Source organism: Uloborus diversus, chromosome 3 (assembly GCF_026930045.1).
Source record: "Uloborus diversus isolate 005 chromosome 3, Udiv.v.3.1, whole genome shotgun sequence".
Lineage (NCBI taxonomy): Eukaryota > Metazoa > Arthropoda > Arachnida > Araneae > Uloboridae > Uloborus > Uloborus diversus.
This window is the reverse complement of record NC_072733.1, coordinates 61,564,705-61,708,883: the sequence shown is the minus strand read 5'-3', so window position 1 is coordinate 61,708,883 and position 144,179 is coordinate 61,564,705. Positions and strand designations below refer to the sequence as shown.

The 144,179-nt window shown below is 34.3% G+C and overlaps 1 protein-coding gene and 1 long non-coding RNA gene across 2 annotated transcripts; one reads left to right on the top strand and one right to left on the bottom strand.

Annotated features, from left to right (window-relative positions):
• Positions 1–28,195: 28,195 nt before the first annotated feature.
• Positions 28,196–82,966, bottom strand: LOC129218425 (uncharacterized). The gene is made up of 2 exons (XM_054852681.1): positions 82,761–82,966; positions 28,196–28,650 (listed from the first exon to the last, which is right to left on the bottom strand). Exons 1-2 carry the CDS (start codon positions 82,852–82,854, stop codon positions 28,427–28,429), a joined length of 318 nt encoding a protein of 105 aa, XP_054708656.1. The 5' UTR covers positions 82,855–82,966; the 3' UTR covers positions 28,196–28,426.
• A 27,161-nt stretch (positions 82,967–110,127) lies between these two features.
• On the top strand, positions 110,128–111,783 carry LOC129218485 (uncharacterized). Its single transcript, XR_008580331.1, has 3 exons — positions 110,128–110,286; positions 111,558–111,625; positions 111,721–111,783. It is a non-coding gene; the product is annotated as an uncharacterized LOC129218485 (long non-coding RNA).
• Positions 111,784–144,179: the final 32,396 nt, after the last annotated feature.

Sequence of the window (144,179 nt, the reverse complement as noted above, 5' to 3'; positions counted from 1 at the left end):
AAACAATCTGAAGTTTTTAAATAAATAAAAATCAATAGTTTGGACATTTTTGAGGTAATGTAGCCGCTATGCCTTTAAGGACTTAAAGCGATGTACCGGGTTAAACTGAAATAATTCAAGTTTTTGCTCGACAGAATACTTTAACATAGAAAATAAATAAATGAAGCCTATTTTACGATTAATAACTTATTAGTACTTTAACCACTTATCAGAACAAAGAAGAAAATTGAATAGATGTCACCCAATTGAAGCTGTTTTGTAAAAGTTTCGGACAAATTCAGAACTTTTATTAGCACCACACTCAAAACCAATTAATCTGTGCTGTGTGCTACTCGAAAATGAAATCTCTATTCAGAAATTCCGCTCATATTAGTTCCAAGCAGAAAATTAAGTAAATAAAAATATGCATGAGTTGCGATAAATCCATAAAATTGTAAACCCCTTTTCCAGATATTAGCAACCGTTTAAGATTAAAGAAAAAAGAGGGTCGGAACACGTCAGAAACCTTTTTTTTTTATTCACATGGGCTCGCTTTTTTCTGCCCTAGCTGTTTTTTCGTACAAGTGATGCGCGCGTAAAATATTTCCCTCCTTCTTTGCCCTTCTAACTGGTATTGGGTGAAAATACTTTTCCAAGGGGCAGGGAAGCTGCTGCCCAAACAGCAGGAGTCGGGGTGACACGGTCTTGCCGTTTTGGTGTCTGGTTGAATCGTTGTGATTGGTTAGGAGCGGAGGTGTGGCAGGGGGCAACAGTCGAAATGACCCAAGAATCATTCTCAAAGCTTGCAATCGCGAACGCTAACACATGGAAAACTTGTAATATTTTATTAGCGATATGCAAAGTGCAAGAAATTTAAAATCTGTTTCACGCCCCCAATTCTTTGTTTTTTGTTTAACTGAAATACAAAACGTTATTTTTGAATAATTTATTTAACTGGGCACAATTTGTCTGGGTGGGCCAAGCCAACCCGGCCCATAGTGACGAGCCGCCCCTGTTGAAAAGGTAGATTTCGAGTTTTGTACGTTCACACAAACAGACGATTTTTGGATATTAGACGATCATTTTATACTACGAGGAGATTACTTACGCAAATAGGCACTAAATGGCAGCATGAATGATGAATGTCGCAAGTTCAGATACTCGTCTGTGTTTAACTGTTTACCGTTTACCCTATTTCCATAATATACCATTACTCATCTAATATATATATATATATATATATATATATATATATATATATATATATATATATACTATGTATATATATATATACACTGTATATATATATATATAATATATATATATATATATACAGTGAAACCTGTGTAAGTTGACCACTTGCGGTGCACTACTTTAGTGGTCAACTTACGAAGGTTGATTTATATGATAAGGGCTAATTCCGTGCCTGAAAAAAGCGGCCAACTTAGACAGGTGGTCAACTTTAGAGGTTTTACTGTGTATATATATCATTGAGCTATAACACTAAGAGGAGAGAGAACTTCCCATTCTTCTACACTGAGGCTCACGGTCTGAATTTCGAGCGAGTTTGGCAAAACCAATTGTATTATAAAACATCTTGTTTAATGGCAAAAGACCGCTTCTTTTGCCACAACGATTTGAACATATTAAGGATTTGAAAAGTGCACGGCAAAAGGCTTTACATGATAAAACTTGAGTTTAAATGTTAAAAGTGCGATTCTTTTGCCATACTCGCTTGGGCAAAAAACGGACCGATTAGTTCGCTCTCCTCTTTTAATGTTAAGCTCAATGATATATATATATATATATATATGAGAAAAGAGTCCTGATCGTAGTTAACTCGTTGCGGAATTTTCGAAGCCCTCCTCAAAAATCTGATTTTGGGGCCCCCAAAATTTTCTTAATCTCTACTTTTAGCGCAAGTTTTCGAGTTTTTCCGCCCCACATTTTTTTTCCATACATATATATATATATATTCCTTTCGCTCTTTAAAATGTTTTCAATATCAATATATATATATTCATGAATAAACAATCAAAATATATTGGAAATTGCAAAAAGCAAGAACACGAAAACAACACCAAAATGCAAAAGGTGAAACAGGGACCGATACTTTCTCAAGGGCAGGATCGATCCCCAAGTTCACAACACACTTAATTAAACACTTAAATAAATATTTTAGTGTTTATTCTTTCATTTTTCTTTCAATTTCTTTGAATTTACATTTAAAATGTTCTTATAATGTATCTCATGTTTTACATATGCATGTATAATATTTACACACAGTCCACGGCGCTGATTAAAATCATTCATTCTGCGGACATTTGATTTTATAAAGTAGTTACTTTTAAAACCGATATACCTGCACTTGAAAAAGAAGAAAGGAAAAGAAGAAAAAAGAAGGTTTAAGGGGAAATACTTTAAAAAAGAAATGAATTACTAAATTTAATTTTATTATAAGTGATTCAAAATACAGTTGAAATTTTAACTAAACGAGAGGGTTTTTTTAATTTTTATTATTTGCACAAGGGTTCAAAAATATTGACAAATTTTTGTTTGGTTGACAGAGTTTGAAAATAAAGATTCAACATCATTTAAAAGTTCATAAGCGTTTACATAAGTTTCAACATTGCCTTGCCTCTTTGCTCTAAATTTAAAGTGCCTCGCGTGACATCTAGCGTTTTTCTGACGTCTAGTGAAGAGAAACAGATTTCCTCATCTTCCGAAAACGGTTCTTACATTTTTTGGTGCGACTTATAACTTTGAAAGGAATTATGTCTGCTGCAATTTTATATTTTACTATCTTTATCAATCTTAAACATATGCTCTCAAAAATTTTGATTTTATAACGCGGTGAAATAATGATTTTATAAAAGGAGAGTTTTAACATATTTCGGTAACTATTCCGTTCTTTCAGAATTGGTTTGAAAAAAAGGCTGATTTTATAATATAATCCAGTAATTTTATTAGTGGTGGTTACTGTAAATAGTACACACGCGCACGCACACACACACACACACACATATATATATATATATATATATATATATATATATATATATATATATATATATATATATATATATATATATATATATATATATATATATATATATATATATATATATATATATATATACAGTGGCGTAGCTACAGGGTTTGCCGCCCGGGGAGGTTACTCAATTTGCCCCCCTTTCGTTGTGAAGTAGCTAATATATTAAACTGTCATGGGTGTTTGAATAAAAACTAGAAATAAAAAAATAGCGTCATTAATTTCTACATACTTACAAAAGAAAAAAAAGGGGGGGGGCACACTTGGAGAAAATTACTAAATTTACGTAAAGAATTGCAATTATTGCCAGTTTTTAGTAAAGTGAAGGGCGGGTTGGGTTTGCTCCTGATTTTTTTCAAAACTAAAGTCTCTTTTAATGTTTGTTTGTTCACGTTAAGGGATCGGTGGGCACCGCAAGGAAACGCTCCGAAATCAAAGTTTTAAAATGTAGCTTAGACTAATTTGTGGAGAGGTTAAGAAAAGCGGGAATGGTCGGATACTCAATTCAAAATTTTCAGCTCCGAAATATGCAATTTTTAGGATATCTTTGGCAACGCATGTGTATTCTAACGCAGTTGAGGCGTTGGGGGGGGCGGGGAGAGAAAATGAGGTTTCTTACTGAAATATTTTTTTAATCAATTTTAAAGGTATCTTTGGTGGTTTTTTGGAATGGGAAAAGTTGGTCTTGTTTCCTTGAAAATTCTTCAGCACCGAAGTCTCAAAAACGCAATTCTAGGATATCTTTGATGACATTAAAGTGTTCCCTAACATCTAATGGCACCAAAAAAATTGTGAAGCCAGGCGGCTCTCTCATGAAAAATTTACGTAATTTACGCCCGACTTTAGGTTTTGTTTGATGATTATAATATTAGGAGAAAAAGGGTTCAGAGAGAGGTTTCTCCCTCCCAAAGTCTTTCTTACTGAAGTTCATTTTGTGCGATCTGTGAGAAAGAACTAGCGAGCTCTCCCACCCACGCCAACTTCTGTGAGCGAAATTTTGGGCTATGTCTGGGGACGTTAGGAAAAGGTTTGAAGATTTCGGCTTTCCTTCCACGGAAAATTTTCAGAATTGAAGTTTCTAAAACGCAGTTTTAATCTTTGGAGACGTTAGATTGGGAGGGGAGGGGTGGATAAAAGTATCTCTCTCGGAAAGATTCCGAAACTGTACTAAAAACGTGTTTTAAGCTATCTTTGATCACGTTAGGAGATAAAGGATAAAGGTTCAAATGCTGTTTTCATAAATTGATATTCAAGTATCGAAGTTTTAAAAACGTAATTTTAGGCTATATGTTGACACTTTAGAAGAGAGGGTAGGAGTTTTCTCCGAGAAATTTTCAGAACCAAAGACTTAAATATGTACTTTTTGGCTGTGTTTGCTACGTTAGAGGAAAAGATAGGGCTTAGAGTTCTACCCAGAAATTTTTAAACATTGAGGTCTAAAACCGTGTTTCTAAGTTATCTTTGGTGATATCAGGAAAAGATATGAAAGTTTCGAGAGCTCCTCCTCCTAAAAGCATTTTTGAGCTATCTTTTCACGCTGTTAGACTACAGAGTGAAGGTGGAAAAGGTTCCGAACCGGATATATTTGTAATTGAATACGCTAAAATACTATTTTTGACTATGTTTGGCCTAGTTGAAGGACCAAACCAAATCGTGAAAAATGATATTCGCTTACCTTTCATAAGGAATACTCTAACATGTGATCCAAAGTTGTCGGATAGATTTCCTACGCTCACAAGCGAGAAAACAGAAATCCCTTTTACTTCTTTTGAAATTGGGAACTCTTGTAATGAATGAGAAATCAAAGTAAACTCTGCAACATATAAAACCACCTCTGTGATGAGCAATAAATTGTTTCGTGTTCCATTTTTCATTTCTCCCTCCCTTTCATACTCATGTCACCATTTTCCTAAAAGCTTTTGTTTCACAAGGAGGTTTTCAAAAAACTCTATTAAAATCCAATGTTAACTCTTTCTTATAACTAAAATTAGAAAATTTTATTGTTTTCTTCCTTTTGGAGTTGAACTTCTACAGTCTAAAAAACATTGGTCTCTAGACTGTCCACTGCCGCCCCCTCAGAAAAAAAAAAAAAAAAAAACAAGGAATCGTACTGATATACTATCAAGAAAGACTTTTGAAAGTTTTGGAAAGAAAACGGAAAATTTTGCATAAATGTAATTTTAAGCTGGTAGTGACACAAAAGTCTTACAATTCGAAGATTTTCTTTTTGCCTGCAGCAAGAGATTAAAACCATAATTTCCTTATCTGAAAAACACTTTTATTTTTTCCACATCAAAAGGGTTAATTTGCCGCCCCTCGAAAAGTGCCGCCCGGGACGGACCGCCCCCTCCGCCCCTCCCTAGCTACACCACTGTATATATATATATATATATATATATATATATATATATATATATATATATATATATATATATATATATATATATATATACATATATATATATATATATATATATATATATATATATATATATATATATATATATATATATAGCAACCTCTCACTTATACGCGACCAAAGGCGGCAACGAAATTTTCGCACAGAAGTGAGATTCGCGTATAAGTGAAAAACCCAAAAATAAGTTTAAATGCAATAAGTTAGCATTAGTTATAGTAATACTAATGAATAAATACGAACATAATTTCTTTTTATGCATTGCAATTTAATAAAAATGTAAAATTTGAAGTTGTACTTTTTGTTATTTTTTATACACTGTACAGTACGTAAGCAAATTCCCCAAAATCTAAAAAAATGTCGCGTAATCAGAGCTATAGTCTTCTATTCTACGAGGTACGCTACGTCATATTATTACGTCATTAGCTATTAACATATATATATATATATATATATATATATATATATATATATATATAATCGTATTTTAACAATTATCTGTTGTGTTACATAAATAATTTTAAAAAAGCAGGCTTTATATACTAATATGGGTAGGCCTACAAAAATGCTGCTCGGATGAGGAAAAGATGTTTAGAAGAATCGATTAATGAGAAAGAAAAAAGGTTGGAAGCAAACAGAAAGAGAATTACATTAACACGTTCACAGGAGAGTTTAGGTCAGCGCGAGGAAAGACTGTCGAGAATGAGAAGCTACAATACGATAGGTTATTGCAAGAAGGTGATAAGCAGCGCGCTCGTCGTTTAGATATGATAAGAGAGTGACTTTCAAATGAGAGTGAAGAGCAACGCGCTCATCGTTTAGATCTGATAAAGGCCATATCACACGTAGCGAAATTCGTTCAACCTGACGATCAACTTCGGTTCGACTCAACCGCGAGAGCGAATTCCGACCGGAAAATCCCCGTGTGCTATGCTTTCCGAGGTTGAACGTATTCCATTCAACTTTTTATCTTCTCGGCAAAAAAGTTGGATCAACCTCAACTTTCAGCCAATCAGGAGGAAGCAATCCTCTGACCTGTTACGTCAAAATACAACATGGCCGCCTGTAACAACATCAACAGCGTGTGCAAGGAATGGAATAAACTGCTAGAATAACTTCAGGTGAGTTATTAGTACTATATTTTCGTCAAAAACAAATATAAAACGTAATATTTTATAAATCTCCACCTTATTATTGTGTTAAAAGGTTAATTTCTAGTTCAAAGTCGTCGTAAGAATTTCCTTGCCAAATTCGCCAATCTCGTAGTGTGCAATCTTGCCAAATCAATGAATGTTTATAAACAATCTGAAGCAAGAGCAACGGTAATGGGTCAATCCGTAGAAATCACCCAGGCCGTGTTGCTCGACATTTTTGATTTTCCTAATTTTTTTACTAGTAAATTCTCACTACTAGGTGAGTTCAAAAGTGTTAAAAGAAAATTTTTTAAGCTCATACTTTTTTTTAACCCACCACTTTAAGTTTGCTTAGTTGCCGTTTTTGGACCAAAAACAAGTTTTACGTAAATGCATCTAACTCGGTCAATTTTACAGTTATCAGGACAAAACAAAATCCATCACCAGAAGGATGCCCCAGATACGATTTGCTTGCAAAATATTATTTAAATGGTGAGAAAGGTGAAGAAAAAAAATAACAATTACAAACTGAAAATTAGCATAAAATACGAGTTTTAGTGCAACAAAATTAGTAAAAGGAGGAGAGTCTCAGCTATATTTTTTTTCTTCTGTAGATATAATATAGGACTACTTGTTGTAGGAATTTTAAACTTAAGAACTTTGTCCTTTTTTTTTTTTTTTTGCAAACTTTTTCAAAAATGGAAAAAATCGAATTTTGACTAAGTTTAAAGTAAAATATCTCAAAAGGGACTAGTGAAAAATTATGAAATTGATACAGGTAACACCTTTTTTATGACATGAAAATATGATTACAATTTGATGACTGAGACTCAACTGGTACTAGAGTTATAGAGCATTAAAGTTGGCCAAATATTGCATTTTCGCAAAGTTTAAAGCAAATTATTTCAAGTGGGAACGAGTGAAAAACAATGAAATTGATACAGGTAGCAGGTAGCACCGTTTTATTATATGAACCTATGATTACAATTTGGTGACTGAGATTCAACTGGTGTCAGAGTTATAGTGCATCAAAATTGGCCAAATATTGCATTACACATACACAAAGTTAAATATTAATTCATAGATAAGCTTCACTTTCCAAACATTTAATAGAAACAAAAGTTCATCTTCTTTAGCAAATTAAATTCATGCAATAGAATTATGCACAAAAAATAAGCAAATGAATAAATGAAATAAATGTTTAGCTCCTTTGTCCTAAACATTTAAGTATATACACATCATAAATCAATTGTTATTAATAACAACACATTTTTTTTTTTTTTTTTTTGCTACAATTTATCATCTTTTACTTAAGTTTTCTTCTGTATGTAAAATACCAGACACCCGGTTATCACATTCAGAGGCTGGAGGCAGATGTTATCGCTGAGATGACATCTGCCTCCAGCTCGGTTATTCGCTCTTCCGGACTGATGAGTTCCAATAAAAACGAAACTGTAGTCTCTGGATATGATAATCGGGCTGTCTGGTATAACATGTGGATTGTTTAAAAACAGCACACACACCATGCCTATACTTTACGAAATACATTGATTTTACATTTCATAAAAGCTAGGGGGTACTTTGCCTGTCCTCCTCCCTGTATAATATTCATGTTATATATACTTGTCTAATTTGTTTTCTTAATTTTAGATTATGTGAGAAAGAATTTCAAGTTATTGTTTACAGATGCAGTTATAGAGGTTGCAGTCAAAAACTGTTTGTTCCAGGGCGAAGTTAATTATTGTTGAACTTTGAAATGTAATTGAAATTATGTATTAATACATATGAGTGTGTGTGTGTGTATGGAATTTATTGTAAATAAAGTTTATGTATAAATTTTATGTGTCAGTTTCTCTAAAGAATACTAGAAAAAAATGAACTTTTTTAATTTTTTTTTCTTTCTTGGTATATATTATAAAAGATAATGTTCCTTCAGTATGCTTTGTAAAAACATCTATGAAGCATTGTTCTTCTCAGAGAACAAATGTAAAACAACTCACAATTTCTTACTTAATTGAATGTACCTGCATGACTCAATTAAATCAATAGAACCATTTTAAGTCCAATTTTTCAAACTATGAAAAGTAGTACAAACCTGCCTAAATCAGTAGAAAAGTTGGTATTCTTGCGTTCTATGTAACTTGTAAACTATGCAATAAGTACTTTATACTCTTCACTATTTAAAAATTTAAGTTTTGATTTTTTTTAAAAGTAATAAATTTTATGTGCATGTGTTGGAAAGATAAAATAGAATGGGTCATGTACAGAGGTTTCATATAAAAACAGTAGCATGTATATATAAAAGTAGAAAATTTTGTTATTCCACTTTTTGTGCATTGCTAAAAAGATTTCTATTTTAACAACTAAACTTGGTGTACATTCAATAGCAAAATAATAATACTTAGACGAGGTTGGGTTTTTGACAAAAAAAAAAAAAAAAACCTGTTTTTGAAATGACCTGTTAAAAACTCCAATACTGACATTGATAGTTTTTATAAACACATATGGTTTCCTGATGCTGAAAAATTATTTCACATTATATCATTAAAATTAATAGTTTAATTAATAAGTTTGATTAAAATTAATTGATAAATTTTCTTGTAAATTTGTTACACTGTAAAAGTAGTTATGGATAACAGTTACAGCTTGTTTTCAAAGTAGTTTTGTTTTAAACTTTTTAATAACTTAATTCATTTGTAACAATTAGATACAATTAATTTTATCAATCAAAAAGGCTTTCTGGGAAAGGATTTATGCAATGTCTCTTTTCTTTTGAGTAAAAATGAAACTAAGTTGATCAGAACTCAATAGTTAAGTATAATAGTATCTAAATATTTTGAATGGTGATATTTACTTTTTTTTATGTTATTAATTTTTTCTCTAATATAAATATTCTCTGTTTATAGAGGAACTAATAGTTGCTTGATACAACCAAAGACATAAATGTCAAAAACTTAAATACCAACTCTAATAGCTTTTGTAGCGGTTATCTCTCAATTCAGGATGTCCCAGCAAAAGTATGATGGGAAAGTTTTAGACAAAACAATATACCCCTGTTCAGCATCAATAGAGAGGATATTCTCCAGTTTTGAATTGATCCATTCCAAACTTAGAAATAGACATGGTGTGCAAAAGGATTTGAAATTAGAATTTTATCACTGCATGGTTTGAGGAGAAAAGATTTAGAGTGGGAATAAATGTAAATGTTGACTAAAGATCCAAATTTTATTAAAGTTTGAAAATTAAACTAGACAAATGTATGCATTGCCTTTCACTTTCAACTTTAAAAAAAATTAAGGAATAAATAGTCATTATTATTGTTACTATTCAATATACTGCTATTTCCATTACTTGTTATCCTATACTAATAGTAGCTCTTTTATTCATCTCTCTCATTCTACAGACAAGCAGCTTGTTGAATCAACATTCTGTTTGGGATTTTTTACTAAACATATATTTTTTTTAATCCAAAAGAGTCGAAAAGTTTCCTCTAGTGTATGAAATCAAAATACTTTAAACTGAGAATCATTTGTTGTAGCAATTTCATACTAAATACAAATTTTTTAGTCAGGTTTTGGGCAGATAAGTGTTTAAAAGTAATAACTCAGAAATGTCCATTTACTTGATTTATAATTGCTGTTATTAAATTTTGTCACATATTTTAAAGTGGTAGACAAGTTTACTGGTTTAAAAATCACAGCTTTTACATAATTAGACAAGTTATTTATAAATATCGACTCTTACTCAGGTCCAGATCTACATGCCCGCAGTTGGGGGGTCAGGGCAACGACCCAAGAAATTGGAAAACTTTTTAGATAAACGAATACACTTAAACCTTCAACGTTGCAAACACATTTGGGAATTTCTGTAAAGTATCGGGATAATTAAAAGATTTTATTTGGGAAAATCAGCAAATGTGAAATAAATACATAGAATTACCTTAATATGAGCCACGAAAATGTCCGTTTCAAATAAAATTATTAAAAAAAACCTTTAAATATATTATGAAAAGCAGCAAGACTAATCAAAGTGTAAAAAACGTAATAGTTACATAAGAGTTACCTACATTTGCAAAAAAAAAAAAAAACTTGCTAAGACCCAGAAAGATGGATAAAACAAAATTTTTTATTGTAAAAAGTTTCTTATGGTCCATTGATTTTGTAATGAACTTATACGTAAAATGAGAGGAAAAAAAATCAGGAGTTAAGAATTTCAAACTCCCTCAAAAACAAAATAAGTCAAAAAAAAAAAAAAAAAAAACTTTGTCTGATAATTAAAATAGCCGTTTAAAACATAAACAAATAATAATATTGAATTTAAAAAAAATAGTGAATAAAAGCTTCCATGGTTTTAATCAATTCTTATCGGGGAAGGGGGGATCAAAACTTACAGATCCAGGCCTGCTTTTACTCATTGTTTTTAGGTAAAAGGGCTGTTATCGCTGTATTGAGCTAGTAAAATTAACATGTTTATAAATCACTTTTTCATAATTTCGAATGATTGCAACTTTCAAAACTGAAATTTATTTACAGTTTTGAAATAAATTGAGAAAAAAAAACCCATTAAATCCAAAAAACATCGCTCAGAGTACATTGTGCTAAGTCGCCTAAAGTGGTAGACAGAAGCCACGTTTAGGACCAACCCTTCATTTGAGAGCCTGGAAACCCTGTTCAACTTCTCCAAGAGAAAGTTGAATGAAAGTTTGAAGTTGAACGGGTAGGTTGAGCGAATTTCGTTACGTGTGATATGGCCTTAAGAGAGCGAGTTTCAAATGAAATTGAGGACGAACGTATGCTGCGTTTGGATGCTGCTCGTAACCGTTCAGCAATGGTGGTACTTCACGAATCTTCCGAGGAGAGAACTAATCGTCTGAGCGCCATGCGACAAGCAGCTCGCGAGCGAAGAAACCAGTGTAACGCAGAAAACTTTAAGAAATGAATTAATGTTTATGCTGACTTGTCGTGTTCAATGTGCAAAAAAAATTTGTATCCTCAGCAACGTAGGAAATTGCAAACTAAAAATTTAGGCTCTATTTTGCCTAACGAACTGGTAGCTTTAGGTAATATAATTACTTGTTCACGATGCTCAAACAATATTAAAAAACATAAAACTCCACCCCAGGCCTATTGGAACAAAATGTCGGTAGCTGCAATACCTACAGAAATTGATGAGTTATCGGAAATTGAGAAACGTTTTATTTGCAGAGTAGTGCCATTTCTTAAAATAATTTTCATACAAATCCTGAATATAAAAAATGTTTGACGACTGGCACTGAAAACTAACCCTAATCACAAGTACCAGAGATTGAGAGGTCTACACTGCTGTGTGCAGGTAAAGGGCTATAACTGCAATTTTATCTTTTTTTTTTGTATTTTTGTCATCATTGTTTGTACGTTAGCTTTGTTGTACAAACTAACTTATTTGGTTTCCGCTAAAAAAAATATAATTCCAACATTTCCCAGTTGATGGTACTGAATCCAGCGCACAATTCTTCAAATATCTCGAAAATTCATTTCTGCAGATACTGTCGTTTACTTGCTCAAGACAGTACACACGAGAGACATACAAGTCTGCATCTCATTCATCGTGAGGTTTTTTTTTTTTTTTTTTTTTTGTTATACCCAATTCAGCATCAAAAAATCTTAGAGTGAACTACAAATCGCCCCCCTTTCCCCACCCTTGGGGTAGGATTTTTTCCCTCAAATTTATATAGGAACAACTTCAGGCTATACCCTTTCCAATAAAAAAAAAGAATATTCTAAATCGGACTATTCTGTAAAAAGTTATGTGCGGTCATATATAAAAAAAATCTGTGAGTGAACAACAAATCTCCCCCTTTTCCCACCTTTAGAGTAGGAATTTTTTCTCCAAATTTATATGAGACCAACTTCAGGATATAACCTTTCCAATAAAAAAAGAATTATCAAAATCGGACTATTTTGTAAAAAGTTATGTGTGGTCATACATTAAAAATCTGTGAGTGAACAACAAATCAACCCCCTTTTCCCACCCTTAGGTTAGGAATTTTTTTTCAAACTTTATATGAGACCAACTTCAGGATATAACCTTTCCAATAAAAAAAGAATTATCAAAATCGGACTATTTTGTAAAAAGTTATGTGTGGTCATACATTAAAAATCTGTGAGTGAACAACAAATCAACCCCCTTTTCCCACCCTTAGGGTAGGAATTTTTTTTCAAAATTTTTATGGGACCACCTTCGGGGTATACCCTTTCCAATAAAAAAATAATTATCAAAATCAGACTGTTCTGTAAAATTTATGCGTGGTCATACATTAAAAAAAAATATATATACGTGTCGAATTAAGAACCTCCTCCGTTTTTTCGTCGGTTAAAAATAAAGATACAACTCAATCAAAAACACCAAATCATAAAATTATGTCAACGGATTCATAACATTTGGACTTGTTAGTTGAATGGAAGGGAAAGAAATTAACAAAGGGCAATGTTAGACAGGCACTTCATATAGAAGATGAAGGAATAGAAATAGCTTGTTTAAGAATGCGTAATAATGTGGGAATGATCTTTGTGTTCCTGAGAAAGAAGATAAATGTTCTATGAGTTTCAATAAAAAAAATATTGAGTATTTGAAGAATTCAGAATTGTAAGAGATGGCTCAGGCATTAGATATCATTATGGGGAGATAACATTCCCAAGCTTATTGGCCGCAGTCTAATTGAAGTAGAAATTCCAGACGTTTCGGCTTGCTTTGCTGCAGCCATCATCAGTGGTTTGAGTTTGGTGAGACTGATTCCTGGCTTCGGTGGCTTCGGTATTTAAGCAAACTGCTGCTGGGCTGCTGGTCCTGATTGGGAGGCGTTCTCAAGCCGCTGGTGGAATAAGGTTCCTGATTGGATGAGATTCAAGCCGCTGGATGATCCTGGTACCTAATTGGATGGGATTCACAAGCCGTGGTGGCTACCGGTTTTTGATTGGATGGGACCACAATATGGTTTAGACATAACTCAAACCACTGATGATGGCTGCAGCAAAGCAAGCCGAAATGTCTGGAATTTCTACTCCAATTAGACCACGGCCAATAAGCCCGGAAATGTTTTCTCCCCATATTGACGCCGGCTGTAAAAGCCTTAAACAGTATTAGCTGAATAAATGTTTCTAAGTTCAAATTAATTGATTTGGACTTCTTGTCCTTCCGTTACCCGAAACAAATACATAATTTATATGCTTAAAATAATCATTTTTAAAACTAGAGATCAAATTGTAATGATTGAACACTCCCGTATGTGCTCTAAATTTTACAGAATTTTCCCTTTTATTGTTTAGCTGAACTTTTGGGAAGAACATGATAGCGTGAAAATCATGTCGGAAAAATGTCCTTCCGTTACCGTTTTTTTTAATTTGATTTAAAAAAAATATTACTAACAAAAAATTCTTGGCTTTGGCTTTTTTAGCAACTTACTATGATGTGTATAAAAGTCTATGCATCAGTTTTAGAAAAAAATATGTATTTTGATATGCCCACAGACAGAAATGCATCTATTTTTTTGTAAAAACTGTCCTTCCGTTACCGCTGAAATTCACCAGTAACAGAAGCCACGAGAATTCGTCACAACGAGAAGAACAGGGTATTAAATTAACATTATAAATTGAATTGTAAATGCAATGCGTCCACAGAAATAGGATTCGAGGGCAGTTTCTAAAATTCTTCTGAAATTTTAGTATAAAAAACGGAATTTTATACTGGATTTGGAAGAAGAAGAGTACAGGGCCTTTTGATCAGAAACGTTTTGAAGTATTTTAGAAAATTCTCAAAAACGTTTTGAAATTTTCATACACCATAGCTGCCCCATAGATTTAGAAACGTTTCAAAAATTTTCTCACATAACCTTAAGCTATTTATTCGTTTTCGGATCGTTTAGCCAAATATTAGTACACAAGACAAAAACATTAAAATAATAAGTTATAATAATATTCAATCAATTATAAACAAGAAAACATATTCTGAATGTCTGTTAAGAGCAATAGTAAGTTTCAAAATGTATAAAAAGTACTGAGATGAAACACTATTTATCCCCCTCCTCAAAGGCAATAGTGCACCCATAAAATGCTATGAATCAACTCCCCCCCCCCTTCACACGCCAAAGAAAAAGCAAACCCCTAAACATATCAATGGCACAGTCTGCGCCGAGAACCCTCCTCCCATTTTGTATGTTACATATTACTAATATAATTTTTTTTAATGATCATTTTGAAGTAATGACTGTAGGGGGACGAGCTAGAAATACTTTTACACACTTTATTTTGGCATGTAAATGCATTCGGCATGTAAATGCAGTTCTATTCCTCCCACCGACTGCGACTCATTCCTAATAGTATACTATTATAACAACAAAGGAAATGTTATTTATGGTACAACGGTTAAGGAATTTTTTACTGTTAATCAAATTTAACAAAGTGAATCAGCAGTCGAATATAGGTGCATACATATACTGCATATTGATAGAAAACTAGGTTATTTTCTAATGGAATTTATATCTTTTAAGGAGTGAGTAAATAATAATAAATAGTGAAAAATAACACTGGCACATTTTTTTATGAAGCATATTACAATATTAGAAAAAATTTGCAGTACCACATTTTTAATGAATTATATAATTAAAATTTGTTTGAATTAATATACGTTTAACATATACAATGCAGGGTGTTCCGTTTTAAAAAACCTATTTTCGCAACCGTTTGTCCTAGATGCATATTTCCAATTGCAAAAATGTTCAAAATTAGATGCAGAATTGAGTTGCTTGAAAGTTTGCATTTGGATGCTTGAAAGTTTGAAGCAAAAATAAAAATGAGTCAAAAATACGAAATCTAACTTTTTATACGTGTCCTAGGTTACCCAACTTATAAATAGGAAACTAATTTCCATTGAAAAATATTACTAACACAAAAAACTTGACATTTATGCGCCCAAAACTCAAGGAGATATTCGAGTACAAAGTTTCAAGGCCTCATACAGAAGATGGGATTGAAACTTATCGCCCTTTCAGAAGAATGACAGGTTGTCGATGTAAAAAAAAAAGTATTTATATTTTTCATTGCTATTCAAAAATAAATGCAAATGTTATGCTTTGATACGCAAAAACACTACAAGACTTCGAACAATTTGAAAAACAACTCTATACGAACATATAATTTAAAACCTCTGTTAACCGCTATATTTTCCCCCAAAAGGTGTTATTGACGGCAAGTGTAAAGTGGCCTAAGTCACAAAACGCTGCGTTTCATACGTCGGCAGAGGCGTAGGAACTTTGTAGAAGTAGGGGGAGCTGGGATACATTATGAGAAGTGTCTGTTATGTAAGGGGCAGAAGCAGTGGCCCCTTTAAATAATTGGTGGGGGGGGGACTTTAAATTTTTTTCCACATATGAAATTAGCTTCGAAGCTTCCATCTCTTTTTTATCTTGTATCAATTGTTTGTGGAGAGAATGAGGTGATAGAACTTCTGGTTTTGAAAGATGGTCAGTCAGTACTCGATGATGAGCACGTAGAAATATAGGAGTTTTGGGGATCCTCCCCCGGAAAATTTTCAGAATTCTTGTTCTAAAAACGAATTTTTAGGCGATCTTTGGTAATGTTAAGGGGAGAAAAGGTTTGAATACCTTCCCTGAAAATTTTTCGAAATTAATGTCTTAAAAACGCGATTGTATACCATATTTGTTGACTTTAGTGAAAATAGGACTCGAAGGATTGTCGATCGATTTTTCGAATCGATTTACATCTCCCGCCCAATATTTCGATTTTCGAGTCTTAAACATAATTGTAGACAACCTTCAATGATGTCAGAGGAAAAGATTGTACTAGGGCTCTACTTTGGAAACTTTTAAACTTGAAGTCCTACTAGAGAGCGTTTTTCAATGATGTTATCGGAAAAGGTTCAGAGGTTCCTTCTCGTTAATTTTTTCGAAATTGTAGTCGCTAAAACACGCGACTGTGGATCATATTCGTTGGCGTTAGGGGCCCAGCAATTTTTTTAAATTGAAGTCCCAAAAACGGAACATTACATAATCTCCCATGTTATTGGAGGGCAAGGTATCCAGGGACTCTCTTCCGGCAATTTTCAGGGAATTGGAGCCTTGAAAACAAAATTTGAGGTGCTCTGTAATAATTTCGGAGGAAAGGGGAGGCTTCGACAGTGTAGCATTTAGAAGAATTTCTTATTTTCTGAGAACTAGAAAAAGGCGAATAGATGAAACAGGAGGGCGGAGAAACAGAACGTTGGAAATGTGTTAAAATGAAGTGTTCGTTATATATTATATTGTTCAGATAAGTTTTTGTAAAAGTCTTTGATAGAAACTATAAAATATTAATATAATAATATTGTTGGGGTTTTTTTCTGCAATAGTAGATGAAAAGTAACAATTTTGTCATGAAAATATATCTGTAAGTGACGAAAAAAATCGTAATTTAGAAAGCAAAAAAACAAGAATAACTGTAACTTCGTAAAGTATAATCTGAGGGGTCAGATAACTTAAAATGAAATAAGTTTTTGGAAAGTTGAAATTATTTGAACAAGTACAAACAACCTTAGCAATCTTTTTTAGTTATATCTGGAGCACCCATGCTATTCATATTTAAATGCCAAACTGACTCATTACTCCCAGCTTGCTAGACACTTAATCTTTTGTTCTAGAATTATAAAGAAATTAGCTCAAAAATCAAAAATAGGATGCTTTTTCTAATTTGTGTGGTCTTAAAAATGTATTCTAGATGATCTTTGTTAATGCTAGGGTGGAAAAGCGGCCTGGGAGCGTTTTCCTCGGCATTTTTCGAAAATGAAACTTGAAAAATTTTATATTTTTTCTCTAATTACGTTAAGGAGTTACTATTTTAGGGTTCTTCCTGGAAATTTTTTCAAAATTGTTGCTCTGAAAACGCAGTTTTAGACATTATTCGGAGATGTTAATTAGAGGAGAAATCCGGGGCCCCCCTCCCAGAAATTTGTCGAAAATGAACAATCTAAGAAACGCAGCTGTGTGCCATCTTTGATATCGTTATGAAGACTGGAAATTTTTGCAAATTGGAGCTAGAAAAACAATTTTATTTCACTTTTAATGATGTTAGGGGTGAGTTTTCGGGTGCTTTACCCCAGTAATTATTTGAAAGGTAAGGTCTTAAACGAAATTTAAGATTATTTTAAATTATATTGGCGGAGGTGGAGGGAGGGGGGGGGGGCTGAAACTCATTAATTAAATTTTCGAAGTTAGTTGTCAAAACGCAGTTTTAGGTGATAGTTGGCTATGTTACTGGAGGAGAGGTTCGGGATCCATCTTCAGCAATTTTCCAATAGTAAAATTCCAGAAACGGAATTTTAGATGACTAGTTGACCCACGCGAATTATTCGAGTTCAAAGGAAGAATTTTCTGATTTCAATGCAACCTCGAGATGCTATAGACCAAAGCAATGCGTAGTAAAGCAGCAAAATAAATTGAAATTTATCCTTCTGCAAAGTCAAACTTCGATTTACCCTCTTAAAATCAATGTTTTGTTTCTTGATTTTAACAACAGATATACAGCTTAGAATTTTGCATATTAGTGGAAACAAACAAAAACCCATTAAAACGATATTTTTCGGCCCAGATTTGAACTCCCACCCTTTCCCTCATTAGCACGCTGCTTTATCCAACCAAGCCAATGTGTCTTCGCTCTCCGCTGCTATTCATTTCCAAAATTATTTGAGTGGTTTGGTTTTTTCATAATGAAATTTTCAATTTCTAGCCTTATATTTTTATTTGTTTAAAATACAAGCGTTTGCGGCCTCCGTAAAAAAAAAAAAAAAAAAAATAAATAATATTTTGAATTTTTTGGTAGTTCAGACTTATCTTAGTTTTCACACTTTCTTTTGTTTTAGATGTCATGTCTCCAGAACATCGCTATAAAATTTTTGTTTAATTTCGCCTTTTGTATTTAAACACTTAGAACTAGCACACTAGCAGTGGTGTGACTAGTCATAACATTTTTAAATCTCGCCTTACTCTGTTTCAACTTTTTCTCTAATTAAAATGTATTTTGGTGGCATATATATTTTTCTCTACTTAATCACTATTTTCATGATGATATTTTTACCAAAAAAAAGAAAAAGAAAACAAAATTTAAAAATACCGGCAGCCCCTATGAAGTTATGTTTATTTACGTATTCATTTTTTACTTGACTGACGCTTGTCATAGATTTGTACTAAACAGTGAATACTTTCTTTTCCTTAAAATATGCTCGAAACGTACGTTTCAGCGCTCCTCAGAGGTAAATCATAATGCATAACCTTGCTTGGATGTTCCTAAATAATATTCAGAAATTGCATTTTGTTTCAAATTTTGCAGAAAAACTCTTTTTGACACTTTTATTCTATTTGTTCATTTATCATTTCTATTACATGTTCTTAAGATCGTAAAGGTTTCCTTTCTGCTTTTTTTTTTCATTTCTAATATGAAATTGGTGACGCCATTTCAGAAAAACAGGGCGGGGGGTAGCAAAGGCCTTCTTGGTGATGGCTATGGCGCCCCCCCCCCCCAAAATGTTTGGTTATGCTACGCCTCTGACTGGTACTAATTTTCGCAGGCCGCGGAGTAGAGTCCACTTTCCCGCATTTCGGCAATCAAGAGTGTCTAAACAGTGAAAAAAAAGGTGAAGGTGAATTCAAGTGCACTGACCACTCCATCTGCACTACATTTGTTGTTCATTGGGTAGAAATTCCGAAATTCCCAAAAAAGGCAGATCACATTTTTGAAATCAGGTTTGAGGTAAACACTGTATGGCAAAAAGCAGCAGTGCAAGAATTTTTCCGGGGGAGCTAAGCCGGTCTGAAATATTCCAGGGGGAGCTCAAGCTCCCTCAGCTCCCCCGGTTCCGACGCCTATGTACGTCGGTGAATATTGGTCGTACTAACGTCAAACTTTTTGTGTTGGAATTATTTTCAATGGAAATTATTTTCCTAAATTTAATTTAGGTTACCTAGGACGCGTGTAAAAAGTTAAAAATTTTGTATTTTTGACTCATTTTTATTTTTGCTTCAAACTTTCAATATCTTAACTCTGCATTTGATTTTGAACATTTTTTAAATTGAAAGTACGCATCTAAGACTAACGGTTGCGAAAATAGAGGTCATGTAGGTTAAATCCGAACAACCTGTATACCGAAGTATATCCTAATTTTAAACATGATCTGGCATATTTCTTAAAGCACATAGTAAAAATCAGATTTGAGTACATTGGAAAAAGTTCAGAGAAAAAAAAATTATAAGATTTGATACAATTTAAAAGGAAAGGAATCTGTTATTAAATAATGAATAGTACTTACCAGTGTCTTGTACTAAACAAAAAGAGCCGATCTTCTCTTCGATGCGTTTTACTCTATTAATTATATCTGCCGGGAATAATTTAAAACGGTTTAGTACTGTGATCATCATATTGAAATAAGCCATGAAAGTTTATTTTTCGTAGTCATTTTATATACCACCAACAAATAAAATGTCTTGCGCAGTTTTTGTAGTGAATACTTGTCGCGTGTTCTACCCTTACACTGCACTCCTCACGGATTCACAGTTCTCAAGAAATCCGATTTTACACCATTCAAAACCAAACTAAAGATAGTATTATATAGTGAACGCTTGTGAAGTTTATAAAATAGCCGTTGCTTCTGTCTCCAAGTTTCTCCCTGTTTTTGCTTCTGCGCATCCTGATACGTAATTTCCGCCAAGGTAACTCAAAAAAAAAAAAAAAAAAAAAGACCTGTTAGGCCAAGATCCCACTAGGCTTGACCTACCCTCATCTAGTTTCCTAAAATTGTTACTATAGATTTGAAGAGTTAATGTAAATAAAACGCAGAGTCAGAATTTCTACTTCTTTCACGTGAACTACAGGGTTGCCAGGGGTTGAAAGGTGCCTAAAAATAAGTAATTAACCCTCATCGAGTTTCCGAAAATTGTTATCATAAATCTTGAAGAGTAAAAGATGGAAATAAAAAGCTTCTATCAGGTTGCCTACCTTTTTCGGGTCCCTAATCAGGGATGTCAGGGGCTAAAAGGTACCCAAAAAATGAGTAGTTTACCCTCATCGAGTTTGCACTTAAGTTATATAAGAAAATGAAGGTAAAACTATATTACAAAACGATAGTATGAGCTATGGGGTTGCCCAAGCAAAAGTGATCCAATCATAGGGTTGTCGCTATTCGAAGTTTCAATTACTGAAATAATGTTTTTCTCAATCTGAAAAGGGGTTTTAGAGCTATTTTCCTCTCTTAGATATTTTTAGAGCGACTGTTGATGTTATTTGAAATCTTTTCTTATTCTAGCAATAAAAAGCTTCATTGAAATCCTTATTCGCAACTCCAACGAACTATAGGGGGCACTGAAGTCACTGTCTAATGGCGGACTTAAAAACCAAAACAAACGCACATGGTAACGAAGAAAATGCTAAAAGTGTTGTGATTTTTGTTCGTACGTATGATTTTTTCGCTTTATTCTTTTTAAATTAATTTTCAAAGTCTTGTGGATATTCTGGCCCACGTAGAAAGAAATGAGAATTCAAGAAGCATTACTAAACGTCAAAGATTAATGCAAACTACGTAGTTCGTAGTTCTAAACAGCTATTTCCACGATGTTGAATTCGATATTTATCAATTCTTGATAAAACTAAATAATAATTGTGGCCTGACAAGAATAACAATTAATGCTAGAAAATTCAATATGACATTACAAATTGTTATCGAAAGAAGATGATACTTTTTTGCCTTGCTTGGCTAGCGCTTATTGTTTTCCATTTGTAGCCGAGTTATTTCTCTCGAATTCCCGAATCGGTTCGTTTAAAAATTTTCTGTTTCGATTTTTCTAATTTCTGAACTACGATTTAATTGTGTCATGTTATGCAAATCATCAACAAAATTCTCACGGATATATGGTGGTAGTTTTCTTTTCAGTTGATTGACCATTATTTCCTTTCACTTATCGAATTCTGTAATCTTACTACCATTTTATTCCACTCATGATAAAAATTAAAAATGGTTTAACTAAAAACGCGAAATCTCGCCAAGGCTACTTTGCTCGCACAATACAAAAACTATAACCCTAAACAAATTTGGCGAAACCTTTCAGCTGAGAATAAAAGGAATAAAGTAAATTCTTTCTCGGTTATTCATTTTGTTCTACGATAATATATTCAAGAAAATATTTTGCATACTGTCCATTCCAACTAAATGCTGCTGTAAAATATGGTAAGTTTAATTAATTTAAGATTAAAAAAACTCCCATATTCTTACAAATTCATACAAAACAATAAAATTTTTTACCTTGTATAACGTTATCCAAGTTTGTTAATCCAGAATTTTCACTTTCACCTATTATTAAGGAAATAATGAAAACTAATATTATTTTGAGGAGCTCGAGAATACTACTAATTGACGAATTAATTTCTGTAGCTGAAAGCAAACTAAGACACATCGATTGCGTTAATAAATACTCAGAACAAACTGCCTGTGTTTACGTCAACAGACACACATGGAACGCAACGTGGCAAAGTTTTAGTTTCATTTGCAGTTTTGTAAATCACCGCAAGGTAGCGTATTCGAGCGCTGGAGTTCCGAATTCTAACAGGGAAATTCGGAAACAGATGTCCTTATAATAAAGTATTTTAAGAGATGCATTTTTTTCTAATGGAGAGTTTGGGGGACGAATGAGAATTTTTAGAGACTGTGGTCCTTATTCTGATAGGGATCTATAAGCACTATTGACATCACTCAGTAAAGGATTTTTAGGGACTAAGCTTCGAGACTGTACACTGGGCATTTTGGGGGGGGGGGGGGGCTGTTGTCCCAATTCTGATAAGGATTTAAAGGGTTTGTTGGAGCTATTATGAAACTGTTGCCTTTATTCAAATGATCATTTTACCTATATTTATAATTATTTATTTGAGTACTATAATTTTTGGGGAGTCTAAACTTTATTTACGAAGTTTTCTCTTTCGAATGGGATTTTTTAGGAACTAAGGGCCAAATTTTAACGGGATTTTAAGGAACACTCACCATTATTCCGACGGGAAATTTTACACTATGTTTTTTTTCCCCCAACTCTTGTTTAACACTGATTGTTGAACATGTATGTGTGTGCCCGTTTTTTTATTATTATTATTTATTTATTTATTTTTTATGCGACCGCTCTGAAGCAGAAACTACTTCATGAAATCAAACAAAAATTGTGCACATTTGTGCCCTCATGTGTTCTAGTGTTCATTTGTTTTTGGCGCGAATTCCTCCAAGGGGATGGAGCAATCAGACCTTTCTTTCGTTATACGCTCCAACTGTATCTCAAGAAGTAACTGGCGGAATAAAAAAAAAAAAAAGTCAACATATTAATCTCAAAGAGAATAGGTTCTGATTCAATTTTGGTCGCAAAATCTTAAAAGGCTGTTCAGCAATCGAATGTTTTTCTCTTTACTTGTGACAGCGATAATTTGAAAAATAATGAATGAAACAAAAACTTATCCAAAAGGTAGCCCTTACAAACATCCAAAAAAAAAAGTTGAAACCTGTTGCAAATTACTTCTTACCCTTTCAGCAAGAAGGAGTAAAAAGTCCTAGCACTTTTCGCGTCCGGTTTTGGGGGAAAGGGGGGGGGGCGAAATAATCCTCTTTTTAAATAAAAATAATTTCTATTACTTAAAAAAAACCTCAAACGTCGCAGAAATCACTCTATAATAGTAAAATAATAAACTCTCATGGAAAAAATGCTAATTAACCGGGGTGCACAGGCGGGAGGGGCGGGGGGGGGGGGGGGGGGGGGGGGGTCCATGGCGCAGATTGCGTCATGCATTCTAAAATCAGCGATTGCAGTGAAGTTCATGAAAAAATTTCACTGATTTAAAACTTTTCCGAAGTACAAAATGCCCCACAATGATATAGTAATGACAGAAGGATAATTCTAAAAGATCTAAGCGAGCTCAGTAACTAATTTAGTTGTGACTGGAGTTATTTAACTGTTTAGAGCGCTGGGGTGATATCTAAAACAAAATCTCTGTGCAACATAAAAAATAGTCCAAATTGACTGCAGTTTACCTCCTTCTTCTTAATTAATTTACTTCAACTTTTCTTTAATCTTTTGCCATTACCGTAAGGGGGGATAAACCGAAATTGCCAACAGTGAGACGGGCAATGCTGCAATTCTGCACCCTCCAAGTCGGTGGGGGTTCTCGTTTGCAAACACCTAGCCGCCTCTCTTTTACGCAGCCTGTTATGGGAATTATGCTAAATATGCGAACATATACTTGCAACACTATCTGAAACTTTCTAGTACATTATGCAATTTTTAAAAAATTGATAAATATGTCACATCAGCCACCCAACGATCCAACGCAGTGACAAATTTAGGTGGTCCAGAACCTGTAGTGATTCAACGATGGAAGAAGACTTGATGAGAGCAATGAGCAATACGACAGTAGAATGCTAAATACTGCTCTTCCCTCTCTACGGGTATTGATTCAAGTTGGTAGTGGTGTTGCTCGCCAATACTGGTCAGTCGCTGATAATAAGGTGAAATCTGATGAGGGGTAGTAACATAAAAGGATATGGAAGGCAAAAAATTTAGTGGCATTTCTTTCTAAAGGAGGTATGCAATTATGTCTCTACACTGTTAAAACTACAGGTTGCGTTTGGCACCTTTCAGTGGTGAAACGCTTGTTCACCAGCGACACCCGATAGAGAGCCGAAATTGCACCCTTAGCAAGGGTGAAAAACTGGCTCCCTTCACCCAACGTGCACCGTAGGTGAAAGATGGTACTCTAGGTGAGAAAAATGGCACCTTTATTGCATCCTAGAGAGATTCCCCCCCCCCCGTGTTGTTTGCGTTTTTTAATACAATTGTGTTTTATTTATTTTGATTTATATATACGAAGGCATTTGATCACATTTCAACTTTCGAACATAGTTTAGAAGTGTTCATGACTTTAATTTGTCTGTTCGTGCACTAACTTTCTTATATTCACACTTGGATTCCTCAGTAATGAATATGTTGTTGACAACTTTTACTGCATGATCCGTACTGAAAATGAATAGGGAAGGTAGTTATCAATCATTCGTCGGAACAACCAGAAATATTAGGTAACATTAGATTAGAATCATGGGAAAATAAAAGCGTTCATAAACGTTTAAAATTTTAATCGAGCGTAACATATCAATACTTAGTATAGGATTCGATATTTGAGTATCCTTATGCGTACAAGATAAATACTGATTTAAAAGCCATTCTTTCCAATGTCAAGTTTTCCGTCAGATTAAAAATAAAAACGAGTAGATAACTACATTCGCATGCAATAACGCCTAAGAAAGATACGTTAACCAAAACACGATGTGAAACTCATGAGTCAAACGCTGAGTGAGAGAGATTTCTTTTCACGCAGTTTTTTTTTTTTTTTTTTCTCTGCCTTTGCTGCTCTGTTCGTTTCCACTTACGTAGTTATTTCAATGAGAAGAAATAGATATTGGTATATTGGCTGCTCACGTCGATGCATTTTTATTCCGGAAATAGCAATTCAATTATCAGCTGATTTAAACGTTTTTATTTTTAATGTTGTTGTTGTTCAAGATAGTACTAATAGATAGTTTTAGGTAACAGTTTTGCAGGATATAAATAGCAAGATATTAAATATTTAATAAGGTAAACGGAACAATAAGCAGTTGTCAACATACTTTAAATATGTTCGAAAGCTCTAAGTGCTACAATATGATCAAATGCCTTTACTTACGCGATATTTCGAAGATTAATCCACGAAATTTTCAGTTTTGTACTTCATTCAATGTGAAAGCAAATTTCGTCGCAACTTCCTTCGTTCGCCATTCAAACTGAAGTTGCCGTTGGACGATTAGTCAGAGCGCATGCGCAATGAGTCGCTCTCCTATCGAATCACTTTTGTTAACGTCGTTCACCCACTGAGGAACCAAAAGCACCTTGACGACATTTCCTAGCCTCCGTTTCACCCCGCGGCACTGTTTTTTCACCTTAGGGTGAAATTTTTTACCCCTGTGGCACTCCTGGTTTTAACAGTGTAGCTTCTGTTACGAGAGTAGTTACTATCTGTAGAGATGTGTAAGTCCAAACCATCTTTCACACCGAATAGTATGAACAGTAAAAAAGATGGATCAACAAATTGCTAAAAACTTCTAGTATGAGTTGTGCGCTGATCCTGCATCAGTATTCGATGAATCTGGTTTCAGAAGTAAAGAAAACTTGTATGGTTAAGTGTTATTATCTGAAGCAAAAGATTCATCCACGCCACCATCACAAAATGAACAGTTGGTGTCATATATGTTATAGATGGAAGATACCTTCTCGATCATGTTTTTTTTCTTTTTTTTGGTAATGATCTACAAGCCTCAAGGAAATATGCCAGCAATGCAGTTTATATGTCACTTGTAAGTATGGGAAAGCTAGTGTCATTTTTGATGTGTTTAAAGAAGGAGAGAGCACCGCAGAAATATCTGTGTCCTATTACAACAGCAAGTCTTCCGCTCTAGAAGACTTTCTTCGCCTCATATCTTGTCCTTGCTCTGAGAAGTTCATTGGAAAAATGAATATTTGATAAGTCTGAAAGTGGACTGAAGTGCTCAACTATATGCGCAAACTGTGTCCGACATAGCTGCAACAATAACGATTTTGCCAAGAATCTAGATTCCAAAAAAGATCTTCATAACAAAGACTTTTTGTTACAAGCTTCGGAGAAATCATTTGAAAACTCCAGTTCTGTTGGAGCTTTAATCTCAATCTGATGACGTATTTGGGGCATGCATGTTATAACGCAAAATAAAAATTTTGCTTTAAGTACTGCAAAAAAGCAATACAGTAAAAGGGGAAAAAACCAGTTCAACATAATTTTTCTGACCATTTAATCAAATGTGCCATCAGAGGGGGGGGGGTAATCTTTAAGTATATTATTTCGTTTTGGGAGGTGAGCTACTGTTCTTGTGGAGTGGACAGTCCTGATTTAACGCATTTTAAATTTACATGAAATAATACTTCTACTTGAAATGGAAAGAGGGGGGGAGGGATTGGAGTATTATTTTTTTCGGGGGAGGAGGTGCTGTTGCTTTGGAAGGAGGGGCACCATCGCACTTGGAGGATGGACACACTTAATTACTAACTTTAACTTTGCATAAAATATTTCCACTTGAAATGTATGGAGGGGGGGGGGGGTAACGGGGGTACTGCTTCGTTTTACGGGGATAGGGGGCTCTAGGTGGGTTGTGTCATCCCTCTTGGGGGTAAACGCCTTTATTTTCAAGCTTTTAAATTTAGCATGACATAATATTCCCTCTTGAAATTTACTCTAAAAATTCCGAAAAAATACTCAAAACAGTAATTTTTAGATGCCCCCATTACGAACCCGACGCACAGTGGGGTGGAACTTTTTGCCTGTTCTTATTGGGAGGGTAATAGACAATTTGCACCTGATTTAGCTTTTTTTTTTTTTTTTTTGGATTTTTGAATCCGATCCCTATTTTTACTGTACTATTAGAGGGTACAATAGCTGATTTTATTTTGGCGCTAATTGCTCAAAAGAGGGTGAGACAACAGAACATTCTTCTTATTCATTGCGAGTGCTATATCCCAATAAGTAATGCTACGTTTTACATGAAATTTAGAATAAATGCGATCCTATGCAGAAGCAGGAACTGAATTAATTGACTTTCAGAAACTAAATACTCTTTTCATTACAACCCAACAAAAAATAGTTTATTATTGTAAATGGTTTTTCATTATTTTAATAAACAGCCAGAACCATTTTCTGAAAACGAGAGAAAAGAAAAAAATAAACTACTCTACCAGTAAAAATAATGTAAACCAACGTGAAGTAACGGAATAAATGAAAATAAATAAATAAATAAAATAGTATCGTGTAAATCCATGTTTTGTTCACGATTCACGAATAATGTTAATTTTTTATTTGTTTATATTATTTTATCGTACTTTTTAATTTCAATTTTTAAACTGTTCAAAAACTTAATTCGAAATAACCAAAGCCCCCCCCCCCCAAAAAAAAGGCATACATTACTTCAAACGTTTTCCAAAACGTTAATTCGAGTCTAATTCTTCGTTTAGTTCAAAATTTATGCCTTCTTAAAATTTTCCTTTTGGTACTAATATTATGCTTTTTGAACTGCGTTGAGATAGTCATAATTTTAAAAGATTTAAAAGATAATTTTTAAAGATCAGGGCAATGTTGCTGAACAACTCATCCCCAAACTATTATGAGAAGGATAATTACAGAATTAACCTTTTAAATAAAGTGTGAGGTAGTGAGAAACAAGAGGATGTAAGGGCAAAATCAGTACAAATGGTAGGATAACTTCTGTTTTAGGGCAAGAGTGCTACTAGTAGTTCTGATGGGTGCTGCTATACAGCATGATTAAGAAAAATTTTCAATGAAAGCCTGCCTAGGATCTAACTTTAAACGCGGTTTACTCTAAACTTTAAAAAGTTTACTTATATTCCTTTACTTCTCACTGCCTCATAGTATATGTTTTTGATCACACATTCAAAACGTTACTCAGAAAGTCAGAAACACATTAAAATTAGGAAATAATTTCAAAAAATCATCCAGTTCATTTGAAACTTTAATTATTAGTCACAAAATTCATACACAAACATATGATAGTGGCACAATAAATGTAATGTACATGTATTTAACAGTATAATTTCCAAATATTCAAGATTCTGCTATTAGCACTTTTTTTTAACGTGTTTTTAGTAACTGAATGGAACTTAGTTATTTTCTAGCTCAAATAAAAGAAAACAGTGACGTAAGTCTTTCTGATTTCATTATGGATTTTTAGTCAATGAAGGCACTTATCTTCTCTTCTAAAGTTACATATTTTCCATCTTATAATTCTTAAAAAGCTCACTAAGTACATAATAAGCTCATCAACGTGGTCAAAGTCTTCTAATTCATTTTCAATTGGCTCTAATGTAATGGCGATGTAAGATGACTTCATGTCTTCAGTAGTTATTTCTTCCACTCCGCTACATATTCCTGGAGTCATGTTCCCGGTTTTAATTCCTGCAAAAAGTATAATTGCAATAAGTAGATATTATTCCTTGCGTACTTTATGCGGGCCATCCCACGAGAAAGCGGACATTTTTCCCACACATGACAAAACTCACATATTTCAATCAAAATACTATACAATTTCATAAGCAAGAAATTGTATTCATTACCTTTTAAAACTATTAGTTTTAAATGAAGTAAATAATCACGTGAGGGACAAAATGTTGGCATTTTCGTAGAATAAAAGACAAGATTTTACTTTAAAAAAAAACTAGTATTTTTCAGAAAAGAAAAATCTGTTTTTCCAATATACACCATGAAAGAGCCGCTAATGTTTTTTTTTTCTTTTTTTGTAAAAACATTTTGTAAAAAGTAAAAATTCTCTAAATTATTCGAAATAATTTAGCTATTTAGCTTGAAAGGTTGAAATTAATTACTTTTGATCGACTAGTTAGTATTACGTTCTGTTTAGTTGTGCTAACAATGGATTAAACCCTTTTTGTAAAAAAAAACTACTATTGTGCTTAACTAATACTGCCGTGGATAGGCAAAGGGCAGTAACTGCAAACTTTTCATTTTCCTTTTTTTTTTGGCCATCTATTGTACGTTAGCTTTATTCTACAAGCTTGCTTATTTGGTTTCCGCTAAAAAAAAAGGCTCGAAAAAAAGAATAGTTCCAACATTTTCCTATTGTTGGTATTGAACCCAACACACATTTCTCCAAATATCTCGAAAACTCTTTTCTGCAGATACTGCCGTTTACCTTCCCACGGTAGTATAAAACTAATGCACAAAGCAAGCGATTACGTTGATATTAAGATAGATATTTTGCTCTGATTGTGTGCATTTCATAAAGACAGAGGATGCTTAATAATGTAATAAATTAACAATTGTCTATTGATTTTTCAAAACAATACGTTGAATGAGTTGAAACTATGAAATGAGTGAACATATTTTGTTCTTTTTAAAATTAGCATAGGCACCGGTAGAGTGTACAAGGGGGTGCACTTCGCATTTCCTGATTCAACATTTTTTAAAAAAATTATACATCTTTGGAAAATTTGAAAAAAAAAAAAAAAATTTTTGATTTTACTTAATTTTTTTGCATTTCATTTTTTTTCTAAACTTTATTTAATATTATTGATATTGAAAAAAAAATAAGTTAAATTCATTTTAAATAAAGGAAAAACTGCATAACAGCAGTGGATTTTAGATGGGTGTCTCCCCTCACCCCCCCCCCCAAGAGATAAATTAATTTAACTATTTCACCTATTATTTTTTGACTAGAATGTCGTTCCGTCTGACTCGTCGTAGTATGACGGGAGCAATTTTATCTTTTTAGCAATGAAATTGGCCGCCAGTTGATTTCGAAACTCAGGCTGGCGACTACCCTGGCGCTCAGAGGGATTTTAAGTAGCCGTTCTTAAGGGTTGATTTAACATTATGCAAGTAGGCCAAAAACTCTGTGCCGTGGGAAACTTGCCATAGGCAGGGTGTGGCCGCTAAACAAGGGTGGCCGTTTCAAGAGGTTTCACTGTATCAATATTACATTGTATATCGTAATACATAATAGATACCGTAAAATCTGTAAAGTTGACCACCTGTCTAAGTTCACCTTTTAGTACCTTTTGTCAGGTACAGAATTAGTTCTATATCATGCATATAAAACCCTATAAATTGACCAATCACCACCTGTCTAATTTGAGCACTAAAGTACTGCACCACAAGTGGTCAACTTACACAGGTTTCACTGTATCACTAAATGAAAAAATGCTCCTCATCGAGTTCTGAAAATGTAATAGTAATAATACAGCAAAAATTATCATCTGTTGTTATCCGAGCCGCTATCAGAAAGGAAAACTTTCCCACGCCGAGAACAATGGTGTTCCCATAGTGTATATACGCAGTATACTCTCAAATATTTTTTTAGACATATAGCGTACACCCTCAAGCTTCAAAAATTTTCATATAATGACACATTATGTATGATCGCATACGCATATTGTGCGTAATGGATTACTGGGAGTATACCCTCAGAAAAATAGATGGGAACATCACCGACTGAAAATAATTTGCTTAAGCCAAAAATCTCATTTTTGAAATTGATTAAAATAACCAAATAAATAAATATCTCTTTCAGTTATTCTAAAAATTATTTTATTTATGAAATCCTTGTGCAATTTCAACTTTTCATGCATACTAGAGCAGCATGGTGTGATAAGATGATAGAACAGAGAGCATTCTAATTTTTAAATTAATCTTTAAATTTCAGGGGGGGGGAGTTGGCGGAAATGAATGCCTGTTTGATGAACACAGAATATCTTCTACTTATTTTTTTAGCCTGGCTTAATTGTGCACATGTTATGTATCAAATATGCACACAGTTAAAAAACAACTTCGATAAACCATTACCAAGAAACACGGGAAAGCACAATGTTTGGCAAATTCAGAATTTTTTACTTTTATTTTTTTACGTGGCTCAAAAAAAGATTAAAAAATAAATCAGCGCTATCTAAGGCATGTTTTCTAACAAAAACGTTCAACATTTACGGAAACAACCTCAATTCTTTAATAATTAAAAAAATAATAGGAAATAACAGTAGATTCAACGGAAATAAATATAAACAAACAAGAGCAGACGCCCTGTCAAAACACCGAACCGGTTACGATATTTGCATACACACTTTCCGGCCTCGTGTAAACGAGCGACGATTTTCCTCTGACTTGTGACGTCATGTCTGCCAGCCGATGTTGGAAAGCAGTCCTCGTGTACTCATTGTTGACCAAAGTCACAACGAAGCTTAATCTTACTAGAAGAGTTACACGTTATACTCAAATAGCAGCTGTGCTATTTTCCCCCAATTCAAACATATACTACATTTTAACCCCTTATTCACAACCCTGGGCGTCCATATGCAAAATTGCAAGGGGGGGGGGCTCAGATATTGTAACCATGGTTTAGCAGGATATTTTCTCCATGGAAACCGATTTCTGGACAGATTCGAGTCATTAAAATTTGACATTTTTAATAACTTATTCATTAATGGCCGGAGAAGAAATGTTTTTACATTTTTGCAAAGAAAAAAGTACTAAAAGCAAGGAAGTTCTAATTTCAAAGGGGGGGCTCAAGCCCCCCCCCCCTTGCCCCTCTATATGGGCGCCCTTGTTCACAACATATAACTGAAAACCACAAACAGATTGCCAAATCTCCATGCCAATGCAAATCTCAATCGAGCCCTGCTTCTGTGGGAACTTCAGCATTTCAGCATCAACCTCATCACTGAATAAACACTAATCTGGACATGGAATCAGCGTTGTTGTGTCGGGTGCCATTTTGATACGCTATAGCCAAATTGTATCTTTGTAACGCCAACAACAATCGGATTCTCCTCGCCTGTCGCTCAAACACTGCCAGGTACAACACTACGTCGTCCTCCTTTGGACTAAATTTGGGCATCAATTTTGTAATTAGGAATCCGTAATTGACTTCTGCCGTTTGGCTAACTCACTAGATCCTCTGCACTGGTCCTCTACAGTTTTAATTTTACAATTTCGAGATTATTTTTTCCCTCTCGATTTCCGTTTTTTCCCTTCTTATATTTATGATACACTCCAACATTTCCCTCACAAACTCCTCTTCGTAGATCTTGCTGATAGTTATGCGATTCTTCAGATCCACTACTCGCATCCCGGGAGTTACCACTTCCCCCAATTCTTCTGCTAGACATAACAAATCTTCCTTTCTCGCTTTCCCCAAGTATGCCATCCTTTCCGCCGAGAAAGCTAACGAGGTTCAAGATCAGGTTCATCCTAATGGACGAAACTGTGACAGCGCTGCCTTAAAAAAAAAAAAAAAAAAAAAAAAAAAAAAAAAAAAAAAAAAAAAAAAAAAAACCCTAAAAGGATTCAACATACATATCAATGGCTAAGATACTTTCACTTTCCACGAGAACGACCTTATATTTGACCCACTCCAACCCTCGTTTGCATTCATTTATTCAGAACCCGACAAACCAGACATGCACAAGCTCAAGCAATTCATTTTTCGTTTGATAAAATAAAATTATCAAATTTGACGAATTTAAAACTGCTTCCTCGACCAATTAACCCGGCACATACATAACATCAATAAAATAAACATATCTCAATAAATTAAAATACTTATAAATACATGAATTAAAATTTGAACTGATAAAATAAAATAAACTTGTGACACAAATTTAAAACTGCATCTTCAATCAATTAACTCTGCACATATATAACATCAATAAAATAAACCTATCTCAATAAATTAAAATATTGTAAATAATATGAATTAAAATTTATACTGATAGAATAAAACAATTAAAAAGTACACAAATTTAAAATTGCATCCTCAATCAATTAAAATATTTATGCACGAATAATAAGTATATGTTCGTGGACATTCAGTTCTTGTCGTGTGGTCGAGAACAATTTTTTTTCCAACTGCGCCAGTAAGCTTCCAAATGTATGTCCCAGTGGCGTAATTACGTTACTGCAAGACCCAGCAACGAGGAAAGCTCTGGAGTCGGAAGGGGCCCTAAAATTTTTGAGTTTATTTTTTTCTCTTTTTTTTTTAACTTTTCCGTATATCAGATTTAGTTGGAATGGTTGTGTCTGGTTCTGAATTTCCGAAAGTTTTCACTGCTTGGCAGCCCTGCAGAAAAGGACAGCCAAGAGAGGTTTTTAGGTAAGAATCTGTAAGATTGGTGTGCCCCAGTATAATGCTCTCGACTCCTACACCTCACGTATTTTTTAGAAAAATATCACTATGCATTAAGAGATACATGCTCGTGAATTTTTTTCATGCTTATAAAGGGCCCAATTAACGAGTGATGCGACCTTAAATCTAAAGTAAGAAGTTCCCCTCTTCCGCATGAGTTTACTCCACAACACACCTAGTGCTAAAAAATTGATATATTCGTTCAAATGATTTCTACGATTTATAGATATTGTCCCATAAATACAGCTTCAAAGTTGTAGTTATGTAAACGAAGTATCTACCTATAGTTTTGAGCTGATGAGGGGAATAGGAAAGTCACCGGAGACCGCCTCATTCCCCAATTTTTCTAAAAAAAAGGCCGCAAATTCTATATTATTGGTTTCAAAAAGAGGTGGATGGGGGATCTTCACAAAGATAGAATTTAAAAAAAGAAAAGGGGAGTGGTGAAATTAAATAAATAAATGAAGAAAAAACACGAAAAGTGTTTAAATGTTTTTTTTTTCCCTCTAAAGTTAAAAAAGACATGCAATTTAAAAGTAGCACTTAGAAATATCCGAGAATCAAATTCATTAAGAATATCTAACATAAAACCGCCGAAATGTATCCGACAAATGTATTTATTTATTTAATGAAAACAAAAATATTCGCTACAATGTTGAAACCTACGTTAAGCCTCAGTTTGAAAACCCGAATCGATAAATAAACATGATAGTTTTACAGCCGGAATGTTAACGTTTCTAATACTTTAAAGCTCATAATATCATTACAAAAAGTCCAGCAAACTGGAGAAAAATACATAGGCAGCCAAAATTTGTTTCAAATAGAAATTAAAACGAAGAGAGAGAGAGAGAGAGAAAGAGAGATTTTTAAAGAATTGAAATGAAAACTTTTATAGGTAATTCTACCTAAGTAACTGGAGGCAAAAAAAAAAGTATCTGGATAGTAGTTTATCGACAAACTCAGGATAGATGAAGTTTAACATAAAATTAAGTGGAAAAAATGGTCACATGTACCATTTCAGTCTAAAACGTTAAAAGTGTTGTTACTTTGGCCTTTTACACTTGTATTTCAAATTCATTAAATACTAAAGTCGAAACCCAATGTTGTCTTATTGGTCTAAGATCCCAATAGGCTTAACCTACCCTCATCGAGTTTCCAAAAACTATTGCCATAGAGGAAGAGTAAAAGTTGTAAATAAAACACAAAAGTAAAAATTTCTACCTCTTTTACGCAGTGGCGGATGGGACGTCATGAACGGGCCCTGGCATTTACAGGCCAGCCGACGCCTAACAATACCGCACATACGTGAGTGTATGAGTGTACAAGTCGGTTTGACCTTAGTATTTTTATTTTATATTATCTTCAAACAAGCTCAGGCTTTTTTCCCATTTTTTTTTTCTTTTTTCTCTCTCTCTTAAGAGTTGCTCTTTGAAAAGGACAATTAAAAATGTGTGACCTATCGACTCAAGTTCGGATCAAAACCAAATGGTCTACAGTATCATAGCCGACAAAAGGTCAAAACGCAGGAGGGAAGGTGTTTGAATCCCCCCCCCCCCCCCAGTTTTTTAAATGTAAAAGATACATAGAAAGGAGAGGGGGTGAGGTGAGAGGCAGCTTCTAGTTCAGGAGGGAGTCAGCTTTATAATTTGAGCATTCAAATGAGCAGAATTGCGTTACATATAAGACGAAAAAGAATGAGGAATGCGAAGTCTTGTAAAAAATGAAATATTTGTGCACATATTGGGAGGTCCAGGGGTCTAACCCCCGGAAAATTTTCGAAAATGTAGGTTTCAAAGGGCACTTTTAAACGATTTTTAGGCGATTTTAGGCAATGTTTGGGAAAGGGAAGTTTGGAGAATTTATTCAAAAAATTCTCAAAATGGAAGATTTAAAAACGCGAGTGAAGGCCATCTTTGGTAACATTATAGGAAAGTGATGTGGTTCAGGCAGGGAGTAGCGCACAAGGGGGGAGAAGGGAACCTGCTGGTCCGAGCCCGCGCCCGAAGGGGGCCAAGTATTTTTAAAATGATGGGTGAATATATATATAGGGACTTAGGGGTAATCTATATGGAAGTAGGCTCGTAAAAGTCATTTGTGACGAGCCCCAAAATTTCTGTGCCCCCCCCCCCCCCCTGGGTCAAGTTCCCCAACGAATATTTTTCAGTGCAAGTAGCCACATCTCAAGTTAAGACGTTATTCAATGCTCTTTTGGGAATGGGGTAGCTTTTTGACATTGAAGTTATTTAACTATTTTGTGTTGTTAATAAACTCCCCCTCCCCCTACCCACGCCATTCTCTGCAGGCACACAGATGCAATACGATTGAAGAGGAGGAACTCTTAATGTTAGGGGGAGAAAAATTCGAGAGCCCACCCCTTGAAACTCATAGAAATTATAATTTTTGAACGCAATATTGTAGGCTATCTTTGACAACCTTCAGGAGACACAATTTTTCCCACTTGAAACTCCAAGAACGTAGTTTTAGTAGACTTTCAAAGATATTAGAGAGAAGTTTTCGGGAGTTGTCCCGAAATTTTTTGAAGTTCGAGCCCTTAAAATGAAGTTTAAAACAGACTTAATTGATGTTGGCAAGAGAGGGGAAGACACACTCCCCCCGAAATTTTTTAAAGTTAGTTTTTAAAACGCAATTTTATACGATCTTTGGTAATGTTAGTGGGAGGAGTGGTTTGGAGGCCTTGCTTCGGTAATATCCCAAAGTTGAAATTCCAACAACGGAATTGTGGATGATCTTCGATAATATTGTCAGATGTTTGGAGTCTTTTTACGAAAATCCCTTCTGAATTGCAGCCCGAAAAGCGAAATTTTAGATGTTCTTTGGTGGTTGTTAGGGGTAGGAAAGGTTCAGGGACTTTCGGAATGTTTCCAAAATTGAAGTCCTAAAAACGAAATTTAAGACCATCGATAATGATTGGGGGGATGGGGGGGGGGGTTCTCGAGGGTGTGGATGGGGCGCTCTCCTTGAATTTTTTCGTAATTGCAGGCCTAAATGCGTAATTGTAGGTCATCTTTGATGACGATAGACTCTTCTCCGGAATTCCTTCAGAAATCAGAGATTCAAGAACGCCCGTCTAGGCTACCGATGGGGAAAAATAAAGGGATAGCGTCCCTATCTTCGCATATTTGATTAAATGATTGATTAAAATGGTGTGAAAAATCTTCCTCCAGTTTTTTTTCTACAAAACCATTTTTGTACTTTTGTTTTTCCGTAATAAATTTTTCAATTACCAGGTTGAAATTTTTATTTGTTGAAACACAAGCGCTCGCGACCTCAATAAAAAAAAGCTGTAACCATTTTGGACTAAATGGTACTTTTCAGCGATACCTTAGGATTCTTTTTTAAAACTACAGTTTGGTTTGAATATCGTACCGCCTCCTGAATCTCTTTATAAAGTTTAATTTTCTTTCGATTTTTACATTCAAACACTTAGAACTATTGGTGTGACTCTTCATTACAATATTTTAAACTTCTCTCACAATATTTTAACTTTTTTTCTGTATAAAACATATTTTAACGACCTATAATTTTTTTTCCTCATAACTGTGATTTTTACGAAGATATGTATGCAGAAAAAAAGAAAAAAAAAGAGAAGCAATGCATAGAAATGCAAGTATTTCGGCGCCTCCTTTGATGCCATCATATTTTTTATCTATTCATTTTTTATTGAACTGAAACTTGTCAAGGGTTTGTACTGTGCACTGAAGACTTTTTTTTCGTTAAAAAATGTTTGGAACAGTTTTGTGATACGTTACATTATAATGCATAATCTTAGAGGTTCCTAAATAATCTTCAAATTCGGCATTTTCTTTGAAAAATTTGCGGAAAAGTGATTTTTGTCACTCCATTGTGTTTTATTCCGATTTTTCATTTAGTAATAAACTATTTCAATTCTGCAGAGGGTTTCCTTTTCTTAATCACTAAAATGAAATTGGTGGCTCGATAACTGAAAATCTGAATAGGAAGTACAGCATCCGCCTACCCCCCCCCCCCCCCCCCCCGAAAACGTCCCTGGTTAGGGATAGTGCTTCCCCCAGAAATTTCCAAACTGAAGTTCTAAAAATGTACATGTAGGTTTCTTTGATTGATGGTAAGAGAACGGATAGGATCAGGAATCTTCCATCAAATGCTTTTATAAGATAGAAAAGCACTACCATCTCAAAGTGCTTCAGGTGAACGACAAGAGTCAATCCATTATGGGAACATCAGCAACAGCCCCTGGTTGACATCAGCCGATGTCTCTCTGACGTGTTCATTAACTCCATCCCTTACGAACGAGAGTACAGGGTGGTCATTCTAAACTACTTACGTTTCGACTTCGAGATTTCCCGTCACGTGATCGATGTTATCGGAAAAAATCTCGCAACGTTGAATTCTGAACAGCTCGCAGCTGTCTTTCGAAGAGGCGCCGATTTTTTCGATTAGTTTGGTCGGCCAGGAGGTACACGTGACTTCTTCCAACCAATGTCCTTTCAGTGCAGCTAGTTTTGTTTTGTTTAATTCTTGGACGGAAAAGCGCGAACTTTGACGACTGGCACGCTAATGGCTATTCTTCAAAGAATACGTTTTACGTTACAAAGAATCACGCCGAAATAATTTTAGATTTTCTTGAAGCAAATCCTGATGTTCTTAAAAATTAATTCTCCGAGAATTTTAAAAAATAGTACACAAAGGAAAAATGGCAGAATGCTCCGGTGCAAAAAGCTTAGTCGAATGGCAAAAAGTAAGTCGTATTTTTTGCATATTTCAATATTACAGTGTCTAAAACAAAAATCGAAGAGGTTAAAACAGCCAATACATAAATTTGATAAAAATTATCCGTAAATTTTGTTGATTTACTATATAACACCATCTATATTAGTAAGAATGTCTTATATGAAATATATTTTTCCCAAGAAACTATAATCGAAGTAATAATAATAACTTAAAAAAAATAATGATACTAAAAAAAAATCTTAACTGTCATAAATGCAGATGAAAAAATATAAATAGTTCGTAATCGTGGATTGAATATTATGTTGTTGCCGTGTCTAATGAAGTGCAGAGTGCGAAAGGTTTAGAGGCATCCAAAAGTCTTGATGAAAAAATCTGTAATTCAAATTGAATAAAAAAAACACTAAAATGTGGGGGGGGGGGGGGTAAAAATTTCAATGGCGCTGATTGCGCCATTGAAATTTTTAAAGGGGCTTGAGGGGTATTTTTTTATTTGGGGGGCTCTTGCTTTTGGAGCGGGAGTCTTCCGGATATTCGGGGGGAGGGTCACCTCTACAAAATGTAAAAGGTTTGTTGTGCTAATTGAGCTTTTGGGGATGGGAGCAGACATAACAGAATATATAATCTTCCATATTAGGATTAGTAATGTGAAAACCAACTCTCCCCCCGCTCCAGTTGCAATTATAACAACAATCTCAGTTTCAAAGACATGTTCCAGATTTTTTTTTCTCTTCTCCTTTAAAATTATAATTAAATAAGCATATGCTAAATAAAAAGTATTACTTCTTCAATATTCCGGTTTTCAAATTCCATTTTTTCTAGGTATTGTTTTCCAAGACCCAATCTTAAAATATCCTCAAAACAGTACTTTTCTAGATTTTTTTTTTTTTTTTTCAAAACAAGCAACTTGTACCTATGATTACACAATTCCATCTTTATTTTCAAGATTAAAAAGTCAAAACAGCAATCTTGGTTACAAGAGCAGTTTAAAATAAATAAATACTCTGCTTCTGTAAATGTATATTGAAAAATATTCGTAAAAGGAATAAATTTTTCAATCATTATTTCTCTTCAGCTGATAAAGAACTTTAAAGTTCAACCCAAAGGAAAGATCCTAAATTGAAGAAGAAAAGAAAAAAGGAGCATTTTGAAGCATTCTCTTTTCCTTGAAATGCATCATATTATATAGCAGCCAATTTACAAATGCTTACAGTATAATCGAATACAGTATTTATATAATATTGCTAATTTTGATGTTGGCGAAATGGAAAATCAAATTTTAGAAACAACTCCCCAGAAATTACCAGCCTTTCTACTGTTTTGTAATTAGTTAATCAATATCAAATTTCAATAAAGGAAAATAAATTATCTTACAAATTGAATTCAATTGAAATTGAATATTGACAGTAGGTAATAAATAAAGAATTTAGGAAAAAAGGGGGGAGGAGGATTTTATAGCAAAAGAAGACAAAAAGAAAAAAAAAAAAGGAAAAAAAAATTACCTACATCAGTGGCGTACCTAGCATGGGTGACACCCGGGGCGGTAATTTGTGATGTCACCCCCCCCCCCCCCGCTAAAACGCAAAAAAAAAAAGGGATTGTATATTCTGTGTAAATTTGAAATTCATACAATTTTCAGAAACAACTAGTACTTTTGTGAAAAACTAAATTTTAAGTGGGATAATGTACAAAAGAAAAATAAAATTTTTAAACGCTTTTTACATAAAATTTGCCCTAGACGCATTTGTGCAGGCCGTCGAACGGTCAAAAAAATAAGAGGGAGTAGGAAATTCCTAGCCCCTTAATTATTTCAAATGCATTATAGCTTGAAAATTTGGAGTGCCCCCGATTCCCCCCCCCCCCCCACCCTTACCTTAATTCCTAAATGATGGGTTTGGTTACAAGAAAGTGGAATCAATGGAAGTTATCAACCGTAGCCGAATGCATTTTCATTCACAAACTAACATTTTACATTGAAAAAGAAGTTCTTAACACGTGTCTGCAATTTAATTCGGATGTTTGTGCATTATAATGTTGTTATTAGTTAAATTAAGCATTTTAAGCTTTGAAAACTTATTGCAAAGCGAAAAATGTTGCATATATACCTATTTTATGTTTTCAGTTATAACCCCCCCCCCCCCGCCCCCTGCACCATTTTTAGGGTTGGCCACATCCTAATTCGTTTTCCTCGTGCCAATACCTATCAGAAAAACCAACTACTGCCGTAATTTTATCACAAAAATTCCACGGACAACCACTTTTCCCCTCCCCCCCCCCCTTTCACTATGTTCAAGGTTCCTAACATTCTAATTTGTTTTCTGCTTGCCAATACTTTTCAGAAAAACTAACTCCCGTTTTTGTGTCACAAAATTTAACGGAAAACCACTTGCCCCCAGCGCAGTTTTAACCCTCCTCCCTCCCCTTCACAATGTTCAAGGTTTGTAACATTCTAATTTGTTTTCTGCTTGCCAATACCTTTCTGAAAAACTAACTCCCGTTTTTGTGTCACAAAATTTTAACGGAAAACCACTTGCCCCCCCTCCCTCTCCTTCACTATGTTCAAGGTTCGTAACATTGTAATTTGTTTTCTGCTTGCCAATACCTTTCAGAAAATCTAACTCCCATTTTTGTATCACAAAAATTTAACGAAAACCACTTCCCCCCCCCCCCCCTCAGTGCAGTTTTAATCCCCCCCTTGCCCCCTGCACCTTCTCCAAGTTTGGCAACATCCCAGAGCATTTTTTAAGGAATTTTTACTAGGCGACACAAGTTCATCATAAGAGTAAAAATTATTGAGAAGGTTACAGCTTTTTCTCAACAAATGTATGCATAATCGTCGCCTCAAAGTGGAATTTCTGTAAGTACTGTTTGTTCTGTGGCGGCTGTATAGATCTTCTGATTTAAAAGGAAGCCGATATGAACCAAACCTTAAGAATAGTATTAACTCCGAAGTAAAGGGGGTCCGGGGGTTTCTCCCCCGGAAATTTTTCGAAATTTTATTCTTGAAAACGCATTTTAGACGATCTTTGGTAATGTTAGGATTGAAGAGGTTCGGTGTCACTCACCTGTCTATTTTTCGAACTTCTAGCTCTAAGAATGCAGTTTTAGACGATCTTTTTGATGATGTTAGAGTGAGGGGAGATTTGAGGGCCCATATCAAAGGAAAAATTTCTCTATTTGTAATTCTAACTGACTTTCGTAATATTATGCGCTCCGGTGCGACTCCCTCCCCACGCCCGTTTTTTGAAATTGAAACGTTAAAAACGCAAACATTATGTCCAATAATGTTTAGAAGAGGGTGGTTCGGGGTTGTCAGGCGGATTTCTTTCTGCAATTGTAGTGCTAAAAACGGAGTTCAATACGTTCTTTTTGTGATATGACGTGGAGGAGTAATTCAAGGGCCCGCCACAAGAAATTTTTCTAATTTGCATTCTTAAAGATGCATTCTACTTGTCTTTGATAATGGTAGGGGAGAAGAGGTTTGGAGCACTCCCTCGGAAATTGTAGCTCTAAAAAATAAAAGATGAAAAAACTAAAACCCGAATACGGCAAAAAAAAAAAAAGCCCTAAAAGATAAGAAACAAGGTAGGTGCTGTTTAATATCATCGTCCTATTGAGTAAAACCAGTAATTTGATAGGTTAGATACTCCTGTTTATTTAGTTCTATTGAAATCCTCTGCCACTTTCGCATTAATAACATTATAATTCAATTCAAATGCCGTTGTCGTGCGTTCTCAACTACAGTTCTACTATACCGCACGACTACGGTATTTGAATTGAATTATGTTATTAATGCGAAAGTGGCAGAGGATTTCAATAGAACTAAATAAACAGGAATATCTAACCTATCAAATTACTGGTTTTACTCAATAGGACGATGGTATTAAACAGCACCTACCTTGTTTCTTATCTTTTAGGGCTTTTTTTTTTTGAGCAATCACGATTGCTTATTGTTTTCACTTGACTGTTTTTGACGTTCCTTTGATTTTTCCCCCCGCCACCCTCCGCACCATCACCGTCGACGGGCTCCTCACGATGCTGCTCCTATAGCGAAAGCCGTCTCCAGGTTGCATCCATGTCCTACACACACGCGCATACATACACATCTACACACACACGCACACACACACACACCTACACACACATACACAAACACATACACACACGCATACATACAGACACCCACACATACACACACAAAAACATACACACACATACACACAACTACCCACACATTCATGCCTGCACACAGACACAAACACATATGCCTACACCACGCATACACATACCCCCTCCCACACACACACATTCATACACACAACTACCCACACACTTATGCCAGCACACAGACACAAACACACATGCCTACACACACATACACATAACCCGTACACACAAACACATACCCCCACACACAAACACACACGCACATACACACACTCGTGATTGCGAAAAACATAATTTGAATTCAAGATGTCAAAATTCAAATTAGTTTATTTATTTTTTTGCCGTAGTCGGTTTTCAGTTTTTTATTCTTTTATTTTATTTAAATATTTTCCGTTTTAATCTAAGATGGACAAAAAATAATAACGTGAGTAATTTACGGTAAGCATTTTAGTTTGATATACAAGAATATCATTAACTTAAAACTTAAAAGGTAAACTTAATTTATTGCTATTACATGAAGCTGATAGAAAATTTAAACAATAAAAGATTGATTTAACTTAATAAGACTATAATAGTAATCAACACCAAACTTGTTTCTTACCCTTTGTTCCCTTAGTCGGGTTATTAATAAATTTATTTAAAACCCACTCTAAAAAATCATTTAAATTCGAGTTTTGCAAGGTAAAATCAACTCCTCCTATTGTTGAAGTCGATTGATAGCGTACGTTACTTGAGCCATAATAACGAATCAATTGACACTTATTCATGAAAGTCGGATAAATAGTTCAGGTGCTGCAATAGAACATACGCAAATACAAAGACTGCTATTTTTTTTTTTTAAAGCAAATTATTAATGGATTTTTTTTGCTCTATATTTGTCTTTTCCCCTGAGACAAATAAAGTTATGCTCTTTTCTTTCTTCCTTTCTTTTCTTTTTTTTTTGTATGTGTGTTTTTTAATGTGTATTTGCCTGCCTTTTTGGATTTCCCTTAAAAAGGGGAATAGCATTGAGAGAATGATGCAGGGATCCCAATTTAGGGGTCCCGGGGGTTCCATCATCATCATCATAGTTGGCTCGACAGCCCAGGGTGGGCCAAGGCCTTCCTTTGGAGAATCTTCCAAGACGTCCTACTTTTTGCCTGGGTTTTCCAATTTTTAACTTTGAGAATATCGAAGTCAGATTCAACAGAATCCAACCATCTCATTTTTGGTCGTCCCCTTCCTCGAATTGTCACAGGTTTTGCAGCAAAAACTTTTTTAACTGGGTTTTCTTCGTTCATTCGAGAGACATGGGCCGCCCAGTTCATTCTCCTATTTTTTATGCTTTTTATTATGTCAGGTTCTCTAAACAATCTGTGAATTTCAAAACTGAATCGTCCCCGGGGGTTCCCCCAGATTGAATTTTGGAAAAAAAAAAATCTAGTAAAATTATGCAGTTTGAAGCCATATAAAGGAAGATTGGAATCGAAAATATTCGGGGAAAAATAGGCAAACAAAACTTTTTTTTAATTATGTACTCTTGCAAGTTGAGATAGTACACAGTAACATTTTTTTAGGGGTCGACACATCAATGAGGCAGTCGACAGAGAGATAGAGCGAGGGAGAAGAAAGTATAATGCATTGTTACTTGCTCTCATGGACTTTCGATACAGTTAGTTTTTAATCACCTCTGCAACCCATCTACAAAGTGCTTTAAAAGAAATAGGGTACACACTTAGAAAATAGGTAGCAAGAGAGTAACATAGTGCCCATTTGAACAATTCATAATTTATACGCTTAGTAAGAAATAAAATTGAAGCATACTTCTTTTTATGAATATACTTTAATCCAATGTTAAAGCAACCCCCCCCCCCCTCCCGCTCGCGCGCACACACACACACACAAGGGAATAGAGTTTGATGGAATAATGAACGATGCTAAGAGTAAGAGTATAATTTCCATGAAACCTATTGTTCAGTGGCAAATCATGTAATTAATTGAGAAGTTCAAGAAATAAACTGCTAAAACTGGAGGTTATGTCCTAGCTGGGTCCAAAAATGTGAAAGTTCTGTCTTTGGACCTATTGTCCGTCGGACATTGTGTCCGTTGGACGTTATGTCCGTCGGACGTTATGTCCCTTGGATGTTTTGGAACTGGACGTTATGTCCATGGACGTTTTGGATCTGGACCTTATGTGATGTCCGTTATTCCATTGAAGCACACACTGAATTTAACATATTTTATCACTCCTCCTTATCAACTCCAATTTGTTAGAAATTTTAAAATTCAAGGCTTGTAGCCACATTTTAGTAAAATTTCAAGCATTTGAAAATGAAATTGATTTTTTTTTTTCAAGTATTTTCATTTTTTTAGGAACGACAACTCGCACAACTTTTCGTGATAAGCAATAGGTAAGCATAACTAAATATTAAGCATGATAAGCATAACTAAAATGTATATCCGGGCCCTGGAAATGATAGTATAAATAACAAATGTCTCAAAAACATTTTTACAAATTAAAAGCGGTAATGGATAATTAAAGTAAAAGTTTTTGAAATAAGTAAATTTTCTTACGAACCAAACTTACCCTTAAAAATCCTTTGTTTGAATCATCAAAATGAGTTTCAATTTCATTATAACTTTAAAAGGATTTTTAATTACAGCTAAAACGTGTTACAAATGACTCCATCATTCTTCAGTCCTGTTGCCTCGAAACTGGAGAAAAAATAAATAGATTGCCAGTGCCTACAAGTTTCAACGCGCGAATCCCTTTTATTCAAAAAGTCATAAAAAAGGAAGTGGTAGGTGTGGTATAATCCTCAGTTACCCTAAAGCAAAAATTACTGAAAAGAATTAAAGGAAACAACCCCGACCCTTCAGCCTTCGGCTTTTCTTTCGAAAAAATACCTCTCTCTTTGCATCTTTGAATGAAAAACAGCTGTTTTCGTTCCGCAAACTGCTTTTATAGACACGTTTAGTGTGACGTCAGGGGTTGCCAGAAACACGGGGAAGTTTCCAATCATGCCGTTGCTATGCGCGTTGCTAAGGGAGAATCAGCATAGGATCTTCGTAGGAATAGGGTTAGAGCGATGTTTAATTGATAGTTTTTTGGCAATTAAATGGTCTAAATATTTTTTTTAGTGGTTTCAAGTTACATATAAGTCACCTGTAGACATCATTTGACGAGTATCGATAATTTTTACATGTGAATCGGGTTAAAATTCGGCAAAACATAGAATTATGTGGAATACAAGTGTGTTTTCTAGAGTTATACACTCTTCTTATTGTTATTTCTTTTTCGTTGGGGGAGAGGGGGGACAGGTCCGACATTTGAGAGGGTCAGGAGAGGTATTCCCCCTCTCATGTCTTTTGGAAAATAACTGTATTTCTATAAATTTGGCGTAATTTTTGCTGTTTTTCGACGCAACATACTCGTACATTGACTTTTTCCTTTTTGCACGTACCCTTCAAGGAAATTTGATATATCATGACTTGGGGGGGGGGGTGAGATTTTTCTTTAAAAGTTTAGAGCGAAATTTAATTATTATTATTTTTTTTAGGAAGAGGAGTAGTTTTAATTGAATTGTATGCATTCTTTTCTTTAGAAGACGAGAGACCATGTCAGCCTAGTCAGCGATACCTGGAGAGGGGGGGGGGGAGAATTTTTCTGCATTTGTTCCAGTAATAATGCATATTTTAATGAAACTCCATTCCTTCGGGCTCTTTGGGGGAAAGGGAGAATTGCGTGTTTTCTTCAAATTGTCACGAGTATTTTAATCATTTTTTTTTTTTTTTTTGTATTCCGAGGCGGGGGATTTTTACTTTACTCTACTTGTTATACATATTTTTTGAATCAATATACATAAATATACATTGAAAATTTCAGTTTGTTCTACTATTTGCAATGCATAGTTCAATTAAATTCTTTTTTTCTTCGGGGAGAGGGGATATTTCTTCTTGCTGCGCGTAATTTTAAGTAATTGCTCTTTGGGGGGGGGGGACAAGGATATACATATTAGCTTTTTTCTAGGATCAATGGGAATTTTGTCAATTTCTTCAAGCTAGTTTTTATTCCTATTCGGAATAGAGCTCAATTGGAGTTTAACTTAAATTACGTGTGTGTTCTCGCAGAAGAAAAACTTTTAAACTAAAATATCCCAATCAAACTCGCATTAGAATAAGGACAATGTAACCTAACATCCCCCCTCCCATTCGAAAAAAAAAAAAATAATTTCAATGCAAACAAGCATCACAATCGAGAAAACTGAAAATTTCTCCTTCCCCAAACAAAAAATTACTTATACCATTAAAAAAAAAAAAATCCCGCCCAAAGAAAATAATTATAATCAAATTCTTAGAAAACTTTAAACAGGATTCAAAAAAAAATATCGTGATTTCAAATTTTTCTGCAAAGGGGGGGGGGGGGGTTAAATCATATACAGTAAATGCATATTGCATCGAAAGACAAAAAATCGCGCAAAATTTATAGAAATACAGCAAGTTTCCGAAAGCGGGGGATGGGGGCAATGTCTTTCCAGACCCTCTCAAATGGCGGAGCTGTTCCCCTCCACCCAAAGAAAAAGAAATAACAATAAGAAGAGTGTATAACTCTAGAAAACACACTTGTATTCCACATAAGTCTATGTTTTGTCGAATTTTAACCCGATTCACATGTAAAAACTATCGATATTCGTCAAATGATGTCTACAGGTGGCTTATATGTAACTTGAAACCACTAAAAAAATTATTTAAGCATTTAATTGGCAAGAAACCATCAATTAAACATCGCTCTAACCCTATCCGTACGAAGATCCTATGTTGTTTCTTCCTTAGCAACGCGCATAGCAACGGCATGATTGGAAATTTCCCCGAGTTTCTGGCAACCCCTGACGTCACCACTAAACGTGTCTATTGCCGTCACGTCCCACCAAGTAGTGTCCCTGCAGAGTCCTGTACCCTGTACACAGATAGACGTGAAATGCTTATCGGCTATCATCAATGAAAGAGCTAATGAGATGGGGTGCTAATCGATTGCTTAATCTGGCGCCGAGCAGGGCTATGGCTCTGGGCGCCGAGTGCGTGGTGGACCGGTCCTCAAGGGTATAGACTATGGGACGAAGCTGTAGAAAGCGATTAGAAATGAGATTCCGTTGGCCATCTCAAGGGAGTACCTAATTGCGAACATGCCTACATTAAAACTTTGCGAAAATGATGTTTTAAATAAAATTGCAATGTTCCCACCTTTTCATGCGCACATTTTTCGAAACATTGCACATTCACCAAGAACTATATGTTTTATTTGCTTTGCAGTCATTCTTCAGAATCGCCGCAAGGTGGCGCAGTAAAAATCTACTTTAAAATAAATTTAAAACTCTGAAAGACCTAGTTTGTTCTTTTTATTTCATTTAATGGTAGAAAACAGAGTAATAATTTTTAAAAAGCGAAAAAAAAAAAACAATTTTCCTTTGCTTTTGAATTTTTGTACGCATGCATGTGATTGTTGTATCCTTCCGCCATTTGTTTGTTTACATTCTGATTACGTGCGATTTAGCTTCATGTTAAGTGCAATTGACATTTTTAGAGACATTTTGAAACATATTTCATGAAATAGCCATAAGCAGGAGATTTAAAAAATACTTTCACATATTTATTGATGCTCTCAACTAAAAATGATCCAAAATACGCATTATAAAAAATATTTTTTATCTCCGAAATGGATTCGAAGCTGGAGTCAAAAACTTGAAGTTTTTCTTTCATAAATGTTGAAGTTAAATTGGCAGAAATAAATAAGGATGTAGACTTTTAATATTCCTCCGGGGGGGAAACAATTCATTAGAGTTTGCCTGATTAAAAGTTATCAATAATTAAAATTTAAAAAGAAGGCGTATTTCTTTCCATTTTTTATCAATTTTTTTTGTTTAGAATTTTTAACCTGCAAAATCAATTCTAATGAAAAAGTTTAATTATTTACATTAAATATAATAAAATTTTATACCATTATAATTTTTCAATTAATACCACACCAAAATATTTACTAAAAAATATTGCAGCTGATTGCAAATAAGTTTAGTGGGGAATAAGTACAAGATAAAATAATGCACACATATTTCAATCAACAAAGATGCAAATTAGGGGCACATAAAAAAATGGATTTGGAAATACTGTCAGCCACGCTTAAACAAATACTGTCAGTTCCAAGAAATATTATTCGATTAAGCGGGGATTTTGAACATTGCATTTACGGCATGGGAAATATTTGGTTTCAGGATATTTTTTTCATATAAGCGGGGTATTCATTTATCCGTAAGGCGATTAAGCAGGGCCGACAGTATATCTTCCATGAAACTCAATGTTTCTTTTTGATAGTGAAAAGGAATTAAAGTACCACTTTCCTTCAGATTTTTTTTTTCTGGCTATACCACTGACACTAATAAACATTGAATAACATGTTAACAATTTTATAACATATTGTACCTCACGTTGAGATAAGAAAAGTCAACAAGTAATTAGTGGATCTCATGCAGAAGAGGAATTTAAATTCAGAAGTCGATATTGATTTTCATTGGTGTCATTGTGACTATAAGGGCAAGCATAGGAACTAATAAAACGTTCCTTCCCAATTTAAGCACTGAAATCACCGATGAAAAACTTCATGTCTTGACAAGGACATGAATTATAAGTCTCCATAAGTTACAAATTTAGTGCTGTGAGACATCACCATCACTGTCATAAAGTGAGTTCTCATAGTTTAAGTTGTTCATATCTTCAGAAAGCTCAGTTGACTGGAGAGAGTTCTGGCAGTTACTTGCACATAAACAAAATTCTGAACATAATGAGTTGTTTGACTTACATGAACAGTTTTTAGTCTTGCATGCTGATTTTGAACATGCACATGAGATATGTTTCACAACAAAATCTGGAGTCATGGGCATAGTGCTCCATTGTATTGTGATGGTATTATTACTTATATTCCATCCATGTTCGGACGGGCTTGGTGCATAAATAAAGTTTTTCAAGCACCTTCGGTAAATGTTTCCTTGATAATTTGCTCGTCTGATATGGCCCATCAGCAAATCAAAGTTAGGGGGCAACGAAACATCAATACTAAATTTGACCTGGAAAATTAAATAGCGTACCTCATTTACAAGGTTTATCTTCGGATAGCCATATAATTCGCATATAAAAGCTTGAAGATTAGAAATCAAATTATCATTCAGTTCCCATGAAGAGCCTAACTCTTGAAATGTTGAACGATAAACAGGATTGGAATTCATTATATTTAAAGATTTTATTTTTCCTTTACCTTTAAATGCACTACAAGAATCACAACCAGTGAAAACGTGTAACCCAATAAGAGCTGAACAAAGATCATGGCCCAAAGACTTAGCAATTTCAGTTATATTCTTTATCTTTATATTAAATGAAGAGCCCATCAGTAAGTAAATATCAGCAGAAAAGTATTGGCTCATTGCCAGTGATAATATAAAGACGTCAGTGTCTGAACTTTTTATAATTACAGTTGTAGACTTCTTACATGCATGAAAAGCATGCAAAAACAACCGAGTATCGGCTTCTTCGTGGTCTGAGCTCAATTCTGTCACTTGTTCGTGAAAAATCTTTTCATCTTCAGTAAATATATGATGACAAACTTGACCATATGAAAAAAACATAGTCACATTTTTGAAAAGAGCAGCATCATAAGTAATCCATTGCTCACACAAAAACTTTGCTAATGCTTCTTTATTTTTTCCACAAGCCAAGAACTTCTTAAATTGTTTTGGTGTTTTCTGAGCAGGTCCAATTATATTAATGACAGCTTCATCTCCATCACTTCGACGTTCTCTTTCGCTGTTCTTAATACTGATAAATGGATAAGTATCTGTTACAAAATGTAAAGTTATGCATTTATATTTAATAGCTAGGTTGACTACACGCTGCAGGATATTCAACGCTAACTCTCCAAATGTTGGTGGTATGTTTTGCATTTCTTGAAAAATAGCCATTCCATCAACAATTAAACTACTATTACTAGGTAAATTTTCCGCAGTGATGTTGATGTCAGCCAATTCCAAAACTGCACGAACCAAAGTTGCTTTGTTCGTTTTCACTAGCGATCCATCAGCATTTGCAATTGCAGGAGGAAATTCATTTAGGTTGTGAGTTAAAACACTTTCCATGTCTAAGGTTTTACTCTGTCCCATGATAATTATTCGGGCTAAAAGGTCAGAAGAATTTTTCAGAGCATTTTTTTGAGGCTGATCCTTTGAAATACTTTTTTTCCCACAGTCTGAAAAAGTTTTCAATTTTAATTGTTTTATTGGAGCATACACATCCAAACTCCGATCTTCGGTGAGGCGCTCTTGAAAAAATTTTTTATAAGCTTCTTCACCAAGATCTTTAGCTCTTAAAAGATCTGTTTGAATATGCTCAGAAGCATGAGCTCCGCTGGAAATATTTACTAATGTATCCTCCCTCCATGTAAAAGGATTGATCATTGATGTTATGGTGGTAGATACATTATCAATTAAGTCTTCATGTTTTTTAATTTCAGATAAATACAAATCTTTTTTAAGGGTATCAGTTTTCACAGTTCCAGCAAGCTCTTCACATGATATGCTTATATGTGCTCTTAAATGATGGGAAAGCATCCATCTATGTACAGCAGCAGGGTTTTTTGTAAATCCAGTGAGTCCGCCTTTGGTTTTTGAATCCCGATTTGCTGTTTGTTCAATAACTTGATCCATTGCGATACCACAGAACCCATAATTGTCTTGTCTCTGAGCAACAAAGTTTCCATTGCATAGTTCTTGGTAAATAAAAGGGTGTGTTACTGATAAATCTAACATTTCGTGCAAGTAGATAGGTAAATATTGAGCATAGTTCACTCTATCATATGAAAAATACCAAGGTATCATTTCTTCAAGAGCCGCAAGATGTAAATGCCAGTCAGCAGTTCTAGTTGCTCTTAAAAATCTCAGAAGACATCCAACCATATCCAAATATGTCATCCAAAAAGCAAAAGTTACATTGCTTTTGGAACGATTAGAAATAAAATCCTCAAACTTATCAACAATTAATTTGACATCTGAAGAAAATTCATTCTTTTTCAGAAGACCGAGTCTATAATTTTGATGAAGTTTTTGCGACATTCTTAAGCATAGGGCTCGCTCTTCATCGGAAATAAAATCTAAAAACTCAGTCCATAACAGTCTATTCAGGGCTTCAAAAACTATTTTATGGCAACGTAAACTGCGATTGTAGTGCTTGCCACTTAGTACTCCATTGACAGATCCTTCAGCAACAATTTCGGATTCAATCATGATGTTACTGAGTCCAGCATCTTTGAATCGCTTGCCTAAGATTGCAAGAAAGGACATAATAGTGTGGAATTCCCCAAGTCGTATAACTAAGCGTTGCTTGAATTGCTCTTCTTTCCAACGTATTTGTTGAGCTTTGGCAAAAATTGCTTGGTCGAAAACAAGTACTATTTCCTTTAAACCAATTTTATCAGCTATTTTTAAACTTTCTAATAAAATGGCATTAACAGTAGAATATTCTGTTGGATTTGCTTCTAAAACTGGCAGATAGCTAATGGTTGTTATTGGTGGAACTTCCTCACATTCTAAAGAGCAGTTAAAACCAGTCCAGTTTGGCAAGGGTTCTTTGTTTTTATCAGGAAGTTTCGAAAGAATATATACCGTGTCAATTAGTTTTGCTGAGGATAATTTTTCCGCTTTATTATCACACGTCATTATTTTAGAAACATCAGGGTTACAACGTTGTCCAATATTATAATATGATACATGAGTTATTGGAGGATCTATTTTGCGTTTCTTCATTTTTTTTTCCAGATTTCAAAATTTGATGATTATTAAAATAAAAATTAACATTAGGTTGCACAATTATGCCATTGGTACTATGTGTAGTACCATGGCCGGTAACAGTTTCTTCGCAGAAATCAATATTGTCCCACACAAGTGTTGCAAAACTTCCAGGAACAATGCCAGCCGGAAGACCATTAGAAGAATTTAACTGCATTTCTGCAAGCGCAGTATCATATTCTAAAACAGCGGAATGGGAAACACAGTGCCCTAGTCCATTCAAAATGCTGATGACTTTGGCAGATCCAGTAATATGTCTTACAGCCATAGCTAAAGACAGATGCTTTGGGGTCTGCTTTCTGCAAGCGGAAGAAATGTATATAATATCTTGAGCTATAGAAAGAATTTTTCGTTTTGCATTCAAAGAGGTATTTACAAATTGTTCAGTTTCAACATCCTCTGTTTCACCAATACTCCAAGCCAAAAAGTTAAATAATAGGTACGGAATCATATTTTCAGCAGAAACTTCACTCAAATCATCAGCAGTTGGAGGCCATGAACACTCGAGAGAAGGGGATGATTTAATGATATTTTTTAAGATTAATGCTGCTTTATAGAGAACTGCCTTAGATTCCCCATCAAGTTTATTTAAATTAAGATTTTTAGGCACCAAGTCTTCCATTTCATCCTCCGTTTCAGTTGAATCAGTCAGTGTCACATTTTGATTGATTAGGACAGGTTTTTCAGAATTTTCGTGCCACATAACCAGCTCCGACAGATTTCGTTGTTTTGGTTTTATAAATAATATTTGGGGAAAATCTTTTTGAATCCACCTCTTTAGTTGGCGATTATTTATAGAAAAGGAATCCGTTGGATTTAAATTACTGACAATCTCATTATATAAATTCGATAATTTATTCATAGACAGAATTTCAGAATTTTTAACAATTCTAGCTTTAATAAGTTCACAGAATAAAGAATATGCAGCAGGACAAGTTGGCTTAACATCACAAAAATTGTTGATTTTGGTGTACAACTTGTAGCAACTATTGTGGTATTTAACTTCTTTGGCAATGCAATCAATTCCTTGTATTTGACAAAGAAGCTTCTCATCAGCTTTTCTAACAGCACTATCCATGAGTGACTTACTTGCAGCAAAAGTTTGACACTGGCTTAATTTCTCTTTATTTCGCTTCCCAAAACGTTTATCGGTGATGAATTTTTCCTTCCTGCAAATCACGCAAATTGATGGGAAGATGACACTAGTCGATGGTTTGGATCGCTTCAAACGATTGACAGGTAAAACTTGTTCTCTAGACTGTTCTGATACCTCCATCCTTTTCTTGGCTCTTTCAATTTTAGTCCGATCTGTGAACTTCATGTAACATTTTCTATGATAGGCGTACTTTTTTTCAAAACATACTTCAACATTTCCTTCTCCACAAAAACCATCTAATTGTAATAAATTGTCAGCAACAATTTTTTCTTGGCCATCAAGAGCCGACCATTCCTTCATACAGATCATTATTTTATCATAACTTTTATGTGATAATACAACTAAATCACCGTCTGATCCTTCTAGGTGGATACAACAACATAATGAAGTATCAACATCCATTTTTAATAAGTAGCGCTTATTAGAAAGACAGCATGCAGAACAGGCATTTAAACGCAGTTGGAATCAAAAAAGCTCAGATGAGATGTAAACAAACGCGTATGAATACAAGCAGCACCGCACTTTTTAAAAAAATAAAGACAGTTTTCGCCCAATTAATATTTTAATCTCGCTAAAATATTCAAATAAAGTTTTTAAATAACTTAGAAATGTATTTTTGGGATTTCTAATAACAAATTAACTTTATTTTTAGCGCCATCTATTGGCTACTTTTTCTAAAGAGATGTAAAAAAGCATGCAATATAGTCCCGATTTTATTTGGAAAAATTTTGAAAACGTGCAAATTTAAAAGTGGGAACATTGTGATTTTAAGAAGAAATCATTTGTTGATATAATTTCCAGCTGAACATGGTTACTCACAAGAACTGGTAAACGAACTTGAACGAACATCGCGTTCGTCCCATAGACTAGTAGAAAAAGAAGGCTTTCGTCATGTACGAGTCGGCGGTTTTTTTTTTTTTTTTTTTTTTTTAAAGAAGGCAAGGGTCTTCCTAAGATTTTTACAAAGATTTGAAATCCGTTTACAAAAATGAGTGTACCAATTTTAGATTTTCCAGTGTCGCCCAGTGGTTTGATTTCGCATCTTCTAGGCGACAGATTTTTTTCACTAGGCGACAGTAGTGTCGCGCAGTTCCTATGTTAAAAAATGCTCTGCAACATCAAAATTCGTTTTCCTCGAGCCAATACCTTTCAGAAAGACAAACTCCCAAATAGGGAAGTATTCGATTTTCTAATTTTATTTTTATTTGATAGAGTAACATACATGAACATCATCTGCGAAAAAATTTTTACGATACGACTAATACTTTTTTTTTAAAAATAATTTTTTAAAGTTCACGCGCGAGTGACGTCATTTGCTTGTAAGTCCTTTGACTGACGTCACTGCCGCGCCGCGAGGCGGCGGGGTTGGCTAGGACAAAGAAGTGCTTGGCGATCTTTGGGGGAAGGCGCGGGAAAACAAGAGCTTTCTAACAGCAGCGCGCATAAAAGGCTAGTGAAAATCCTTTGCTGTCTGTAGGGTTTAATGCATTCTGCGATTGTTTTTAATTTGATTTTCTTTGTCATGGTTAGTAGAATCAATTACAAGAATTGCTTCGTTCCTGGATGCGTATCTATATCTAAAAAAACTCCTCACAAGCGATTTGTTATTGTTCCGTCCCAGCAGGATCTTCGAAAGAAGTGTTTTCAAGTGTGTTTATTAATTAAAATTTGAAAATGAAAATTTGCACTTCATTTTAATTAAAAACTATGTCAAGTGAGAAATACAGTTTGAAATATATGTTCACAACTGTTCATAAATAAATGTTTAATAAGCATATGAGATATTTTTAAAAAAATGCAAGTAAACAAAGGAATTTAAACCCTGCACAATAAACTAAATAGAAAGTAATAGATGCATTACTATTTCCATTTTAATAACAATGCAAAAACTATTAATACTTTCTTTTTAACATTCAAACTATCTTCAAATTTTAACTATTACAAATTGATAATTTAGAAATACATTTTCAGTTTATCACCAGAAGCGTTTCTATATATACAAGACCTTTCTCACCTGCAAAAAGGTACTTATTTTATGAAATGAACACCATTTTCAAATTTATTATTTTTATCAAAAGAGCAAAAAAATATATTTTTCCTTTTTTTGCTTAGTTGCACAAAAACTCAAGGATAATTAACATGTATTAGTGGATTTAAAACAATTTTCCACAAAAAAAAAAAGCAGATCAACTTTTATTGCCAACAAAGCGAAAAATTTTCATGCAAAAACTGCTCTAAAACTTAGTACTGGAATCACTTGCAGTAGGGTTGTTACAAAATGCGCGCCTCATTAAAAGCCGCCAAGTAAGAACTGGAATAGCGCTCTTACATAGTAATTTATATATTCAGATAAAAAAAACATCGACACACAAATGGAAATGATCAATCTTGATAAGGGAAACTAATGCGAATAATATGAACTGCAAACATAGACGGATATGTACGTACAATTTTAAAGAATAACAATGGTGAAACTTTGTTGTCTCACTTCCCGTACTTCTAGGACATTAAATCTCTCGTCCTTTCGAAAAAAGTCAAACACCATGAATGACTTTACTTGAGGAAGGTTATTGGACTGACCTTTCGTGAATCCTAGCCCCATGATGGAAAAAATGCTGGTTAAATGCTTTAAAAAGGCTGAAAAAGACAGTGCTATTCACCTCCTGGTAGGCGCAACACGGCATGGAAATGGAGCTCTGATCGGAACAGGGAAATGACGTCAGCTGCTGACGTTTTAGGCCACACCTCTTTTTTGCGCATCGCTCTTTAAAAAATTCATAAAAAATCAATCGTTGGTTTTAAAAATCTGGCCATGGTGAATTTTTGTGTTTTGTAAGCCTATCAACATTGTGCAATAGTTAAAATTGGAATATTTGATTGGTTGATACTTCCCTATTGTATCACAAAAATCGCACAATCTCACCTACTTTAGGGCAGTCGAGATTTCGCTCCGCAAATAAGCGCCCGAAAAGTCACTTTTCCCCTTCTTTTGGCGATTTCAATCGCTACTTGCGAGAATTTCCTTTCGAGACCGCTTTTTTCCCTATAGCGCCATCTAGTGAGGCGATCAGAACTAATCTCGCAAGGTGAATTTCGAGCTTGGAATAAGCACCCAGTGCTTAGAATAGTGTCTCTTTCTAGGCACTATAACAAGAGGTAGCTTTGCAAGAAAGTTATCGTCCGATGAATTTTCCCGACACACAGAAAACATCTTATTCCTCACATAAATTGTAAAGTTTTCTTTTTTTTTTTTTTTTTTTTTGAAAATTGGAATAATGGAATTCCCTTAGAAATTAAAGTGAAAGAAAAAAGGAAGAAAAGCATGTATTTTTTTTTTTAAATACTATGCAATTGTAAATTTCAATGTGGCCCAAACAGAGGCGACCAGCCGGACCCATCCGCCCCTGCTTTTACATGAACTAATCAGGGTTTCCAGGGGTTGAAAAGTGCCTAAAAATGAGTAATTTACCCTCATCTATAATTTCCGAAAATTGTTATCATAAATGAAGCAAAAAGATAGAAATGAAACGCATAAGGGGGTCTGGGACACATTTTGAAAAAAAAAATATTGAATAGTTTAGAGTTTTGAAATTTTTTGCACTGATTCAACATCTATTTAATAAGCAAAATCATAACATAAATATTAAAAAAAAAAAAACAATATTTGAATTCAATTTGTTTAAAAAAATGGGGTTGCTTTAAATCGCTATAGCTCAAAATATTCTTGGTCAATTTTCAAATTATTCTTAAAAAATTATGCACAAATATCTAAGCTTTAAATTTTATTCGGCGCTTTAAAAAATATTAACTCAATAAAAAATTGAAAATATTTGAACAAAAGTTTAGAAAAATTCGAAGATACTTTTTTATAATAAATTTTTTTTGCAGTAAACTTTTTTTTTTTTTTCAAATTCGCCGGATAAAAATTAAAGTAAACTGTTTGAAAAAAGATATGCTCCAAATTTCATTACTTTATCTAATAGAGATAAACCTTGAAACCAGGTAATGTTCTTCCTTTCCATCTCGACGCAACAAAAATTTACTTTTGACTTATGGCAACAGTTTAAAAAATAGAATAAGATTTTGTTTCATTAGATCACGGTGACATGATAAGAATTTGGCCAATTTAATTGAAAGAATTTTAATAAGATAAATGTAAATAGTGTCAATAAGTGTTTTTTTTTAAATTCAAGCACTTTCTTTCAAGAACGACATCACCTTTAATATTACTGTGCAGATAATTGGCTCAAATAAGTGGAAAAATGTGCTACGAGACAGTAACATTATCTTTATCAGTTCTTGACTTATAAGAGTTTGAGTGCAAAAAATCGGGAAAAATTGCATCATGGAGAAAAATGTGTTTAAAGTTTTAAAGTTAAATATAATATTAATTAAATGCATGCAACAAAAATAATTATATTTCTTATTCTAATTAAGATCTTGTATCTATCTTCGAACTTCCTTTTAAGCAGAAAAAAAGGGAGAAATTTTTAAGTGATAATAAAAAAAATAATAATAATAAAACAAATAATTGCAACATTTAACGATTTTTGTGTCCCAGACACTCTTCCTACCTTTTTCAAGCCCCTAATCAGGGTTGTCAGGGCTAAAAGGTGCCCAAAGAGGAAGATAAATTAACCCTTCACCGAGTTTCTGGAAATTGTTTTCACAAATGTAAAAGCTGTAAATAAAACGCTAAAGTAAGGTTGTCTACTTTTTTCCTGTTCCTAAGCAGGGTTTCCAGAGGCTAAAAAGTGCCCCAAAATGAGTAATTTGTTCTCATTGAGTTTCCGAAAACTGCTACCATAAATGAAGAGTAAAAGTTGTAAACAAAAAGCTTAAGAGTTATTATAGCCCAGTGGTTGGGGAGTTGAAAACGGAAAGTAATTGGTGGAAAGCTGGAAATTGCTTTAATCTATGCCGTATGGGTCTGGAATGACCATACTAAGTTTTTCCCCTTCTATAAGTGAGCTTTAGCCGTGGCGTCAAAATTAGTGACAAAAAACACCTGTTTTTTCCATTAATAAACAATATCTCAAAAAGGAAAAAAAAACCGCTTCCAATGGCCACACATATAAGCAGAAAACTTGTAGTGATTAAAATTCTGAACAAAATGAGTATCTACAACATATATCTTTGTTAAATACCAAGCGCGCAACTTAATTTCAAAGTTTGGCTAAAATCACTAATTTAGCGCTTCAAGCCAGAACGTACCTTTCCCACTCCCACCGGCCCTCACGGAGACCCGCTAGAACAGAACGCTGTAACACTAAAATACATGGTGGTGCTTTCTTAACCTACGGAAGCAGCTACACAGGTACGTATTCATCAAGTGGACATACTAGATGTTGCTGAAAATAATTTATTTTATTACAATTTAACAAAGACATGAAAAAGGATCCTATCTTCATACAGAACTCATTTTAGTTCTAAAGAGGAAGCGCAAAAATACTGATAGGTTAATTTGAAGTAGAACTATCCAGAGAAAATGACTGATTTTGAGTGATATAATTAGAAATAGAAAATCACTATTATGATCGAGGTAAAAAAAAGTTTTCTAGTTTACTTTTCTTGAAGTAAATCAATTTTTCAATTTACACAATTTAAATATTTCATCTATAATAAAAACTGTTTTGCTGTGAGACGTGGTATTATTTGAGATGCGGTTTAGGAAATCAACGTAAAATATTACAAATTCAAAGATTTAACGAAATGCGCCTTAAAAACAATAGATTAGTATTTGAAAAAAAAATGTATTATTACAACAAAGGCAGCAACTTTAAGTAGTTTTTGAAACATAGCTGAAAAGCTTTAAAAATTCAGACATAAACCATAAACTAAAGAATTTGCAAAAATTACTATAAACAGGTTCAGAAATGCAAAACTCGTTTCTAAGGGTATGTTTCTAAGGGTATGCGATCTCTCTATTTTTTCTAAAGCGTAATTTTCTGGAATTTTTAATTTTAGTGATGGTTTTCGAAAATGTTTTTAAATTATACGCCTTTTCTCAACTGCTGAACGTATGAAAACTAAATCCTCGAATGATAGTACCAATTCAATCTCAGAAAAATAATTTTTTTTGTGTTCTTAAATGGTAAATCCACCGTTCAGCATATGAGACACTAAGTGCTTCTTGCTCTTCTCGCAGATATAAGAGGAAAGCTCTTCAAACTTCAGATGATGCTTGTGAAAATAGTCATTTTACGAGCGGCAAAAGTTGGAAAACGTTTACATGCAAACAAAATTGCGGGATCGAAAATCCCACAGGGTTTGGCGATTAATCCCGCTAAATATCATGCGGGATCCCGCGGGATTCGAGATCGGGATTTCGGGATTGGAAACCCTATCAGTCAGACACTTCTGCAGCTGAAGTATACATGATAAAGTGCTTGTGCGAAAAAATCCTATGTAATTTGGTTACAAAATGTTTTTTTATTATTATTTGGTTGTTGTAATAAAAGGTACGGGGGTCTGCTTATTGCCTCTATTATTCGGAATTCCCTTTACCCGGATTGCCTTTGGTCCCCATTAGTTCGGTTAAACGATGTTGTACTGCAATAAATTTTCGAGTTTTACCGTAACTATAAAGCTTATTTTTTTATAAAATAATTTCTTGCTTCGTTTAAATGAGAACCTTTTACCTTCCGTAAGCCACGCATTTCTTTCTGACTTGGTTAAAGGGGATTGCATTTATAAGGTTTTTTCAGCTTTTCGAAAGCCAAGTTAAAATTCGTTTTAGTTTAAATAATTAATTTTTACCCATTTTAGAACTTATTTAAAATTAGTAAAATTTATGAGTCTCTGCTGAATACGTCGTTCCGCGGAAAGCGTCAATTGAAGTCAGAGGAGAGGAAAAGTGCAGTAAGGAAGCACCAGTGAGCTGCACGAGACTAATGGAAGGTTAAGGGAAGTTTTATTAAAACAATCCGCCTGGGGTGACACGTGCTTACATCAGTCACATCGCTGCTTTTATCCTACATTCTTTAAAAATTTTAAAAAACTCGGCTAATAACAGTAACAAAGAAACCACGAGTTAAAATTAGTGTTCATTGTACAACAATTATTACAAACAGATCAATTTTTAATTGAAATAAAAATTTTCAAATTCAAATATTTCACTTACTTGATCAATTTTACTATTACATCTGTTCTTTCATTTTACATGTCGTAAGAAGTTTTCAATTTAGTGTATCACAGCTAACTGGAATACTACATATTAACGATTAGTATGATTTGTCTCGAACAATAATAATCACAATATTTTAAAAGAAAACTCCATGTTGAATAAAACTGAAGAGTATGCCGATTCAAATCAATTGAAACTATCCAAAACCGAGAGCAAAACCGAACTATCAGCTTACACAAATAACTGTCAGTTCCTTACATGCAAGACTCATCCATGACAGAGCGAGCTTCGCTTTTCCGAAGGGCTGAACTCAAGCGGGACTAAACGAAGTGACCAAGTGATATGGAACTTTCGACTAGTTAGAAAACGAGAGCGTGTAAGAAAAAAAAAAGAAGTTGGACGAAGAGATCACAACAAGGAAAACGCCGGCCAGAAGCCACTTTCTTAAGGAAATGATCCGACATTATCCTCCTTTTCGGTTCCTCAAATTGTATTTGTTTCCGTTATCGGTTTCTTGTTCTTACAATACAAACAAGGCAAAGAGGAGTTAAGTAGGTAGTTCAATACTTCCTGTGGGAACATCTTTCATTTTTTCTTCCGGACGGCACAACTAATTAACTGATTTACATAAGCAAGCTTGCAATTTTTGCTGAACATGAAAATTAGCAAGAAACACATTTGTTTTTATAGATGTGTGGGTAATTTGTAGGATTATTTTTTTATGGCTGACAAACAATGTTTAATCTTATTATAATGGCGTCAACAAACTTATTAGAACTTTATATCAGTAAGTGGCACGCGAACTGTGCCATTGAAGTTTTTAGGATCGTGGTGTTTTCAAGGGTATTTACTGCTTCTTTTTTTTTGGGGGGGGGGCTCTTGTTCTTGGCGGGGGGGGGGGGATTATCGTGGTATTTGCGAAAGAGCACCGTGTATCTCAAAACATGTTTTAGTTTACAGTGACTTTTAATTTGCATTGCTGATTCTACATATCGCACCGCGACAAGGAAATTGACGTAACTCAAAATTTGTGGAATATGAATTTAAAATCTAAATTTAATGCTCTTTCTTGCACAAAGTTAGCTTACATAGCTGGTGCGTGGCGTCATAAAAACGATATAATTATTGGCGGCACAGCATTTAAATTTCATTAAAAGAAAAGTTTTCGGATTTTAAGTTCGTATTATTAGTTTAGACCAACAAACACTAAGCAGAAAACATCACGTTATAAATTTTTGGAGCGTATTGTTAATTACTTCAATGCTGTTTTTTTTTTTTTTTTTTTTTTTTTTTTTGGGAGAAGTGTCACTTTCTCTGTAGGGGTGCGATATACATTTTCCCCCATGCATTTTTTAAAACTGGAACAGAAATGGAATTTCACTACAATTAGTGAACACATTAAATAATGCCACCAAAGCTTAAAAAAGTCACTGATTGTTAACCCTCACTGGTGAATTTAGGTGTCTTACGCTACAAATAAAATTGGAATTTTGCATACCAACGTTTTGTAAATTTTACATGCATGGCTTTACATGTACATGTATGTCTCTTACAGAACTGTTTCAGTTGCATTAGTACAAACAATTAATTCTAGAAATGATTCTACTTTAATTTCTTAAATTTCATATAGCGCACAAGGAATATAATGTTAGGGTTACATACGCCCCACACGGGGACGGATACAAATGATGGGGCGATGGGGCCCCTCTCTTGAATTCACTTTCCACTCCATTGGTAAATTTTCAATTTTTATGCTCAAAAAACGCAATTTTGACTTAAAGTCTGAAACATTTTTGATGATCATTTGCTAACCAGGATACGTAGTAAAGGGGATGTAAAAAAAAAATCGCCATCCCTTCGTTCCACTTACGGCATCAATCATATCATCAATTCAGATTTCAAATATGTACATTTGTAAAATTATAATTTTACATGGAGTACATGAGTATTTAAATTCAAACATACCTCTTCTGTTTGATTAAATGAAATACCAGTAGAGAATCTGTAACACCCCGAGATCCTTATAACTTTTCCGATCAATATTACGAACCATATTTTCTTCTTGTGAGATATAATTTAAAAATAAAAATGTCAAGTCAAAACATAAAGTTTATCCACTTTTAATTTCGTTACAATAAATTGACTGTGACTCTGGAGGTCTAACTTCGTTTTAAAATCATTCAACTGTATAAAAACCTTCACAACAGTTTTTCCTGAGGCAGGTTCAATCTATTTATGCCATCTTATAAAATTCAAAACGAAGTTCCGATTGTTGTTTTAAACAGATTCCAAATTTTCTTTCCTGTTGTCAACCTTCTTTGCCCTTTCATTGATTTTCTTTGTCATTGTCGAGATTTTCCTTGATGTTTTTGAAGTTATTTTTTTTACTTGACAATTGTTATAAAAGTACCGTTTTTTTCTTCAGTGGTTGTTCGTATTTGGCAGATCTTCCCAGCACCTTTTCGAACAATAGTTTCATATTATAAAGCCCAGTTATGCTAAAATGAAAATAATGATAATTTGTTTACTCTTTGTATAATTTGTACAACTTGTACTTGAACGAAAACTATTTTTCCTACCCTTTCGTCTACTAATGAATTAGTTTTGCCTTTGCAAGATAAACTGGGCTTTTTAAAACATAAAGGGTTATTCATCAAGGATTGAAATAAATTTGAAACGCCTCAAAATTTCATACTGAAGCAATAAAACATTCATCAAACTAATATAATACAGTAAAACCTGTAAAGTTGACCACCCTTGTAAGTTGACCACCTGTCTATGTTGACCGCTTTTGTCAGGAACGGAACTAGCCCAATCTCATATAATGAAGGAAAACCTCTGTAACTTGACCACCTCTCTATCTTGACCACTAATGTAGGCCAAATTTGGTCTGGAGTATTGTAAAAAACCCTTTGTAAGTTGACCACTTGGTTTATTTTTTAAAACTTTCTTCAGCATGTTATTTTATTTTATTATTTATTTATTTATTATAATATTTTTTTTTTTGATAGCTTTCGAAGAATGTTTTTAATGCTTTGATGATATACTAGCATTTTACTAACTAAACAGCAGCTTTTGCTGCTCTTTGTTCTCCAAACTTGTGTTTCATTTGTTTTTCTATTTGAGATAGCTTTTTGTACTCTGTTCAATGAAAATAGGTGTCAGCAGAAAAGTTTAAAGTCTTTTCTTCCAGTTGCAATATGTTATGGCAACACAGGAATTCTGGTAAAAAGAGCAGGTCCGGATCTATACATTTTGGGTCCCCCTGCAACAAAATATGTAGGGCCCCTCCCTAGTGGCCAGCAGTGTATATTTGAAAAGCGAATAAGCCTTACTGCTTTTTTTCCCCTATCTTTTCTTGAATTTCTAGGGACGTTGACCCCTTTAAGGCTGCTCTTCAGTGAGGGAAAACTTTGAAGTTAGGGTGTAAATGACTTTCTTCCTTGAACGATGGGCGTGAACCTGAATCAAGTGATTGACACTTCAACAGCCAATGGAGTGGACGGTAATCGATGTAAGGCAGGAACACGTGACCTGTCACAGCTGTCATTGTTCTGGAGGGAAAGAAACCCCTAAATGACCCCCGTCGTGAAGAGCAATCAAGGAAATTAGCTGGCGGCCGAAACCCCACTTGAACAGTACCGATGCGAAGGTTGAACAGAACAGAAAATAAAGTCAGTACCAAAGGGTCTGCCGTAATTTTTGAAACAAAGTTTTTTTTTTTTTTGGATATGCGTTCCCAGATTTTATATTCATGAAAAATTTATGAATGAAAAGAAAATTTATCATAAATTGAACAGGAAAAACGATAGTCTTATTTTTTTTTTTAAACGATGTTTTCAATTGCCACGTCCGAATCTTATTTCGTTCATAAAGCTAATTAGTTTCTTGTCTGATGTTTAATTAAAGAATGCAATTTTTTGCATTAGGATATGATTATATATATATATATATATATATATATATATATATATATATATATATATATATATATATATATATATATATATAAAACAAGAGGTATAAGCTTAGTGTAAACCTGTGGTGTAGTCCCGGAAAAAAGGGTGAGGGGTGAGGAGGGAAGATTACATATCGGTTATCGGATATTTACAGTCAAGAGGTGGAACGATGCTGATTTTATTTTTAATTATTGTGAGAACGGCAGAAATGTCGTAATCAGAAAACAATTTCATATTAGGATATGGTTACATTTCAAAGAGGGGGGGGGGGGATCCCGCTATTTTTAGTATATATGTATATATATATATGGTCGAAAAAGGAATACTTCTGCAATTCGATGGAGGATATGCAACGCTGAACTGACATTTTTGTTAATTAAACAATTACTGTTTTAGATATTTATTTATATTTTTCCGGTGATTCATCATGCACAGGGCTGCATTTGTTTACTATCAGTAAACAAATCATCCCGCAAAAACATAGATAATCAGCATGGTGACTAGAGCAGCATACACAAGACTAAATGATTAATATACTTCTTAAAATTGAAATTCTTTTTCAAAAATAATAATAATAATAATAATAATAATAATAATAATATTTTACGCATTAGACGAAAAGTGCAACAGGCTATAATAATAAGTAGTTGGTAAGTCTTTTATTGAAGTGTATTTTCGAAGCAGCAGTTATATGATGTTTGAGAACATTTGAAAATACATTTCGTGGGTGGAATTACACGAGCAACAGGGAATTACTTGCAATAATGTACTTAAATTAAAAATACAAGCTGCAGTTTACTTGCAGTACACTTGGAACAATGTACTTCGACTTATTCAAATGCAAAATGTTAGGAGGAATAGAATAACTTTTTAAAACTTTTGATTTTTTTTTTCTTCTCAGGTCTTTTTTTTTCCTAATGGTTTTCAATTTTTGGTTACATTAGTTATGCATTGCTTTCTGCGATTCAAAATAGTAATAATAACAATAAACATAATCAGAAATGCTTTCCTTTCTGCGGATACTATGGTGAGAAAAGCAACGGCTAAAAGCATAATTTTCAGAAAATTCATTCATGCTCGCATTTCGAAATTAAATGAAACCTCTTTATTACCACACAATGTTGACAGCTTCGTGCAAACGAAGTCCTAAACTTGATAGCTGCACTCAATCAAGCTTTCATTGATGCAAACTATTGCAATCAATCAAACAATCGTAACAATTACGTGGAATATTCCCTATTTACGTCAATTGTTTGCTTGTAAGAATGTGAACAATGTCTTACATACGTAATTTATATTCAGAAAAAAATATCAGAATTGAAAATATAATTCCACATTTGCAAATCACACACATTAGTATACTATCCTTTAAATTTTAAAAATATTTCAATTTAATTTTTCTCTTTTTGTATAAAAGTATTCATGAAGCACAATTTATAAATTGTTGAGTGTACTAACATTTATTGCTCTAATTTTTCTAATTTTTCTTTTCTTTTTTTTTTTTTTTTTGATCTCTTCTCGACTTCCCGGAGAAATTTTAAACTGTTAGCAAAATTAGGGTAACTCAAATAACTCCAGAACGTGGAAGAGAAATCTGTCAGGCCCAATAAAAACTTTTTGAATGATGTAAAAGACAGAAACACATGTATCTATCTCTATTGATAAAGATGTTCTTAATAACCCCGAAACAAGTGTAATTTAATTTGCACGTTTTTACATTAAAATAGTGTAATTTCTATGTCAATAAATGTTAACATTTAAAATCAACAAAAGTTGAGAGATGTGCGCAAAGTTGCGTGAGACTAATACCAATCATTCGCCCTCGAATACCTTATTGCTTGACCAAGACCAAATATATTCTTTTTTTGAGCGACCACAGTTGGTTATTGTTTTCACTTGTCCGTAGTTGATGTTCTTTCGACTTTAATTTTCTATTCTTTTAATGCAAACTCGTCTGTTCCACGTGTCTTCGCGAGCATGTCCCTCCTCCTGGGCGGTGAAGTTCATGTCCCCGCCATCGATTTTACTTATTCCCGACCCTCTCGATTTTACACAATACTTTTCAGACAAAAACAGCATTCAGTCAACAACGTCCAGCATCCAGCCCCTGGAATTCATTTGAATGTAGACGTCTTGTATTCAAATCATGACTTTTACAAATATAATTCTGATAGGAACCATTTGTAGAAATAAGAAACCCAACGAGTAGTATTCTACCACAATTCGTGATTGTGAAAAACATAATTTAAATTCAAGACGTCAAAATTCAAATGAAAGCTATGGGCTGGATGCTAAATGTTTCTTTCTTTTCTGTTTGGTATTATTTTTTATTTTATTTTTTTTTAATTTTTTTCCCCCATTTATGAATAATATTAAATAATGATAATGTTTCAATGAAGCTTTAACACCATTTTAAATCGGGTGTTCCAAAATAGCTTCAATTTTTAAATGTGTAAATTGTAAATAAAATATGCACTTCAAAAAGCATGAGCTTTGTGCAAGAAATAGATAAAAGTCAAAAACAACGTCTTAAAAGCACAAGTAAAAGATGTAAATTATAAGTGTAGAAAATGCATTGCTTGATTGAAAACTTGTGGCTATGTATTTGTTTTTTTATCCAGGATATTAAAAAACTTTGTCCTTTGACACTTTGAATTAAAATTCAACTAGAAATTTGGTTTTTCGTACTAATATTCAAGCCGTATATATCGTATTTATGGTTCAGTTCCCTTCTTGTTTACCTTTTTATAGCGAAATTGAGGCTATATACGAAATTGTTATTCGGTTCCTTAGACTTCACTATGAACAGACGCGACTGCACAGTGCATACACACAAATATATATTGATAAAGACCGGCTAAAATTGAAAAACCTTAGGTTTCGGGGAAATGTTTTAGACGTCAGACAAATTATTTGTCTGAGCTTATGAAAATTTCAGTGTAACACGACTACCGAAAGATTCTTAGAACATGGTGTATTCATCCAGTTAAAAACAAAATGGTCAGTGTTCTCCCCCTTCCCCCATCAGTTCTCTAATTATCTGTAAATTTAAACCAGTGGTTCCCAATCTTTTGCACGTTGCGACCCTTTTTTGACTAAGTAAAGGACCTGTGATCACGTAGCCTACATGTCAGTAAAGTATCGCAAGGTGTGGACCTAACCTGGCAACATTGTGAAAGCTACGTTAGATCCTACATTACAAAACTGCTATGTTAGATTCGATCCACCCCCAACTATACTGTGGTAGGAATAATGTTTCGACCGAAGAAGAAACGCTACACGACCCCATTTGGGGTCACGACCCTGGGAACCCAACCCTGCTTTAAAACAATTTTTTTATACTCATTCATGCTTTAAAGAAATGCAGGTATGTATCATTTTTCTCCTTAGAAAGTCTTCAAAAGAAAAATTCAGTGAAATCCTGTTACAACGTATATCAGTATAACGAAGTACCCGTTTCAACCAAATAAGTTTTCAGTCCCGATTTTGAAGTTCATTGTTACTGGATTTCACTGTATTATGAATTACATGATCAATGTGTACATACCTTGTAAAGAATTTTTTACGAGTTTGGCTCGAGAAATTATTTTCAAAAATGTTTGTTGAGCTGTGGAAAGCATTTTATGCGTTTACATTTGTAGTAACATAGTATAATATAGACAAAAATAGAATCCAAATATCTAGTAAGTATCTAGAATACGGTTTTGGACTCTGTTTTTTTTTTTTTTTTTTTTTTAGAAATGGTCGCTTTATTTCGAACAAAGTCTCAAAAGAGTGCTGGAAATATTTTGCCAGATTTTTTATGGAGCAAAATATCAAACAGTACCTACCACCTCTTTCAACGAAATTCATTTTTTCTCGAATTTTAAACAATCAAAGAATGGATATTTCAAAAAAGGAAAAAGTACACGACACAGATAGAGGCTTGAAAAATACTCGGAAAAAAATTTACATGAAAACTTCAAAGGAATTTGTAAAATCTTCATCCAACTTTCCCCGCAGGTTAACATTGGATCCGTAGGCTTTCAGACTCTCAGTGAAAAGCATCCTTAAATTTGCTTATAAAGTAGCATTAATATACATATTTATCTTTCTTTGGATGCACCAGCTCCATTGTTTATGCCTTCTTGATGTTGTGAAAAGTAATGGGGGTAGTGCATCCCCAGAAATAGAAATATTCATTAATGCTATATTATAAGCATACTTAAGATAATTTTAATCTTAATTATATCCGTGAATGAATTTGAATAACACGAAAAGGTTCTTCACTGAAGGTCTGCGATGCAACTTTACGCAAAATGCGATACTTCCTTTTTTTTAAATTTACAACGTGAAATTTTTTTTTCGGATATAGGGTTTATAGGTGTGAGTCCTATACTCTGGTTTCATGCCAAAAAATAAGGGAAAAAATTGTAAAACAAACCCCTAGAAAAAAGGATGGATTTTGATGATTTTAAAAATATAATAAGTGGTAATACCCCCCATGAGTTAACCAATTTCCTTCATATGTTCTTGCGTACAAACGTAGCACCTCTCTAGCCCCTCAGAAAAGTATTAATGTATAATATAACGATAACTTCCCCTCCAAATAAAAATAATGGCTATGAAACTCAAAAACTGAAAAAAATTGCGGGCGACATTTCCAAAAAAGCGGGACGTGTGAATGGGAAAAGGTGGTCATATTTGGATTCAGGAGGTCATTTAGCACAAGAATTCACAAGAATTATCTCCAGAAGCACTCTTTAAAAACTATATCCTTTCTAAACACAAATCAAATCGTGAAGATGTTTCCAAGCATGTGGATTCACTTTCAAAAGCACTCATTCATTCCTTCATTGAAAAATGCCTCCGGAAAAGAGGGGAGTAGTAAATGGAAACGGTCGTTTGCGCTAATGATCGTAAATCTTATACACCTCACCCGGTTTTTCCCCTCAAGAAAGGAGGGGGAGGGACCAGTGAAAGGCGTGGCTTAGTAGAGAAATTGAGCTTTTTCGAAAATATTTCAGATGGTTGGAACTCCGATATTTTTTTAGAAATGGTCGCATCATTTCAAACTTAGTCTCAAAAGAGAGCTGGAAATATTTTGCGTGTTGGGGCGTTCTTAAAATTTCGATAGCACGATTTGCAGCTTTTTTACAGAGCGAAAGGTCCAACAGTACCTCGTTTTCGAAGAAATTCATTTTTTCTCGAATTTTAAAAAATTGAAGAATGGACGTATCAAAAAAGTAAAAACTAATATACACAGACATAGGCTTGAAAAATACTCAGAAAAAAAATTGACCCGAAAACTTCAAAGGAATATTGTAAAATAACCTTTAACTTTCCCCGTAGGTTAGCATTGGATCCGAAGCTTTCAGACTCTCAGTGAAGAGCACCCTTAAGGACGCGGGTCCCTCGCACTGCGGGTGCGCAGATCTGGGTCTGTTAATGAGTAAAGTTACATGTTTCTGGCGCAAGGTATTAAGAGATAGGACATTTTAATTTTGCCTTTATGAACTGGGAGGGTCGAGCTTGTTGCTTTTTGTGCTTTAAGTTTTACATAAAGAGGCTTCAAAAAGAAAGTTAGTGGAGCTTGAGATTTATAAAAAGTATGAAATATTAAACGTAATTGAAAATGGAGAAAGCCAGAGAAAATTAGCTGGCATATATGGGATTTCTAAAACTACAGTGTTTAATATAGTTAAAAAGAAGGGAAAATAACAAAAGTATTTGAATAGTAATTTTAATTATTGTCTATAAGTATTGTTATATTTTAATTAGTGTCTTTCAATAATGTTAAACAATGAAAGTGGAGTTGAACAGAATGAGTAAGGGTGAATTCCTCAAAAAAAAAAAAAAAAAAAAAAAAAAAAAATGAATACATGGTGCAAGAAATGACAAAAAAAAGAAAACGCCCTTTATAAGTTGACCACCTGCCTAAGTTGACCGCCAAAGTACTGCACCGCTAGTGGTCAACTTACACAGGTTTCACTGTATTTCTAAAGCGGTTTGTTTCAGATATGTAACGTTTTTGCTAGAATTAAAAGACTTGCAATAGAATTAACTATGCAAATATAATTACTTATGAAACATTGGCTTTTGGTTTTTATTAGCGGGTAATATATTTATTGAAACACAATGTTCCAGTTTCAATAATGTATATATTTTCTTGCCACTAGTTTTATTCTCATTTCTTGTGCTAAGAATAAGTAATAACTGTTACATCATTATCTTACTTTTACTCAAAATTAATTTGAAAAATACCATTCGGCTGTAAGTTTTGACTCAGCAGCTGAAGTAATAGAGCATATTCTTCAGTATTTTTTCTATTATTGTTATATATGTATTTAGACTTAGTTTTTTTTTTTTTCAAGCAAAATATGCACGTTTCGCACAAGACCTTTTCGATTTTTTTTCTGTACTTCCGTCAGTGCAGCCTAGTACCTAAGTAAATGTCAGTAACTCCAATGGTTTATAAAAATTAGTTACAGCGTTTCATTTCATTAGAACCTGCATTTTCATTGGATTTCTTCGCTTCTTAGATTAAATGTAAGCTCGTTTTCATTACAAAGCAAAAACCGAATTCATATTAAAGGGTGTTTTTTTTTAGAAGTAGAGAACTTTAGGTTCAAATAAAACACAGTTTAATGTTGTTAATTGCCATGAATGTTGCTTTATTCGAAAGATGATTCTTTGCCATTTTTATTTAAATATGATTTCTGGCATATGGCCACCTCAGCTGGCTCGTAGAAAGTCCAATTAGAAAGTCCAATTTTCTCACTTTTTGCAGCAGTAGAGGCCGTATATCAGTAATAAGGTGGCGAATGTTCTCTTCCAAAGCGTCAATCGTCTGTGGCTTATCGGTGCAGACCAGAGACTCCACATAGCCGTACAAAAGCAGTCCAGCGGTGCTAAATCGCATGATCTTGCTGGCCAATTCACGGGTCCATTATGCGAAATTATTCGTCCACCGAACGTTTCTTTCAATAAATCAATTGTGACACGCGCTGTGTGGCATGTTGCACCGCCTTGTTGTCTATTCATGATGAAATGGCAAATCGAGCTGAACACAAAACAAGTGACAGCTATCAAAATGGCACACATATCAAACAGTGTTGCCAACTTAAAGTTCTATACCTCTAAAAAAAAAAAGCACCTTTTAGAAAGAAAAACAGCAAAAGTTTGTTTTTCTTTTACTCCAAACTTTACAGCAAACATTTTCCTGATCATTGTTATGAGGTGACCTGTACCGCTTTTGAGAATTTTTGTATTAAAGATATGTGACGGAAATGTAATGCGTACGTTTAATGATAAATTTTCTCAATAAAGTAACTAAAATGTTGAGGTTACATACACCCCACCTCACCATTTACGTTACAAAGAAATCTCCTCATCAGTTATGGTTTAAATCAAACTTTATAACTATAAATCGAAATAAATACATATCTGTAAGTATAAAAAAATAGCATTAATTCCCCAGTATATTATGCCCCTAACGGTTCATTGTACTTTAGCAAATGTTCACGCGCAAGTTACATGCGATATCAGGCATGACGACAAATCGTTTTATGCTCTGCCTGACTTCTATTCGTTTGAGAAAAATATTTTTTTATTTTTCCGCATAAGAATTTTATTACTTATGAGAAAGATCTGCATGATGGAAAAATCCAAATTGAATGAGTTATAAATAATTTGATTCCTTCCGTCATTCAGTGATATAACCTGACATTTTTATTGTTGAAATAATTTTTTAAACCAATGAAAGAAATATCGTATGATTGAACGGGAAGGCTTTATTAGAGAGAGAGAGAGTATTTGAGTACTATATATATATAGTTCTTTGATGGAAAATATCGACCAGAAATAAAGAGAGTGCCATAAGGTTTGCCACTGTGGCCACTCTGGAACAGAAAAAAAAATCAATAGTATTTTTTCTCTTTCGCCGTCTGCTCGGCACAATTTGTTCTTGTCCAAGCCCAACACGTGGCTGACGTCGCCAAATTAGGCATATATATATATATATTTTTTTTTAACATCTAGTCCACCTTTCGCGTGAACCCGTGAATGCTATATAAAATTTAATCCTTCTTTTCATGATTCAGTATCAGAGCCCAGTTGATGGATAAGGTTATTGAGATTGTGTATTTTAACCTTATTACCCTTATTTCTTTGACTGCTGGGCTTTAATTTTCCAAAACTGCCAATGTAGTGCTGGATAAGGAAATCTCAGCATATAACTTTTCTTATTGATAGTTGAAAAGAATTTTTATTTTACTATTATGACTCACGAAAAATGCACATCGAGCTTTATTTTTATAGTTTAATTTAGATTCATATTCTTTCTTGTTGAGAAATTACTATATTTTGGGCTGGAATTTATCTTAACTTTGTAAATTTGCCCCAGAAAGAAGCTATATCGGAATTTAAATACAAGCATTTCAAATTCCAGATATATATATATATATATATATATATATATATATATATATATATATATATATATATATATATATATATATATATATATATATATATATATATAGGGTGATTATAATTAAAGTTCCACTTTCAAAACGGTATAAAAATATAACCACTGGTCAGAATGACGTCAAACTTCAACGGAATATTGTCGAAGAAGGGGGGAACTTGATGGCAGAAGAAAAATAAATAGTTGAGAGTTTTAGCAATAGATGGCGCTATAAGCATCATAATTTAATAGTGGTCGACTACAAATGACAAATAAATCAAAAAATATTACCTAAGGTGTAAACTATACGTTAAAACACCGTACTACTCAGCGTGCACAAGGGTATTGGTGTGATACTGTTAGTTAAGTAAGCCCATCCAACACGGAAAGGTCATATCACATCGGATGGGAAAAATTGGTTTTTAATAGTCCGGAGACCGAAAACCGCATAAAAAGCATCAATAAAAATCAAATCGGTCTTTAATTTTCGCGAGACTGGCGCAAAAGATGTTCAATATAATGTACCCCCCGTTTTCTGTAACAAGTTGAAATCGAGAAACAGCATGTTCTACGACTGATTGAAGTGTTTCCTGGGTCACGTTTAGAATGTGTTGCGCAATGCATGCCTTCAGCTTAGCAAAGTTTGCAATCGGAGCACTGAACACAACAACTTTCAGATAGCCCCATATCCAGAAGTCACACGGGTTAAGATCAGGTGATCGGGACGGCCAGGTCTTTCATTGAGACAGTCATAGTGAACTTCTCAGATGCAAAATGTGGAAAAAAACGTGTATTTGGTGTTTTTATAACAACTTCAATGAGTCGGGCGCATGACAGGTGTTTTGATTTACATATTCTGACACTTTCAACGCCATCTATTGTTAAAAATTCCAACTATTTATTTTTCCTTTGTCATACGTTTTCCCCCTTCTTCGATAATATTCCGTTGAAATTTGAGATCATTCTGACCAGTGGTTTTACTTTTACAGCATTTTGAAAGTGGAACTTTAATTATAATTACCCTATATATATATATATATATATATATATATATATATATATATATATATATATATATATATATATATATATATATATATATATATACAGTCGGCGCTCATTATAACGACCACTCATTGTAAAGACCAATCCATTATAACGACCAGTGGTAATAGTCCCAACTTTGTTCCAATGAACTCTATGTTAATTTGCTTCCGCTATAACGACTGCTCTGCACCATTTAATCCAATACAGCGACCGAATTCAGCGATTCACACTATTCCTGGTGTTTTTTCCAATGCTACTGATATGTAACTTGAAATGACCTTCATTACCGTCTACGGACTGGAAGAAGGTGAAGATTACAAAGTGGGTATCCTTACAGCTTTGCATCTTTCTAAATCAGCATGGAATTCAGAAAAGACCATCAAGAATTGCCTCCACCATGTTGATTTTAAAAAGCAAAGGAAAAATGCTTAAACGATTTTTCAGGCAATCCAAGATGAAAATTTCGACGAAAAAGATGAAATGATGTATAAAATTTCTAAAAAAAATGAAATTGGTAGAAGTGTTAAATTTTAACTGTTATGCTAAAATCAATTATGATTTAGAATGTGTCAAACACGTGTCTGTCAGAAAATGAAGTACCTCTCGATATTGTGCACAAAAACAAATTAATGTATCATGATCAGATGAAGAAGAAATAATTGAGACCAAAGTTCCCAGTATGAAAAATGTTTCAAATGCTCGAGAGACTTTTTAGTTTCTTTGAATGGAAAATTATGTTTTGCAAAAATCATATGTGCTAAAAAGGAAAGCAACTCTTTCTGATTTTATCTTCAGAAAATAAATGATTTGTAAGTACTGTAATACAATTTTTCCTATATTTTCTACTTAGAAATATTTTGTCATATTTTGCACCCATAATTAAAAATGAAAAATCCCATGATAAAAAATAATTTGGACATTTTACTGGAATCTTTAAAAAAGTGCCAATTGTATTGAAACAACGGAACATACATGATGCATGTGTATATTTTTAAAAAATTCTATCTCTTATAATGACCACTCATTATAAAGACCTTTTTCTCTGGCACGGAGATGGTCGTTATATCGAGCGTCGACTGTATATAGTAATATTTACAGCTAAAAAGCAAAATTTACCAAAAAGATTTTTTTTTCTTTTCTTTTCAACTCATAGTTAAACGTCTAGACTCAACCTTCTTTGTCACCGGGAAATAATCTCCACAAGTTTTGTGAGGTTACTAGGGCAGTGAAAGTGACTGAGCTGCTAGAAACGTGTATCACGTGTCGATTTTCCTCCTGAAATTACGTAATCAAGCCGCTAAAGTCACGCGTGATTGCATCAAGTTGGGGTTAAAAGCCGTTGGCTATCTTCGGAAAATGAACTTGTATTATTGTTTGGTTTTGCGTAACTTTCCCTCTTCGCTCACTTTTTCCTCTCTCCACAAACCCTAATTTGGGCCCCACTCTAAAAAAGAAACATACGTATTCTAGCAAAGAATGCGAGAATCGAGGAACCAGCGGGTAGTAACAGGCCTCACCTTGCCCTCAAAATCTTCTTTGCTGAAACGATGATGCTGTAACTCGGAATTATTGTTTTCTCTTATGATTGAGTTTGACGACCATTCATTGCGTCACAATATGATTCGAGATCTTCAAGCGAACAATACTATCCGGTAGAAAATAAAATTGATTTACTATATGATGTTCTTGACATTTTTAGGATTTTTAGCATGACTGAAATAATGGGATTCTTAAAATGTTTAAAGCATTAATGTTATGTAAAAACAGTTACTTTTTTCCCCCAAAGAATTTTAATTCAAGAAAAAAGAACAAAAAAAAAAAGGGTTTTTTAAAATTCCCAAATCGTGGAGTTTAAGAAGTTGACAGTCGTAGTAAAATCTCGCGAGTAATGGGAAGAAGTTGACGTCCTTAAGTGACTAGCATTTGACGGCAACTTGGTGACATTTCGCCAAATTGAAAGCCGACATCATGCGCCAAATTGAGTGACAATCACACATGAATACAGTGCAGCTCAAGATAGTTGGCACTTGACCTTCGACGGCCAAATCAAAACCAGTAGAAAACAAGAAAAGCATGGGTTGCTGCAATCAAGCGTTGTCAAAGCAAGATCTTTTTTCCTCCGTTTTTTGTTAACTTTAGGATATAAATTTCAATTGAAAACTGGTTCCTAACTCTCGGATAAGGTACACATTGTTTAATTCATGATTTGCCAATCGCGTTTACTCAGGGGTGCCCATCCCACTCAAGATGGATGGCGCAAATTCTCCCCCCCCCCCCAAAAAAAAAAATTCTCAACCCGTTCTCCCTTTTGTATTTTTTTATTTTTAGCTCTCTTTTTTATTTTATACATTTTTTAAAAATATATTTTATTTAATTTATATTTGTTTACTTATTCATCTATTTTTAATTATTATTTTTATTATTTCATTGGAAAAGTTCTGTTCTACGCCAATGACATACACACACACACACACTAAATAAATAAATGAAATGAAATATAAACAGAATAAAAAAAATTACAAAAATATTTTGAATTAAAAATAAATCAATAAATAAATTTAAAACAAATTTTTAATCCCCCCCCCCCCAAAAAAAAAACAAATTTGATGGCGCAACTTGCGCCATAATCCCCCCCCCCTGCATTTACTGCTCTCCACATGTCCTACGATTTTGACGATTTTGACTCTTCCACCGAACACCAATAATACTGAGCTATACTTTTCAGGCATCCAAGATATTGTTTTGTCTTTATCTTGCAAAAATTACCGCTGTTGACTTAAAGGAGATCCTTCATCTAGTAGCCATTGGTGACAAATTTTCAATCTACCGAAAATATGTAGTTTCTAGAAAAACAAAATTACTATTCGCATAAGAGAAGTTACCTGTAAATATACAGGCGAACCAAATGGCTTTTTAATTTTCGAACATGGCAAGGCCGTGCGGGTGCCGCTAGTACAAGTACAAAATGTTGCACTACAAATTTCATTAATTTTAATTATATTTATAAAGGTTTATGCTTTAACGAAAATAATAATGGAGATATTACATCGATTATTTCATAAGTTGCATACTAAACGGACGCCTTTTCTACGTACTTAAGAAAAATATATATGTCGGTCGAAGGTAAAAAATAGAAACGCATCTCCAATAGTTATGAAATAAACATAAGGATGTATATTTTTTATATCAAACACAAATTCAAAAATCTCAACAACTAATTCCATTTTCCCAATAATTGCAAAAAAAAAAAAAAAAAAAAGGTGGGGGAGGGGGGGGGGGGAGAGAAGCAAAAAATATAATAATTCCTTAATTAATTTTTCATATTCATAATCAATTATAAATATTTATTTTAACGGAAACTGGAAGCACTAGCGATGATGATCTGAAATTAGAGAGAATATTAAGACAAATACTCATTAATCGGTTTTAATCGGTTATAATAATTGATCGATTATACCAAATTGATGAGAATTTTATGTCTCTGTAAATAGAAATTGACAATTTTTGAGTTGCGTCACTTACGTTGCCAGGGTGCGGTATAATCAAAATAATCAGCTTCAAATCGGCTTGACAACCTTTTAATTTTTCCGTTCATGTTTATTGTTTCCGGTATTTTTATGTCACTCTTAAATTTATTATAATCAAATCCTTTGACGCAGAAAAAAGTGATAAAACATTACTTCCTTGCTGTGTTATGCGTAAATTGGCATAAAAATGCTCTACTTGGTTTTATTGGTTGAACACATAAATTTTTCAAACTTATAAAGGATTCCTAATTAAGCACTAAACTTAAAGCATGCTAACATAAATCACTCAAACTCACGTTTCTGTGATTTGGCAGATTTTGATTGCCATTGTAAAAATATTTTTGCCTAAGCAAAAATCAGCTCTTTTTTATTTTTTGATGTATAAAATAAAACATTCAGTCTCAGTATTACGCATATGAAGTAAAACTTATGCAGCTTCACAAGTTAAGTTTTTTCATCTTCACAGGCTGCCGAGATTATGCAGTCTATGCATAGTTTAACCTATTGCTATCTCAATTCAAAAACTTTTTGTTTAATCCGTTTTATCATACACTAGCCGGGTATCCGGCGCTGCCCGGGTTTCGGCCGGTTCGTACTATAATAAAAACATTATAAAGAACAATCACAATTGAATACGACAAATCAAATTATTTACTTAGATACGTAACTATATTCAACTATAAGGGCAAAAACAAACGGTAAAGACATAAGGAAAACATAACTCAATAGAAAAATCCTACAAAATCAAATTATGCACTTGAATATCAAAAAAAAAAAAAAAACATTCAAAAATCAGTTCATTAGATCACAACAGTTCCACAATAGCGTAGCTGACCACGCGTCTGAGCCGCGCGGTATGGTTCCTCGCAGCTATCGACACTGTCAGACAGCACCCTCTCAGTGAGCTAACTTACGCAGCCATCTATTAGGAATACGTAGAACTAAACTTACCCCGCCATCTATTAGGAATTCATAGAACTAAACAATTATTTAAACATTTAATTTACAAATATTTCGGTCAATCTGATTTCAAAGAAAAATTCCTATAGCATTCCTCAACAAATGGAATATTTAACACAAAAATAATTTTTCAATTCGAACCAGTAGTTCTTGAGGTTAGCTTCGTTCAAACAAACAAACAAACTCTTTAACTGTATATTATTAGTATAGATTCTTTTATACGTCCCCATCCCTGAGTAATTTTACCTTTGCCCGTAGATGGAGCAAAAGAGCTTTTACGGTTACTGCCTTATTATTTTAATATTAGTTGGTTGCCAATCAGTCTCTTTTGTATTTTGATTTTCCTAAAAAAATTACAATTCAGGACATGAAGCTCTATTTCTAGTCTAGAATTCTATTCTTCTCTCTGCTAGTAGTTTTAGTCGTACGATTGCTTCTAATAATGAGTTAGTCTAATAAAATGCTTTTACGGAAATTCGAGCTTCTTACCTGCAGAAGTCGAAAGGGTATTTTAATCTTTAGAAATATTAAATGACGAAAAGCAATCTCTAACTACAGAAAACCTTAAAGGATAGCTTGTCATTTATTGCAATAAAATTACTTTATGGGAAATGCTTATGTGGGATGCCTTTTCATGAAAATTCCATCCGATTTTCTCAGTTAATAAATGACTAAATATATATTTGTTGCCTTAATAACATTATGCAAAAATACGAAGTTACTAAAAAAAATTTATTCAGCCGTGGCACCTTTTCTGTAAGTAAGTAAAAAAGTTATTGGCTAATATTTGATTAACGTGATTTTTTCCCCCACAGACCAGGAACACTTTCCCTATTTTCATTGAAGGTCTGATTCTCTTGCAAAACTGAAGTAAATATTACCTTCGTATGTTTTTGTATATTTATTTTCTTTATTTCTAAGCTCTTCACTTGTGTTCCGAATAAACTACGCACTCTTTTAATTATCTGAATGCAAAAAAGGAAAACGATCTGTCTGAGGCTTAAAACATACATTTTCTTTTCATTCACATATAATTGAGTAGTCTTTCATTTCTTGTGCTTGAGTATCAATAGATAAATTTCACACTGAAGATATTCTTTTCTTGAAAAAAATAAAAACTTTTAAATTACATGACATGTGAAAATTTAAATGTTGTAGCAGTTTGATGATGAAATGTCACTACATTCAAAAGTAAAAATGCACATTCGGCTGAAGTGAGGCTCTGTTTGAATCTATTTCATGCAAAAGCATATTTTTAATTGAGGCAGTGAGAGGCAAAGGGATGCAAGTGGGCTTTTGAGTAAAACACGTTTAAAGTTCAGATTCTAGGAAAGCTTTTGTTTATTTTTTTTTTCTAAATCATGCTGTATATCTGAACCTACCAGGGCTGCTAGTGCCATCTCTCACCCCAAAACAGAAAAGAGGTTCTCCTAGTACTAGATATGTTTTTAATTTTGACACTTACACACCCCTTTGCTCCTCTCTGCACTGTTAAAAATGGGTATTCAAAAATAATGAAAATTTACTCATTTTTGAATACTTTCATTACTTAATATAGCTCCGAATCAATAAGGTTCAATTTTGAGAAACACATGTACTCATTTCATAACTCGTATTTCTCGTATGTTTGTATTTGATGCCACATTTACTCATTTTTGAATCAATTGTATTAAAAAAAAATGAATACATTCAGAGTTTCATTTTTGAATACATTTTTTTTAACAGTGTGCCTCAATTTATTTAAACAATTAAGTCGAATAAGATATTAAAGCGAATATCCAGCAGTCTTCGGTTTATAAACGTTGCGATAACCATTTTAAATCGTTTATAAAGCGTTTAAACATTAAATGTGCTAACCGGATAGATCAGCTAGCTCTCGCAGTAAACTATTCGCTAATGATCAAAAAATGGAAATGAAAAAGAGAGATGGAAGGCGCGCGAAATGGTTAGGACACCGAACACGGAATGCAACTATTACGTTATTTCTGTACTTAATTCTACCACTAGGAGGCTCCTCCCCCCCCCCCCCCTGCTCGCCAACCCCCGTTCGCCATTTGCGCTGGCTGAATGCAGCCTGCGGCGAGCGACAATTGACTATTTTCTCCCTTGGATATCTTCAACCCATACTGATGTCAGGTCCCTCAAGGTTTTATTGGGTGAGACCACTGGGTGAGACATGGTGGAATGATTTTCTCTGGATCAGACGGTATTGACCTTGACTGAGGAGTAAATATACTCAGTCTGGCTGAGATACCTTTACAGACACACACACAGACAGACGCGCACAGGTTTTAATAGTATACAGTATTGTAGATACATATTTTTTTTGTTTGTTTGCTTTCTGATTACTATTATTGTTATTTTTAATGCTACCTGGTACGAAATTGGCTAATCTATGTAATATTCGCAGTTACACGAAACTTAAGCGAAAATTCCACCGTAATAATAAAAAAAAAAGTGCACAAAATGTGAGACAGTTTGATTGAGCCTGTACATAATGACAAAAGCCACATGTAAGATTTATAATGAAATGCTACGTTATTTTTATAAAATGATGTGACAGATTTTGCCAAAATTTAAAGATGTCTTCAGGTGTGGAATAAATCAAAATCATCGATATAGAACCATTGGCAGCTAGTAAACCAAAAAAGTGGGGGTAAAAAGTGGGGTGTTGGGGGGACGGCACTAGAGTTTCCAATCCCGCAATCCCGTTCCTGAATCCTGCGGAATTCCGCATGATATTTAGCGTGATTAATCTCGCGGGATCGAGCGCAAAATCGCGTGGAATTTCCAATCCCGCAAAGATTTTCATACAAACGTTTTCCGATTTTTGCCGTCCATAAAACGAATATTTTTACACGAATACTCTAAAGTTTTAATCATCTTCTAGTGTATCTGCAAGAAGAGCAAGAAAAACGCCTCATATGATGAACGGTTGATTTACCATTCAAAAAATAATAAAAATAGAGTATATTTTTTTGAGAATAAATTGGTATTCTCATGCGGGGGGGGAGGTTTTACTGTTAATACGTTCAGCAATTGCGAAAATGCGTTAAAATTATAAACCTTTTCGAAAGTATACTTTTGAGTACCTAACGGTAGTCGCTAATTGAGATGTGACTTTGTAATGCACTACAATTGGTGTATGGAATTCTCGATAACGACTGTTTCATGTAACAAAAGCAATCCATCCAAAAAAGCACAACTTTGTCTGTTTCACACTAAAATTTAACATTTAGAAGAATAAAGTTAATCCCACGGGATCCTGCGAGATTGGCTCCTTACAATCCCAAAATCCCGCGGGAATGAGATTGGGGAGGGATTGGAAACCCTAGACGGCACTTCTAAAGCTGATTTTGCTTTATTTGCACATTTGGGTTATATTATTCGATTTTAACATCATTACTAGCAAAATAACCTCTAAACTGTTTGAGAAATGACCTCAAAAATCGAGACGGATGACCATCGTTAAACCCATTTAGTTGGAAGCTATGTTTCAATTCGTATAAACTAATAACACGAGAAAAGCCTAAAACGCATGCTTTTACTTTCGTAAAATTAATCAATCCACTTTGTAAAAAGATCATTTTTCAATCAATCGTTAACTCTCAATCGTCCACTCACTTCCGAAAGTAAGGAGGAAGATTTGGTAGTCATGCAATAATCTTAACAAAACTACTAGCATGTTAGATTTTTAAAGCGGTAGGATATTGAAGTTTCTTCTTTTCATACAATAAGCACTCAAACATTCAGAGCATGAGGATCAACAGGGGTGTACCTGGGATTTTTCTACACGGGTTGGGCAGTGGTATATCCGGGGGGGGGGGGGAGCGGATTTAGGGATTTAGGGGTATAGCTTGCGATGTATAGTCAACCGATAAATTGGGAAGTTTTTAATAATTCATTAAACCGACACTTTACATTAACAGCTGCAGTTCAGTGAAACGGATTGTATTGCGCACCAAAGCGTAAAATTTTATAACTAAAATTCCTCGACAGTTTTTCACACGATTAGAAAAAGTATGATCGCTCACACTAAACACAAAAGTACAATCAAAATCTTCGAACATTTACTATGAATAAATGCATTTTGGTTACTGTCCACATAAACATGCTTTAAGTATGTGATTTGTAATTTTCGGGAGAAAAATCAGTACAGTTCGCCTCACGACAGTTGGCATTCTTCTTCGAAGAAAATTTTCTTAAAAATCGATCAAAAACAAGTGAAATCAGCGCTGCAAAAATCAAGCATTATCAAATCATGTTTTCTTCGAGAAACATCATTGTTTGTTTACAATTTTGTAAGCAGCATATATCTGAAATAATTCACTTTTGTAGTTTTCCGCGAGCCAACAATAGTGAGAAGTTGTAAAAACCAACAGCTATTTTGATTTTCACTTACCTTCGCCAATAGCTCCAACACGTTTAATTAGCAAGGAACTGAATGCTTCTATTTTAACTGGATTAGAATATTCGCGCCATTCAATAGCTGTCATCTCCAACCGGCATTTTTATTTGACAATCATTCTGCAAATTCAACTTCAACACACCATTCTATTACACATGGACTGGACAGCACCTTATTCCGAAACAACTTTCCTCGTTCACCTCTTCAGACAGTGACGGGAGGAATGGTTTAGTGGTCGCCAAGATAAAGGAAAGAAACCACCCTTCAACCGTAATTCTGACCTATTAATTTTGACTGGAATCAAGGAGCAAGAAGTTTTGGTGGTGGACATTCATTTCTTGTGTTTTTAGTTGAAAATGGATTTTTTTTAAATGCGAGATTCGGTTGTAAGTCGATATTTGATAAGTTGTGTCATTAAAACTCAATCAGCCATCAAGATAAGTTACAGCGTTTAAGTAGGTTATTTTAAGGAAAACCGAACAAACATTACAAGCTTTGTGATGGTGTCGATTTCGGAAGCTTAAAATAATCTCCAGTTTCTCTTTTTTTTATCACTCGTAAATTCTATTCTTATATTGTGGTAAAAGGTAAGATGGCGGTCGCCACCGACCACAGGTGACTAAATGAAAGACCAGTTAAAAAATCATCGGTCAATCGTCACCCGATAGCCATCTCAAAAAATAAATTAATGACCTGAAAGCTAAAAGTACACAAAATGCATCAAGTAAGTGGTAGATCTTTTCCACTAAAATCAAAATGAAGATGAAACTTTTATGAACTAATTTAGGAAAAATATATTAGTTACATGAATTAATGTATTCAGGATTATTAAATTCAAATAATAATTTAAAAATAATTGTGTAGCCCTTTGAGTTTAAAAAAGTGGCTGCTAATAAAATTGTTACTACTGACCATTGGCGACTAAAACATTTCTTCAGTTATGCCCTTTATATTGCAGCGACAAATGTTACATTGGAAAGTTGAAAAAAATATATATACAATCTAGCAGTAGCCTAGCTGTATGAGACTAAAAGATAATTACACTTCATAGAGAAATCTATAAAATGTTATAACAGTTGAAATAAGTGCAACTTAATTTCGAGCAACGAAAAACAAATTACTCGCTGTAACATTTTTCTATGCCTTTCTCTCGTCTATATATCGTCGCCACAGAGCAAAACTAATACATCTAATCCCAGAAATAATACTAAGATATCCTACTGTTGCTGTAAGGCGACGATATGTTAAAAGGGTTCAAACAACGTTCGAAATGCAATGTAGCGTTTTCATTTATGTGTAGTGCATAATAGGGGAATGCCGCTTAGGGAAAACAGGTATAGCTAGTCAAATTCAAACATGAAATCTCTATTACTGTTTTTTTTTTTTTGTTTTTTTGTTTGTTTGTTTGTTTAAGTAATATAACTCCAAAGCATAAGGAGCAGTCAAGGGCACCCCGATGGGAGGTTACCATGAACTTCAAAAAATTTCCTTATTCGGCAAATTTTGTCTGATGATTTTTCAAAATTATCATCATTCGGCAAAATTTGGAGTTCCATTCGGCTAAATTATCATCATTTGGCGAAGTTTGGAGTTCCATTCGGAGAAATTTGGAGTTCCACTCGGCAAAAATTTTAGTTAAATTCATCAAATTGAGAATTTCCGCCCCCTCAAAAAAAATAAGTTGGGAACAGTTTGCAACCTATACTAAATTATTTAAAAGTTTCAGGATTTTTTTTTTTTTTTTAATTACACCATTGATGGTGGTTCAATATTATTTTTTTTTTACTTAGTTGTGAAATAAACTTGTTCAAAGTGATAATAGGTGTCCAACGTTATAAGCTATTGCTGCATATATTTAAAAAAAATCAAAATGTTAACTCTCCCAAGCTAGGAGGAAGATCTCTAACTTGGGACAGTAAATTGCTTTTTTTTTTGTTTTGTTTTTTGTTTTTGAAGGGATATATCTACGAGAACCGTGTCCTAAGGTAAAGTACTAAGGCTCTTCCTTAAAATAGAATACTTTGTTCAAACATAAAACATATGTTTAATATGCTACTAAAAGTAAAAGTTCAAAACTGGCCCAAGTATGTTCACTTGGGAACAACATACTTGGGCATAACATAAAGGTTTTATGTGAAGCGAAAATTAAATGTACCGTGTACTTACACCCCAAAATTTTAAATATGTTAAGCTGTGACCTAAATTTAATCTAATAAATAACGTAGTTAAATCATAAAAGACTGAAGTTGTGAACTGCAAAGAGTTTACAATTTGAAGGCTCCCTCCGCCCCTCTCCCAGCCCCTCTGAGCATAGGCTCCTTAACGGAAATGGGAAGTACAAGTATACTATTGCATTGTGTATTAAATAATGCTTATTAATAGGTACAAACCTGGGAGTTTTTTACTTTTTAAACTTATTTTTTAATGATGCCTAACGTTCCTTCTCATTACATGTTATGTACGTATGTATGATATGCGTGTAAGCTCGTGTTTTATCTTTCGGAAAAATTAGAATTTTCCTCTTCCCTGAATAATATTTACAATATGTATATTTATTTACAATTATCAATTAACAGAGCATGGTTTTTACTTTACCTATATATATGTATCATGGAACTTAAAAAATCTTAGCAGATGTAGAACTATTTCTACATGAGTCTTTCCACGCCAACTGAAACCACAACATGGTATTTTGAACTGAAAGCAATACCCTTGTGTTTGATATTATTTTGAAGGAAATTCATGGAAGTTTTTTGATTGAATGGCTGTTTTTGACAGACATGCATAGTTACGCTTAAAATTTGAGATGAATAAAAGATTTTATTTTCACTTTTAAAATGTTGCTTTTTAAAACATCAATAACTGTTTAAAATATAGTGATTTTTCATACACTTTTATTTTATACATGAAGGTTCATTGTTTCTGAGTATATGTGTGTGCAGTGATTTTCTTCATTCAACAAATATTTTTATTTTTTAAAATCAAAAAGCCTTCCAGCGATTAATTTGTCCCCTCTGTTACAAATTTTTAAATAAGTTTACTATATGCAAAATATTAAAGAGTTTCAAATTTAAAAATAGGTATACACAGTTAAATTTAATAGTTTAATCATATTTTGTAATAATTTTGAAAAGTTGTTACTGATTACAAGAAATATAGCAGCAACAGAGGGGACACAGCTAGATTGTCCTCTCTGTTACGGCTTGACATTAGATTTTTTATTAAAATCTCACTTGCTGACACTGTTTATAAGGGATTCTGGGAATGTATAAATGGGTAATAACATCTTGTTGAAACCAGTTTCCTCAGTGTTTGATCACATTACGGCTTGTATACACATTACAAACTCCTGGTTTTTAAGAAAAGAAAATAAGTGCTCTAAAATTCCTGAAATTTTACTACTGTATCCTTACAGGTTCCTTATTTTTCATTCTGTAAATAAGTGGCCTTAAAGTTTTTCTTCTATGCCTTAAAGTTATCTTTCCTTAAAGTTCAGATAATCCCGAGGGCAGTGGAACAAATGAATCTATTTTGCTCCATGGGATTCAGCAAATTTTTGCAAATTGGCAGATTTTCAGCAAATTGGGCAGAAAAACTGACTTTATCGTTTTAACAGTTTATCATCCGTTTTTCACCTTCAAGATTTTAAGATTTTGATGCCACTTAGAGGCCATGTAGGCGGGCCTCTCTCCCTCAATCTGATCACAAAAACCTTAAATAAATTTTGCTTTTTCTAAATTTCTTGATTTTTAACAATTTAGCGTATTGTTTTATGTATTTTTAATAAAAAATTTTGGAGACTAATCTCATCATTTTACAAAAATGAGCTTTGGTATTTTACTATGTAAGTACATGCATAGATTACTGTGTTAATCACAATTCTTATTAAGTTAAATTTCTCCCCAATTTGAACCGTGAAACCGGCGGGAAGTTCTGTAGTTTAAAAAAATTGTCAATTACTTGTTATAAACCTGTTCTTCTTAGTTTTTGATTCCCTGTTACTTTTAATATCATCCAACTGCAGGAAGAATGCAGAAATGAACTGCTTTTGCTTTTTAAAGCAACTTTAAGTGAATTAAACATGTATTTTTTCTAGAATTTTCTTGTCTTACTAATATTTTTCGGTCTTCCAAATTTTGATCTATTTTGAAGATTAAAATAATAAAGAGTAATGATTTTTTCCAAAAGATCCCTAATGTTGAGACTGAATTTCCTCTAGCTCTATCTCATACGAGTAAACCTTTATTTATAACCATGCCAAAATTAAACATAAGCCTTGCCAAAAATTTGCCCCCCAGGTTGATGCCATACCTCCTCAAATGCTACAAAGCAGCCTTCTCCCGAAATGAGAACAAAAAACTCTAAAAATGTCCCCCTTCAAAACTTCAATGATGTAACGCTCACCAATGCGTCCCGTCACACCCTCCCACTGGGGGAAACCCCTTATAATGATGCAACATGTGTTCTGATGTCATATATCATAACAACCCTGTTATCTACTCCACCTTTAAACAACAGAAGTCAGTTTTGACTTCGATATTTTGTTGTAATACAGTACAATTTCGTAAGTTGTCCCCTCTGTTACACTTTATTTTTTACATTTGTATAAAATGAGGTTTTGATTTCAACATTTCTACGGATGATATTATTGCTTTGAAATATTTTGATTTAGAAAAAAAGTCCAATTTTTTTTAAAGAGCTCCAAATTCACAGACTTTTACATAAATTGTAGTGCTTGTCAAATTGTGTTGAAATTTTCTGTCCCCTCTGTTATATACCCATTTAATTTAATAACGGAGGTTAAAGGAGAATAAAATTTCAATTTTAGGTCAATTTATGAAGCATTGTTCCTAAAAATGCAAGAACTGTCTGTAACTTTTTTGTCTTAGAAGGATTTATGATTTTTTTAAGTCAAAATCTGTGTTTGATGTCCCCTCTGTTACGCTTAGAACTCACCGCATACAAAAGTTTAAGAGGTTATGAAGTTGCTCTGAAAGAACTACACTGGTGTGCAAAAACTAAGGACGAGACGGTTTTTTCAATATAACTTTGTACAAAAGCTTTCCAAATCAACACATTTAATACCGTAAGATTCCCAATACGTAAGGACATGTGTAATGTAAGCAACACTTCCTAAAAGAGAAATCAGAGGGATAAAAAGAAGCTTTTTGAAAAAGTAACATGGAGCGCAATGCGACTGAAGGCCGAAACATCCCTTGAGAATGAGGGTGTCAATGAGTTGTTGAGGCATTGCTGCCCATTCGTCTTGCAGCGCCAATCGAAGCTCCCGAATTGTTACTGGTGGTAAGGTACGAGTTGCCAAGCGTCTGCCTAGAAAATCCCATACATGCTCGATGGGATTGAGATTCGGAGATCGTGCCGGCCAATCCATACGTTCAATATCCTCACTCTCTAAGAGCTATTCGGCACGCGATGACATGGTGCATTGTCGTCCATGAAAAGGAACTGTGGACTCATAGCGCCTCTAAAAAGACGCACATATGGAAGAAGAATCTCGTTGCAATAACGGGTCCCGTTGACTGAACCTGCGTCGAAGATGTGAAGGTCTGTACGACTACCAAGCATGATGCCTCCCCAAACGAGAACACCGCGACCTCCATACCTGTCCCTTTCAATGATGTTCGAGGGATGATTGCGGCTTCCCCGCTCTCTCCCGATGAGTATGCGATGAGAATCGCTACTCAGACTGAATCTGCTCTCATCTGTAAAGAGTACTCGTCCCCATTCATTGTCTCTCCAATTCCGGTGTTCCCGGCACCACAGAGAACGCCTTCTCCGATGGGCAGGCGTTAGAGGTACACACCGTATAGGGCGTCGTGCAAACAGACCACCACCGTGCAGTCTTCTGGCCACGGTAAAACGCGATATCGGTCGTCCAGTCGCCTGTGTCGTGTGTCTAGCGATTTCTCCCGCTGTCTGCCGCCTATTTCTTACTGGCCTGTAAGACAATATACCGGTCATCTGCGGGTGTGGTTCCTCGTGGACGACCGCTACTGAACCCCCGGATAGCTGTTCCTGTAGTTTGAAATTGTCTCCAAAGTCGTGAAACGATGCTATGAGCAATTCCGAACTCTGCAGCACACTTGTCACACTGCGGCCTTCCTCCAACTTCCCAATGATTCGAGCTCGGGTAAAAGCATCCAGATGTCGTCTAACAGATTGATAATTCGCCATTTCTCGCTGAGGCAGCAACTCGGTGTGATTTTAACTGCTATACGGCGTGCAATCTCTTTGCCAGAAATACTGATCTTACACCGACAACATGCTTTATACTACTCAGACACTCTCCCATTACGTCTGCCTGCATATCTGCGCATGTGCTACCGTACATCACCTTACTTAATCTCCTGATTGGTCTTTCTGTCTGCTCTGACTCTTCGTTCAGCTGATATGCTAATTTTTCGACTTCGTCCTTAATTTTTGCACACCAGTGAATTTGTCAAGGTATTTTTTTATTTTCCCCTCGATTTGTCCGACCATGCATATAAATCCATATTTTCAAACAGTACAACACGTTTAAATGAAAAATTTCAATTATTGTCGGGTAAAAAAATGGTCTTTTGTATTCAAAATATAAAACCATTACAGTACAGCTCAGGACTGTTGGCGCTCGACCTTGAACGAATCTAAACGTGGTTGAAAACAAGAGAAGCATGGATTGCTATTATCACGCGTTGGAAAAAAAATTATTAAATAAAAACAAAAAACCCGACTGCGTAAAAAACAAAAAAAAAAAAACTAAAAAGAAAAATGTCTAAGCCCAGTAGTTTAGAATGTTATTAAGTACTACTGAATAACTGCACCGGTGAAATAGTTTTATAACCATACACAGATAAGACAACTCATTAACTCAAAAGCAGAATGGAAGGATCAACAGTCGGGGCCCATTCCTTTGATTTAAGGAACCCCGTAAAATTGAATGGGCCCTAACTGTTGATCCTTCTATTCTGCTTTTGAATTTATGATTTGTCTTATCTGTGTACGGTTATAAAACAATTTCAACGGTGCAGTTATTCAGTAATACTTAATACCATTCTAAACTACTGGGCTTAGACATTTTTCTTTTTAGTTTTTTTGGTTTTTACGTAGTTGGGTTTTTTTGTTTTTATTTAATAATTTTTTATTTTACATTTTTTAGTTAATTTTCATTTTCTTAGTTATTATGATTATAAGATGGTACATTTCGCAACCTTGTTATTTCATTGAGAGAGTTTGTTTGTATCATGAGGTTTATTAAGTAACTTGCGGTGGTCTAAAGTACTGATAGTTAGTCCCTCTAGGGACCTAACTCGGCTTAAAGCTACATGTGCTTGACCTGCAAAAATGTGAGAACTTAAGTCAACTACAGCACAGCTATATTAAACGGCCTGCATAACTCATGATGACGCGAGATCGGGAACGTCGCACAGTGGGGCATTTGAGCCAAAAAGCTGGCCATAAATCAAATTTTCCAAATATAATAATTATTCTGCTAGTTTTTCACTAAAAAATGGTTGCTAATAATAAACTCGGGCAAGTTATATGTATACTCTTAATTTTGCTTGCTCAAACGCAACCCATAAAAGTTATACCGATTATTAACTGGCTTAGATATGTAAAAGGAAACCAAACAATTTAACAATGTTGAAGTACATATTTACTAACTGTTAAACAGACATTCGACACAGTGAAATGTACAAAAAATTAAAGCAGAGCAAATTAATTATAGTTTTGCTGTTTTACACGTACATGGGATGATGGTGATGAAAGTCTACAAACTTTTGTCATCAGTATCACTATCTTCAAAACAAAAAGATTTTAAAAATTTTATGGCTTCCTTCGATATCATTTGCCTTTTTCTCTTCATGTTAGATGATCTAACGCTACTCAAATATGGATCAGAAGTTAACAAGAGTCTATTTAAAACGTCTTCGTTACAATCCTTTCTGGAAATTTTTCTGGTGAATTTTCCTCTGTACTGCCGAAAATGCTTGTTTCTGGCTTCTGCGGTCTCTTCGGACAACTGACCGATTGGTAACAAGGCATGCGATATAATACTCGGAGCATGAACTAGTATCTTGTGGACTGTTGGTGACATAGGTTTTCAGGCATACAAATTTACATAATACTTCGCAGTATCCATGGTATACATGCCGAATTGCTCCACATTTATGTCGAAACCCGAAGATATCACCTCCAATATTATTTTAAATCGGAGAATTAGTTCTAAATCTATACCTGTAATGGCAGCAGCTTCATTCACGTCACCAAAAAATCTGCGAGACGTATTTCCATCATTCGTGTTTCCATAGCCAACTTTAGGTACGTCAACCAGCAATCCCATTTTATTCTTGAATTCTTTTTGAATTATCACTTTGGCTGCCTTAATTTGATCTTTTTCATTTTTCTTTGTAATACGACCTTTGAATACTCCAGCTTTTATCTTATGTGATAAATGTAATAAAAATTCGAAAAACCGAATCCTAGCGTGCAGAATAGATAGCCCGAATCTAAAAGCCTCTGGATCTTCTGTGCTTTTTGCTAAAGCCCTGGATCCTTCTCCTAAGTAGCGACACGGGGAGTTGTCGGCCATGTTGGGGCCAAGCATCGGCTGTCTTCCTATGTCTGCTATGATGAAATAGTGGTTTCTTAGTAACTCCTTGTTAATAAATATTCCTAGATTCTTCGAGATAACAAAAATTTGAATGTACATTAACTTTTTTTAAATTTTTACTTGGTAAGGAAACTAATTTTGATATTAAGGCATTTTAATGTGCAAAGATGTTGATGCTTAATGTTTTACAATAATTCTCGACCTTTTTGCGAAATATTTTTTTACTCTCTTCCCCGAAAGCGTGGAAGTAGGATATTTATGTTGAAAGAATAGATATTATGATTGTATTGATTATCAGAATAGCATAAATAATTAATCATCCATTGATTAATCGCAACAGATATACTTTATTAACCAAAAAGTAGATTTTTTTTTATCGTACAGACACAAAATTAAGCTGTATGTTACAAGGGTTTAAACTACTGGTTCTTTGAATTTTAAAGTAACATAACCAATGTATAAATATGATACTTGCAGTTCCAGTTTGTATAGAATATAAGTTTTTATTATTAAACTGAAATGAAATTTCGAATCGAAAACAATGTAGTATTTAAAAATAAAGCGGCTTTCTTTTCATCCATAAAACTCATGGATTAAAACAAACTTTCGCTATTTATTTCAAGGATTGAATTCTTCTTTGAAAACTTATAATTATATTTAATCATTTACTAAAAATATAAACTATCGTTTTCAGCATTAACGTTTCACTACACAAAGTGGATTTAAATAAAATTTTAAATGAGTAACGCAATGAAATGCAAAGTAAGATTTTCTGCCTTTTAATAAAATAAAATAAATGTTGTCAAAGTAGCATGTTTATTAAAAATAACAGCAAAATACGGTGAGTGTTTCAAGTTTTATATTGCAAAATTGTTAAAATATAAGATATTGGATTAGTATAAATATTTTTATACAACATCAACTCTCTCAACAATATAATGTCCGTGAATAATTGATTGTTTTCTTTTTTTAATGTCGATGAATAAAGGGAGACATTTGTCATATTAACTCACAGAAACATAGAATAAAAGTAATAAATTAGTTTAAGATTTTAAACAAAAGTTTTAAAATACATATAAAGAGATGAATCAATTACTCGTGTTATTGATTTTGTATTGCACATTAATGCATGCTTACAATTCTGTTAAACATAAAAGTAATAGGTGCTTGTTTCAAAATGTTGCTTTCGTTTCACTGGCATTTTTCCTGAATTCACTAAACAAGTATTCAGATTACAGATCTGAGATAAATAGAAGCATTGACGATAAAGTTTTAAATATTAACTGCGCTGAAATAATTTGAACTTTAAATTTTGGCCAAATAAATCGATATTGTTGAAGAAAAGTAAATAAATAAATAAGGAACTGGCCATTTAATAAATGCGTGTTTACACGGAAGAGTTACAATAAATACTTTATGAAACACCAAAAATGGCAAAAAAATATCCTGTGAAAGTAATCCTAGAAGAAGAAATGAACAAGAACTCACTGTGAAAAAGTAAAAACTCAAGGAATGCTATATTTTTAACTACGATGCGTTGGGAAAAAAAAAAAAAAAACCGTGAGTTTGAATACAAACAAATATTAAAAATATATACAAAAAAACATTGAGTTATACAGAGATGCACACTGGGGGGGGGGGGGATAAAAGAAGTGAAGTCATCTCTGCCGATTCAATGCACCCAGATTTTATGTTTTTCTTTATTTCGTTTCCCTCTAGGTAAAGGATATAATTTGGTGCCCGATTCTGCCCTATTCACTCACTTAACGGCACAGTAAGTAGATGCTAAAATGAACGAAGAAATAAACATACCGATAAATAAATATGAGCAAGAATAGCGAGAACGCAATGTTAAAAGACCGGTAAGCACTCAGATTTTGGCCCCAAGATGTCAAACGATTGCCCACGTGATCGGTCACATCCAATAAGAATCGGAAGCGGCACCAGACAATAGGGGAAAACGATGTCGCTACTTCTTCTCCGTTCGAGGGCTTTACTTTTTGCAGATAAGTCATTAAAGGTTTTTGACGTGCTACCGCATATATAGCAGCGCATAGTAGATGCAGTGTCAGTGACCGCATTACACACTTTGCCGTCCACCATTGTAGGCAGTAACAAATGTTTTATTTTAATTGTTTCACTAACATTTGTTGGAACTAAGTTTTTTGCTTGATTTTCTATATACCAAATCTCTTCGTTTGTGATGTCTTTGTTCTCTTTAATAAACCTTATTCTAATAGGTCTGCAAAATCTAGGTGACGATGGACAAGGATTCTGCCAGATAACATTTTTGCCAGACATTAATCTAAGAGGCACAAGAGAACTGAGGAAAATGTGAGCATCAGTGCCATCCTCATTTTAAAATTTTTGTTTGTACTGGCTTTGCTTTGATCCGTCACAACCCCACTTAAAAATCAACACAAAATCTGCATCTTCTTCATGACTGTATGCTTGGAACACTGGCTCTAAATACATGCACAATCTTATGACTGTGTGATCTACTACATCTTGCAACTGTATTTGAGCACAAGTTTCATCGAAAAACGTTTTCGGATAACATTCTCGCTTTGCTTTTTGTACATATTTATAACAAGGATAAACATCTTTGTTAGCCTGCTATATGACTTCATACTGACTCCTAGACAAATTAGCTTCAACAAATATTGCTAAAGCCTCTTCCGGCGAGTGTTTTTTGATAGTAATGCAACCAGCAGTGACTGCTTTTCGAAACTTTGTTGCTCTGGTTGGAGACTTATTTATGTCTTGGATAACTTTTGCCACGTCTGTGTTGCCTGATGACTCATTTGAGCAGCATACGTTAATTCATCAACAGCAACATTTTTTCTTAGTTCCGATGTTTTTCGACGCTTCGTTCTTTCACTCGATTCTCCGAAATCCTTACTGGATCTTCCTAATGGTAAAAGACCCGGCACTGAGTAGGTAGGTAACATAACCCCGTCTTTTAACCAATTTTGGTTGTTTTCTAGAAATCGGCTTTCCATTTTATTACATGCCATCCATTTTCGCATGTAAACAATTTTAAAACTGTTAATGGTGTTTTTAACTTCCGACAATTTTTTGCAAGGGCAGTTAGTAATTTTAGCTAGATTTTTAATTAGTTCTTTAAATTTTCCATCAAAGGCCCTTTCTGTACTGCCAATTAACATCTTATGCAGTTGTATTCGACTCATAGATGTAACAGAAGCCTGTGAACCTAATAACAACCGAAAAAAGAGAAATAAATAAAAATCACAACTGCTCTATTGATCGCGTTATTATTTTTTCGGGCAAATTCGGGCAAACTTTTAGTTCAGATTATCAAAATAGAGATTCTGAAGTATCACGGGGTATAATTTTCAATGAGTACAAATGAGTACAACATGTTTAAAAACCTTAACATTTTTAGGAATTGCAAAAAAAACAGATATAATTTTTGTGAAGTTTGACGAACCGTACTAATGTAAAAATAGTAGTTTAAAATAAATAAAAACTGATGAATAATAGTGCACAAACCTTGCTCAACCCCGTCCATAGTAAATTACTTCACTAGACTTACTTCTGACGTGAAAATAGTACAATGAAGTAACTTCGAGAAACTGTAATGACTCAAACGAAGACAGCCGTATTTCGAAAGCGCTAATTTCTGACTGCAGGTAAATTCGACTGGTTAGTCTCAGTGCAAAGGGAACACTTCCACGTGATGCCAAATTTATCTACCTTTTCTGAAATTTAAGGTCAAAGCTACTCATTGAAGTTTGCATTTTCGACTTTTGGCCAGCTTTTTGGCTCAAATGCCCCTCTGTGCGTCGTCAGTTAAATCTTTCTCTCAAAACTAAAAAAGCCTCTCAAGAAAGTACACGTCGCGAAACTCAGTCCCTTGAATCAAGGCAAAAACAAATTCAACATGTTAAGAGATGAAAATCGAATTAGACGACTTTCTTTCGATGCTTATTGCACAGGTTTATTTCGATGAGGACTACGATCTGAATGTCTTGCCTTCGTTACGCATAATATATTTTTTATGACAGTACAGAATACATATAAAAAACACATGAAAGAATTTACATCAGAAAGAGGGGAAAGTACATCCGGAGCGAGGGTGTCTTGACCCACCGCCTCAAACGGAAGAAGCAATCGCTTAGACCACTCGGCCATTGAGACCCCATTTAGTATACTTAGAGAACAAAAAAATTCAGGCAGCGAAAACTACCTGCATTTGTCGCACGCAGGTAGCGTACGACAGTGTGTGACACCAAGCGTGCGCCGATCCCAAACTGACCAAAATGGCAACTAGTTTTTGAAATGGTACTTTTGATTACTGTTTGGTGACACTCCCAAGGCTAAGACAAATCGATTGACGTAAGAATTACCAAAATTGGCCAAGGCGTTTAGCCTGTAGAACGCCACATAGGAACAGACATACATACATAGACTGATAAACACATTACCCTCCTTTGCGTCACGCACTCGCAGTCAGGTAAAAACACGTTTTTTACTAGAAGCTCTGTGGTTTGTTTTCCATAACAAATAAATTCAAATTGAAAACTAGCTACTAATTTCCCGATAAGGTGTACACTGTGGAAGTCTTGATTTGCTTATCCCGTTTATTGTTCTCCCCATTTCCGACGAATTCGGTATTTTTATCTCTTCCGTCGAGGACCATTAATGCTGAGCCCCCCTTCATTCACTAGTTAGGAATTAAACTAACTAGTTAGTGCATTGAGTCTTTTTAATGTACACCAAAGTTTCTGAACTTAAACAACAGAATGTGGTTACGTAATTTTCAAGATTATTTTTGCTTTTGAGTTTACCTTTGACATATTGCGAAAAATAGATAATGAGGGAGAAATTCTTTGTAATAATCTTTAAAAAACAGCTGAACTCACCACCCGCTGCGTGACTGAAATCTAACACGGTAGTTGATTCACCAAGATTAAACCTATAATTAATTTTTCCTTGAGTATATATGTATCTTTTTCTTTAAAGGACAGTGAATAGCAAAGATTTCCTGATAAGTACATCAATCTTCCTTTGAAGACTTGACAGCTTCGCACACAGTTTGAAAGATTAATCTAAATCAAAATCCTTGAAGTTTATTTGAAACAACAGGAAACTTCAATAATTTTGACAAGAAATATCACATATATTCACTATTATATACACTATTATATAGATTCAGTTTGTTCTTTGTTCATTTAAAAATATATATGTATTATTTTCTTTACTCATTCTCCTTGTTTAATTTTTATAGAAATTTTCAAATAAATACTCTAAATTTTATATGAAAGAATATGACACAACTTGACTAAGTACAGACATTTCAGAAATTCAGCTGTCTTCAAATCTCAGGACAAAATCATATTTTTTCGGTACAGGCCCGGATCTATAAATTTTGGTCTCCCTACAGCAAAATCTGTTCGGCCACTCCCCAGAGACCAGCAATATGTATTTACAACGTTAATAAGTCTAAGGGTTTTTTTTTTTTTTTTTTCATTTTCTTGGGTCTTTTGGCCGTCTCTTATGGACGTGCCCCCCCCCCCCTCCCCCGCACTGCGGGGTCTGCATTTACGCAGATCCGGGCTGTTACCGTAATTTAACCATGAAGTTCACCGATTAGAAAATAACACAGTTGTGTATGTATAAGCGAAATTTTCGAGAAAATGAAGATATCTGTACTAGTGGGAGCTGAAAATTTAGCAAGTTTTATGAGAACAGAACCAAAAGTTATATACATGTATCCGATGAAATATTTCGCATGGCTTACCGTAATTTTCCATTAAAAATCATCGATTAGAAAATTATACAGCTGTGTGTGTATGTGTGTGCAGCAAGATAATCACTATCCATTATTTTTCAAACGATACTTAATAATGACCATCACTTTCAGAGATACTTATTTAAATTTGATTCCAAAGTTACATGAAATGCAGTTTTAAGTCACCTTCGGACACATTAGAAATGGGAGTGGGGATTGATCCTTCTCAAGAAAGTTTCCGAAATTAAAGGTTGAGAAAATGGAATTTTCTGCTTTGATTGATCTCATTAAAGGTCATGACCCCTTTTGGATATGCTTTTTCCCATTATTGGCCAACTCTATAGCCTGAAATGTCGCTTATGGTACTCCTATTTCAGGCACAGAACCTCCCCCCTCCCTTTTACAACGCGATCAAATATCATCTAAAATGGGACTTTGAGTCGGATAACTACCGAATATCCCACCCCTTCTCCAAAAATCACCAATGAATACGCAAAATATTCGTAGCCACGGTGGCTCGAACTGAACGTTCTGGCTTCGCAATCCAGTGGGCGTTAGTTCGAGGCAGCCATGAGGCAAATCTCGAGGGTACTTTTCGGAGAAAAGTTTGCTAAATATGATTTGTCTATGTATATATATATATACGTATCATTGTCTTATTTTTCTAAAAAATTAACTAATAATATAATTAACTAATAACATAAAGCTGTTTGTTTGTTTGTTTGAACGTGCTAATCTCAAAAACAACTGGTTCTAATTGAAAAATTCTTTTTGTGTTAAATAGCCCGTTCATTGGCGAAGGCTATAATAGGCTATATAACATCACGCTATGACTAATTGGAGTGCAGCAGCAATAAAAACTGTTATAAAAACGGGAAAATTTATATCTATACTAATATTATGAAGCTGAAGAGTGTTAGTTTGAACGCGCTAATCTCAGGAAGTACTGGTTTGAATTGAAAAAAAATATTTTTGTGTTGAATAGTCCATTTACTGAGGAAGGCTATAGGCTATTTTTTTTTTTTTAAATCAGATTGACCGAAATATTTGTAAATGCAAATTAAATGTTTAATCGATTGTTTAGTTCTATGAATTCCTAATAGATGGCGGGGTGAGTTAACTCTTCGAGCGGGCGCTGGTCGACAGTGTCGATAGCTGTGAGGAACCATGCCCATCTTACGCAGCGAATATATTTTTGAATGCGTTTTTTGCGATGTTCAGGCACATAATTTGATTTTGTAGGATTTTTCTATTGGGTTTTGTTCTCCTTATTTCTTTCACGTTTGTTTTTGTTCTTATAGCTGAAGATAGTTACTTATTGAAGCAAATAATTTGATTTGTCGTATTATTCAATTGTGATTGTTCATTATAGGGCAGTAGCAGTCAGCTGCTTTTTGCATAGCAACGGAACCTGGCAACCGTTCCTGGTGGACAAGCAACCTCCAGTTCGCCGTATTAGCTGCATGTTATTGCGAGTGCAATGTTATTCTTTTATGCTTTTTCTTTGTATAAAAAGCATTCTGAATATTGTCAAAGCCATATTAACGAAGAAAAACGATGAAAAACTGAAAAAATCAAGATAATCAGCAATAAGGACCAATATTTATTGAGTAAAAATGAGCTTTCAACAAAGCCACCTGACTTGACGGACTTGAATCCTGAATTATTCGATTTATGGTTTCAGTGCCAATGCATTAGAAGAATTTAAAGCGCACTGAAGTTTAAAAGCTTATTACCTTTTCTCTTGTGGATGTATTTCGGATTTTTTATGTGTAAAATTTCGGCGATATATGTGCGGTGACTGAAACGATAAGTAAAAATCATGTTTAGCATACCGGCGTCTGTCCAAATATTTTTGCAATGACCTTGTTTTGTGCGCGTTTAATTACATAAATATAAAATTCGATTCATTTTCTAAAGGATTGATTTTTGTTTCGAATATCATATTTTCTATGAAATTGATCCCAGAATTTATGCTAAACTTGGTCTCCTAAGAAATACAAAATTTTTAGTGCAGTTTTTCAAGAGCAGATTAATTGTTGAATTGTTATTAGAACTTCATGAGCAAAAAAAGACAACACACCAGAGACTGATTCAGTTTTCACATTTGCTAATAAAACTGAATTATTGCTGAACATTTTAAATAAATGGAAGAATAGAAGAAATTTTTGGCTCTCAAAAACTAAACATGCCTTGACATAAAAGTAGTACAAAGCATAAATAATAAAATAATTAGTGTTTTTACTGTTTAAAATACATGCTGGATATTGAGTATGTATATTATTTGCAAAGATAAATGATTATTCTGATTTTGAAATATTGAGGAAAACTTCCTTTGCCAACTTTTCAATCCTCTGAATATTGATAAAAGTTATCCTTCTCGTACAACTCAGATTTATAACATGAATTGTGGAGTATATCTGCTGACTTGCATAGTAAGTTTTCAGCCATGGAAGTTTTTAGACAGACCTGTCATTTAAGGGTCAACTGCTCCCCCCCCCCCCCCTCAGTCTTGTCATTTCGAGTTTTCCAGGGAGGAGCAGTCAATGCAAAACCATTTACATGTAAAAACATTAATTTTTCAATGGCCAGCTTTGAAAAATTAATGTTTTTTTCATAAAAGAGTGCAGGTTTTGTTGTTTTCCAATAAAAACTTGCATTAAATATAGCCCTTTGCCCCCTCCCCGAAAAATTCAAAACGACAGGCTTCTTTTTGAATCTTTACAACAGTCCTAAATAAACTGTTATTTATTGTGGTAAATTAATTCCAATTCGTAAAGCAATATGTGATTCCATTTTGAGCGGGATTCTTTTTTGTAGTTATTGTAGAAAATTCGTTTTTGATCTCTTAAATACTTGGTTTTAACAATATAGGGTTATAGATAAAAATACAAAGGGCAGAGGCCCGGTAGCAGATGTTAATTTATTCTGTTAAGTCCTCTCTCTCAACTGCCGGACTGCCATCAAACCCGTTAGAGTTATAAAGGAAGGTACTCTGTTCTAAGGAGAAGAGGTGGTTTCTGTGCCAACTCATTCTTTTTTACCTACCCCAACAACTGTTTGATAATTTTTAGGTTATCATAGCTATGGGCTTACAACCCATAAAATTCGACATAATCATAAATTTTTCATATGAGGGCTGGGTGATTTTCACTTATAACATATACAAAGTCAGCAGTGCTGCAATTAAGAAAAATGTTTGAGGGGACTCATTAAAAGAAAAGGTGGTTTCAAACCAATTGACATCACATTTGCATTTATTACAGTAAAAAAAAAAACAATTATACTACAACTACAGCATTGTGTATAAGTATAAATATGTATGTATGTAAAAAGGAGCAATAGAAATTTTATTGGAAATAAAAGTTTTTATTTGAATGTGTTATTTTTGTGCCTTCCATTCAAAATTATTAAATTGATTTCGATGATTTTTGAATGATAAAGCATCAAAAAGTTTTTCTCCCACAATGGGCAGGTAATTGCAGATACAGTGGAGCTCCATTCTGCTGGTCTCTGAAAAAGACTATACTGATACGTTAACATATTCCGGATTTACTTTACCCTTTTTCAGAAAGTCCACATGATTGTTTTTCTACAAACAGATCAAAATAATTTTTCAGCTACAAGACTCACAGAATTTTTTTTAAAGATAAATGTTTTACAGCTGTTTGAAGCCGCTCTGGCATCCTTTTTGCACTGTCTAATTTTTCTTTGTCTGTGAGAAGGATTTCCTCTGACCGTCCAATATTCCTTCAGGGCAGTTGAGGACTCGAGCTGCTGGTACCCTTCTTGAAATTTTTCCAGCCGTTGGTGACACGTGTCGTCTCATTAAATAACGAATTCCTTCAAGATCAAATTAACTGAACGCCTTTGATGATAATAACGAAAACAAAGAAGATATAATCGAGAATGTCCCCACAGATGATTAAGCAATTTTAAGTACAAAAACTCTAAAGCTATTTACATTTGTAAATGCCAACCAAGAAGTGAATTTGTAAAAAAATGTTAACGAATCGTGCTATAAATGAAATTGTATCAAAAAACAAGTAAAAAGGTTACACATTTCCCCCCTACTTCATTGGATAAGAGTCGATTTTTAAACAATGTGCTCAGATTTTGAACAAGGCCCTGATTTTAAGTTTTCCTGCTTGGAACATTTTTCAACACTGGTTCTACAGAAAGCGTAAAATCAAGTTTTCACTAAACCATAATTTTCTATTCATTCTGAAAACTTAATACAGTTATCTCTAGGGTTGCCAGATTTAAGAACAGTAAATACGGGACATGCTGCTAGGTGTGAAAAGGGGGGGGGGAGATATTTTTGAGACGGTCGCCGCAAATTCAATCTCAACAAAGCATTAAACCTCACAAAATGTCGCCTAACAAAGTGTAAAAAATCGTTTTCATTGCGAATGACGAAGATGCGCAGGTATATTTCCAATATTGGTCAATAAGGAAAGAAGAAGCAACCATTCGGCTCCTCAGGGGTGCCCCCCCCCCCAAACGGCAATGGTGCACTCCTTTAATATCGTAAAGATACCCCCGCTCCCAAAAAAAGCAAGACCCCCCAAAATGAGAAAAATACCCCTCAACCCCCCCTAAAACTTTCAATGGCGCAGTCTGCACCATGATCCCCGCTCCCTAGGTGAACACCCCTGTGGCTCCACATGGTCTGTCGCCAAAACAAAAACATACAAACCAAATCAAAGCGAAAACAATTTTTGCGTTTGTTGCCACATGATTTTCTTATTGCTCATTATTTCATTTTTTGTTTTACTTTATTTTGTTCCATTAAAATAATGTCTCGTTCTGTAAAATATTGTTATCAGCTAGAATACGGGACCTCAGCCGTCCCGTATGGAAGTTCCCCGGGACGCGGGACAATTTTTCAAAATACGGGACTGTCCCTTGAAATCCGGGACGTCTGGCAACCCTGGTTATCTCTGACTTATATGTCAGCACATGGGATCAAAATAAAAATAAGTGGCACATTCATTAATGGAATTCACATTTTAAATCAAATTAAATTTTAAACCAGTTAAAAAAGTTGACACAGATAAAGCAAAATGAACTTAAAATTTTAACACGAACCATGAACTATTAAGTTTGACTTTATTTCTGTCCATGTGGTAAAAATACATTATGTGGTAATCGTATGGTCTAATTTAGTGAGAAACTTTATATTTAGAATATACTACTATGTTGTTCCGTCTTTGGTAGCAGAAAAGAGTTCATATTTCTGTTGTCAAATTCAATGCATCCTTATGAAGTGCAAATAGTTCTTCCAAATTTTCATATCAACAAGATCATTCGCAGGGCAGAATTTTAAAGACTAACTCTGTCTCTGAACAAATGATCCAGCTAGTGAAAATTTTCCTTGTGTTTCTGATACAACTTTTTGGCACTTCTCATCCGTAGAGAATCATAAAAAGCTTAATAAGCTCGCGGTAGTGTTTGCAATCGGGTACGAAAAAAATTACCATCGTAATGAAAAAAATAAAAACGGGGAACACCTAAAAAGACTCACATCAATGTAATTAAACAGGAAAGCTGTTCTGATCAACATAATAAAAAACTATTAAATTTATAAATAGATAAAACATTTCAATTAAGGAAATTTATTCATCTATTCTCAGTACTCATATCTGAGTAACATTAAAATATCAGTAGGGGAGTTACACTGAAAGTATTAAGTGCCTGAACATTAAACAGGACCAAAGCCCCCTATAAACGATTGCTTAAATTTTTATATTAAAAGCCGCATTTTTTAAGCGCTACAGGGGCGAAACATTTGCGAGACTCTCCCGTGATTACATTCTTTTTTGATAGAACATGTATTAAGCACATATCCTTTGCCTCTTTTGGGAATTGTCATAACTATACAAACGTTCAAGAATAATAAATTTTTAATAAAGAACATTTAAGCAGAAATCCAAGGGGAAATTTTTGACAACATGGTCTGTAGAGTTGGAGGGGAAATAAAAGAGTCCGGCAATTTAGAGCCTTCGACTCCGACTCCTTTACCCCAAAATTAGTCCCACTCCGGCTCCGTAGTCCTGATCAAAATTTATTGCTTAAGAAACACTATGAAAAACTTAATAGCAGTAAAAAGTAACATCTACACTGCACAGCAAAAGAAATAGTATAGAAGGCAACAAATGTCAAACAAACAATTCCCAAACACAAAGGGAGGAGGGGGAGAGAGTTCATAAAATTTGTGGCAAACTGTTTATTTTGTGACTTTGACTTATCTAATCTCAATGTGATGAGTTTTACTGAGAGGAAAAAGTGCAACGAAGTTCGTTTAGCATGAAATTGAATAGCAACACAACGCGAAGCAAGTCGGTTCAGTGATTATAAAAAAAATTTTAGAATCTAAACATTGCGTATTGTGCATAGGCGTCGGATCCGGGGGAGCTGAGGGAGCTTGAGCTCCCCCTGGAATATTTCAGACCGGCTTAGCTCCCTAGGAAAAATTCTTGCACTGCTGCTTTTTGCCGTACAGTGTTTACCTCAAACCTGATTTCAAAAATGTGATCTGCCTTTTTTGGGAATTTCGGAATTTCTACCCAATGAACAACAAATGTAGTGCAGATGGAGTGGTCAGTGCACTTGAATTCACCTTCACCTTTTTTTTCACTGTTTAGACACTCTTGATTGCCGAAATGCGAGAAAGTGGACTCTACTCCGCGGCCTGCGAAAATTAGTACCAGTCAGAGGCGTAGCATAACCAAACATTTTGGGGGGGGGGGCGCCATAGCCATCACCAAGAAGGCCTTTGCTACCCCCCGCCCTGTTTTTCTGAAATGGCGTCACCAATTTCATATTAGAAATGAAAAAAAAAAAGCAGAAAGGAAACCTTTACGATCTTAAGAACATGTAATAGAAATGATAAATGAACAAATAGAATAAAAGTGTCAAAAAGAGTTTTTCTGCAAAATTTGAAACAAAATGCAATTTCTGAATATTATTTAGGAACATCCAAGCAAGGTTATGCATTATGATTTACCTCTGAGGAGCGCTGAAACGTACGTTTCGAGCATATTTTAAGGAAAAGAAAGTATTCACTGTTTAGTACAAATCTATGACAAGCGTCAGTCAAGTAAAAAATGAATACGTAAATAAACATAACTTCATAGGGGCTGCCGGTATTTTTAAATTTTGTTTTCTTTTTCTTTTTTTTGGTAAAAATATCATCATGAAAATAGTGATTAAGTAGAGAAAAATATATATGCCACCAAAATACATTTTAATTAGAGAAAAAGTTGAAACAGAGTAAGGCGAGATTTAAAAATGTTATGACTAGTCACACCACTGCTAGTGTGCTAGTTCTAAGTGTTTAAATACAAAAGGCGAAATTAAACAAAAATTTTATAGCGATGTTCTGGAGACATGACATCTAAAACAAAAGAAAGTGTGAAAACTAAGATAAGTCTGAACTACCAAAAAATTCAAAATATTATTTATTTATTTTTTTTTTTTTTTTGACGGAGGCCGCAAACGCTTGTATTTTAAACAAATAAAAATATAAGGCTAGAAATTGAAAATTTCATTATGAAAAAATCAAACCACTCAAATAATTTTGGAAATGAATAGCAGCGGAGAGCGAAGACACATTGGCTTGGTTGGATAAAGCAGCGTGCTAATGAGGGAAAGGGTGGGAGTTCAAATCTGGGCCGAAAAATATCGTTTTAATGGGTTTTTGTTTGTTTCCACTAATATGCAAAATTCTAAGCTGTATATCTGTTGTTAAAATCAAGAAACAAAACATTGATTTTAAGAGGGTAAATCGAAGTTTGACTTTGCAGAAGGATAAATTTCAATTTATTTTGCTGCTTTACTACGCATTGCTTTGGTCTATAGCATCTCGAGGTTGCATTGAAATCAGAAAATTCTTCCTTTGAACTCGAATAATTCGCGTGGGTCAACTAGTCATCTAAAATTCCGTTTCTGGAATTTTACTATTGGAAAATTGCTGAAGATGGATCCCGAACCTCTCCTCCAGTAACATAGCCAACTATCACCTAAAACTGCGTTTTGACAACTAACTTCGAAAATTTAATTAATGAGTTTCAGCCCCCCCCCCCCTCCCTCCACCTCCGCCAATATAATTTAAAATAATCTTAAATTTCGTTTAAGACCTTACCTTTCAAATAATTACTGGGGTAAAGCACCCGAAAACTCACCCCTAACATCATTAAAAGTGAAATAAAATTGTTTTTCTAGCTCCAATTTGCAAAAATTTCCAGTCTTCATAACGATATCAAAGATGGCACACAGCTGCGTTTCTTAGATTGTTCATTTTCGACAAATTTCTGGGAGGGGGGCCCCGGATTTCTCCTCTAATTAACATCTCCGAATAATGTCTAAAACTGCGTTTTCAGAGCAACAATTTTGAAAAAATTTCCAGGAAGAACCCTAAAATAGTAACTCCTTAACGTAATTAGAGAAAAAATATAAAATTTTTCAAGTTTCATTTTCGAAAAATGCCGAGGAAAACGCTCCCAGGCCACTTTTCCACCCTAGCATTAACAAAGATCATCTAGAATACATTTTTAAGACCACACAAATTAGAAAAAGCATCCTATTTTTGATTTTTGAGCTAATTTCTTTATAATTCTAGAACAAAAGATTAAGTGTCTAGCAAGCTGGGAGTGATGAGTCAGTTTGGCATTTAAATATGAATAGCATGGGTGCTCCAGATATAACTAAAAAAGATTGCTAAGGTTGTTTGTACTTGTTCAAATAATTTCAACTTTCCAAAAACTTATTTCATTTTAAGTTATCTGACCCCTCAGATTATACTTTACGAAGTTACAGTTATTCTTGTTTTTTTGCTTTCTAAATTACGATTTTTTTCGTCACTTACAGATATATTTTCATGACAAAATTGTTACTTTTCATCTACTATTGCAGAAAAAAACCCCAACAATATTATTATATTAATATTTTATAGTTTCTATCAAAGACTTTTACAAAAACTTATCTGAACAATATAATATATAACGAACACTTCATTTTAACACATTTCCAACGTTCTGTTTCTCCGCCCTCCTGTTTCATCTATTCGCCTTTTTCTAGTTCTCAGAAAATAAGAAATTCTTCTAAATGCTACACTGTCGAAGCCTCCCCTTTCCTCCGAAATTATTACAGAGCACCTCAAATTTTGTTTTCAAGGCTCCAATTCCCTGAAAATTGCCGGAAGAGAGTCCCTGGATACCTTGCCCTCCAATAACATGGGAGATTATGTAATGTTCCGTTTTTGGGACTTCAATTTAAAAAAATTGCTGGGCCCCTAACGCCAACGAATATGATCCACAGTCGCGTGTTTTAGCGACTACAATTTCGAAAAAATTAACGAGAAGGAACCTCTGAACCTTTTCCGATAACATCATTGAAAAACGCTCTCTAGTAGGACTTCAAGTTTAAAAGTTTCCAAAGTAGAGCCCTAGTACAATCTTTTCCTCTGACATCATTGAAGGTTGTCTACAATTATGTTTAAGACTCCAAAATCGAAATATTGGGCGGGAGATGTAAATCGATTCGAAAAATCGATCGACAATCCTTCGAGTCATATTTTCACTAAAGTCAACAAATATGGTATACAATCGCGTTTTTAAGACATTAATTTCGAAAAATTTTCAGGGAAGGTATTCAAACCTTTTCTCCCCTTAACATTACCAAAGATCGCCTAAAAATTCGTTTTTAGAACAAGAATTCTGAAAATTTTCCGGGGGAGGATCCCCAAAACTCCTATATTTCTACGTGCTCATCATCGAGTACTGACTGACCATCTTTCAAAACCAGAAGTTCTATCACCTCATTCTCTCCACAAACAATTGATACAAGATAAAAAAGAGATGGAAGCTTCGAAGCTAATTTCATATGTGGAAAAAAATTTAAAGTCCCCCCCCCACCAATTATTTAAAGGGGCCACTGCTTCTGTCCCTTACATAACAGACACTTCTCATAATGTGTCCCAGCTCCCCCTACTTCTACAAAGTTCCTACGCCTCTGGTATTGTGGTTAAACGTAACACGAAATGTAATGACAAAATTTATGACAAGGCAAAAAAGTTATATGATGAAGGGATAAAAAAAAAACCGAAATAACACCCACACAACAGACAAACGAAGTTGTGACTTTGACTCGTCGAGAATGCAAATAATTTTTGATGCAACGCAAACGTAACAACAATAATAGCAACATAACGTAAACATCGTGGATGGGTGAGTGAAGTAAACAAAAATTTAATCTCACTCTAAAAAAGAATCTGTACATAAAATTAACAAAATATTGGTTGTATTAGTCACTTCAACTTATCTAGTATTAAAATAAATGCTCATCAATGCCAAGAAATTAGTTGAACAATGCCTAATTCAACAAAAATTAGATCACACGCAGCATTACGATGTAAAAACATGGAAGCGAAAGAGATGCTTTGACAGCCGAGCGAACAGCACGTTTAGTTGTCAGCAGCACTTGGAGTTTGTTTGTCCACCAGGATGACGTCGTCTGCTACTGCCCTATAACGTGTTTATTATAGCTTTGTTTATTTCACCTAACACTTTAAATTGCAGGGGGAAAACCGCTTCACTCGCTAAAGGGCAGAGTTACGGTAGCTTAGTTGCTTCGCGCGTTAAGCACTGAACTATGTAATTGAAGGATTACTTTGAGTTTTAAAGCTACTGTTAATATTTTTATGTGTTTTAGAGAATAGTTTTAAATTCCTAAGAACTTTTAATAGGTCTTTTGAAAAGCTGTGTATTTATTTTAGTTGAAGAAAAATGATCATCTCACATCAGAAGGGGGCGGGGGGGGGCGTGTATTTCTTTTGCTCAACGGACTTTCTTCAACTTCATAGCACGGATATCGCCGTGCGGGTACTGCTAGTGTGTGTGTGTGTGTGTGTGTGTATATATATATATATATATATATATATATATATATATATATATATATATATATATATATATATATATATATATATATATATATATATATATATATATACTGCTCGACATTGAAAATGCAACACCAAGAAGGATTAGTCAGAAAGTGATGAAATTTGGAAAAAAAGACACAGACAGCAAGGAATAATAAATGATCTTAATTTCGAAATTATAGGCAGAATACAGAGCGAGAACTGCATCGGTTTAGTAGGATGTAGGACCACCGCGGACAGCGATACACGTAGAAACACGTCTAGGCATAGAGTCTATAAGGGTGTGGATTGTGTCCAGAGGGATGGCTCTCCATTCCCTTTCAACCATTTGTAACAGTTCGTCTTCTGAATGAGGCAGGGACAGAGTCTGCAAACGGCGTCCAATCACATCCCACACATGTTCGATTGGTGACAGGTCAGGAGAATATGGTGGTCAGGGAAGCATCTGTGTGCCTTGGGAGATGCGAGCACTGTGTGGTCGGGCGTTATCCTGCTGAAAAATTGCATTAGGTAGCCCTTGATAGTAAGGGATTGCCACTCGCCGCAGCACATTATCCAAGCATCGTTGGGTCTTCATAGTGCCCTGAATACGAACTGGAGGTGATATGGAATTGTACGCAATTGCGCCCCAAACCATTATGCCACGTTGTCGTGCGGTGGGACGTTCTACATTTACTGCCGGATTAGATCTGTCTCCACGTCGACGCCACACACGTATGCGGCGACCATCACTGGATAAACAGAAGCGGGATTCATCTGAGAACACGACATTTCGCCATTTTGTCATCAACGTCGCTCTAGTCCGGCACCGTATCAAACGTTGCTGTCTACGCGTCATTCAAATAGCGTCCGTACAGTCCGTGAGCTCCGTCTTTTTCTCCCCAAAACCAGTTTTCGATCGGCGTTGCCATGACAGCAAGCCGTATTGTACGTGACCCGTCGACGTGACCTGAAACCAAATAATTGACGTCCGTCTAGTTTAGAGCAACCAATCAGAGTCAAGTAGCAGCGCCATCTTGAATTCTTCAATATCGTGCGGGTATTAATTTTTCCTCGTGGTTTTTGCTGTTTGCTTTTGCTTTAATCGTCAGTAATGGAAGAAACGAACGCTTACAACGAAGCATTGATTTACGAAGTGAGAAAACATCCCTGGCTTTATGAGAGTGGTCGGCCAGACTACAAGGACACCTTTAAAAGAAATAATACGTGGACGAAAATCGACAGAACGCTGAATGTTGGTGGTAAGTACAGTTCTCCTACGAAACTATTTTCACTTATTCTGTATTTCATTTGCAACAGGGTAGTCAGCCTGTTTATAACTACCGCCCACATTTGTATCTATGTTAAAAGTAAAATTTTCCAACCTCAACTCGTTTCATATAATTCAATTTACTTACCAAAAAACTCATGCTGGAATTTCGCTAAATTCGGCGGAATAAATTTATAGAATAACGTACTCTGTAGTTCAGTAGGTTTATGTATATTTCGTTATATAGAATCATGATGTTTAAAGGCATTGTTTGCAGTTGTATTTTTATTGAGATCGCAGAGTATCAAGCTGCGAAAATGCATAAGGAATGTCTGATTCAATGGTACAAACGAAGCTTCCTATTCATGCTGTTTCTTTTCTTTTGGTCATAATACGATTGATTGCATTACATCCTAATTCCACAAAATATAAGGTAGGGACAGCAATAAATTCAAGGTTACACATATTTGGATATAAAATTGGCAATTTGGCATCAGTTTTCATTGCGACTGTAATTGAATTTTTTACCTCCTTCATCATATCTAATTTCTACAACAGTTATTCTTGGCAAGCAGCAGCAGCGGGTACAGCAGTTGCAGTAAAAGAAATTTTTATCTCTAGTGATAAGTCGCACTTTCAATTTTTAACTTATTCATGGTTTTGCTCTAGTATTCCCGGAAATACATAATAAATATTAAAAATCTAGTTTGGCTCACTAGTGGGCGGTAGGGGCGAGGCTGACTACACCGATTTACAATGGCTTTGTAACCATTCATATTATTTTACAGAAGGAAAGTCCCGTAAACGATGGACAAGTTTACGGGACCAGTACCAAAGGAAAAGAAGAGAAAAGTTCGCTTACAAGCCGAGCGGCACTGGTGGAGGTTGCAGGATAAAAAAGTGGAAGTTTTATGAGCTGCTGGAGTCGTTTTTGGAGCCGAGCATTCCGGCAGCGAAGTAAGGTTTTAACCAGTCAAAATATTCCTTGAAATATTGTGAATTATTTAATTTTTAACATAATTTTCAGCCATAGTGTTTCCAAGAAAGCGAACTAAATAAGTAGTTGCCTTATACAGTCAAACCTACATATATCAGACTTTCAAATCAAGTTTTCATGTCCATTACATAGAAAAATTGTTTCTGTGTATCCAAAAAATCTGTATGTACCAAAACTTTTTTTGGAGACATTCAGATATTTTTTCCCATTTCAAATTGTTTGTCTTATAAAAAATGCAGGTTAGGGGAGAAAATTAAGTTCACTAAAGGTTGCTACGAAACACGCAAGGAAGCTGGAGTCGAGGGGTGTGTCGAGTTCTTAAACTCCCACATTGTAAATCTTTGTTGCAGTAACAGTCTGCGACGCACGTCTTGCTTCTCGCAGTTTCTGCTATCGGGCTTGTATACAGAAAAATAACAGCACTTTAAATAATAGTAAAACATCACTTTAAATAATAGTAAAAAATCACATAAAATAATAGTAAAATATGCGGCGAAAATTTAATTAAAAATTAACAGGGTTCGTACACTCCTCCAAAACTCCTCCAATACTCCTTCATTTAGGATATTTATTAATAAAACTAACTTTTCTTAAACTTTTATATTTTTTCATCCCAGAACTTTCAATGCAGTTACTTCATGATATTGTATGGTTTTTCATACATTTTGAATCAGGGGCGGATCCAGAATTTTTTGTAAGGAGGGTCAAGTTTCAAAGGCTTTAGCATGTTATACCTCCTATGTAAAAAGTATCAGTTAAGCAGGGGCGGCTATACCCCCAAGAATAATGGTGCATCCCCTCATATGGAACGGAGCATCACTTAACCAAATGAGATCAAAACCCTTTCAAATTGTACCCCCCACCCCTTAAATTTGTCAATAAATGCGCCATGGATCATACTGCTTCTTTTGAAAATGACCAAAAAACTCAAAATAGCAATAGCCCAGTAATCAAACTCAGCCAATCCATTGAACTATGACTCGCTGAGAAGAAACGCCTAACAGAAGCAAGGAAGTAAAAAAAAATTAACATTGATTCCTGTACTAATTTTTCGGATCTAAAAAATTGAAGTTCAACATCAATCATCACCTGAGTCCGCCCCTGTTTTGAATCTATATAGATAGATTGATTATACATACAAATCTGATTTTTCCTAGCCTGTTTCTTACTTTATCCCAATGTAAAATGGCGGTTCAAATCTGTAGTGAATTTTACATTTATCATTTTACAGTCCTGCCGGAAATTTAGAAGACAGCTTTAGTGAGCCTCAAGTTTCTGAACCAAGCTGTTCTGGTGCAGGTAAATAAATGACCATAAACTTTTCATAGCATTTTATGTTAAAAGATTTGTTTGAATGAGTAATTTAAGAGATTAAATAATTTTATTTTCAATAGTTTCCCATGAAGAAGCATTTATTGACATTGAGGCGGAAAGCATAGCGAAAGGTAGTGTTACTGAGAACACTAATAATGAAAATGGTAAGATAAGAATTTCACTACATTGAAATTCATATAATAAAACTATGTATGCTGGATTCCTTACTAATACTTTAAATGTAAAAGCACTTTTGTTTGTTTGTAATCAATAATCGTAAAACTTTTATACACATTGTCAGGGGTGCAGAATAGAACACAGACTACCTAAAATATACAAAAAAAAAAAAGTATTCCAAGATTTTTATACCAATTTTATAGGAAATCATAAAAATTGATAGTATCTCATGGGGGAAAAAATCATGTTTGCAGCATGATAACGCCCTTAAAAACTTTCATAGTATAAAATCTACTCGACTTGCCAATGAACTTGTACACTACATTTTTTTTTCCCAAATACCTTTTATAATTTTAATTGCACACTTACATTTTACTCACTTTATACTCAGAGTATTTATCGTACTGATAGGGAGGGGGTAAATTCTTAAACTAATAAAAAATGATCAAATTAAATTCTCAAATTTTTGGTAGCCTAAAGAGTTGCTGAATGAAATTTGGTTTCAGGCTGTATACTTATCTGTTTAAATACCATATTATAATGTTTAACTTTGCCAAACATAAAATTTTTAACTTTGAAGCATTAGTTTATTAAAATATCCTCAACAGTAGAATTTTTGCAAAACTTTTTGCTTTTTTTGTTTTTTATTGTTATTTAATATTATGTTTACCATTTTGAACTTTGTTTACAATAGTTATTTTGCACATTCAAGTATATATTTCTATATTTATAGTTACAATTTAGTGTTTTATTTATTGTTTAATCGATTAGTTGAAAATGAAACTATTTTTATATATATTTAAAAAAAAATTTAATAAATGTAATTATAAAGTAAATTATTTTTCACAAGACCATTCGGGGGGGGGGGCGAGCGGGCGGCCTGTGGTGTCGTAAACTTATATTTCGTTGCGTCACAATTTAGTTTGTTTTCATTTTAATTATGAATTTTTCCTACAGTTTCTAAAGTGTTAACACATTGCATTTAATTCCTATCTTTTTTGATACATAATGATAACATATTCTATTATGTAATACTTTAAATCTGTAACTGTTAATATCAACAGTTTAGTTAGCTAGCTGTTTTCTAAAACAAATCTGATTTTTCCTGACTTTCCAGCTGGTTATTTAGATTGTATATTTTGATGCCTAGAAATTAATCCTGTGCATCATGATGACGCCGAAATTTAAATTCTTTTATCTATCACTGGAATAGTTCTCTTTTTCGTTTACTAAAAGTTTGTGGATGCATGAAATATTTAAAGCGAATGAGATTTCTTAAAGTACAGCATTTTCTATTTATGTTGTTGTTCTATTATTTTTTCCCCTTTAGAAAAAGCACCAAAGAAGGTTAAACAGATAAACTACCATCATGAGCTGGTCAAATGCCTCAGCGCCCCAGATGATATTGTGGACAGAAGTCCACAATATCATTATTGCATGTCCCTTATCCCGCGATTGAAAAATCTCTCACCTGTAGATCAGGGCTTGGTGAAGATTTAAATTGAACGAATATTTTTAAATGTGGAAGCTAAGTTGTATGTATATTTTTCAATATGATAAAATGTTTGTTTCAAATATTTACGATTTTCAATTTCAGCTGACATTATTTAGTTTTAAACAGCATATAAGGTAAGTACACCAGTAGTGGCCATTTCAAGGTTTGTATTTGAAAAAATAGTATTCCAGGTCTCCTAATGGATTCAAAAGTGCATTAGGTGTTACCTCCTGCACATTGTTTTAGCACAGGCCACTACTGATGTGTTGACCTTACTGTCTGAATGAATCATGAATTATGATTTAGCCTATACTCACAACTCATGCTTCATTCAATCTTCTCTTTAGTAATATTATATAAAATATTGCCTTGAAGTTTTGCACTATTGTACTTTACACATAGTAATTTATATTTAATTAAAAGTTTGGGTGTACTGAACCAGAATCGCTGAATATCAGTATATTCACTAAATTTGGTAGTTTATAAGAAATAAGTTTATTACATTATATTAAAGTAATAGTTCTATGAAAAACTTGATTTGTTTTTTAAATGAAGCTGTAAAATATAGCATGAAACATTCTTTAAACATTTCCGGCTCAGGAACTTATGAGAGCAATAGTGCCATTATTTTTATTTTTCACCTGAGTAAAGTGTCAGTAGGAATTTAATTTTAATATCTTATTCATTAATTACAAGTGCAATATTGTAAGTTTAAAAGCTGAAATGAAGGTAATAAATTACAATTGGTGTTCTCATATCTAGTTTTTTATTCAAAGCATGCTCCACAGCATTCTTCTTTAGTGTCGCGCCTGCATAAATGAACTGCCGAGAGGGAAAAGCATGAATCTTAACGTTAAAATGAACACCTTTTTTCCTTGCTCATGTTGATGTAACAAATATATAAATCTGTTAAAGTTCTAATTTTTATTTTCGGAAGTTAAGAAAAGTACTCTTTGTGTTACAGGTTAGATGAGCAAGACGGAAGCAACTGAACTTTTTTTATTTTGTTGTAATTTCAACGTGTAAATAAATATTATTTAATTTTACAAATAGTTTGTATTTTTTAGTTTCATTTAGTGTTCTAGTAGAGAGAGTGTGATGTAAGTTTCTTCAATGTGAGCCGGTAATGTATATAGTGAACATTAGTCTTGTAAAAAAAAGTGCAATCGACTTTACCTGGAAATAAAAAAATGTTATTTTTTGCACTACAGCATGAGTTAATTTTTGACAACGGTGTTATTTATAAATCGGGTTCAAAGGAAAAAGAGATGAAATTAAAGTATGTATTTATTTTAAATTCATTGAAGACAAATCATTGGAAAAAAAAGGCCTGTCCCTTTCCAATTTTCTTATGTTTTAACTTTTGCTTATGTTAACTTGAATACATAAATATACATATATATTAAACTATTTTCATTAATGAACTATTATTATATGACAATAATATTAGGATTTTTTTCTTTAAGAAAAATATTTTGTCAAGATTATTTTAACTAAAATAGGTACTTAATGATGCTAAAAGTAGGCATAGCATACTCAATTACCTCAGTTAACTAATTAAGCAACTACTTCTAGTCATTTTCTTTTCATCAGCAATAGAAAAAATTGTTGGGACAAAAATAAGTTGTCAATGCTAGTATTTACTATTCTTTGTCAAGTTTGCTACCAAAGATTTTTTTTTTCAAACTTTTAAATATTTTTATTCAAGTTTAAAATAATGTAATTTTAAAATTGTTAAGCCATATTTAGATGTTTTGATTTCAATGTCAAGTCTGTTACTGGTCAAGTTTGTTAACTTGTTACTAGTAACAGATTTGGTGTTAGTTGACTTGTATTTATAAAAATAATTGTCCACAAGGATGTCTTTAACACCTGTTGAGAAGCAAAGGCAATATAGAGAAAGGCTGAAAACTGATCATAAAAAAAGAAACCAATAAGGAAGGCAAATGATTCCTCCTAACAATATTTATAATCAGTGACAATCAGAAGTTGGTAAATAAAAAATAATTATTAAATAAAAACAAAAGACCACTGCATAACAACCAAAGAAAAAAAATATAAGACCAATAGTTAAGGATTTCATTAAGTATTACTAAATAACTATACTCCATTGAAAGTTTTATAATCGATACACACATACGACAAATCATAAATTCAAAATCAGATTAGAAGGATCAACAGTCGGGGGGGCCCATTCCAATTTTACGGGGTTCCTTGACTGGTCAAAAAGGTGAGAGTTTTACTAAGCATTAAATAATTGGCTTTATTTAGTTATAAATAATTGTAGTGAGGATAAATTATTTGATAAAAAAAAATAGCAAGCAACTTTACAAGACACAAAGATGTAATTTCTTTTTAAATGCCTAATTTCAATAATTATAAACTATTATTAAAAAAGGTTAACTTGCAAAATTTTATGTGATTGAAGCTAAGCATTATTAAAATGCTTTTTTATTTCAACTCTTATTTTTCGGTTTGCACAATATCATTTATTTGACTTCTTGGCAAAAAAGGACTTGTGGTCTATATTGTGAATATTCTATATTTGCAGAATGTAAACTACTTTGTTTCCAATAGTCAACCAGACTATTTAGTACATAATGAATTTGACAGAATACCAAACTTTTGTTGCAGTACTAAATTTTTAGGCTGTAAAGTAGACGACAAAGTTAGTTTAATACTTGATTAACCGACTTCAAAAAAGGAGGTTATGTTTTCGTATTGCGGCTTTTTATCCGGGGTTTTCGAATTATTCCAACACTACTGGACCAATTTGAATTTTTTTTTTTTTTTTGTTTGGATGGGTATACTTCTCAGATGGTCCCATTGTAGTTTGAGAGACTAAAAAATACATATTATTAAGAGATATGAAAATTTTGAATTAAGTTTTCTCTGAAGCAAACATAAAATTAATTCTAGTGGAATTTTTAATCTTCATCTATAGTAGGGCCATGTGAAGAAACATGCGACTTTTATTAGGAGTTACATGACACTAATTGCGAAACATAAATTACAATTTACAATTCTAAAATTTACAACTTTACAAATTTAAACTTAAAGTGATTTTTTTTTTCAGTTACTCGTGCATTTGCTTTCAGAAAGCAAACTTTGATCAAGTTGAACAAATGATGAAGACAATTTTTTTTGTCCATAGTTCATTTGAAAAAGCCTTTCTTCAGTCATCGGAAGTCTCCGAGACACTCGCCGTGTTATTTACACCACTAAAAAGCAAAAAAATAAATTACTTTTAAATTAAAAAAAAACCACCTTCAAAAAAATACCCAGGAACTAAAAAGCAAAAGATAACTGATTATACTTACATTCTATTTCCTACCCAAAAAAGAAAATGAAATTTATTTTACAATTCCAGTACAAAAATCAACTAAACACCGAATTATAAAATAAACACTGATTTAAATTACTATACGATGAATTATTTTAAATACCTAATTATATACGATCTCTTAATTTTTAATAACCTTTTGAAGTCAGGGCCTCCTATAAACTACTACCTAACGTAACTGAGTAACATAGGCGGATTTACACGGGTGCCAGGGGGTGCACCGCAAATTTTTGGTTGGGTTTTGAAAAAAAAATAATTTAGTATATTTCACCCAGAAACGCAGTTGGGGGGAAAAAATTCATAGGTGCTTTTCTAGTAAATTTACTTGAATATCTTTACTTGTCTCACCACACTTCGCTAGTGCAAGAAAAACATAACTGTGCTTTCATATTAAGAATTAAAGTAATTTTATCCATTTTGAAAAAAAAAAACCTAATAAATAATACAAATACAAATACAAATGTGACGACCAGCAACAGGCTCTGGGCCCAGCTAGGCTGGTCCTAGTCAATTAATTAGTCCCCAATGAAGATCAATGGCCCTCTTAAAGCTCTCCACTTCCTTGCTCATTACCGCCTCTTCCGGTAAGCTATTCCAAGTGCCCACGACCCTGCTGAAGTAGTAGTTTTTCCTGATTTCCAAGTTAGCCTGAGATTTAAATAGCTTAAGACAATGACCCCTTGTCCTGCTTTCCCTGCAAAAATTTAATCCATTTACATCTTTCATTTTGATAAATTTAAATAACTGAATCATGTCCCCTCTGACTCTCCTTTGCTCCAGGCTATACATGTTAAGCCTATTAAGTTTGGTATCATAATCTAAATCTGAGAGTCCCCTTACTAATTTAGTTACCCTTCTTTGAACCCTTTCCAATACAAAAATATCTTTCTTCAGATAAGGTGACCAAAACTGAACAGCATACTCCAAATGAGGTCTTACTAAACTCCTATATAAAAGCAGAAGAACTTTCTTAGATTTGTTTGAAATAGATCTATTGATGAACCCAAGCATTTTGTTGGCTTTGTTACTAGCAATACTGCACTGTTGACTAAACTTGAAGTCCTGATTTATAAAGACACCCAGATCCATAACATTTTCTGCCTGATTTATGACTGAACCCTGTGAACGATATCTCATACGCTTATTTCCATGACCTAAGTGTAGCACTTGACATTTCCCTACATTAATTGCCATACCCCATTTATCTGCCCACTTAGTAATATGATCTAAATCCTCTTGCAGCTGTTTTACTTGTTCTTCATTTTCGACAATCCCCATTACTTTTACATCGTCAGCAAAACAGTTCATGCTTCCAGAAATATTTTCATTGATGTCATTCATAAATATAATAAACAAAAGAGGCCCTAAAACTGATCCCTGAGGAACCCCACTTAAAACATCATTCCAATTAGAATGATTTCCTCTCACAACTACTCTTTGCTTCCTACCAGTAAGCCAATTTCTAACCCAAAGTAAAGTTTTTCCTCCTATTCCAATGTCAGCTAACTTGCTGAGAAGAGCAACATGCGGTACCTTGTCAAAAGCTTTTTGAAAATCAATATAAACAACATCCACAACAAATCACCGAAGTCAAACTTACAGGTCTGTAATTCCCAGCAATACCTTTAGATCCCTTCTTGAAGAGTGGCGTTATGTTAGCCAGCTTCCAGTCGTCTGGCACCGTCCCCGAGTTATAAGAAGCATTGAAAATATTCAAAATAACATCCACTAATTCCTCTGCACATTCAACTAAAATTTTTGGATAAATATTATCTGGTCCCGGAGCTTTAGTTGCTTTAATCTTTTTCAAATGAAATAAAACCTCCTCCCTGGAAAATACAAAATTCTCAAGCTGTATAATAGCTTGTGTCTTGTTAGTGTCAACTGTTGAGATGCAGTTATCGTTAAACACACTGGAAAAAAAGTTATTTAGAACATTTGCAATATCCCTATCGTTTTGGATTAAATTTCCATACTCATCAACCAAAGGCCCAATTTGACTGTTTCGAGCTTTCCCAGAATTAGCGTAAGCAAAAAACCTCTTAGGGTTCCCATCAATGTCATCTGCCAGCCTTTGCTCCAATTCCCTTTTCTGAATCCGTACCAAATACTTAAAATTTCGCCTTGCCTTACCATACTGGAGCCTCTCCGCACTCTGACCAGTTTCTTTAAACTTACGAAAAGTGGCTTGCTTATAATTAAGAGCTTCTTTAGTCTCCCTGGAGAACCACATGGGCCAAATTTTGGTACTAACACCTTTTCTCCTAAATGGAACATAGTCCCCAACGGTTTTAGCAAGTTTATCCTTAAATTCCATCCACTGCTGATCTACGTCGCTATTTTCCAACCCTGACGAAAAAACATCTTTCAAGCTCTGCCTAAGTGCAACAAAATCGGTGTTTCTGAAATTGGGCACAAACCTAAAATTATCATCTTTGCACACTTCAAATTTAACCCGGAACCTAATGCTGTTATGATCACTATTTCCAATATGCTCCCCTACACTCAACCCCTGAACAAAACTACCTATGTCACAAAAAACTAGATCCAAAATTGCCTCCTCTCGAGTTCCCTGAGTTACAACTTGATCTAAGAAACAGTCACCAATTACTTTTAAAAATTCCTCTTCTTTGCCATTACCAGGATAAAAATTATTCCAGTCAATACCCGGAAAATTGAAATCCCCCATTATGATAACGGATCCTTTACTGGACATGTCACTTATAATACGGTACATCTGTTCATCTTGTCCCTGGTTTGAATTAGGTGGCCTATAAATGTTTCCAAAGCGTAGCTTTTTGCCCTTACTGCTCATCAACTCAAGCCAAACCATATCAATATCAGTGGGCTTATCATTTATGACCAATTCATTGCAAATAAAATTGTCTCTAACATAAAATAAAACCCCACCACCTCTTTTACCTACTCTATCCTGTCTGAACAAATTATACCCAGCAATATGTAATAACTCTGCATCAGATTCGGTAGCCCATGTCTCTGTAATTCCAATAACATCCAACTTCTCATCCATAACTATGCTTTTCAATTCATCCACCTTGTTCCTAATACTGCGAGCATTGGTATAGAAAACTTTAAGCATGCCTAAGTTGCTTTTATTTAACACCCTGAAATTTCCTAAATTACAATTGTTAACATTACTACTCTTGTTCGTCATTTTATTTCCATTTCTAGCAATACCCAAAAAAATTTCATTCTCTCGATACCTGATGCTTGAACCATGCCCCCCATTCCAACTTAGTTTTTTGACTCCGAAGCCCTTAAAATTAATCCACTAACCATTTTGACCCCTGTAGAGCTCAGATGCAGGCCATCCCTAGCAATCCAATCCCGTTTACAATGACTCCATACATCAATGAACCTGATACTGCGCTTTTCGCAAATTGACTTCAGTAGCAAGTTCATACACCTCGCACGTTGATTTAGCCAACTCCTATGCACTCCATACCTGGGAAGCAAACCAACCACTTGGACATTCGTCGAAAAGCTGGTTGCTTTATCCAACAGGGATTCCCATTCCCTAGAAAACTCCTCATTTTTACTGTGGCCTACATCATTTGTTCCCACCCACAAAGTAACCATGTCCTCCTTATTCAATACTCCCTTCTTTTCAGCAACCATATTAACGTCTTTTACCCGAGCCCCTGGTAAACAACACCTAGCCACCTTACGCTTTACTCTCCCAACTGTGTTACCCACCTCCCTCACCATAGAGTCCCCCAAAATTACACCCTTAGTTTCCCAATCTAACTCCTCATTTGAAACTTCCCCCTGAATCTCTGGAACATTTATACCCTCTACAACTGGCCTACACCCTAATGCTAACTGGGCTTCCAAAACTAGCATCTTAAGTCTTAAGTCTGAGAGTTCAGCACATTTAGTGCAAATATAATCCTCCTCAAAAACAGACTCATTTTCCCCCTTATACAGGCAGAACATATGACATAAATCACAAGAGATCCACCTGTCCCCCTTCCCACTCTTTACCTCTTTCATAATGCATATAACACCCATTTCTACTCAGTGAATATGTTCCAAAAGGCAAAACAGAAAGATAAAAATGCAAAAAAACACAGAATAAATACTAAACACAGCAGTAAATAAACAGAGTTGCTACACCCAATAAAGCACACAAGATCAAAAACCAGGAGATCACCACATGTTAGGCTTAGCTCCAAAAAATGCAAAAACACTTCAAGAATACAATAACAGCAAAAATGAGCCCCCAAAACACAATAAAACTAAATTACATGATAAAGTGAAGTAAAAAAACCTAAAACTAGACAGTAATAATGAAAAATTGTAGTAAAAAAACACTTATCAAATTAGCAGCAATAACACTCCCTGCATCACAGGCGCCCTCTAGTGGCCAAAAAAAAGTATGCAAAATAAAGTCATGCAAATAAAGAAATTTCTAAAACAATTTATTCTTCAGTGCTGTGGTATTGTATAGAATAATTGCCTGTTCTGTAATTGGGTATTAATTCGTATATCAATACCAATTCTTCTATTTTAAAACAACTATGGCTAATAAAGTCCAAAAAAAAAAAAAAAAAAAACATGACTGTTGCAACAAACTTTATCAATGAAATCTACTCCAAAATCAACCACAAACCAACATTTTTAAGATAAATTTTCAAATTTTTTTAAAGGAGGACTCCCGAACATTTTGCTGCAGTCAGTGCCCGATTAAGACATCGAAGGCCCTATGCCAAATACATTTTGCCCCCCCCCCCTGTATTTAAACTTCATAACTTTGCTGAACAATTTGCTGAAACAATTTTAGCCATAGACTGAAGTAATTTTAGCCATTTGAGGGCCCTAGGCCATGGCCTAGTTGGCACAAGACTGGTGATCCTCATCACAAAATGCTGAGTTGAGGTTTTTTAAAAAATATTCTTTATTATTGAATGGAAGAAAAGATCTCATTTTGGGAAAACGCAGTTACTTTAAGAAAAAAAAAGAACGTTGGGAAAAAATCTTAAAACGAATTGTGTGTCTTCCCCCCATCTTCGTAAAATCCTCTTTCTTTTATATCTCCTACCCCCTTTTATTTTCATTTTTTAAATTTCGTTTTCATTTTATATATTTCGTTTTCATTTTTTCTAATACTCCTCAAAATGTTTCTACTCCGACGCCTCTCACCAGCCAAAGTTATTGCAGAGCATCTCAAATTTCGTTTATTGTGCTTCACTTTTGCAAAATTTCCAAGAAAGATCTTCTAATCACCTAAAAACATTGAAAATCATTTAAAATTGCCTTTTTGGAGCTTCAGTTTTGAAAAACTGCAGTGCTCCAAACGTTACCAAATATGGTCTTACACTCATGTGTTTAAGACTTTAATTTTGGAAAATATTCGAACAACGGCCTCCGACCCCCTTTCTCTAATATTAACAAAAGATTGTTGATATTTTGGTTCTGAAAACTACTACATTCGTAATATTTAGTGGGAGAATCCTTTTTTTAATACCATGGAGTATTACGTAAGAACTTCATTTTTAGGACTTCAATTTCGAAACTTTTCCAGGGGAGAGCTCCAGAACACCCCGTCCGGTAACAGCATCAAAACTTGTCCACCATAGCGTTTTTGGAATTTCAATTATGAAAAATTAAAGAGGTAGCGTGGGGGAGGAGAGGGGGCTACGTATTTCTATTTGCTTTTCAAAAAATCAATTGGAGACAGTCTATGAGTCTTATTCCTAAACCAAACTATAAATATGGACTATAATGACATTTATAAGACTAAAATTTCTAAAAATAGCTTTGGAGCCCCACGTACCTTTCTTGCCCCTAAAATATCACCAAGAACTGTAAAACTGCGTTTTCAAAACTACTATTGCAATTTTTTTTCTGGGGCGTGAATGCCCTTCCAAACCAGAAGCTGGATTCACCCATTGCTTCTAACAACATCGACTTTCGTTGAAGACTTTCTGCAGTTTGAAATGTTAAGAATTGCCAATCCCCAAATATTACTAAATATGGTTTACATCGCGTTTTTTAGATTTAAAAGTGCGCCCCGCCCTAAAATTACTTTCTGATTTCGACACTGCCTTGTTATTCCGGGAAAACCCTCCCCCTCCAGATCCCCGCTATTGTTGCACCCTCAAAACTTTCGGCCTAAATCCGCCTATGCTGAGTAAGTTAAGTTTTAAAGACTAATTTCGCATACACTTAAATTTGTTTAATTCAGGATTCGGTGGGTTGTCAGTTACGTTATGCAGTTGTTTATTGGAGGCCCCGACTTCAAAAGGTTATTAAAAATTAAGAGATCGTATATAATTAGTTAGGTATTTAAAATAATTCATCGTATAGTAATTTAAATCAGTGTTTATTTTGTAATTCAGTGTTTAGTTTAGTTGCATTTTGTGCTGGAATTGTAAAATAAATTTCATTTCTATGTTTGGGTAGGAAATAGAATGTAAGTATAATCAGTTATTTTATTGCTTTTTAGTTCCTGGGTATTTTTTGAAGGCGGTTTTTTTTTTATTTAAAAGTAATTTATTTCCTATGATTAATCAAATATGCAACACAAACATTTGTACTGCTTCAAACAATTTGTAAATTTGAATAAGAGAAAAGTAGCCATATGCAAAAGGTAAATGCCTCCTTACTATGGTATTCTTTTTAATGGTAATATATTGAGAAGTTCTTTTATTAACATTTCACTTAGTACCTATATGGACACCAACTAAAGACTTGAATTTTCAGAGTAAATAAAATTTGATATTGAATAAAAATGAACACAAATAATGTTATCTCTATTAAAATTTATTTTTCAGTTTAAATCACAAATAATATGTTTACAAATCATTAAGTATGTGCAATGGCATCAACAGGGATAAGAGTGGTCAGAGAGCAAAAATGAGGAAATAAAAAAAAAATTGTAAAAGGGATTATATTAAAAAATGCATCAAAATAGAACCTGGAAGCTATGATATTCAAAAAATTTAAAAAAGGCTAATTTACCAGTTTTAAAGGTAATACATATTTAATTATGCATAAGTGATAATTTTGTACACTTTGCTGCATTGCACCATTTCTTGCAAAAGTGTTGATTCCTAAATACATCTAAATTTTGAAAAAGAGGCAACAATTTCTAACCCTTCAGTCCGTGAACAAAGGGTTGAGGGAGTCAAGCGCATTCTTGGATGTCAATTTTCGTATTTTTTTTAATAGAAAATTATATTTTTTTCATTAAAACATTTGAATTTTTAGTGTTAAACGAATGAGAACATAAATTTTTAAATGAAGTTTGTTTGTAAAGTACAATTTACAACAGTTTAAAATCTAAAATTTCCTAATGTGGTAGAACATACTTTTCGTAGTAAGAATTGAAAATAAATAAGTATATATATATATATATTAATGATTCGTTATCTTTATTCCTTGCATTGGAATCCGAAATTGGGTTTTAAAAACTTCCTCATACGATTGCAGGATAAAAAGAACAACTTGCCATTGCCTCATTTAATCATGAGATCCCAAACATTTTAAGAGGCTGTAAAGCCTAAAGAGATTCACCATAAATATTTTTTACACATTCTTAAATACATAAAAAAAAGTAACCATGCCAAGTTTCAATAAAATTCGAGGCTGTGGGTGGCAAGCCACATTTCTTTTAGATAAAATCCATATTTCAATCAAAGAAATTAATGAAACAAATATTAAAATGAATAAAATAAGCAGATATAAGGCGGCATGTAGTAAAAAAAACCATCCAACATTAAAAATGATTGAAATCTCAAACTAGGCATCCAACTGTCTGCGCAGCACATGTTTGACGTTTTTGGCAGATATTGCGGAAGATGAGATTCGAGGGGGGGGGAGTAGAAAAAATAACAAAACGGACCGTAAATTAAGAAAAATTGGAATTTATTCAGATTTTTGAGAAAAATAAGAGCGCTATGAGGCCTGAAACAGGCAAAAAAGGAGGAAAGGTTTTAAAAGCCAACAGAAAAAGCCGGAAAAATCTCATCCCTGCATTGAATATTTTACAAGCGAGTTTGCTTTTCAAAACAATTGCTCCTCTTACAGGCCTCTTTGAACAACTCTCAGTTGCCATGCCACCTTTCCTTCATTATTAAACCAGGTTTTGAAATTATCTCGATTCATATATGCAAATCGAGTGCTGTTCCTGCTGCTAGTTGCTGGTATGGGTACTAAAGCAGATGTCGTATTTCTGTCTGGTTGGTGGAGGTGGCGCCATGCACCTTCAATTACTAAGCCATGTTCATTTTCATAATCAACAAAGGTAGGCGGACAATATAAATATCCATCATTCAGGATGGATTCTTCCGTCAACAAAAAATTGTGGAAGCAAACAGTAGCTTTGACGATATTGGTGGTTGTAGGGGTTGATGCACGTATTGCTCTGCCAAATATTTCCCACCTTGCTGCAAGCAAACCAAAGGCATTTTCAATGGTTGTTCTAGCTCTTGAAAGTCGATAGTTGAATATTTCCTCGCTTGTTGGCAGGCTACTGCCTGGATATGGTCTAAGTAAGTTTTCCATTCGAGGAAAAGCTGCATCCGCCACAAAACAGTAGGGAGTAACAGAAGCTCTACAGGGCAGTGGTGATGCTGGGGGCAGTTGGAGCTCTCCCCTTTCTAACTTTTGTCCAAACAGTGAGGAACTGAAAACACCCCCATCATTGCATCTTCCAGGTGCACCGATGCTGACAATCGTAAATTTTAAATTCGCATCGCAAGCAGCCATCAAGTTGATACTATTGAAGCCCTTATAATTAAAGTATCTGGACTCAGATTTAAATGGCTTTCTGATATTAACATGCTTCCCGTCAATTGCCCCAAGACAGTTAGGAAAATTGCACTTTTCTAAGAAATCCAGGCTGATGTTTTGCCATAAGGAAGTATCTGGTACCTAGGAAGAACAAAAAACAAATACAGTTCATTTTGTTATCAAAACCAGCATTCGATAATAATAGTTTAAACTACTTAAATCAATAATAAATTTAGAGCCAATTAGAAATTTTGAGATGATTGAAAAGTTTTCATCTAGAAAGTTGCATACAGATATGACTCAGCAAAGTTCTGATGCACGACTAACTTCATTTAAAATTAATAACGAATGACTTCTGCGACTTGTCTTTAATTTATGCACAATGGTTTCTAGTATTTTCTGAAAATTTCCTTTAGCTCTTTTATAGATATTAAAAAAAGTCTTCAAACATGCGTATTTGTGTTACTGCTTCATTTTTTAGCACTGCTGTCGTTGCTCACTTTCTACTGCTTTATCTGCATTTCATGCTATGTTAGTAGGAGAAACGACTTTTAACTTATTAAGGATTTTTAGTGTGTAAAATCCATTTAGGCGCTGAAATCATTCAGAGAAAGTCCGGCAAAAGTGACATCATACGTAATTATTGTATTACGACCTGACCAAGTATCCAGTAATATGTAACATAGAATCTCTATTCAGTGAGCCATGACTTTGGAAAAGTGATCTTATGTGCGGGATGGACCTTACAGGGGTACCCACCCTCCTTGGGAGCAAGGGTGCACCCCCTGCCCTAAACATCATAATTTTATTATCAAAATTTCATGCAAGTTTCTAATATTTGCTAACAAGAAATTTTATTTATAATTATATGGCTGCTAAAGATTTACCATGTAACCAACAAAACAACTTCCTCAACCCATGTTCATGATAGTTTACTAAATCAAAGTATATAGGTCAAATTTGGAGATGGCAACTCTAGGGGAGAGGTCTCCAAAAAAGTTGCTCATTCTGTCTCTGCTCAAAAATGTAGAAAATAATGAAATTTGAGTATTTTATTTGAAATCTGCATTGCTCATTACAAATGAAAATTAATGTTGAATTTTGCAATATATTCAAATCTGTAGTTACTATGACATTCATTAGTGTGGAAAATTAAGAAAAATGTGCCAGAGAATATATTTTCATATCAAAATTACTATCTTGTAATTGGCTTACCCAAAAACAAGTGAATTTGAAATACATTTTTAGTTGTGAAAAGAATTTTTTCAGGTTAAGCACAAGGCTTATGCTGATGAGGATATCTTTGCCCAGGCTTTTTACAAACTAGTCTTGGATGATAATGGATTACTCATCTATTTACTTAAAACTATTGCACATTACAGAAAATGTCCAATTACATTGGCAAGCAATAAAAAGAATGGAGCAATAAAAACAAATTAAACCTTTAAAAGTTATAAAGCATCTTTACTTAAAACCATACAATGAGTTAAAAAGCATGTAAAATTTTAAATGACAGAAGTGAACAACATAAAATTTACTGAACTTTTTATAAAAACAAAAAAGACTTCTGAGAGCCCTTTATTTGTGGCAGCGAGTTGGAAGCAATTGACAATATTGTGACAATCAATTAAATTATTTAGTACTTAATAGAAAAAAGAGATTGCCATACTAATTAGATAAGTATCAATAGATTGATCGCCCTATTCTTGACACTAATTTAAAAAAATAATGTGAAAGCAAGAGCAAAGGTTAAAAGTAAGAGAAGAATCTTGAGACTTTAAAAAATTGATTAAAATTACCGGCAAGTACTCGGGGGATAGAACAGCCCATAACACTTGGCAAGTTGCCCGGATTACGCAGCAAGCAGTAGAGTGGCCCATGCGGTAGGAGATTGCCAGTACCTTCTGACTGAGACCATGAGCCAGATATCTGAAATCAAAATAAAATATCATTGCTGTAACCAATATTTTAAATTCTCAAGATTGAATGCTTAAAAATATGTTTAACACATTAGCTGCCATGCCTGCCTTCGGTGATTCACATTAAACTTTACATACAGTCCATGTTAGTCATGGGTAACTGACAATTTAGAATGCAATATGACACTAAAGAATTCCATTGTAAATTATCTTGTTTTCGTGTCAAAGTCTATAATTATGAAGACATGGGGTGCAATCGCCTTGAGAGGTCAGACTTCTTTATTAACATTTAAGACAGCACAAAGAAACATCCAAGGTTCTGTTGAGAATCGAACCCAAGACCTCCAGCATCCAAAGGAAAGCTTTTACATTGTCAGCATTGTATGATTAATGCACTATTGTATTGCTTATAAAAAATGTAAAGGATTTTTTAATCAAATAAAAAAAAACAAGTTTATATTTGTCTTTATATTTTAAGCTGTTTTCAATCTTAAAATGTTTGCCTCACAATTACTGGAAGCCTGTGGTGTAAAGAAGAAAATCAGTATTAAACTAATGCTTACCTGAGTGTTATAGCTAGTTTCTCAGCAGGAGATATCACATCATCACGATAAGTTGTTTTCATTTTCTTCAGAAAGGGTTCTACTTTGCTAAGAAGCTGATCAAATCTGTAAGAATAACATCTCTAAATATACCAAATTAAATACAAGCACAAAATTAAGAACAATAATTAGATTGATAACTAACAGAGTGATGAGACTTCTGTTAAATCTTTCTTTTTTAGTTTATGCCCACTATTAATATTCAGGTGTGAGGAAAATGTAAGTTGCAAGGCAGGGTGCTGTAGCCTCTTTCTAGCCAATTTTTACATAAATTATGTACTTAAATATTAGCAACAACATTCAACACACAAGCCAGAAATTAATAATATTACATATTTCTTTACTCTTAATTTTAAGATTTTAATTTGCATCGTGTTTCAGATATTGAAATTGGTTGAGTCTCTATAAATTCCTAAACAGACAGTCTTCACCACCTGATACATTCTTTTGCACACTCCTAAGCAGAAAAAAATTGAGGGTTTTATTATTCAATTTCAAGCCTTTAAAAAAAAAAAAAACCTCCCCTAAAATTACACATATCGGCCAGCAAGCAGGGCCTGATTACCAAATAAGCTCCGGAAACTTGAGCTTCCTCTCCAAAATTTTTAGGGGGCACAAATATACCTGTAAAACTGGTTAAAAATTACAGTTTCTGCTTTCAACTGTGTTTCTTAATGATATTGCAAACATTAGAACTTGCTAGACAAAATTTTTTGAAAGAATTAAATAACTATAGAAATATATTTGATAAAATGTAGCCACAAGCTAGATTTTCAAATGTGGGATTTGATTCAAGGTGGAATTAAGTTTAATTCAAGAATTCTGCTGGCCCTTTTTGCGTTAGTCAGTGTTGTATAGAATGTTTAGAAAAAGTTTCGCAAACAAAAAAGTGGAGAAGGGGGGGGGGGGCAAAATGAGACCAAGCTTCCCCTAATATCAGAGGTTAATCAAACCCTGCCAGCTGCCAGCAAGGTCATGTACCAAGTATTGTTTTAATTACTTTCTTTATTTACTAATTCTTATGGTATGAGCACAGGGTTTTTCAAAGTTGAGTATTTTTAAATGCCTTTTAAAGTGGGTGTAGCTGACACAAGAAACCGACAAACAAAAGAATTATACTCAGAAGAATGTGTAATCTTACCTTTGTGTGGACATTCTGAAGTATAAGTGAAGTGACTCTCCTCGTCTGCTCTTAAATCTTGTACGAGGGTATAAAACTCACTCGTGGTTTGGCGAGTCTGCAGGAGTTCTCTTACCCAGTACCTTCGCTGGCCAGACACTTCCTTGTACCTCATCAAGGCTTCGGAAATCTCTTTTATTTTCCGTACAGTTAGGATAACTCCTTGATGATTTTCTCGCCTTAGGAATTTTCCCAAACTGACAAAGAGCTTTATGTAACGAATTCTGCAAATATTTATGAAACGTTTGTTATAGCAACGTTTGATTTTGATGTATCTTCTAGGACCTGAGCTATCGCTGAACATAAATATGGACAGTAAAGCTATTTTAATATATCGTTTGACTAATGACGAATAGTCGTTGGCATTCCGCAGCACCGAAATAACAGCGACCGTACAAAATATATCTTGCAGATTCATTTGAAAAAGCAGAATTAATTAATGTAAACAAGAGCAGAACCAAAATTGAGCGCAAGTTCGCGGTAAAAAAAAAGCGTGAGAGCTGAATGTAGTTGCATTTCATTGGTCTCCACAAGATGAGCGCGCTATCTCTCAATTGGATAAATACTGTCACGTGCGTCCGCAATATACGAATGCATGTCCCCGTTCGGAAAACGTACGTCCATCCGCTTTACGGAGCTCACGCGCTGTACGGACGCAGTTTGAATGTTGCTTATGTTGTGGGGTCAATGGCAGTCTTCTTAGCGGACGCCGTGATTGCAGACCACGTGCGACCAAACTATGGGAAACGGTTCTGGTTGACACGGGAATATTCAGGGTATCTTGCACCTGCTGCAAAATCCAGGAACAAGTGACTTGTGGGTCTGCTACAGCTTGTCGGTGAATGCGTCGATCCACGCATTCTGACGTCACTTTGTCTGCCCCTGCACCCCTCAATATTGCCGAATTTCGTTGTTCCAACCATCTTCGGCACAGCCGATGCACCGTGCTCGCATCCATGTGGGTATCAGCTGCGATTTGACGTACGGACCACCCTCCCCTTCTCAGTCGGATCACCATACCCCTCGTAAAATCATCTATCTGCTGGAACTGCCTTCGTTGACAACGGCCTGGCATTCACTCGTGTTACACGTATCTTCCAAGACAAAAACAAAATTTCTTCGATAGTTATCCAGTCAGAAATAACGACACGAATATTGCCCATTCTGCAAGTTCCTTCCCTTATATCTTACTTCACGTGCGTCGGAGAGCTGCGCATTTCACATCATTTACATAACTCAGTGATGTACGTCTACTCTAAAATTTGCATAAATTTCTGAATACTCCTTCTTGGTGTTGCATTTTCGATGTCGAGCAGTGTATTTAATCAATGCAGCTGTAAGCCTTTCCACATAATAAAAAATGGCCTTTAATAAAATGAGGTAGAAGACCACTGATGTAAATGATTCTGGCCAAAATAGTACAAAAGTAAAAGATGATTAATTTTGTGTTTGGTTTAATTTAATATTTTGTATTGATCTTTAAACTTTATATTGAAGTGTAAACTTCTTTTAAAAACTCTTGAGTATTTTTGAGGCGGGGAAAAACCATTCATTTCGTGACACCGTCACTTCACCTCACTGACATTTGGTATACAGCGCACGCGCGGCTTCTCTCAGTTCCTTTACTACGTTGCTTTCATTGGGAACTGCGAACCTCAGTAGCGCTGTCAGCAACGCATGAGTCTCTTAATCCGATTCATGAGTAAGTAATCTCAAGGAGCGTGAGTTCGATCTTCACCCGGGTCAGTACATTTCTTGTCCTTCAGAAGAAAACATTATTAAGCTAATATAATGTTTTTGAAGTGAGAACTTCTTTAGACGCTTTGGGCATTTTTTGCGATGGGAAAAACATTAATGTTTCTGATATCGGTGATACATGTGTTTGTTGTTGACACTCTGCAAATGTACAGTTAATTGTAATGGTAGCTGTTTATATTTCACCGTCTAAGTTTATAAAAGCAATACAAGAATTTTTGAATGGAAGCTTGTTAAATTTTTCTAAAGACGCTTCTGCATTATTTCAAAATAAAATTGGGAAGAGCTTTGATGATTTGCCAATGATTTTGAGAGGGTATTTCAGCATCAAATTTGCAGATGATAAAAATCTACCACTGATTCAATTTTCAAATCGAGAATTTAATTTAACGATGTCCGGTTATTGCAATCTTAGCACAAAGAGATATAAAACTACAACTGATGCAGTCTGTACAATATATTTAAATGGATTCGAATCAAAATTGTTTCTTTTCTATTTGAGTTATCATAAACCTATGGAATCAGTTTTGGAATATAATGATAATAATGAAAACAATCAGGGTCCTAGAAAAATCATGCTTTTTTTTTTTTTTTTTTGGAAAAAATTAAAACAATTGGGATTTTTGAATTTAAATCAGATTTGTTTTGTTTAAATCAATTTTTTTTATTTTTTAAAAAGGCTTCATAAACTTTCTTAATTGATTAATTTATACTATTAAATACAAGGTTATCATTCAAGAATATCCCGGTTTTAAAATTTTGTATTTCATAAACTATTACACTTAGCACTATAAATAATACCTACATAAAAATAAAAACGAACTGCAAACTTTTTTTTTCACTCACAAATGTTCGATGTGTGCGCCTTTCATAACGCGACACACCTCTATAACATACATTTTGGAGTGTTTCACTGTCAATTTTTCGCAAATGCGATCTTTCAGTTCTTGCAATGTTGTAGGCAATGGTGGTGTATAAACAGTTTTTGACGAAACCTCATTAAAAAATCACATGGGTTTAAGCTTGGGGATCTGGCTCGCCAACGCATAAAGGGTTGATTATCACCTGCACGGCCGTCAGTGGCGCAGCGAATTGCCCCCCAAACGCACTGGGGGGGGGGACATCCCCAGAGGTCTTAGTTTTAACATTGTTGCCAATCCTAATACAGTAGTTAATACCGTAGAGGGGAAATACTTGGGTAGAGAGCGCGGAGCAACCCGCAAGCCATGCCCAAGATAAGGACGTTGCTACTACTCCTCGAAAATAAGCAGCTATGATTGGCTAACGAAGTCTACTCCAGTAGGGACTACTTATTGGCAAAGTAATCGCTTATTTTGGCAAAAAACTTCTAATTATACAGGAAATAAATTACATGACGAATTATACAGTTCAGTAATATTGTCGGTTGCCATTTTTTTCTCGCATGCAGAGAAATATGCTCGGAATCAATGTTACAAAAGCTTTGAGGCTTTGTCGTAAGCAAAAGCATTTTAAATGTTTCCTTTTTTATTATTCTTAAGAAATGCTGACGTGTATGAGAATTTTGTGGGATCGTTATTGCTATGAGGACTCCCCTTGGATTTTTTTTTTCCTTTTTTTTTTGGGGGGGGGGAGAATGTACTAGTACTAGTTCTCATGGATTTTTGAACTAGTATTCCATAGAGTCCCTACGGAGATTTTTAGAGGACGGAAGGCGTTAAGAGCTATGTATTGGAAAGGAGATCTCTTAGAGATAACTGCTGTCTTTATACTCTAATGGAGACTTTCAGGGAATGTTTTTTTTATGTAAAAGAGCTTGAGTTCATGAGTATTAAATGTCCTCATTCACAGGGGTGCCCACCTAGGGGGATCATGGCATTTTTAGGGGAGTGCTTCTAGGGGTATTTTTCTCATTTGGGAAAATTCTTGCTCGGGGAGGGGCGTTTTTTGCGATATTGAGGAGATGTGCCCTTGCCCATCGGGGATGAGCACCCCTGTCATTCAAATGAAACTTTTCAGGGACTACTGTCCTTAATTTGATGCGTCGCTTGAACAGGACCGTTGATGATATTTAGGAAGGAATATACGCGGAGAGAGAGTTCATGGTGCACAGGCTGCTTTAATTAGAATTTTAAGGGGGTAGTTTTAAGTGATATGTTTATCCTCTAATTAGAGGGACTCTCTTAATGGAGGGGGCACTCCGGTCATGGACGCCCATATGGGCGGAAAGTGAGGGCTCAAGCCCACCTTAGAAATCACAGAGGTGTCCCCCTAAGGGCAAGGGCGCACCCCTCTCAATATTGCGCCCCCTTCCCAATTAGAAAAATACCCCTCAAATCACCCCCTAAAAATTTTAATGGCGCAGTCTGCGCCATGCCCCCCCCCCCCTCCTAGGTGGGCACCCTCGGAAATCAGAACTTCCTGGATTTTAGTACTTTTTCTTTGCAAAAATGTATTAACATTTCTCTAGCTAAATGAGTAAGTTATTAAAAATGTCAAATTTTAATAACTCTAACCTGTACAGAAATCGGTTTCCACGGGGAAAATATATCCTGCTAAACCGTGCGGAAAATATCTAGGTCCCCGCTCCTCTTAAAATTTTGTATGGTGCCCATTTTCCGGGATCAATATGATATATCAATATTCTCCAGGGTTTAATGGAGTCAGGACATCCCTCATGAGAAATTATAGGCACCATATGATACTATTAAACTGTTGTCTTCATTCCAAGATCGTCATTTTTGGGGATCAGGAGGTGTCGACTGCCCCCTCCCCCCATAAGAAAATTTTTGGACCAATGTCGACTGCTATACTTTATCTTAATGAAGATTGGCACGGTTGACGCTATTCCGAAACTGTTGACTTTTTCTTGTTCAGCATCATTTGTAGTATTTCTTCAGGAGAGAAATCCGACACTGCCTGTTTTTGTTTCTGACTTTGTATGCATATCGCGCGTCAGCATTATGTTAACGTCATATGTTCCTAAGCATGAATCTAGCTTTGTAACCATGTTTCTGATCCACATACAGACAGCTTTTTGGACGATATAGTTATGAATCCCCTACTGTATATATGTATATATGCACAATGGTAGCAGGGGATTATGAGTGTCCTCGGTTCCAGGCCTGGATCTGCGTTCCAGCAGACTCCGCGGTGCAGGCCCAAACAGCACAAATCGTCTCAAAATCGTAGAAGTAATGTAACATCAACGTGATCACATGTACCGAAATCCTCTTAAATTCGTAGAGAACTGGTTGATAAAACAGCAAAATGTCCGCCCAGCACAGCGATTTTACGTGAAATCGCTGTAGATATGATATGACTTTCAACATTTTTGGGAGCAATTATCAACGTTTTTTGGATGCTTACAAAATATCAACGATATTTCTATGTTGGTTATATTGTGCTCTGGAGGAGTTTTCAACGGATTTTAGAGGTTAAATGGATTTATCTACTAATATTAGATGAACTAACAACCGGTTTCAAAGGATTTATCAACGATTTTCTCATGTGTTTGTGTCACGAAATATCTACATAAATTGCATCTTGGTAAATTAATTACCAATAATTTATAGACTGTTTGCACACTTTTTGAAAGTCTTAAAAACTTTTTTACCCTCAAACTTTTTAAAACAGTAATATACTTAAGATTTTTTAAAAAATCATTTGAATAAAATTCAAATTTGGAATATAACTCAATAAAATAATTAAGAAAGACAAGAAAAATGAAATAATTTTTAAATTGATTTCAAATATAAATAAATATGCATATATTTTTTAAAGAATTTAAGAAAAAATGGCTAATGTTAACTATTTTTAGCGTTTTAAAAAGTAATTTTAAAGATTTAAGACTTTCAAGAAACATGGCAGTAATCTATGAATCATTGATAACCTATTTTGTGTTCATATTTAAATAGACAATAAACCGTTTCTTTTGTATGCACAATTCACAAATTTTATTCCAGCAATAATCTGAACAAAAAAACAAAATAATAATAATAATAATAATAATAATAATAATAACAATAATAATATGAGACTTTTTAATTCAAAGCTATCTCTACGTCGTTCTTGACGATCAGAACATTGTCTCTTGAATTTAGAAAACATAATTTAAAAGAACTTAAAAAGCAGGCAATATACTTACTTCACGTTAATACAAGAAATCACTAATTCATTTACACACTCGCGCTCGCAACAATACACAAGCCGACAACAGACAACGTGGAAACATACTACAGTCAGCCATTTTTCTAAACTGAAATTGTTGCGCATGAGCAGATTAGTTTTCAGACATGTAAAAACTCGTCAAAATGATTACAAAAATTAGAGATACGCTATATACTATAAATGTAAACTTTCAAACATATTTTGGATTTATTTTGAAACTTGTGCCAATTTCGTACTTTTGTCAACCATATTTGGAAATGCCCAACTACGTGAGGAAATCTACATCGCGTCGATATCCGTTCGTGATATGTCATGAGTTTTGCACCAGTTCAACGATATAACGACGAATATTGGAAGATCTGTGCTGTCTGGGGGGGGGGGGGGGCCCAACGTCCCAAGAAATTGGGGAAAAAATAGAAAAAAAAATAATAATTTGAATTTTTGGCATCTTGAATTCAAATTATGTTTTTCGCAATCACGAGCGTGTGTGTTTGTATAGGCGCATGTGTGTGGATGCGTGGGTGCTTAAGTGTATGTATGCATGTGTGTGAGTGAGTGTTGTGTACGTGCGTGTGCGTGTAGGTATTCGTGTGTGTGTGTGTGTGTAGGCGTTCGTGTGTGTGAAACATGGACGCCACCGCCCAGCAAAAGTGGACTTCGGGGGACAGTGCTCAGGACCAGCCGCGCCGCCGCCGGTGGACGGTGGTGCTGCAGGCCTGGTCCAAGCTGAAAAAGGCACGGACGCCAAAAACGGTCAAGTGAGAACAATAAGCAATCGTGATTGCTCAAAAAAAAGTAAAAAACTACACAGACTTAATTACGTCACAAACATACTACTAGGGGAAGGGCCCTACAGATTTTTGGGCACAAAATTTATAGATCCGGGCCTCCTCAGTTTAAAGTAAAAAACAGCCCCTGGTCAAGAAAAAAATTGGGACCACCAATACAGGGCCGCCAGAAAGTTTTCCTTCAAGATCTTATAGTTTTTTCAATCGGAGACTACCCTCCTTTAAGACCAAACCGTCCAAATAACGGGCCTGACCCCCCCCCCCACGACTATATGGCTTTATTGTGATAATCGTAAACAATGCAGTTTGCAGTTGTCCCTGATAAAAAAAAATACTTTGTGCTGATTAATTAACACGAATACGACGATCAGCCAGCAGGGGCGGATACAGAAAAATCATTTGGAGGGGGTACGGAAAATTGAATATAGCTCCCCCCCCCTCCCTTCGATGTTTTATAACAAAGTCTTAATGGCTTTATTTTTAAATGTGCATGTTGTTTATTTCTCCTTTATATCAATGAATCTACTTCGAAGTACATAAATATTATGCACCAATATACTTTTAATGTGGACGGAAAGCATCTTTAACGTTTCAAGCCATTTAAATACTAAACCCAATATAATGTCACCGAGATGCTAGACAATGAGCAGTTTTACTCAGGAAAATTGCCATAAAGATTATAATACAAGGGCAAGGTTATTAAATAAACCCATATCTCACTTGACTTTTTTTAATTAATTTATAAAGAAAATCATAACTTCATAACATATAAGTTTTACTGAAGAATTCAGAAACTATTTCTGTGTGAATTTCAAAACAATTGCTGATTTTTTCTTAAAAACATGATACAGTTGAGATAACATATTGATACTACATGCCGTTTCTATTAAAAATCATGGTTTTTCCAAGAAACTACCATATGATTTCTTTCATTTTGCATTTTTTATAAGCTGAAAAAGAAATCTATTATTTCGCAAATAGGTTCCTGGATCAAAATGACTCTTTTAGGTACGCCTACAAATTAAAAAAATAAATGTTAATTATTGATTCCATGAAAGAAGAATTAGTGGACGAATCGCGATAATACGGTCCCTTGAATTCGAAACCAGCGAGTTAAATGTATTCTGCAACTCTGAGCCTCTGACTCCAGTAATACTTCTTTAGCAAGCAAATATGCTGTGTGTATTTTGTGTTCTTTTTAATTAACTACGTAAAAAATGCAAAAGAAAGGTCAATTAAAAAGTAATAAATAAAATAGTGAAATTAATTCATCCTTTGGGGGGGGGGGCAACTCCCAGCCAGTGTAGCGTAGATTACCTTTACCACCTCTATTACCTTTGGTGATAACAAAACCCCTCCTGAAACGTTGGTCAAAAAGAAAAAAAAAATCAAAACCATTTATTCCTAGAAAGAAAAAAAAAATCGATTTCTCTATTCATGTCATAGTTAGAAACAACTGCCATAGCGCATTACAGAAGTGGGAAAAGCAGATTCTGAATTGGAATTTGGAGTTTAGGTTAGGGTAGGAAAAAAAAGCGCCAATAATCTTTTCACGGATTAATCGGTAAAATAAATTTTAGTGACCGATATGTTAATTAATGGGCGTATCTCAACTCCACATCAGGGAGATTGATATTCCGTTGAGATTCTTGAGTCATTAAATACAAAATTAATCAAAAAATTTATTTTACTTTTTTCTTCCCAAAATGGGAGAAAGCAAATATTAAATTTGTATACTCAAAGCCCAAATAATGAGGGAATTAATAAAACATTTATAAACAAATAAAATTTTGTTTTAAATATTTATTTAGCGAGACTAATTTTCGTCGTCATCTTTACAAATCGTCTGCATTCATTCAAGACTTAATTCAAATAGCTCTTGCATAAAGTTTTTTTTTTTTTTTTTTGTAAAATCACGTATTTTCAGGAGACACATCTAAAAAAAACTTAATACTGATAAGGATAAAGGTATCATAATGTTATACGCTGTATGTATAATCTTTATGATAAGTACACTAGTGCAAATTGGCCATATCTTATCTTTATTACCTCATCCTAATTACTAGTCTTTTTTTTTTAAAGAATATGCCTCCTTTTACCTTACCTAGAAAATCACTGGTCATGATATGAGTGTGAATTTATCCTCTGCTTCCATTCTATTTATATAAACAAGAAACTCAACGAGTAGGGTCCTATCACAATTCGTGATTTCGAAAAACATAATTTGAATTCAAGACGTCAAAATTCAAATGAATGCCAAGAGCTTTTTTTTTTTCCAAGTTATAACAATTTATACGTATGTAAGTAAAATTGTGAAATCAAAGTTTATGTGTGGTCTTTGTATTACCGTGGGGTCTCTTGGCCAAAATGTGCTACGCTGCAAATGCTTGAAAAAAATGACAGAATCTTGGAAAAAAAAGAGGAAATAAACAAAATTTTGAAACCTAAGAAATTATGGCTAAAACTAAAACAACTGAAAATGTGTGAGGGCTATCATCAAAAAACAGATAAATAATTATAAATCATGTATTAATTTAAAAAAGAAAGGCGTATCCTCTCTAATATGCACACTTGAAGGATCCATGAGCAGTGCATGTCTGGGACAATTTCTTTTACTCATCCTTTGTCCTAACATAACTGAACCAACACTTATTTGCAATATTAGCAACCAAACTTCAAATATTAAAATGTTTTGTTTGTTTTTAACCACACTTGTGAGATTTATATGAAATGTCTAGATGTAGCTGTTAAAAAATACATAGTAGCTAATTTGAGAGGTTGCAGAAGAAAATTTATATCAATCTGGTAGAAAAAATTAAATATACAGACACAGATTTGATACAAGAACTTTATTTATAGCTTCCAAAAATATAAGCATAGTGGGTACCGATTCAAATTATCAAATCTTTATTTCTTCATGAATGAAACAGAAATATAACTGTTTAACAAATTGGATTTGATCAAAAGTTCCTAATTGAATGGAAATGGAGCAAGTCTCCAAACAATATGGTAAAAACCTTTAAAAATTAACCAATTCCTATTAAATAAATTGTCATGAGCAGTGGTGTTCCGATAGGGCAGAGCTGTCCAACTGGCGGCCCACGGGCCGCATACGGCCCGCAAACACATAGTGTGCGGAACGCATCGATGTTGACATTCCTGCCCTTGTCAAGAAAGTGGATCGGCCTCAGTTTCGCCATTAAAATGTAAGCGTATTGTTTTATAATCCCTTTGTTTCATTGTTTTATAATTAATAATTCAACTATTAATTGTTATTGTATAAGAGGTAAGAGGTTATTGTTCAACTCTCTTTCAAACTGTGGCCCACCAGGTGATCAGTGACCACAATTCTGGCCCGTGGGCTCTTTGCAGTTGGACAGCCCTGCCATAGGGTATACTCCATATATGCCGTATACTCTCAAATTATTTTTAGACACACAGCGTATACCCTCAAGCTTCAAAAATTTTCATGTTTTGACATATTATGTATATGATCGCATACGCATACTATGCATTATGGATTACTGGGAGTACATCCTCAGAAAAATTGATGGGAACATCACTGGTTATGAGGCATGTTATGTCTTCAGCAGTGATGTTCCCATCAATTTTTCTGAGGATATACTCCCACCCATTATGCACAATTTGGGTATGTGATCATATACATAGTATGTCATAACATGAAAATTTATGAAGCTTGAGGGCATACACTTTAAATCTAAAAAATGTTTGAGAGTATACGGCATATATGGGAACACCACTGGTCTTCAGATACTTCCACCCTTCTTTAATGACAAGCAGACAAATTACACAAAATACTTCCAATATTTTGCCCCAATGTCTCGTAAGTTCTACCATTATCCTGCTTCACACTGTTCCTTCAATGTTCTACGTAAGATGCCTTTAAAGATGTCTTAACAAGCTTCTAGGCAAAGATCTAGAAAAAGGAAGATCCCAGCTTTAAATCTTTAAGAATATGCTCCTACTTAGTCTTCCATGGAACTTAAAAATTTACTTTCTAAATTTTCATTTAAACTATTTTACAAAAACTATGGGTACTATTAACAAAGTTGGGGTAAGCGATATCAAGACGTGAAAGAAACAGGTGATCTAAAGAAGCTCTAAACATCTCTATAAGGAGTAAAATTGCTTAACACTTTTTCATCAGGGATGTGTAAAGAAGTTTCAGAAGGTATAAAAATTGCTTAACTAAAAAATACACAGTAAAAATTAATTTAGGTTAGCTATGCCAATCACTGTAAATTCATGGGATCAATGAGCCTGAGCTGTTATCTTTCACTAACAGTTCAGTTAGCAAAAGCTAACACAGTTAGCTTTTGCTAACACTCCTCAGATGTGTAGACAAAATACTACATAGTACAATTAACTCTCAATTGCTGTACTCAAAAGTCCTGAAAAACCGGCTGTAACCTTTGAGTTACGGGAAGCAACCACAGCCTTCTTAAGAGTAGGGACCCAATGAAATCTATGCGAAAAGGAAATATTAGAGTTAGAGTCAACTGCATAACACAAATCAAGAATAATAAAAAGTTAGAATATAAGGAAAAAAATCATGTACACTTGTTATTTGATGATTTTAAATTTGAATAATTTCCTTCTTGATTACTTATTACAGATTAAAACTCTTGAAATATCACACACATTCATACTTCTGTTGAATCAGTTATTACTCTTCAGGCACAGACTAAATTGAAAAGCATAAGCAAAGGAACTGACAGCAAATCTCTCTACTATGTGCCATTCAGTCGGGAATTTTCAGTTCCTGCAGCTGCACATGCGAAACTTCTTGGACTGCGGGGGGAAAAAACAACTTAATTTAAAACTTAAATGCACCAATATTACTATGCATCATAATCATACTAGAATAATACACAATGCATTGTTTTTTCTACTTTTTATCAAAATATCAAATTGCAGTTGTTTCTCTGTTTAACGACGCTCTATTGAACGACTTTCACAGTCCCAGATACTCTACTGCAGTTTTAGAAACATTCCATTTAACTACGATTTTTTGTGGCCCCCTCAAAGTCGTTAAATAGAGTCAACTGTATTATATTTCTCATCTATTTCTAATTAAATTATTTATTTTATAGTTTTAATAGGTTAACAAGCTGTTTTTAATAGCTTACTCTGTTTTACTTTTTTTGAACAAAAATCAATAAACAATCAAAAGTTAGAACACATGGGAAAAAGTTTATGTAGGCTTGTTCCATTTGTCAACTTTTAAAGTTTAAAGTTGTATGATTTTCTACTTGATCACCTGTTACAGATGAAAACCCTTGAAACATCACACAGATCCATACTTCTGTTTATTCAGTTGTTACTCGTTAGGCTCAAGCTAAACTGAAAAGTACAAGCAGAGGAAATGACTGACAGTAAATTAAGCCAAATCTCTCTACCATGTACCATTCAGTCAGGAATTCAGTTTCTGAAGCTGCACGCCCAAAATACTTCTTTAACTGTGGGGGGAAAAAACGACTTAATTTAAATCTTAATTGCAACAATATTATAATGTATCATAATGGAGTAGTACGCAATGCATGAGTTTTTCACTGTTTTCATAAACACATTATTATATTTCTGTTGTCTATTACACCAGGTTTCTACTTACTCAGATGAACAATATAGAAGAGCATCCAAAAGGAGAACAATTATAATAAAATAATATGAATTAGACATTTTTCTGCCTTCTGTGCATAGAAAAAAATTCAAGAATACCTAATATCAAGGGGAGAAATACTTATAAACACATCAGTTGTGGCCGGTGCTTCAGTAGTGGCCACTTCAAGGTTAATATTTGAAAAAATAGGATTCCAGGTCTCCCAATGGATTCAAAAGTGCATCTAACCTCATTTCTCACCTCAATAGCGAAATATTAAATACATTGTAATATTTTAGCGGCATCAAATCATATTAACAACATGCAAGGTCGAGCAAAACAATTATGTAATAGATTAACTAGGTGCATTAATTTTTAAATAAATATTAGATTCTTTAATAATTGAAGTTTTTAATAGTTTGTTTTTTGGGAGGGGGCACTGTTATCTAGTTCATTTGTGAAGCATAAATTAAATAATTAAAATTTGCCTTATCAAATGGTACCTTTCTGTTCGTTCATGCGCGTCAAACCATTGCAGTCGCCCAATGTCATAGTTGCCATAAACTCCAGATCAAAATCACCAATGATTTAGCTGTTATTTACATTCACTCGACAAGATGCAGTCCATCTTTAGATAAAAGTAGCCTCACAAAAAGTAGACCAGTATGCATTGCCATGAAAAGAAAAAAGCCAGGAATATAATACCAACATTACAGTGCAACAAGAATAATACATCGTAAAAGAGCTACAAAAACATTATTGAAAAGATATTACATGAAGCAATTTGGCAATAAGTATAAAATAATAACCCATAGCTGTTTTAATTGCATGTTGAGCTATAGGAGCTCTTAGTATAAAAATGGCTGTTAATGCAATAAATGTATCATCAAACAGAAAGCAGCATTTATGCTGATTAAAAATACACCAAAAAGAGGTCCCAAAAACACCAGAAAGCTTCTTTGGTGGCTAAATACGGTTCATAAAACCAATCATCGACAAACTTAGGATCATAAATGAATTGCGACACATTTTGAGCAATGTATTTATTTATAACCTTATGAAACAGCTAATATATGCAACGTAGTATTAATTTTTAAAGAGGAAGCAACTTGCAAGAAAGTTAGATTAAATTTCTTACATGTCAGTTCCGTGTACTGGTCAACATACAAAACTTATACTCACTTTTAGATTTCCTTTCATTTTCGTTTTCTTTCCTTTTTTTTTGGCTAAAAACATTGGTGTATTTTAATTTGTAATACACCAATTCAGCATTTCCATGTTTGTAACGTGTCGAATATGAACATCACTCGTCAATTTAGCAGAATCTTGCACATAAAAATGCACAAAATTATCTTCTTCCGTAATTTATTTGTAAGCTTTCAAATGAAGAAAACTTCGTCCCTACTTCAATAGTCATTCCTCCATAATTACAATAATTATTAGATCATTAAAATACGCACTGTATATTCAGACAACAGTTGTCTGACTTGTTATTCGAACAACAGTTTTTGCGCATGCGCAGTTCTAGGGCCCGATCTCATGTCAACATTCGCCAAAAGAAAAGTATCGCCAATATCAGAAAAGTAGCCAGCCAAGCTTTATTTTAGTTAACCATTTGTTTACTTAGACTGAATTCGCTACTTGTACTTGTGGAGCAATTGAGAATGGTAAATCTCAAACGTGGTGACCGATTTTCTTCGTATGAAGAATTTAAATTAAATTTGAGTTCATACGCAGAGGAAAATTACTTAGATTTTTACATCCGTACATGAAGAAGTTTGGATGCAGCAAAAAACATTGCCCAACCAAAGTTGAGCAAGCTAATCCGGCTTTAAAGTATTATTGTCTGTTTTTCACTAGTTGAGACTTGGCCACGCCCTCAACACGTGGTATCGGAAGATTCTATATGCGTCTTTTGGGGATGAGGCTTCAGACCAACACTGAGAAAGGTTGCAATTGGCCATCGTTATCGCGCTGTAAGAAGACGAGTGTTCTATAATTTTCTAAGAAATTACCTCCCACCTTCTTTCCCGAAAAAAAGGTGTGCTACTAAGACAATTGTTCGACTTAAAAGTATTTTAAGATTTGCAGTGTATTTCTATACGTTTTGGGTTAATTTATCATTGATTTTGCGAAGGAAATCCTAAACTTTCTGTCTTTCACGCTAAGTAAACATTTTCTGAAAACACGGTGAACAGTTGCAGGTGAAATTGGAAGGAAAATTTTTCCTTCTATTCTGCTGAAACTTTCACAGCTCTCAAAAGTGGGTTTTTCATAGGTATTCTAATTATAAACCTCTAATCGCATATTGTTAACTTTGCTGGTCAACCATTTCTCACCTTATTTTCGATCCGATTTTCTTCTTTAAAGCGTTTATTAAATATTACACAGTGCTTAGGGATAAATGAACTACTTTTGCAATATTTCGAACTGTTTTACTTCGAATATAATGAAGAATTAATGCGTTTTCGAATTGTGTTTGTTGTTACTTTGCGAATACGAGTCATTTTTAAAATAATACGTAGATTTGTAAAGTGAACAAGCAAAAATTAACGCCAAAAGATTTTTTAACCATCACCGCATTGAAAAAATAACAAAAAAAAGAAAGAAAGAAAACGACAGACGATAACTTTAATTTCGAATTTTTCTGAAAATATTTCTCTGTCACCTCATTTTTGGCCCATTTCAAACAGTCAATATTTTGTAAAAAAAAATGTTGAATTGATGTAATCATGTAGGGACAGTATGAAAAAG

What these genes read in the sequence shown, in the direction of transcription:
- LOC129218425 (XM_054852681.1), bottom strand. Translation starts at nt 82,854, where the DNA reads ATGACAGCTATTGAATGGCGCGAATATTCTAATCCAGTTAAAATAGAA. An exon ending in TGTTGGAGCTATTGGCGAAG is followed by an intron (nt 28,651 to 82,760) that starts GTAAGTGAAAAT and finishes TACTTTTTGCAG; the next exon opens with GAATTAAAACCGGGAACATG.